Source organism: Nelumbo lutea, chromosome 3 (assembly GCF_056320005.1).
Source record: "Nelumbo lutea isolate HS-2025 chromosome 3, American lotus-T2T, whole genome shotgun sequence".
NCBI lineage: Eukaryota > Viridiplantae > Streptophyta > Magnoliopsida > Proteales > Nelumbonaceae > Nelumbo > Nelumbo lutea.
The window spans coordinates 109454677-109578566 of record NC_142686.1 but is presented as its reverse complement, the minus strand read 5'-3'; the positions used below and the strand labels follow the sequence as shown (position 1 = coordinate 109578566).

General features: G+C 38.9%; 6 protein-coding genes and 2 pseudogenes across 7 annotated transcripts; 4 read left to right on the top strand and 4 right to left on the bottom strand.

The window, feature by feature from the left end:
• Positions 1–16401: 16401 nt before the first annotated feature.
• Positions 16402–17801, bottom strand: LOC148867552 (dormancy-associated protein homolog 3-like). The gene is made up of 3 exons (XM_088977344.1): positions 17661–17801; positions 17242–17409; positions 16402–16835 (listed from the first exon to the last, which is right to left on the bottom strand). The coding sequence occupies exons 1-3, from the start codon at positions 17773–17775 to the stop codon at positions 16732–16734; spliced, it is 387 nt and encodes a 128-aa protein (XP_088833470.1). The 5' UTR covers positions 17776–17801; the 3' UTR covers positions 16402–16731.
• A 10829-nt stretch (positions 17802–28630) lies between these two features.
• On the bottom strand, positions 28631–31489 carry LOC148867551 (uncharacterized; annotated as a pseudogene). The gene is made up of 2 exons (XR_016110625.1): positions 31352–31489; positions 28631–29111 (listed from the first exon to the last, which is right to left on the bottom strand). The product of XR_016110625.1 is annotated as an uncharacterized LOC148867551 (transcript).
• A 2220-nt stretch (positions 31490–33709) lies between these two features.
• On the bottom strand, positions 33710–35446 carry LOC148867550 (granule-bound starch synthase 2, chloroplastic/amyloplastic pseudogene; annotated as a pseudogene).
• Positions 35447–40232: 4786 nt separating this feature from the next.
• Positions 40233–41653, top strand: LOC148867549 (putative F-box protein At4g22030). Its single transcript, XM_088976488.1, has one exon. The coding sequence runs from the start codon at positions 40691–40693 to the stop codon at positions 41318–41320; it is 630 nt and encodes a 209-aa protein (XP_088832614.1). The 5' UTR covers positions 40233–40690; the 3' UTR covers positions 41321–41653.
• A 24663-nt stretch (positions 41654–66316) lies between these two features.
• LOC148867548 (U3 ribonucleoprotein (Utp) family protein) lies at positions 66317–83328 on the top strand. Its single transcript, XM_088977842.1, has 11 exons — positions 66317–66902; positions 76494–76659; positions 76751–77184; positions 77649–77870; positions 79744–80076; positions 80294–80647; positions 80735–80815; positions 80889–80972; positions 81088–81459; positions 82364–82495; positions 82894–83328. Exons 1-11 carry the CDS (start codon positions 66525–66527, stop codon positions 83053–83055), a joined length of 2718 nt encoding a protein of 905 aa, XP_088833968.1. The 5' UTR covers positions 66317–66524; the 3' UTR covers positions 83056–83328.
• Positions 83329–90467: 7139 nt separating this feature from the next.
• On the top strand, positions 90468–96953 carry LOC148867547 (S-adenosyl-L-methionine-dependent methyltransferases superfamily protein). Its single transcript, XM_088977841.1, has 7 exons — positions 90468–90737; positions 91070–91239; positions 91315–91435; positions 94782–94906; positions 95033–95161; positions 95258–95422; positions 96349–96953. Exons 1-7 carry the CDS (start codon positions 90566–90568, stop codon positions 96418–96420), a joined length of 954 nt encoding a protein of 317 aa, XP_088833967.1. The 5' UTR covers positions 90468–90565; the 3' UTR covers positions 96421–96953.
• Positions 96954–100423: 3470 nt separating this feature from the next.
• Positions 100424–103075, top strand: LOC148867546 (Pentatricopeptide repeat (PPR) superfamily protein). Its single transcript, XM_088977840.1, has 2 exons — positions 100424–102077; positions 102898–103075. Exons 1-2 carry the CDS (start codon positions 100520–100522, stop codon positions 102924–102926), a joined length of 1587 nt encoding a protein of 528 aa, XP_088833966.1. The 5' UTR covers positions 100424–100519; the 3' UTR covers positions 102927–103075.
• A 2678-nt stretch (positions 103076–105753) lies between these two features.
• PHR2 (photolyase/blue-light receptor 2) lies at positions 105754–109470 on the bottom strand. Its single transcript, XM_088976756.1, has 4 exons — positions 108289–109470; positions 107326–107552; positions 107130–107231; positions 105754–106205 (listed from the first exon to the last, which is right to left on the bottom strand). Exons 1-4 carry the CDS (start codon positions 109270–109272, stop codon positions 106124–106126), a joined length of 1395 nt encoding a protein of 464 aa, XP_088832882.1. The 5' UTR covers positions 109273–109470; the 3' UTR covers positions 105754–106123.
• Positions 109471–123890: the final 14420 nt, after the last annotated feature.

Here is a 123890-nt window from a genome sequence, read left to right as displayed (position 1 = left end):
CGGACGTAGCACAGAGATGAACGCCCCCGGGGAAAACTTCAAGCCCCCGTGGTGTGCATCGGATAATTCACCATCCCCCTTTCGGTGGATGGGATCCCCAGCCTTAATGCGCCACGAACAGCGACGCTGGTGAACCTACCCATCGTGAATGTCCCCCTTCCTCTCCCTATCGAGACAACCTTTACTGAACCAACTGTTGTCCCCCTGGCAACTAGCTAGAGCCAGTTTGACGACCTGATGCAGTGCATGCGGGCAATGCAAACCCAAATGCAGCAGTTCTAGCAACATCAACTCCAATAGCATCAACTCCAACAGCACCAAATACTGCACCACCTCTCTCAATATCACTATCAGCGGCAGTTCCCCCAACTACCTACGAACCAACCGCAGCTTCCACCCCAGCACCCTGCTCCAAAGCCGGTTAAGGCTTCCCCTCAGGGTGGGCGCCATCACCGAGGAGAAGTCTCCCAACTTTGGAACCCCCTAACATCCAAGCCTCATCCTCGGGCCGAAGGGAAAGACAAACCACCCCCATCTCTCAGTTTGTAGGCGGGTCGGAAACCTCGCCTGCAAAATCAGCACCTCGGCGCTCCAAGCCTGAGCTCCCGCTCACAGAGAATCGATTCAGCGTCCTGGCAGCGAACTACCGACACTCCGGGCCCATCGAGCTCGGCAACACAGAAGCCAGTAGCGCCAGCACCAGGACCACTTAGCAACGAAGGCGCCGGCGAAGTCGCCGAACTGCCACCCGTGTCCTGCCCGAGCTCAGAGGCAAAGAAGAGACAAGCTCGGACGAGGTAAAAGCTGCCCCTATTCTCTTGGTTCCTTCCCCCTCTCATCCGAACTCCTTGCAGCCCCCCTGCCCAGAGACTTCAATCTCCCCTCTCTAGACAAGTATGATGGGTCCTTCAACCCCAACGTCCACATCGATGCCTTCCAATCCCAAATGCACCTGGCAAGGGCTAGTGAGTCGTGCATGTGCGTGGCCTTCACCACCACCTTCAGGGGAGTGGCCCGCACCTGGTATAGGAACCTGGCCCCCGGGTCAATAAGAAGCTAGACCCAATTCGTGCAGATCTTCACCGCACACTTTGTTACTAGCAAGCGGTGCCCCAAAACCGAGGAAAGCATCTTCCGAGTAGTCTAGTAGGAAGGAGAGTCCATCCGGGGCTACATCAAGTGGTTCAATGATGCGTGCTTACAGATACCGTGATAGACCCCGCGGTACAGCTCACGGCGGCCAAGAGAGGAGTAACACACAAGGAGTTCAAATGGCACATGGTGGCCAACCAGCCCGCGACCGTGGCCGAGTTCCTTAAGCTCGCGAATAAGTTCATGAGAACAAAGGAAAAGATCAGCCAAAGGACCGAAGGCGGGGTCGAGAAAAGGAAAAGAGAAGGCGAGCCCTCCAACCCAGATGACAGAAGAATAAACCCGGCCAGGGAGGCAAAGCCAAGCCAGCCGTCCCGAGCTCCCTTAGCAGCTCGGACGAACTACACACCCATAAACATGAGGCGGACTGAGATCTTGATGACGATCAAAGACGCCCCATACGTAAAATGGCCACCTCGCCTAAAAGGTAACCCAAACGAGAGAAAAAAAAATTGTACTATAGTTTCCATAGAGATCACGGTCATAGTACCGAACAGTGTAATAATCTCCGAGGTGAGATAGAGGGACTCATCCGTCGCGGGTACTTGAGAAATTTTGTACAGCATAATAATAATAATAATAATAAGACAAGTCAGCAAGGGGAGCACAAAAGAGATGCCCCTGAATCCAATAGCAAGCCAGCCGAACCATCGCAAAGACAACCTCCGGAAGAGAGGCCAGTTCGGGGAACCATCCACGTAATAGTGGGAGGTTCAGTGGTAGCAGGTTGTATTTCGAAAGAGGCACGGACGTCAGTTCGCGAAGCGGCCCGAGAAGAGCAGAACCCTCCAAAGAGGCCGAAGGCGGAAGAACCGATCTTCTTCACGGAAGATGATGCGCGAGGTGTCGACTACCCCCACGATGACGTGCTTGTCATAAAACTAAGGATCAGCAAATTTGAAGTCAGGCTCGAGCTTGTGGATTCAGGTAGTTCGGCAGACATCCTCTTCAAATCAGCATTTGACCAGCTTCAGTTGCAGAGGAGCGAGTTGAAGCCCGCGAACACTCCTCTGGTGGGCTTCAGCAGAGAGGAAGTCAGGCCCCATGGGAAAATAACAGTACCTGTGGAAGTCGGCACATGGCCTTGTGCGGTCAGACTCAACCACGATTTCCTGGTGGTCGCGACCCCCTCCCCGTACAATGCCATAATAGGGTGGTCAATCACGCATGTTCTACGGGCAGTGGTCTCCACCTACTATTTGGCAATGGAGCTCCCTACAGACTTCGGTGTGGGGGTAGCGCGGAATGACCAACTTGAGTCCCGCAAGTGTTATGTTGCCACCTTGAAGGGAAAAACAAGGGCGGCCAACGACCTCAAACTGGAGCGGCCTACGGAGCAGGACAAGGAACGAGCTTCTTCCATGGAGGAAACGGTTGCAATCCCAACTTCAGCTATGGACCCGGCCCAGACACTACAGATCGGTGCTTCCGTCAAGGAGCCTCTACGAACCGAACTGGTGAGTTTCTTACTTCAAAATTTAGATATTTTTGCATGGTCCGCGGCCGATATGCCCGATATTGACCATAGCCTTATAACTCACAAACTTAATACTGACCCTGTAGTCATACCCATTAGACAGAAGAAATGCAACTTAGCCCTGGAGCGCTGGAGGACGGTCGACAAGGAGGTCGAAGCTCCTCACATCAGACTTCATAAGGGAAGTTCATTACCTGAGCTGGGTAGTCAACCCAGTGCTGGTGAAAAAGGCAAACGACAAGTGGCACATGTGTGTCGACTACACCGACCTAAACTGAGCCAGCCCGAAAGATTGCTTCCCCCTCCCCATAATTGACCGCCTAGTGGACGCGACCACGGGACATGAGTTGCTAAGCTTCTTGGACGCCTACTCAGGCTACAACCAAATCAGGATGGACCAGTCCGATGAGGAAAAAACCAGCTTCATAACCGAGTTCGGCCTGTACTACTACAAGGTCATGCCCTTCGGGCTGAAGAACGCTGGAACGACCTTCCAAAGGCTTGTGAATAAGTTGTTTCGGCCCTTAATCGGCACGAAAGTAGAATGTTATGTAGACGACATGGTTGTCAAGACACAATTTTCACAGGAATTAATACAAGACTTAGATTCTGTCTTCCAAATTCCGCGTCGATTTAGCATGAAACTGAAACAAAACAAATGTGTCTTCGGTGTCACATCGAGTAAGTTCCTAGGGTACATCGTCAACCAGTGTGACATTGAGGCCAACCCGGACAAGATAAAAGCCATCCTAGATATGAGACCACTCCGAAAAGTAAAAGAGATTCAGAGACTAGACGGCCACATAGCCGCTCTAATCCGATTCATGTCCAAATCGGAAGACCGCTGTCTGCCTTTCTTTAAAGCGATCAAAGGCAAAGGGTTTGAATGGAACCGAGACTACCAGCTCGCGTTCAACGAGCTAAAAAGCTACCTCGCTAGTGTGTCGATCTTAGCCAAGCCTGAGGAGGGCGAGGTCTTAGAACTATACCTCTCGGCGAGCGACGAGGTGATCAGTTCGATACTAATAAAAGAAGTAGATTGGGTCCAGCGGCCCATCTATTATGTTAGTAAGATTCTGCAGGGAGTAGAGACGAGATACCCGCAGATGGAAAAGCTAGCGTACACACTGGTAATCGCAGCTCGAAAACTCCGCCCATATTTCCAGGCTCACACTGTCATCGTTTTAACTGACGAACCTCTGAGGCAAGTTCTACTCAAGCACGAGGTTTTCAGTCGGCTAACGAAGTGGGCCATCGAGCTCAGTGAGTACGACCTCCAGTATAAGCCATGAACTGCTATTAAGGCCCAAGCCTTGGTAGATTTTATCGTCGAGTGCACATTCAACCTCGAAGTCCCTAGGCCAGTTGAGCCCGAGATCCCCAGTTCAGGTGAGCCCGGAGCTCCCAAGCCAATAGAGTTGGAACCCCGTGAAGTAGTAGCCAGTGTGGCATCTCTCCTGGTTAGGACAAACGCGAACTAGGATGAAGAGCCCTGGATCCTTCACGTAGATGGCTCCTCGAACCTGCAGGCAGCGGGGCTGGAATAGTGTTGCGCGGCCCGGGTGGCACGAAATTGGAATACACACTACACTTTGAGTTCGCAGCATCCAACAACGAGGCAGAGTATGAGGCATTGGTAGCCGGGCTGAACCTAGCGCAAAAGGTAAGAGCAAAATACATAGTTATTTACAGTGATTCTCAGCTTGTGGTCAACCAGGTCACGGGCGAATATGAAGCACGCGAGTTGACTATGATCGCCTACTTGGCAAAAGTAAAGGAGGCTCTGCTCAACTTCCAGTCACACTTCATCAGGCAAATCCCGAGGTCAGAGAACACTAAGGCCGACGCTCTGTCCTGGTTAGGTAGCACGAGTCACAACACCATGAGAACCGTGTACATAGAGGACTTGCCTTGGCATAGCATTCTCGGTGGGGCAGAGGAGGTCGCTCCCATCCTTGAAGCAAAGCCGAGCTGAATCGACCCACTCGCGGGCTTCTTGCTAGATGGAACCCTCCCCCTGGACCGCAATGCAGCCAGGAGAGTGTAGCGCCAGGCCGCCAAATACGTCATAATAGACGAACGACTGTACTTTCGGTCCTACATGCTCCCCTACCTGTGCTGCTTGCGACTTGCCGAAGCCGAGCTCGTACTCCGTGACACTCACGAAGGTCTGTGCAGCGGACACTTGGGGGGCAGGGGCCTCGCCCAAAAGGCACTTCGACAAGGGTACTACTAGCCAACAATGAAGGCAGAAGCCATCGAGCTCGTCAGAAAATGCGATAAGTGTCAGAAGCATGCCAATATCTAGCATCAGCCTGCCACCGACCTCAAGTACCTCACCAGTCCATGGCCCTTTGCGCAACGGGGCATCGACCTCCTGGGGCCATTCCCGCCAGCAACAGGTGGGAGGAAGTTCCTATTGGTGGCGGTAGATTACTTCACAAAATGGATAGAAGTCGAACCTTTGGCAACAGTTACAGGCCGAAACGTATAAAACTTCTTTTGGAAGAACATAGTATGTCGCTTCGGGTTACCTTGGATACTGATCTCCGACAATGGCAAGCAGTTCGAGGATATCAAGTTTCAGGAATGGTGCCAAGGTATGGGAATTCGACAGAACTTTACATCGGTCGCACACCCACAGGCAAACGGTTAGACAGAAGTGATGAACAGAGCTATCCTCCGCGGACTGAAAGCGCGACTAGACCGAGCTAAAGGGTTGTGGGCGGACGAGCTACCAAGTGTTCTATGGGCTCACCGAACTACTGAAAAAACCGCCACGGAAGAAACCCCCTTTAACCTCACCTACGGCACCGAAATGGTAATCCCAACGGAAATCGAAATACCTACACTGTGACTAGAAGCATACAACGATGAGTCAAATGGAGATGAGTTGTATACCAACCTTGATCTACTGGACGAGGTAAGAGACCTCGCATACATCAAGACCGCAGTTTACCAGCAAAGAGTAGCTCGGTACTACAACGCCAGAGTAAAAAAGCGAAACTTCCACGTCGGCGACCTGGTCCTCCGTAAGGTCATGGCACCCGAGCCCGGCGTGGGCAAACTTGGACCAAATTGGGAAGGGTCCTACCAAGTAAAGAGTGCGCTCGGGGGGGGGGGGGGGGGGGGCATACGGGCCCGAAACCTTAGAGAGCAAACAAGTACCTCGAGCTTGGAATGTCGTTAACTTGAGACGATACTTCCTATAGATCACCAAGCAAAGTGGACTAAGTCGACACCCGAGCCTAAGGGCTAAGATAACGGGCTAACAAGGACCTCGGCATAAGCCCCAAGCGAAGTGCCAACGACGAACTTATAAGTGCATCGGCCAATGGTCAGTTCGACAATATGGTCAGTTCGGAAGAAAGAGTGACAACGACACTTAACCAAAAGAAGTATTTCCATTGCAAGATACATTGTTTACATTTAAAAAAAATAACAACAGAAGCGAGCTCACAGGCCCGGAGGCACTTCTTCACCATCAGAAGGCACTTCGACGACACCCGAAGGTCCCGCCTCGTCCTCAGAATCCGACTCATCGTCAGCAGCATTGGCCATCTCCTGAGTAATGCATGAAGTGGTTATGGCGCTAATATCAAGCTCGGGGTACGTATTCCAGATCATCCACCAACTCATTTTAAGGCCCTGTCTGTACGAGCCCACCATCAGGTCGTCAAAGCGCGGTGAGGCGATGTATTCTTCGACGGCCTTCTTCTTGGCATCCTCGATGCATTGAAAAAAGATCTCCGTCCTCTCCCTAATATCCTCTTGAAGGTATTCAACCCGATGCTGCAAATCCAGTCTCAAGTCCGCCATGTACTTCACCACAACTCCCATGGCCTCGGTATCTCTCCGAGACCTCGCCAGCCTGGCCTGTGCAGCGCGAGAAGGCGTGGATAGAAAAAATCACCTACCAAAAGGAAAAATAACAAATGATCAAAAGAACGATAGCAAGAAAGAAAAGCAAAGAGATCAACAGGAAATAGTTGACTTACCACCATGGCGTGAGTGGCAGCACAACAAGCCACCTGGTTCAAAGGAAGCTCGACCCATGCCGTGACCTCCTCAGGATAAATGACCTCCCTACTCTTCTGAAGAGCGTGGTTCGGTGACTACACGCTCCTGAACTCACATTGGGTTCCCGAGCCTGAGGGCCCAACTTGCGTATAAGCAGACCCAACGTAAGCGGGAGCCCCCGTGTAAGTAGCCTCGGCATAAGGGGCCCCTGCCGCATCTTGCATTGGAGGGGCCATCTCAGGCTCCATGGGTGGATCCATTGATGGGTAGTCTGGTGCCTCGGGCTCCGCTTCTCGGGGCAGCTTGGCATGAGTCTGTTTGGCGACTCGCTTCCTCCTCTTCATGGCGTGAAATAGGTTCCCACCACGAGTCTTCTCTGAGTCCATCACACCTGCAAAAGAGTTCGGCATCAGGGGAAATGAAAGAACAAAGCAAAAACAAAAGACAGCCTCTAAGGAACCTACCCGAATTCAGACCGGCCGCAATGAGCTTGGCCTCCATCAGATACTGATGGCATTTTAGCCCAAGCCATGCCCATTGCCGGAGGCCCTTCTCCGTCTCCTTGTCAAGCGTAACACCGGTATCAGGGGCTGCCACCCCCCATCCGGTTTGGAATGGCCACCCCAATGCACTTCGCACCCCGAAGTAGTCCCATTTCCACGTCGGGACCTTGTTGGGAAGATCGTGTAAAAGCTTAAAACCCGGGTGAGGAGACAGGTAATATGCTCGCCTACGCCCGGGAAGGGGACCCACTTGCTTCTTAAGCATCGGAATGGAAGAAAAAATCTCTAAGTCTAAGGGCAAGATCTATTCGCAAAATAGGAAGATTGTCCCTACCAAGTTACGAATCGAATTTGGGTGAAGCTGGCCGACAGTAACGCCGAAGTGGTTCATGACCTCGACTATAAGGGGGTGGAAAGGCAGGCACAAACCGGCAGTGAGTTGCTCTCGGAATATCACGATCTCATCAGGACCGTGTTCCCAAGGGAAGCTGCCCAAAGGTATAAAATAGGTATACTCCCTAGGCAAGTTAAATTGAGTAATAAGGGAGTAAAGCCCCTCAGGCATCAAGGTCGAAGGCCCAAACTTGCCCAACGTCCGACCTCGATGGGAGGAGGATGCCAAACCACCCGAGGCGACTCGGTCTATTGGTTCAAACTCTTCCTCGAGTTCTACCTCTAGTTCATTGGAACTGTCAGGGGATGCAACTCAGTTTGTAGAACCTGCATCTGACCCCCTTGAAGAACCGTCTGAGCTATCTGAGCTAAACATCAGAAGGAGAAGGATCCTAGGAAAGTACTCACCTGAACAAAAGGCAAACGGACTACGGGGACGTGAACACGAGCTAATGGCTTGAACGCGAGCTGAAGGCTTGGACGCGAACTGAAACTTGGACGCGAGCTCAAGAAGCAAAACGCGGGATAATGACGGTGGCTGGGGTCCCCCACTATTTATACCCACAGTAGCCGAAAATCAACGGCTCTGATCAAGGTCAATCCAGCGGCCTGCAGTCCCGCTGACCGCACGTCTCCTCAGACCGAGACGTGACTGGCCGCACGTCATTCGAAACTGAAAAGGGCGCCAACGCACGTCTCCTCACATTAAAGGTGGCAGCGGTGCATTTTTTGAATTTGAAAAGATGCTCGCCATCAAGTCCAGCAGCGCGCTTTTTGAATTTTTGAAATGAACACGCGTTGTCACGCCAGTCAGCATTTATGGACAGATTGGCACGTCGTCCCGTCTTTTCGGTGCTCGAGAAACCTAGAAAAATCCTGACGACCACACACTTCCCGCTAGCAATCAACCAGTCCGGAGTATGGGACAAATCCACCCCCACCTCGCAAACTCCCCGCGCCAAGACAAGTCCCTTAGCGCAAGGAGTGGGGGGCACTTGATGAAGGAAGATTTGGTCTGACCTCGTAATCACTCAACACATGGAAAGGCAACAGCTCGCCACAACAGTACGCCCAAGGCGTGAACTCCGAAAAGAGGAACCCGCGGTCCGAACTCCCCACAAGGAGCACGAGCTCCCCCTTGGACCCCGAGCCTTACAAAAGGCAACAACTCAAACTGGCCCGCCCCAGGGCAGTTCGGGCCACGTCTCTATCCGAACTCAAGACTTCACCTCGCACACCATTCCAACACTTCTCCTCCGGGGCGCCGAACTGAACAAATGCACCGTACCTGACACCGAAGGAGTCCGTATCTAGAGGCAGCGCACGTGACTAACTTGGGACCCGACGCTCGACGGCCGCACTTCAACGGATGCCTACCACCGCCACCTGCCATCGCCATCTCTAGTTACAGAGATGGCTCCGACAAAGAGAGCAGTGGCGGTTCTGCCCCAGCAGAGGTGAGGACACCCGAACTGGCAGAAACGCAGGTAATCATACCCGAACTGGCAGAAGCGCAGGTAATCATGCCCGACCTGACAGAAGCTTAGGAGTGAGTGTGCGAAGTGGTTATAAAAGACACTCCACCCCCCAAGAACGAGGTTTGTGAACTTAGCGCCATCTGGTTTATCATCTTGCCTTTGGGGATACTAACTTGAGCTTTGGAACATTCTCACCGGGTCCCTCCCCGGAGATACTCGCTTTCTTCCCCATTTCAGGCACCTTCTGCTCTAGCCAGAGGCAAGATCGTTGACAGATAAGACCGACCAGATTGCGCTCCATCAAGTACAGTTAATGGATTCCCGTCAATCGGTCTCGCGCGGCCTCTTTTATCTTTTGTTGTGCAGCTCATCTCTTCTGAAATGCCATTATGGAATTGAAGCAGTGGGTTCGATCATGTCTTCATCGCTTCACACGATTACGGAGCTTGTTTTCACACCATAGTGAGTCAAAGGTTCTTTATTTTTTTGCAAATGTTTTATGATTTAATCTTCCGTCTTCATCGCTTCGCACGTTTCAAACACGCGCACGTTTTAAGAACAAATGGTGCATTATTATGCTGCACGAACAGTGCCTTGACTGAAGCTACTGGATTGAAGTCTGACTCCTAACTTCAATGGAGAAGACAATGAACAGTATAAAAATGGTAGTTTGGACATTTAAAAAAACTTTAAACAGTCGGATAAAATTGTTTTGAAGTTAACTGACAGAATATTAATAGAAGGGGGTCTTTGTCTAATGGCTAAAGTTCAGGGGGGTCTTTATTAAAAAAAAAAAGTACAGGGGGATATTGTCACTGACCCCATAGTGCAAGGGGTCTTTATAATTTACACACACATATATATGCTGACATGGCACAACCTGAATCGTTCAACCCAGCCGGTTGAATCGGTGATCCACAACATTCAGCACCCAGGTTGTTTTTTAAACATTGGTTCCCACATTCCTATCCATACAACACCACTGTCATGTATTCCGAACGTCTCACCATTAATGAGAATGGAAGATATACCAAATGTGCAACTGTGATGTTATGTGGGTAGGGATGTGGGAACAGCTTCTGAGTAACAGATCTGATCACATTTTATGCCACCCAATATTTAGGGTGGTGAGACTAAACCCCTCTAGGCCTTTACAAAAAAGCACACATTATCGCATTATGTATCTTAATTTCTCAAGACTTAGGATCTCCTATCCACGAGAACTCTGCCCGTGTCAACTCACAATACATTATCCTTGGTTGAATTGGGAACATCTCCCCTGTATAATGCAGAGATTGAAATGTTCTCCCCTGTATAATGCTGTATGGATGCTAAACATATACATAATCAACTACTCAACCCGCCACCGAACCACCGTGCGGTGTAAAGTGAAAACATTGCCACTCGGCCTACATGACACAGCAGAGTACAGGGCAGGGCAGAGGGTAGAGGGTAGAGTAGACTAGTGTCAAAAACAGGAAACAGAACCCGCCACCCATCGTCCACTCGATCGATTCATCCACATCGCACTTTTCCTGTCTCGTTGGCCCACAAAAAATGATTCATAATCTCTAGCTCCTCTCTTCTTACTTTTCTATCCGGGCTTATTGCAGGGTCCATTTGGTTGCGGGAATAGGGGTCCAGAATCGGAATGGATCCAATGAGCGGAATTTCTGATTTCTCCCTCCTCTGTGAATAAAAATTCATTCCAGACTACTGTGAACCAAACAGACCTTCATTTTGTTTCAGCTTTAGCAGACACTCTCCATAAACTTCCTCCCACAGTTGCACAGTTGCACTGCTGCAGGCTGCAGCTACCCTTACCATCTAATTACCTTATAACCCATCCAAAAACGAGATGAAACCCAGAAACCCATTTTACTAAGGCAACCACTGATCACAATAAAAGAGTACTAAAACCAGGAAGCTGCCATCTTGTTCCATCTTGGTTCCATCTTGTTCCTTGAATTTTTAATAAAAAATTCAAAACCTACGTACAAGCAAGTGGGGTGAGCGTGAACTATAGTTTATTTTTGCTTTCCATTTGATTCGAAAGAGTACAAATACAATACAAATATGTAGGGTACAAATGTAACTGTACAAGAAACTGTACATGAAATAATAGAAAATACAAGGTTTTAAGAAAAATGATGTTGTCCCTAACTTCTTTGTTTTTTTTTGGTGGGACCACACAATGGGTATGCTAGATATATACCCTGCAATGGGATTTGGTCCCACGTCTCTACTAAAAACAGCTAGAGACCCTACCAACTGGACCACAATCAATTGGTGATGTGGTCCTTGCTTTATATGAGAGAAGAAAATGGTGCAAATTTTGTATTGATTTTTTGTAATGTAAATTTACATGCTACATGGAAGCAAATAAGATTAAAAAAATAAAAATATTATATCAGACAATAATGCAAATCAAGTGCATGCAAAACCAAACTGCATATAAATTTTAAACGTGGTTCAAATTTGCACTAACAACAAGGAAAGCTCTAATGATAGGGTAGATATCTATACTACTTTAAAAAGCACAAATAGTCTCAAGAATATTTTTGAAATTTTCTAAGGATAAAGTTTACTCCTCTATATTTTAATTTATTAATAAAAAAATGAGGACAAATAGGATAATTGGTTATTCATATTAAATGAGTAGTTTTAAGATATTTAATTCATTTAATTATCTCTTATTAAATCTAATACTTAAGGTATTAACTTGAATTTACCTTCATTGAATCATATATTTAAGATATTTTTGTTTCTTTTTATCATTAAAGTTTATTAATTAAATTCATATATAATAAATAAATAATTCCAATAGCATAAAAACTTATACTTTTGAAATCTAAATGAAAAAATAGTGTTTTCATCTAGGTCATGATAAGAAATTAAACCATTTTGGGTCAAATGGGCAAATCCATGTTGCTACAATTAAATAATAAAATTCAAACATATATAAAATGCAAAAAAATATATAAAAAATTTAAAAAAAATGAGAACATTTTTAACATCATATATTTGACATATTAAACAATAATAAGTATGATAAATAAGAAATGTTTTATTAATTATGGAAATAGAATATAAAATTTAAAACCAATTGGAAATAAAAATATTTTCCCATTCTCTCTTGTTAAATTTCATACATAAGTTATATTATCTCATTAAATCGTACATTTAAGATATATTTTTTTCTCATCATTAAATTATAACAATTAAATCTATAATATTAATTTTATTAGTATAAAAATAAATATTTTGAAAAGTAATTTAAAAAAAAACCATTTTCTTCTCTCCTGGTGGCAGGTAAGCTATAAACCATTTAGGGTCAAATAGATTAACAAATAATACCATAATTCAATAATAAAAATTAAAATATATAATGCAAAATAATAAAAAGAATTGGGCATATTTCTGATATTCTATATTCATTACACTAAACAAAAATAAGTATGAAATATAAGTAGTTTTATATATTAATGATGAAAATGGAATATCAAATTTAAAATCAACTTAGAAATGAAATGAATCCATAATCAAATAATAAAAAATTTAAAAATAAAAAATACAAAGAATCACAAAAAAAAATTGGGCACATATTTAATGTTATATATTTATAAAAAATAAAGTATTAGGTACATATCAAATATTATAAAATCATTTTATTGAACAAAAAGAAGAATTATATATAAGAAATAATGTTACCAATGATGGAGATATAATACAAAATTTAATGTGAACTTAAAAATCAAGTTATTTTCCTTTTTAGTTTATGGGTTAGTGGTTTGGGTCAAATGGATTAATCGGTGATATGATAGTTAAACAATAAATCTTTAAAAAATAAAAGGGTACAAGTAATTAAAAGAATATATAAAAAATATATTAATTATGTCAAACAAAAATCAAGTGTAATAAGTAAAAATTTATTTATAAAATATAGATAAACTATATAGTTTAAAAATAATCTGAAAGCAAAGCTATTTTCTTATCTAGATGTTGCGTCAATGATCCAACTTTTCAAAGAAACTCATGATGTCACAATTGAATAAGAAAAAATTAGAAAAAGATAGTACATAATAAAATAAAAAAGTACAGAAATTTGTCGAAAACATTTGGAAACATTTTTAATGTTATATATTCATCATGTTAAATAAAAAATATTTTTATTTATGACAGAAATGAAATACAAAATTTAATAATAATAACAACAACAACAGCAACAACAACAACAACAATAATAATAATAATAATAATAATAATAATAATAATAATAATAATAATAATAATAATAATTGTTCATGTAATTTAAAATTTGCATGTGCAATGTGTATGCACATTTGCTATAAGCATTTAAGTTTATTTTTAATAAGATTGTTACTTTTGTTAATTTTCAATTTCTATCTTAACTATGATATATCTAAAATTCAAGTAATTAATATGAAAAAAATTTTACATGCAACACAGATACTTAATACTAATATAGCAAAGTATCAAAAACACATTATAAATATTTGGATAAAACTTATCATATAAATGTGTAATGGCTTATCAACCGATGAATGAAAGGAGCTTTTATTCCACTATAAAAGGAACCAAACGCTAGTGTTGTTCCCCACCAACGATACACAATCCATCCAAAGCAATCAACTGGGTCCAACGTGACTCTAAGATCTCCGCTTGTAAAGTAAATAAATTAATTAATAAACTAACCCTTAATCCCCCCAAATTTTGCTTCTTCTCTTCCTTTTTTTTTTTTTTTTTTGCAAATTTGGATTCAGTTCTCAAAAATCGTTCTCACATTGCCCTCACAGCTCCTAGCTTGCAGCTGTTCATGAATAAACAAATATGAGTAGGGAGATATTTTCAATACACGGATGCAAAAAGGCTGTAAAAACGGTGTGAGGACTGTTTTGCGAGGATTCAATCCAAATTCATTTTTTCCTTCCTCTTTAATCCACTACCATATAAGAACTCGTTTAAATAAACACAACTTTTTCTTTTCTTTTAAGCAAAATCTACAATGCATCCACCACACCGTATAGCAAAACTCATGAATCAATGATTTTGATTCACATCTTGTAAAATGTTAAAAATATATTTAATTAAATAGAAAAATACACTTTAACGTGCAATCAATTTTAATGAATACATAGTATTGAGCTCTTTCCTTTATTCAAAATCTCCTCTTAAAAATAATAAACAAGCTGTGTCTTTCCGAAAAAACAACAATAGCCAAACAACCAAAACATTTTACAATCACTCTTCCCCGGAGACCGGATCTGCTTCTCACACGCACATCCTATCATCGATTGGGAACATCTCCCTTATTTATTAATTGTTATTCATGGGAGATGTTCCCAATGCACGGTGGATATGTCTGTGAGGCACCCATTTGTGAGGAGCAGATCCCATTTTCAAATGGGCTGTCTATCATCAGGTTCGAGGTACTCCATTTGCATGGTACCAGTTCCTCCTGTGTCCCGCTCTAACCCTTACTATCAAATTCGCCTGTGGGTCAATAAATTGAGATCAAGCAATCGTTTAAGGGGGATGCTTTACAATGTGAATTGTTTTTCTTGTTGCTACTTCCAAATAAATAAATAAATAAATCAAAATGATATCTTGTTTAAAAATAGTTTGTTTCTTAAAACAAAATATAAGAGACATATTCTTTGTTGTGTACATGCATTTTTGTTTTCAAAACTGAAACCAAAAATATGTTTTCATATGATTTTTCAACATCATGTTCTACAAATCATATAATTTCCATATTAGAAAACATGTTTTTGTTTTAAAAACCAATATTTTGTTGGTTCTAAAAACACATATTACTTCCCAAAACAAAATTAACTTCTTTTTAACTTCAATAAAATATTTTTATCTTTTGTTGATGTGGCGATTCTAAAAACAAATAAAAACAAAAAACATCCATATTGTATGACACCCCTTAAGTTTCATGAGGTGCTTTAGGTTGGTGACACATGGTGCATGTTGCAGTCTAAAGCTCCCACAACCTGGAAGGACCATGATGAACCACCAAGGATGCAAACGGATCGATCAGATTCAAATCATTCGATCCAAATATCCAATTTATAAATATTGGTTCGAATTTGAATTCAATCAAAATGCTAGATGTCTGAATCTGATCTGACCCAATTTTATTTAAAAACAATAATAAAATATTAAAAAAGAAAATATAACAATTTAAATAAAGAAAAGCAAGAAACATAAGCATTTTTAGCTAATTTTGTCATATATATACGTTTTTTTATAAAAATAAATAATATAAAAATTTATAAAAATGTAATATAAACAACATATTTATAAATAATACATATGAGATCGGATCCTTTTGGATTGGATGGGGGGATCTAAAGACCTGAAATAAGGATATCTGAATCCTATACAAAGTACTATAGAACACCCCTATAGACCACTGGTCCAATCCGACCAAACATATTAAAACAAAGGGTTCGACTATAATATAGAAAAGATATAATATCCAAAGAAACAATTGATTAATGAGCTGGAATTGTTAACGTGGTAGTGAATCAGGTGTTGTTTATCAAAATTCATGAGTGGATTTTGATTGATCAAAACTCTTTCCATATCAGATCTTTCTCATAAATTTTCTCTAAAACAAATCCATTTTTTTCCAAAATCAACGGTATGCATTTATATAAATTCTTTTTGAAAAAATTATAAATTAATACCCTATACTTTAAACTTAATCTACTGAATTTCCAAAATATACGAGTTTAGTACCTCCTGCTCCATTAACCACCCCATAAGTTAATGTATCATCAACACCATGTACCACTTAATTATTTATAAAATGGAAAAACTGTCCTTTTTCTTGCATCAAGGCGCTACCATGTTTCGCTAACAATTAGCCAAGCCAACATTCAGCCCACCCGCCCCACCCCCCAACCCCCGGCCGCGTGCCGTGTATTGGGAACGTCTCCCGATGACATCATTATCAGAAGATATTCACAATACACGGCAGGGATGTTGTGGGGGGCTGATTTAAACTCCCAGAAACAGTATAACAGTACCCGCCAGCCATCGCCCACTCAATCGATTTGTTATCGTCGCACTTTTACCGTATCTTTGGCCCACAAAAAATAGGTATGACTCATAATTCATTCATGAAATCATGATCTACCACATTCTCACTCCTCGTCTATAGTTTTTTCTCTCAGCTTATCTCATTTTGTTCGACCTTTAGCAGACAATTCTCCATAAGCCTCCTCCCACAGTTGCACCGCTGCAGGCTGCGGCTATCCTTACCATCTATACAACCCAGCCAAAATGAAATGAAACCCAGAAACCCATTTTAATAAGGCAACCACTGAGCACAATAAAAGAGTACTAAAACCAGAAAACTGCCATCTTGTTCATTGAACCTTAATAAAAACCAACAAACAAACAACCTCTAGCTATCTCCCGGTACTTCCCCTTCTTCTTCTTCTTCTAAATTTCTAGTTCCTGTGTACAGCACCAGAGAAACAAACAAAAAGCATACACTGACCGACATGACAAGACACGATGCAATTACTACTATATACAGGACCGACGGGATTGCCCAGACATACACAAGCACGATTACAAAACAATTAACAGCTATTCCGTCATGGCTCTTTGATTGTTCAGTCGTCGTCCCATACTACGTACTTTGTCGTCTACATTAGCACATCGCGTCTCACGTATCATAAGGACCAGCAAGGATCCTGGTTCCGCTTTCTTTCCTTCTTTCGTACGCATCCGACATAGACCTTCGTCGAAACCGATTTGAGCCTCTGCTACCTGTTCATCACATCACACATCTATCAGCTCATCATCCTTGTTTCATTCTCACTCGCGCTAAAATGCGCTGGTAGCCAACATAAGAGTTCACCGGTAAAATACATATTCACAGTCAGTCGGAGCGTCAGACACAACTCGACAAAGGAGGACGTGGAATTCCACTACAATTGGCTACCGGCACCTAAGCCGGTTAGCCCTATCCATGCACACCATGAATGACGTTGACTGTTGACAGGGATTTTTCTGTCTTTTCCATGAATCCGTTCTTAAAAACCATAAAATCATATGATGAAAATGCCCACGACATTATATCTTAGATATTTCTAGATTCTTGATGCTCCAACTTTCCTATCAGGGGTGTTATCGGTGTTTGGGGGGGGGGGGGGGGGGGACGCTGTGAGCTTACCGGAAAATGGAGACACCGGAGGAGTAGATCCAGCTGGTGAAACCGGCGGCGATCCGTTGTCGACTGTTAGGTTTCCAGGAGGTTTTATAATCATGATGCTGCGCGTAACCCTAATTGCCTCATCAGTTGAATCATCACCATAAGATCTCCCTCTTCCCACATCCGAGTCTGCCGCCAAAACACCAGAGTTAAAGATCGAAGGAGATATACATGAAATCTTGGTTAACGTGCCCAAATCCATGAGATCTGAACAGTAGACATTACAACAAAAAAAGCCTGTGTAATTTAAATGAAATTTAAATTTCTTTTGAGAAATTAACCCGAGTGGCCTCGATTTCTAGTGACTTTTACAGAGTTGACGGATTAAGTAAAAAAAAAAATCTTTTTTATCGAGTTGCAGGGGCACAACACAGGCATACCCTTGCCGGAGTTAGACCGGAAGCTGAAGGCAGAAGGTTTCCGAAGCTTCCCAAGGCCGTTATCCGGCAGCGGACCAGCGAGGGTGTCATCCCAAAGCTTGTCCAAAAGCCCCATGGTGACACTCCAGCGAAACTCCGAGACTTTGGACAACACAGAAGCCACCGATATTTAAAGATGAGCTGGGCGTTAAACGTCGAGCAGATCTTGGGGGATGAGAGGAGTTTGGACCGTCGATGAGAATATGAGTAGTTGATGATGAGGCTAGAAATGTGAAAATTACGTTTTAGGAATTAAAAGATAAGATCGACGTGACAAGGCACTTTGAGGTAAGAATACCACGTGGCGTATTATAGTAGGAACATAAAACCTGTCGTCACGTGAAGCATCCCTTCCTCCTGAAAGGTGGAGTACGAAAGTGCCCTTCTTTCCTATCCAAATGAGATATAAATGCTCCTAAAATCTTTCGTAAATTACAAATCCAACCCCGGCAACGGCAAGATTCTCAAGATCTAGGCCCATAATGGTCATTTTAACATCCGAGTCCGAGATATTGGCGTACTGAATGAGCAGCCCAGCAGGAATCGTAATTCCTAAGCTTTTGGGCCATGTGTTGAAGTGGACACTTGTCAATGAAAGCAAAATAAGCTTTCCACGTGGCAAGAAAAAATGTATAGAATCTGCAGATGGAAGAAGAACAAAGGGAGCTTTGGAGGGTGTGCCTCGTAAATGCAGATGCAATATGGTATCGAAAGAGGCAAGCAAAGTGACTGATTTGGGGGAGTCTGCCGTCTGCACTGCACAAACGACAGAGCTTGCTGTACACAGTGTTTTGTTAATTTTTGTATGCAATCAAACCTCGACATCTGGCCTTCATGTGTGCATTCATCAATGCAAATCTATGACTAGTGTCGGAATAGAATTGCATATAAGATGCCGTATACACTATACAACAAGCAAACCTTGCACCAAGAAAGAGGGAGTATCTCAAGTCCACAGGAGTTTTTATGATCCACCATTGGGATGAGATGGAGCCCAAGCCCAAGCCCAAGCTCGGATCCGGGGAGTTAGGTTGCCACTTTTGTCTCTTTCACCGAAAAACAACTTGGGAAGAGGACAAGAGGGTGGTAGCATTGGTTGTTTGTTTGAGTCATTTTCTTTTTCCGGATTTTGAGGTCTTCTATACCTAACATCCATGTCCTATACTTTGCAATAATAAAGGTAGAGTCTGGGAGTGCTTATGGAATAAGTGTTTATTCTAAAAGCATTTATTCCAAACAAGGGAATTTTCAAAATGACGTGATGGGCTAAATCAGGTCAAAAAGAAAGTAAGCACTTAAAAATAAACTCAAAATATGAGTTTTTCATATAAGTGCTTTTTTTCAAGAATAAGCATTTATTTGGGCTTATTGCTGTGGTCTCAACTCAAAATAAATGACTATTCAAACAAACACTTATTTTTAAGCACTCTCAAACTTACCTTTAAGGTCTCCTTTATCTATTAGTATCAAAGTAACACGTTTACCCCGACAAAATTTGTCCAAATAACTATCGATGCCAGGGTTTGGTTGCACTTCCACTTATATTCAGATAAAGATAGAGGTGGAAGAGTACTAATGTTTTCGACAGCTTATTCACCCTCTAGGAGAGTATTAAATAACCGATATTTCCATGAAATCTGATGAGGGCAGATTTGGCCCTCCAGTGAAATTGTGACACATGGTACCTCGTGACAACTAGAAAAACACCCAGCAAACAAACTTACGAATTTGGTGACCCACCCGAGCACCAGTCTGGCCGGCTTGGCGCGCGCCTACGCGACCTGTGCGCGGCACACGTGATCTATGCGGCGCACGCGTGGCCTGCTCGAACTGCGCGTGGCATGCGCGACCTGCGTGGCGCGCGCGGCCTGCGCGACCTACGTGCGGCGTGCGGCCTACGCGACCTGGACCAGCCTAGCGCATGATCCGGCCAAACCGCCCATAAGGTGCCCACCAACAAACCTGGCCTAGACGCTGACCCGCCGACTGATACAGGCGCCAGCTTGACGACCTGGCCTAGACACTGACCCATCGACTGACGTAGGCGCCGACCTGGCCGCCTGACACAAGTGCCAACCTGACGACCTCGAGGAGTTCACCACCGTACCACGGTTCTGACAGGATGCGACGAGTCTTACGGTTTGGAGGCTTTTCACCCACCTAACCCGCGAGGACTCCGGTATATAAAGACCTCACCCCCCAAAGGGGAGGGGGATGAAAAAAAGGGAAGTAACCCCTGCTCTCTAACTCTCTCATATTATCTTCAAAGCTCTCTACAAATACGAGTGCTAACTTTAGCGTCGGAGAGCCTCCACCGGGAAAATACCATCGGGACCTCTGATTCAGTTCTCGCAGGTCCTTCAGCTCCCGCCGCCTACAAAGAGGAGGAAAAGATGGAGTTCACGCAGGTCTCTCAACTCCCGCCACCTACAAAGAGGAGGAAAAGATGAAGTTCTCGCAGGTCCCTCAGTTTCTGCAGCCTACAAAGGAAAGAAGATCACCTCATGCTGAGGGCAGTCGGATTGCGCCGCACCAGGGAGCTCCAGCATTCTCTAAGTCATCGGCTGCCTAGTAGGCAGTCTGCCACCAGGCAGTTCGCCACCAGGCAGTTCGCCACCGAGCAGCTCATTTGCCACCGAGCAGCTCACCACCGGGCAGTTTGCCACCGAGCAGCTCACCATCGGGCAGTTCGCCACCAGGCAGTTCGCCACCAAGCAGTTCGCCACCAGGCAGCTCGCCACCAGGCAGTTCGCCACCAAACAGTTCGCCACCAAACAGTTCGCCACCGGGCAATTCACCACCAGGCAGTTCACCCCCAGGCAGTTCTCCATCGAGCAGTTCACCAGTAGGTAGTTCACTACCAAGTAGCTCATCACTAAGGCACGCCACCACCGGGTCAAATAACGAGGTACTTAGCCAAAAAATTTTACATCATAAAACATTGGTACGTGGCCAAAAACGGTTACATCAATTGACGCCGTCTGTGGGAACACGCTACAAAAAGCTAAGTTCTCATCTTGCCAAAACTAAGTCCTCACTTTTTAAAAATTGAAGCTATCGCTTTATAGTTTACATTTTTTATGAACTCAGAGACTATGCAGGGAGCTAACAGACTAAATAGCTCTACCAGCCTTACTTTCAATTCAGATAATGCCACATCAATCCTCTCTGCAAGGTCCCCCCTACAAAGATGAGCTCTTCGTGGCTTCCGCGGGAGTTAGCGGCCAACTGACTACATAGGCGCCCTTACTGGTCGAGCCTTCCAAGGCTCCCGTGTGAACTAGCAACCTAAAGTTAGTAGTGTTGCCCCCGAAGGTCGAGCCCCTAGTATCTTCTTGTAGGAGTAGGTGACCGGCATTACGAAGCTGATGCAGGCAAAGCCTACGGGCCACATTACTACTTAAGACCTGGTCGCCTCTCCGGCACGGGCAAAGTTAGAAAAGAGTAGACCACTGGTCACTCCCAAAGCCTACGGGCCACAATACCACTAAAGACCCGGTCGCCTCTCCAGCACGAGCAAAAGTCAAAGAAGAGTAGACTACGAGTCGCTCCCAAAGCCTACGGGCTACACTAGTAATTGGTTCAACACTTATTAGCTCATTGACTTATGGGCAAAAAAAAAAAAAATCTACTCCCTTCGCTGAGTTACTATCAGCTCGGGAGTGGGGGGCTATTGATGAGAGCAGATTTGGCCCTCCAGTGAAATTGTGACACGTGGCACCTCGTGACAACTAGGAAAACACCCAGCCAACAAACTTATGAAGTTGGTGACCCACCTGCGCGACCTGTGCGCGGCACACGCGACCTGCGCGCCACGCGCGCGGCCTGCACGAACTACGCACAGCCTGCGCGAGCTGCGTGCGACGTGCGGCCTGCACGACCTGGCCGACCTGGACCAGCCTAGCGCATGATCCGACCAAGCCGCCCATAAGGCGCCCACCGACAAACCTGGCCTAGACACTGACCCGCCGACTGACACAGGCGCCAGCTTGACGACTTGGTCTAGACACTGACCCGTCGACTAACACAGGCGCCGACCTGACGACCTGGCCTAGACACTGACCCGCCGACTGATGCAGGCGCCCCCCTGACAACCCGGCCTAGGCGCCAACCTGGCCGCCTGACACAAGCGCCAACCTGACGACCTCGAGGAGTTCACCACCGTACTCCGGTTCTAACAGGATGCGACAAGTCTTATCGTTTGGAGGCTTTTCACCCACCTAATCCGTGAGGACTCCGGTATATAAAGACCTCACCTCCCAAAGGGGAGGGGGATGAAAAAAGGGAAGTAACATCTGCTCTCTAACTCTCTCATATTATCTTCAAAGCTCTCTACAATAAGAGTGCTAACTTAAGCATCGGAGAGCCCCCACCAGGAAAATACCCCCGGAACCTCTGAATCAGTTCTCGCAGGTCCTTCAGCTCCTACCACCTACAAAGAGGAGGAAAAGATGGAGTTCTCGCAGGTCTCTCAGCTCCTGCCACCTACAAAGAGGAGGAAAATATGAAGTTCTCGCAGGTCCCTCAGCTCCAGCAGCCTACAAAGGAAAGAAGACCACCTCATTCTGAGGGCAGTCGGATTGCGCTGCACCAGGGAGCTCCAACATTCTCTAAGTCATCGGCCGCCTAGTAGGCAGTCCGCCACCAGGCAGTTCGCCACTGAGCAGCTCACCACCGAGTAGTTTGCCACCAGGCAGTTCGCCACCGAGCAGCTCGCCATCGAGCAGTTCACCACCGGGCAGTTCGCCACCGAGCGGCTCGCCACCGGGCAGTTCGCCACCAGGCAGCTTGCCACCAGGCAGCTCGCCACCAGGCAGTTCACCACCAGGCAGTTCGCCACCAGGCAGTTCGCCCCCAAGCAGTTCTCCACCGAGCAGTTTGTCAATAGGCACTTCACTACCAAGTAGCTCATCAATAAGGCACGCCACCACCGGGTCAAATAACGAGGTACTTAGCCAAAAAATTTTACATCACAAAACATTGGTACGTAGTCGAAAACGGTTACATCAAAACCCATTATAACAACATGATAATATGAAAAAGTTTGTCAAGTACTCGATTAACCAATTTACCTTTACAAAATATCAACAAATAAACAAAGCCGAGAGTTACGAATGTAATGCTTCTTTTTTGTTTGATAGAAGCAGCAAGTTGAGGTAGATTCTTAACAGATTTCACAAAACTTCTTAAGAGCTCTGTCTCTCTCTTATTTTTCTATCAAGAAATTAAGGCAATGTCACAAGTCAATTTCAATTTTCCACTTTCAACCTTGACAATATGCACCACCACAACTGAGGTGGAGGGGCTAGTCAGCCACTGCCACGAGAGATTGTGACTTGAGGGTGGTGGCTCGTCTCTTGATAACTGCAACTAAACAAGTGAAAGACCAACTTTGCCCTTTATATCAGGTGATCTGTCCACTTAGCTAAATGTAAATGCATATCTATTTTTTCTTCTAAATCTGTTTATTTGTTAACCAATTAATTTAATTATAAATGGTCCAGTTGTCGCCATGATTCGAAGGTGTAACTTTTGTCAACTCATTCCACGTCACCCTCGCATCAGATAAGGGATTCTCTGGTCCACTGGCTACTTGGCTAGAATAACATCTCTTGTGCATTGAAATCTGCTGTGAACACAGACGTGTATAATGACTAATGCGCTACATAACCAATCAAGAGCAAACGCGCTAATACATGAGACTTACATGGGCCAATACAACCCACGTCAGAACACTACTTTCAGAGCTTGTTTACTTGTAAATAGTTACATAGCCCCCGTTTGGACTGCTTATTTTTAAGCACTTCGTGAAAAAATAACTTATTATAAGACGGTACTACACCAATAAACAATTATATGTGTTTGGGAAATAAGCCCTAATGAATGATTATACAGAAATTAAGCCTTATTGCTTTTCTAGCCCATTTTGTCCAAATTCGGCTTCGATCAGTGCAACGCTCGTTTTAACAGCCTTTTATTGGGAATATCTTTTTATGGAGGGATATAAAGTTACAAAAAGCTGTTCCAACGATATGAGCACAGGCTTGCACCGACTGAAACTGAATTCATCTTGCCCTGTCATATAATTTTCAAAATATCTATATTATCCCATTTGAAAGAAGCCCACTTTCACCAAACACTTATAAGCGCTTATTAGTATAAGCACTTATTTATCTAATAAGTACTCTCAAATGGGGGTTACTGTACTGATGGTGGAGATGTACTTGTTAAAAGACTTAAAAAGTGAAGGTGCAATCTGAGTTGGCTTGGGCTACGGTTAGATTGGCTCGGATGAGATCAACTGTACGTATGTACCCCAATCCAATATCTCAAAACCTCAATCCTGACCGTAATTCAACCCACTCGGTCCTAACAAGAGATCAAGTCGGATTCCTGTTTCAACTCTACTTAATAAATTTATTAAATACATGAATAAATGCAAACTAGGGTTCTATTACGATGTGACCACTTTAAATGAAAAACCTCAGCCTTTCTACTACGATGTGACCACTAAAACCTCAGCCTCTCAATTCATGGGAGCTAATGTCACAGGTGGGTAGCTTACAAATCACGGGGTGTAGTAGGATTGATCATGGGTCGGGCTGCGAGAGACATTGGGTTGGCTCGTATGAATTAAAAATTAAAGTTGATTTTAATTTAACTTTGTAATTATAATTAAAAAATAAAAAATTTATTGTGTACATATGAATTTATTATATATATCAAAGTTTTTAAAATTGAATGAGACAACAAATTATTTACGAGTCCAGTTTTTGGGTTGAATGGTCTGACCGTTCAAACTAAGGAATAGCCCGTTCTGACAAAAATAAAAAAAAACGTCAAAACTGTTGTTTGTATCAACGGTTTAAATGGTTTAACTGTCCAAACCAGCAGTTTGTTGATTAAATCAATGGTTTTCGCCCAAACCGGTCAATAACTGATTTTCGGTTTTTCCGATCTAATCCGGTTTGAAAAACATTGATATATATATATATATATAATAAAATATTATATTATACCATATATGTAAATACTATACATATACATAAGATATTATATCAAATATATAAGATATAATACTATATATATTATACATACATACAATTTTCGGGTTGTGGTTGGGCCGACCAAGCCTGACCAACATGTGATACAATCTGAGATGAGCTGGACTTGATAGAATTATGGCTGCCTGAGCACAAAAATTTACAAGCCGGACATGCTGGGCCGGGTCATAAATGACCATTCCTAGGTGTGGGGCTCATAGTTGTTCCCTTGGGCTGTGTTTGTTTGTGATAAATAACCATTCTCCACTCTCACGTAAACATACATCCTATATACATAACCAATACATGTTGAATATAGTGTCCAAGAATAAATACAATTATAAGTGTAACACATCAGCCAAAAACCTAACTTTATATCAAGTTGATCTCGAAAACTTATCTAAAATGAAAAAAAAAAAAAACGAAAGAATCATCTCAATCAGATGACTATCTCACTGGGAAAAAAAATATTCTAGATAATGATTTAGAGGATTCGAATTCTTCAAAATCAGATATGACTGGACAGTCAGACTGGAAAAAACAGAAACTGGTCAGGTTATTGGTTCTGTTTTACCCTAGAACCGTTATTTTGTCAAAAACCATTGATTTGATCAGCAAATTATTGATTCAGGTGGTCGAACTGTTCGAGCCATTTAATGGGTTTTGGCCTTTTTTTTTTTTTTTTTCTTTTTAGAACAAACTGTCCGATCAGTCTAAACAGTTAAACCATTCAACTGGGGAACCGGATCCCTGACGGATTCGATTTTAAAGACCTTGAGTTCAATACTCCCCTACATCTAATATCCGTTTTCCACATTAAAGAATGCATATGAACATTTTCTAGACAATTCTACAATAATACAGAAAATAGACGTCTTGAAAAGGATCAAGGATTAGGATTTCATGAGATGAAAAGCAGCCAAATCTGCATCCCAATGACAATTTCCTCACTAGTTGCCATCAAAGGAAAATTGCATTTTATGGACGTCAATTTCCATCTCCTTCCATTCATAACATACAAATCACCAAAATAAAGTAATTAAATCAAAGCGCTCTTGTCGATTTTCTACCTATCATATTCATACGCCATTGAGAAAAAATTATATTCATTTCTGCAGATAAGATTTTGAGTTTGGGAGCTGGAATAAATTAGTTTCCACTGACAAAGTGCCCGAATAAAATTTAATTATTCAGTATCAGCTAGAAATTGACCAACCCTACAAGTGCATTCTCCTTTTTTTTTTTCTTTTGGTTGTTGCAATTATAAAGAATAATTAAACAATAATCCTGACTGACTATGATGTAAGATTCCCATCGGAGAGAATCAGCTAGAATCATACAGCCAACTATAAATTTTGAGATTTGATTTCCACTACTGTGAATCTCGTCACAATTGACTTGCCTGACAATTAATTTGGCAAGTGGAGCAGTGGTTATAAAGTAGTGATCTCTAATAACAAAACAATCTATTAGAATAATCAACTTGGTTATATGATACATAACTAATAATAACTTTTATTATTTTTATATGGGAGTTGGTTTGTGTGTCACACTTTCTATTGAAAAAAGAATAAACTCTTGTTCAAGACAGGGCAGTTGAAGAGTTTAGGTGATAATGGACAAGAAATTAATTCTTAATGCTTTCATGTCTTGGATTGGCTTACGAGCTTAGTTATGATTAATTTATTGTTTAGGCTGGAATTCACTTGGGTATGCAATGGGCCGGGCCGGTTGGATGGGCACCAAATAAAATTCTAGTAAATTTGGGGTGCACTGAGGCGAGTTCGGATTGGGTTGCTGTCAAAATTTAAATGGGCCCAGGTTGAAAGACGAAGTTTAAACAACGTAAAAGGCTAACTCGGGTTGCACCCGCTATAATAAATAACAATTTTAATAGGGAACATTTTTACGAAATAAATCACATAAGTACAGAGATATTCTTAATGTAAGGCTGCATAAGGCTGTTGGAACGTGCTTTACTTTGATCGAAGCTGGACTCCCCCAATAAGTAAGTACCCAGTCTCCCCAACCTGGTGGGAATGGGATGGAAACTGCCTTGGTAGAGACAGGGAATAGGGATAGCCCATCAACAGAGGCAAGGATGGGAAGTGAAGACTGAAGACCCTCACCTCAATCCTTGGGGGGTGTTCTATTTTTTTTTTTGGATTTTGAGAGGGAAAAAAATTGGTCAATAACAAAAAAAACCCATGCTCTTTTTTCAGATTTATGGGGATCAGGGACTAGGTGGGTAAGGAGAAAATCACTAACACTTGAATGGAACAAAAATTACCCTTTCAATGCTGAACTATTATGGATGAAATGATCATTACCTTATTTATCTGAGGAATAAAAGAACATGGGTAAATACACTTATCAGGGGGTAAGTCTTTCCTGAAAAAACAATTGCCCAAATAACTTACCGAAAAGCAAACAGGACTTAAGAACTTATGCCAGATCAATTGACATGGAATGACCCATTAAGTTGAAAATGGCATCCAATTGTCCAAATTCAAATTTGATCACATTAAAGTAGTCTAAATTTGATAGAATTGTAATTGGATTGATTATGAATCCGCCCCTAATCCGATTTGATTCAATTTAAATAAACGTGCTCTTATAAACTTAAAATTTATAATGTATCATTGTATCTGTTAGTATTGGTTTCAGCACATTATTTTCACTGAATTGTCATATATTCAAGGGTCATAAAACTCAATGGGTCAGGTTTGGAACGGGTTTACCTCAACCCTAACCTGGCCTTCCATTGCCCCAACCCGAGCCCAAACCAACTCGACTTCAAAAATACATGTTTCTCAAACTTGACCCGACCATATAAGGTCTAACCCAATTCCAACCCGACTAGATACATAATATTTCAACTGCATGTTTTAAGCATGTTTTGAAGACATAAAAAACATTAATTTAAATTAGAAAATTGTTTTATAGATTTTAAGGTGTTACTTTTCTTTCTCATTTAAAAAAAGAAGAAAACCAAAATCAATATGTAAATAAATCTTAAAGTTTGAATAAGTTGTATATATGTAGAGTATCATGACTGTCAGGACAAGTCAACCAAAACCCAAACCCAACTCGGGTTAAAGAATCAAAATCCTAACCCAACCCTAAACCAAATATACTTGACCCTAACCCAACCCTATCAAGCCGGGTTTACCATTTAACTTGACCCATTGACATCCCTACATGCAAATAATTTTTCACCCATTTTGTCCATAAAATACAATATCAAAGTTATATCTAAATCATTTAACACTACAACATACAATTTTGATAAATTTAATTTAATTTATATATCTATTTGCAACCCAAATTTGATTTGAATCCATATGCCCGATACGCCAATAAGAGCATATTGGTCCTGTTTTTTTTTATTTTTTTCAAAGCTAGTTCAGGGGGGTGGTTTAAGGCTCCTCCACCCTCTGAACTGCTCAGAACCCCGATACACCCTCTGTAGGAGTATATCGAGGTGTTCCCGATACGATAAGTATCAGACAATATGGGCTGATACGTAACGATTTTTTATACCTTGCCGATAGATAAGATTCAATTCGAATATAAATATAAATAAATCAATTTTTTATCTAACTATAACCAATTAGATTCCATCCGTTTGCAGCCGTAAGGCACATGAAAAAACGCTAGGAAACAAAATTAAGGATGTCCTCACTTTTATCTCTAGGACGACATATGCAGGAAATGTTAGCATTCCCATTTCCCCTTAATGAGTATTGCAGGGGTGATCATTTCTAATCTGCCAAAGAAGCCTGACCACCAGGCCCGGTGCAGCCCAGCCTGGGAATGGGCCCATATCAAGACCAAAAATTAGCGGGCCGGCCTGTGTCTAATGCCTTAATCTCTCATGGCCCAAAATAAAAGAATTTTTTTTTTTTTTTTTTTTTTTATCTGAAGTCCAAAGAACAACCAGAACATAAACCTCCATGCAGGAAGAAGGCCCTCTATTGCAACATCATATTATGTAAGCAATCATAGGAGATTTGTTCTGTATTAAATAAATTTCACACCTGTTTCCCTCAAAGAGTCGATAACAGCCTTCACCTTGCCGTGATACTTCTGCTCTCTCTTCAAAATAACAGATACAGCTGCAATGTCCTTGAGCAACAAGCGCTCCCTAGAATCTTCCCAATCTTTAATGCAGCAGCAACATCTCGAGTATTCTCCATGCTTGATCTTAATGCCTTCTCTTGTGAGCTTGCAGAGGTGGCTACTGTTGCTGTTGGCGAGTGGATGACTTGCGCGCTGACGTACTTGTTTGTGAAGTGCATCTTCAGCACATATGGCTTAAGAAATTTTGTTATTCTAGGCGGTCTAATTGGTGGAGGGATAACCATCTCTGCTTTCAAAATCAAGCATACCCAAGAAAAAGAAACCAAGAACATTAAAAAAAAGCAGAAAAATCTGCAATAGGAATGCTAAGATAAACTGTCTTGGAATAACAATGCATATCTAAATGACCTCATTAAGCTTGAAATGACACCAATGTGACTCAAAAAACTAGTTACCTAAGGATTGTATTTCTTTTCTTTTTTTTTTTTACAACTTACAAAGAGCATCATTTACAATAGTGAGCGATTTCCTTCATGTTTTCTTCTCTCTCCTTTCTTTCTTTCTTTCTTTTTTCTGATAGATTTTTCTCTCCCCTTTCTTCATAGTTAATATAACCTCAAAATATTTATTGTCTTTCCTGGATTAAATGTCTACTGAATTAAACATCTTCAAAGAATTGCAGGCCCACTGGCCGAAATCTATAGAGTTGTTCTCAGGTTATTCTGTGGCGGACTTGGTAAGACATTGGAAAGAGATAGCTACCTCTGCCCTATGTAAGAGGACTCTTAACCCCTCTTGGTCCCCTCCTCCCTCTGGATTCATAAAACTAAATTTTGATGGTAGTAGCCTAAGGAATCCAAGGCCTTTTGGGATCGGGGGAGTGTTCAAGAATGAGGATGGGTTATTACTGCCATGTTTTCGGGCCCAATTGGAGAAGGAGAGTCTCTTAAGGCTGAAATTCTTGCAGCCCTGAAAAGAATCCAAAGCGCAAGAGATCTGAACATCAGATGTTTGGTCCTTAAAGGTGACTCGAAGGTGGTGATTAAATGGCTAAAGGAAGAAGACAGTGGTTTGTGGAGTTGTAACAATGAAAAGAAAAAATTCAAATGGTTGAGTAGGAATATTGTAATGCAATACAGCTGGGTGAAGAGGACTGCTAATTCATTTGCAAATGGGTTAGCCAAGCAAGGGGTGAATAGGGTATCTATATTTTGGGTTAATTTTTAACTTTCTTCCGATGTATTCTGTAGGTGGGGAGTTAAGACATTTTACCTCCCCCCTTTATAATTAAAGTTTCACAAAGCTACATCATTAATAAAGTTTTTTTTTGTTGATTGTGAGCATCGAAAAACGGCTCACTTGGGCTGGATGGAATCGCTATTAAGAAACGGAGGTGATGGGACCTCCAAGAATGATTTTCAAAATGTTTTGTTTTAATAGTGACTCCAACAACCCGAGGCACTGGATAAACCAGTCCAAATAAGGCTCGGATGGGAGAGGGAAGGGGTTAGGCACCCCTCCCCCGAGTCCAATAGGTGGGGCTCACATGATATCCCAAACAAGCCAACTTAAAGCAAGCAATTCATTAACTAACTAAGAGCAATTAATAATCAATAAAGCTAGGAAAAAAAAAAGGAATAAGCCACCACAAGAAAAGAAAACCCCTAACTAAATTATTTTATATTTTTTAAATTAATTTTTATCATTTGTATATGTTATTTTCTTATGGAAACACATTTTTACTTTCATTATTTTTTTATTCTTCTATTTTTTGGAATATTTTAATTTTTAAATTTTTATGTTATTTTATTTATTTCCTCTTTGTTACCTAAATGAGTAATCTAAACATCCTACTTCACCCCTTTACCCAATTTATATATTTTATTTTATTTTTCAATTTTCTTCATTTTATTGATTGAGTTAATTTGTCCTTCCCAACCAATCAACCCCTTTATTCAGAATTTCCAGAAATAGAGGAATCTTTGGTTCCTTTACATCCTTATGATAATCTTCCCCAGGAACCGGGTATCTAAACTGCCCAATTACTCGCTACCTCAGCTTACAGTCATATAATTTAAGAGCTTATCATCTTGATCTCACGGGAATGAACCCAATAGCCTTTCTCCCAGAATTAAAAGATACTAAATGTCTAAACTAAGACAATTAGCCATCAAAGAAAATAGGGTAAATCTCGTGTTAAATCCGATTTTAAACATGCAAAACACGACAAACAATAGATCAGGGTTCAAAACCTCTCAGTCCTCTTACTCAAACCGGTGCTAATGTTTAAAGAAGAATAGAGAAAATGCAGTGAACTATAACAATGAGATGTAACAGAGAACAACAATGTCTAAAATGCAAAGAAATTTAGTTCAACTGCGGTAGAAATAGACTAGATTCAAAGGCACGCAGGGATCGGCTCGGCCGAAGCTTCACCGCCGTCTTCAACAATCATTCATATCCCAATTATTCTATAGTAAGTGGGAGAAGAAAAAATGAGAAACATACAGTGAGGGAAGGACGTACTTGGTTTGGGTGTTGGCCAGGATTTACACAATGCAACAGGGGAACCGCAGTCTTGTTTCAGGATCTGACCTCTTTAATTCGGAGTCGGTCTGAAGGGATCTATTGTGGGAAAATGGAGTTCTGAGCTTAAGATTTTCAGAGTTGATGAGCAGAATATACGTTTGAGCTAACACGACACACCAGCGTTTCTTCTACTCTGCCGGCGTGAATGACGAACGAAAGACTCACAGCGGTGTATGGGATGTGAAAATGAAAAAAGAACGGACAAGAGAGGGAGAAAGAGAGAGAAAGGAAAAGAAATAAAAATAAGTGAAGGGAGGGGTGTCTGTTCGCCGTTTCTCTTGCTCTGTTCGGGAGGTTGGGATGATGGACAGTGACCTTCCTTCGAGTCCGGCTCTGGTTTCAGCGAGAAGGGACGTTACGCTAAAGTTAGAATCAATGATGGAGTGAGGCGTCGTTGCTAAGGAGAAGTGAATGGAGAGGAGGAAGAGAAGAAAACGCCACCGGGATCGAGAGGCTTTTGCTGCCGAGTCGCCGCCGCTCCTCTGTTTTCACTCGAAGGGGGGAAGACGATGAGCGGTCAATTATAAAAAGCATTTGATCCCTTATCTAACATCATAAATTCATAGTAAACAAAAATAAGTGTGACAAATAAGAATAATTTTTATATACATAAAAATATAAAAAACTTTGCAAAAACATTATTTACCACTATCATCATCAAATACTGTCACATGCAAAGTATGTACATACTTACTACTATATGTATTATATGTATGTATATATGTTGATGTGGGGTAATTCGGTCCTCCAATGGTATGATGACATATGGCATTGCAGAAAAACAAAATGACACATTGACACCACGTAACCAGACCCCATGAGCACTTCGTACACTTTACAACTGCATCAGTGACCTCGACACCACCCTAGTAGGCCAAACTGCAAACAACTAGGCAAGACCTTATGTCGATGTAAGAGGCAGCTCGCTTCCATCAATCTGATCTATTTCTGATTAGCGACTTGACTAACATGTCAAGCAACCACCCCCTTAAGAGGGCTATAGCCTCCAAATTCCCCAGAATCACGTTACCATGTAGGAAGAGCTAGTTATCACCTTACCTTCTTCGGGCGGGATTGGATAGACATTACCTACTTACACAAAGTCTACTTCCAGGCATGAAACCGCCTCCGAACTAGATGGGCCAGAGATCACAGACGCGTTTCGTGAGGCTCACAGCAACTCACCTATATAAGGGCCTTGCCTCTAACCTCATAAGGTACATGCACGACTTAGCACTCAAGCTCTTTAGCTCTTTCTTGCTTTTAGCTCTCAAAAAACTCCAGTTCACTGACTTAAGCATTGGAGTGCCCACACCAGGTAAAGTAGCCTAGGTACTCTGATCCTCTCTCTTTCTTTACAGCTTGACCAAGCGACCTACATAGTCCGACGTCCAAGCTTTCCTAGCAGGGAGCTTCCAGATCGCGCATCATCATATATATATCAGGTCAAACTTGACTGTCCCAATAACCAATCCATTTGGTTTGGGGTCTAAAATTACAGGCCTTGTAGGGTCTAATTCGCTTCCGACCTTATGGAACCTTGATATTTCTTGTATTCGGTTATATCATGTCCTAACCTAGAATCAACCCATTAACAACCCTAAAAGCATAGCCATTCACAAAGGTTTAGGGCCATTTAGGCAATTTGGATCTGACACTAACAAATTGTTCCCACATCCTCATCCACGCAACACCACCACTACTGTGTTTTAGGAACATTTTTCCATGAACGACAAGGGAGATATTCCCAATGCGCAGTTGTAATGTCCCAAGGGTAGGGATGTGGAAACTGTTATGGGCCTGGGCGTAGGATCTCGTCACGGGGCGGTCCACGGGGAAAACTCCTAGCCTTCCCTTGCCCTCCCCTTTGCGTGATGACCCTATTGTGGCGAACTAGGGGATGATTTGTCCAAGAGATCACCTTAACTCTCCTAATCTCTTTCCTTGATCGAAAATTCAATGCCTTTACTTCAATTCGTAGCTCCTTAAATAGGAGATTACAGAAGGAAATCCCTTGTTGGATTCGACTAGGCTAGGGTAATCCAACTCAAACCCAAACTCCTAATTACCTACACGCAACTCTTACTTAAGAAGATAAGATAAGATAAGGATAAGGGATGAGGAATGATGTAGCTGGCGACGAGTTGGCGAGCAGAGCTATTGTGGTAAGATAAGTGTGGGTCCACCCTGATGAGCTGTCATGTGGGCCCCGCTCTACTGCTGCTGCACGGCAGTGCGCACGTCTCATAGTGCTGCTGTCGTGTGGTGCGTGCTGCTGCCGTGCGGCGTGTGCTGCTACCGTGCGGCGCGTGCTGCGCGCTGTCGTGTGGTGCATGCTGCTTGCTGTGTGCTGCCGGGTGGTGCAGGCTGCTGTGCGTGCTGCTGCCTATGACTGCGCCGCAGCGTGTTGCCGGGCGGTGTGTCCATAACATCACACCCCTCCTGGACAACGAGCTTGTCCTCAAGCTCGAATTCCGGATACGTGGCTTGGAACTCTGCCAATGGATCAAACGACTGCACACTATCTCTCAGTCCACCAACAACATGAACAACAGGGACTGTCCCGTGGCTCAGTGCATAAAGCTGGTTCAGTCCACATGGCTCAAATCTAGAAGGCATGAGTAGGATGTCTGCACCAGCAGTTATTCGGTGAGCCATTTTCACAGAGAAACCAACCCAGCCCTTAACTTTGTCATGGTGTTGACTCTCAAAATGTCTAAGAAGCTGTTCCCGGTCAGGTCTCCTAGTGCCCAACATGACTAGTTGCACATCCTGGTCCACCATCCAAGGAATGGACTCAGCAATGAGATCAACACCTTTCAAATGGTCAAGCCTACCAATGAACCCAATCAGAGGAACATTCTCCCAAAGAGGAAGACCAAGCTCCCTTTGTAGAGCTGCTTTGCATTGAGGCTTGCTAGTCTGAAGAGTCTCCACAGAGTAATTGGTGTAGCCATCAGATGCCAGGTAAACATCCAATTGTGGGTTCCATTCTTTTGCATCAATCCCATTCATGATGCCCTTCAGCTTCCTATCACACTCATTTATTATTTGATGCAGACCCCAACCACCTTCTTTAGTTTTCAGCTCCCAGGCGTAACCATGGCTTACAGTGACTACACAATTTGCTGCTTTTAGGCCAACTGCAAGGATATCGAAGTGTTCCCCACCTCCTGAGTCATGTAGTTTGAAATGATCTATGTAGTTTTGTGGAAGATCCACATAACGAAAATTGCTTATTGGACCACGACCACGGTGTGCTATGTTGTGGATCACAAGAATGCACCGGGTATACTTACAGAAGAGAACCTCAAGAGCAGCCTTACAGAAGAGAACCATGCGTTTTAAAATATCCTCTCGGCCTCCCCCATATATATTTTTCTCAATATTGCGAAACATAGTGTTGTCCATGAACACAAAATCCACATCATCAATATAAGCTTGAAGGAAAGTTACCTCCATATTCTGCCCATCCACCTTATATCTCTTGCGCACTCCTGTTTCTTGGGCTTCTGCATAGTTACCATACCGTGGTGCCACAACCATAACTCTATGTCCACGCCGAGCCAAAGCCTTCGATAAAGCCCCAACAACATCGCCAAGTCCACATGTCTTCGACCAAGGAGCGCATTCTGCAGGTACCAATATAATGTTCATGACATTGTCCCCAGCCAAAGGAGGAGACTTTACAGTTTCATCCTCCGTGCGCTGATTACGAAAGAATTGCTCGCAGCAGTACAGCCATCCCAGTGGGTCGCCGCTACTGCTGTATGAGGAAAACTCCAAATGGCTATACTTGGGAATAATTGCGGCTGTCGGGGCAGCAATCTGTTGTTCGCTGGATGCCTTTACCCAGTCTGAACAGTGACTGTTTGTGTTGGCGATTCCCTCATAACTTCTTTCTTTGTTGGAGAGGAATGCTTCCAGCAGGTGTTGTAGCTCCCAGACATCTTCCTTGACTTCACGAACCTCCATACTGGTTTCTACTAGCCTATGTTCTAGTTCATGGACCTTGGATGATAGCTGCTCCATATCGCCCATGATGTTTGGCTCTGATACCAAATGTTATGGGCCCGGGCGTAGGATCTCGTCATGGGACGGTCCACGGGGAAAACTCTTAGCCTTCCCTTGCCCTTCCCTTTGCGTGCTGACCCTATTGTGGCGAACTAGGGGGTGATTTGTCCAAGAGATCACCCTAACTCTCTTAAGCTCTTTCCTTGATCGAAAATTCAATGCCTTTACTTCAATTCAGTGCTCCTTAAATAGGAGATTACGGAAGGAAATCCCTTGTTGGATTCGGCTAGGCTAGGGTAATCCAACTCAAATTCAAACTCAAACTCCTAATTACCTACATGCAACTCTTACTTAAGAAGATAAGATAAGGATAAGGATAAGGGATGAGGAATGATGTAGCTGGCGGCGAGTTGGCGAGCAGAGCTGTTGTGGTAAGATAAGTGTGGGCCCACCCTGATGACCTGTCATGTGGGCCCCGCTCTGTTGCTGCTATCGGGCGATGTGCGTGTCTCACAGTGTTGTTGTCGTGCAGTGCGTGCTGTTGTCTAGTGTTGCTGCCATGCGGTGCATGCTGCTACCTCGTGCTGTTGTCGTGCAGCGCGTGTTGCGCGCTGTCGGGCGGTGCGTGCTGCTGCCTATGACTGTGCCACAGTGCACTGTTGGGCGGTGTGTCCATAACAGAAACATCCTATGGGCAACAAATCCATTTTTGTATTTAGGACCAACATAGAGAATTCAGATCAGTGCCCCCACAACGTGTACCTACCCTACATGCACATCTCGCCATGCATTGGGAAGTAGGAACATCTTCCAAACTTGCCATGGGCATATGTTCCAAATACACAGTTGGGATGTATTGTGGGGGTCATGATGTGAACATCTCTGTTGTCCTTCATGACGAGAAGTTCCAGATGTACAACTGCAATGTTCGTTGGGAGTTGCGACTAGATCAGAACTTGGCAAATCCGAGCCCCCGTTTTGGAGGGTTGAAGCTTTGATAGTTTGATTAGGCTTTCTGGATTTTTTTCGCTAAACAAAATTTTAGCCCCTGGGCTTTCACATGGTGGCTTTTGGTTTTTGGTCTTTGTGAGTTGGGCTTCACCCAAACAACTTATAAATCATGTATAGTAGGGGTGAGTATTTGATTTATTCGGTTAAAAACCCAATCAAATAAATCAAATTTTTAAAAACTAAACTTATAAAATATAAAATCGAATTGAAACTGAATTATTAAAAACTGAAACCATTTTTTTCGGTTATTTTGCTTAAAACCATTTTTTTAAAATTATACTAATACATATCATATATTATATATTAATATATTTATGTATATTATAAATATATGTATATGTTAGTGTATATTATATATATATATATATATATATATATATATATATATATATATTATGTTTTACATATTAATATATATGATATTATGTATATAATAAATTTTGGTTAATTCGGTTTTTTTTAATTAACTGAATTTTTTAATCCTAAAAGCCGAATCCGAAATCGAAATTTTTTAAAACCGATTTAACCAAACCAAAAAAATAACCAAACTAAACAAACCAAAACCGAAAACTTCGGTTCAGTTTTTCGGTTTTAAACGAACAATGCTCACTAATGTATAGTGAAGAACCCAGAAATCAGCTGAATTTAAACGAAAAAAAAAAAAAACTTTTTCCAAGAGTTTCAGCCAACAAAATATCTTAACAAAAGCGACTCAACCTAAGTTTCAGCCCTCCCAAATAGACATTCCAAATGCCCCTTATTGTCCATTTGGGAGGCCTTTTATTTTGCCTTACCTGCTTCAAACTGAATATTTTTTAGCCACTTAGATGACTCTGTGTTGAAGTTTCTCGAGTGATTTACTCAAAGCAGTTGAACTGGGGCTGTTGATCAATCAAAACTCGAGCCCTTCCAAACGAGGCCTTTGTTTGTCAAGTTGATTTTTGGCTAAATTTAGCTTTGTTTTTCCTCTTTTTATCAAAAATTAGTCTTAAGACAAAATAGGTATCCTTTTTTAAATCTCTCTCTTTGGAATTTCACAAATTTTATAAACTCACAAGTTGTTGATATTGGACCAAACATATTTTATTTCGACTGTAATGTCATAAAACTCCAAAAAGCTCTCTTATATTTCCAATTCATAACTCTTTCTTTTCTATTTATTCTAGTGAGCTAATTTATATATAACTCTTAAAGACATTCCCTTAGGCTTAGTTTGGAAAAAGTATAAATGCAAATATGTACAATATAAATACATACAAAATATAAGTTTTTGTGCTTTATATATTTGCATTTGTACTCCTTCCAAACTCAGCTTTACGCCCTTAATCCACATAACTCTCATACTTTTTTATAGACAAGTAAAAGGCGTAATTCTCTATTTATTTATTCTAATGAGCAAATTCATATATGGCTCAAACCTCTTCGAATAATTCCCTTGGGCTGCATTTGGTTGCAGTGGAAATTTATTTACACATAAAAACTACGGTAGTGCAAATGAAAATGAGTTGGGTGTAAAGTCTGATTCACTTTTGTTTCAGATATTGCAGTATAATTAAAGTAAAATAAGACCTGAAGCAGAACAAAGCAAAACCCATTACAAAATTAAACCAGAATTTGCATTTTTTTAGTTTGCACTCCCATGCATTTATACCGGTGCAAATAAAATTGCATTGCAACCAAATATATTCTTAGGACCTAAATCCACATAACTCTTATGGCTCAGTTTGAAAAGAGTACAAATGCAAATATGTAGAGTGCAAAATTATGTATTTTGTATTAGTTTGTATGCATTTGTAAGGAGACCGGGTCTACTCCTCCCAAAGGATGCTTCACACCCACCTCGCACGCACATCCTACCATGCATTGAGAACATCTCCCGTATTTATTAGTTGTCATTCATGGGAGATGTTCCCAATGCACGGTGGATGTGCCTATGAGGCACCCATTTGTGAGGAGCAGATCTTGTTCCTTATATTTGTACTCCTTCCAAATTGAGCCTATACTTTTTTGTATAGACAAATAAGAGTATATTAACTAGAGGTAACAAAATTTAGGCTATGTTTGGTTTGTTGGAGTAAGGGTCTGGAATCGGAATCCGAATGAACTATTCCGATTCCTACTGTTTGGTTGGGTGGAATTGGAATTCCATTCCCATTCCCATTCCTGTTGGAATGGCATTACTCCATTTGAGGGAATCACCATTACCTACCCCTCCCTTGAGAATGAAATCTCATTCTTGCTTATTCCAATTATCATTCCTATTTTTGTCTGAACCAAACTGATTATGAGAATAGAGCATTCTGATTCCAATTCTGAAGGATTTCCATTCCAATTCCAGCTATGAACAAAATGGACCCTTGAATGTTGTTGAATCCACTAGAGAGGTCTATGCCACCATGGAATTGAGATCTGCTCCTCACAGAGCATGCCTCACAGCCACACCCCACCCAGTATCGAGAGCATCTCCCCATGAATAATAAATATAAGAACAGGAGATGCTCCCGATGTGCAACCAGGACATGCTATGAGGTCAGTGCAAGACGTGCTTTGTGAGGAGGAGATCAGGACTCACCACCATGAAGCCAAAGAAGTTTTAGATCATTAGCTACAACATGGGCAACCAGTCAACCACATTAAAAGGACAATAAATTTAAAAGAAACATTAACAAAACATTGAAGACATGCGAGGATATAGATGATTCATCCCTTCAACGAGCATAAATAGCATTAGCAAAATGAGAATGACTCACAAAAATGTCCCATCGATTGTTTAGGGCATGTTTTATGAATTGTCATCGACCCAGATGCCCAAAGCTCATAAACCGTCTAGGCAACCAAATCTATTTCACCTCTGAACTGTTTTTTGTCAAAAATCGTTAATTTGGCCAATAACCTGCTAGCTCGATGATCTAACCATCTATTTATACAACCTATACAATGGTTTTGACTGTTTTTTATTTTATTTTTTATTTTATTTTTAAATTACAACAGATTTTCTGTTATAATTGAACTGCTGACCCAGAAACCGAAGGCCAAAATGATTCTAATTTTAAATCAGTTTTTAAAACATTGGTCAAGGGCATAAAACAGGGCTTTGTATGTGGCCCACAACTCAGCCACCACACTGTCTAGAGCAGAATTTAAAACACCACCTGCACAGCCCATAGAAATTTATCATTTTTAAAATAAACAAGAGCAAATGATCCATTTTCTAATCCTCTATTAAACCCAATATCACAATAAAGATTACAAGAGTCTATTGATTTCAGATGGCCATCTTAAACTGAGGAGCATCCGACCAACCATAACACCACCATATCGTTTATACATATTTGGTAAAGCTGCAAAAATCATTGTATGTATATAATATCTTGATCTTTTTTTACAATTGACAAAAATTTTCAAAGATTATTAGTTGCTAGTTTTTTTATAGGATAATTTTTTTAACTATTGTTATGATTTAGCTAATTGATTAAGTGTATTCTTTCTGTTTTTTCTACAACTAATTAATACTTCCATTACCATTAGCACCGTTAATAGAAACACGAAAAAGATTATTTTACCCTTTATGCTTCTTCAAATTTTCAAAATAAAACAACTTAAACATGCAAAGAAATCCCATACTGTGTTTCGATGGAGTCCAATTAAAAATAAAATTACAAAATAATTTACTGAAAGACCTGAGAGTGGAGAGGGAGGTCTAAGAACGGAGGTTGGGAGAAAGAGAGAGAGACAGAGGCGGAGGAGGAGGTCTGAGAACGAACCAGAGGCAGAGGGAGAGGTCTGAGATGAAGGCTTGAAAGCGTGACTTTTAATGACGCTCTAGGAGAGGACGATTGAAGTGGGTGACCGTGGGAAGGTACGCCTGTTCGCTGTGCGGATTCAACGAAAAACTGTATGGACCAGTTCATCGATTTCGCTTTGTAACCTCTATTAGTTCCCATTCTTCATTTTTTATTTCATGCACATGCGACCAATGATTTTCTAGCCATTTGATCTGTTTTCGATCGGAATCTCGCCGGACTCTGGATGCTTGTATTCCAAATTCAAACGGGTCTTCGTCGATCACATTATTGTGACGGTAGTTTCCAAGAAACAGTGGTCTGTTTTGATCAACCAAAAATCTTCTCCATCATCTCGTCTCGCTGCTGACAACCAAAAATCCTCTCAAACCCAATTGCAGAAGAACAACCATAACATCGGAAGCCAAAAAAAATTGGCAAACTGTGAGCATCAAGCCATCAGCATAGCATGGCGACTCTTCGAACTACCAGTCTCCTGTGCTCTTCCTCCTCGTCATCATCTTCACGACGAAGAAGAGTATCGGCTACTCTTAATACCCCAAAACTCCAACCAAGTTCTCTTTCTTTCCCAAAGATCCGGACTACGGACTTGGATGAGGAATTGAAGTTGAGAAGTGGATACACAACAGCCACAACCATTACCCAGACAGAAACGAAGCCTTTTGACACTAAAGTTGCTACCAAAACCACGAGAGATGATCTTGATGTTAACTCCAAGTATACGGTCATTGCGGAGCTTTATGCAATCATGGAAGCTGCTGCAGACAGGGCGGAGATGCATGCCAACATCCAGGAGCAGCGGAATAACTGGAACCACCTCCTTCTCACCTCCATTAATACAATCACCATCACCGCTGCAACGATGGTCGGGCTAGCAGAAACAGCTGGAACTGGAGCGCCGCTTGCCGCACTAAAGCTCTCATGTACTCTATTATATACGGCAGCTACAGGGATGTTGCTGGTGATGAACAAGATTCAGCCATCGCAGCTCGTAGAAGAACAACGCAATGCGGCAAGGCTATTCAAGCAACTTAATGGGGAATTGTTTGAGCTGAAGGTGTTGTTTGAACTCGTATAAGAACAACGCAATGAACAAGATTCTGCTTCATTTCCTATTCAAGCCTTGAATAGCCTTCCACTTTGGAGGAAAAGGATGTAGAGAAGAGATAAAATGGAGAACTGTTTGAACTGAAGGTGACTTTGCAATTGGGAAAGAGTCTATCAGAACTTAGAGATCTAGTTGCTTCAGCATCTTCAATAGATGGGGAGGCCAAACAGGAGTTTGCAAGCAAGCTCTTTTGATTTCTCAATGGATCGATCGGATCCTCTGATGATCACATTTTGCAGCTTTAACAACACGAAGAGCACGGTGAAAACCCTCGTATTGGTGAAATCTATGCCTGAACCCAACAGGAAAAAGGAGAGAGAGGTGAGGGTAAAATTGGGTTTTAAATATATATATATATATATCAAGTGCGATTGAGTTTTGACGGAATAGGGTAGAGTTAGTCAATTGTTAGAGAGAGTAGGTATAGGGTTAGTCAATTTTCAAATAGTAAGGGCACAATTAGTCAATTAGCTAAATCATAAGGGTAGTTTAAGAAATTTATCATTTTTTATGTGTAAAGAAAAAAGCGGCTATACAAGATCTAGGTAACAGGTTCCCACAAATTAATCAGTAAAACATATATAATTAAAATTCCATTAGGAATGGCAATGGGTAGGGTATCTATGCAAATTGTCCTACCCATTCCGGACCCATCTATGTATCCCTGATTTCAAATCCATTTAGCTTTTCCTCTCAATTTCTCAAATCCGTCCTGTCCCAAATCCATTAAACTTGTTCCGACCATCCCACCCACTAAACCCCTTGACCAAATTTAGCTGAACTTTTTTTTGTACACCCTAATAATGCTCATTTTGGAAAGAGTACAAATACAAATATGTACAATATAAATACATACAAAATATAAAGTTTTATGCTCTACATATTTGTATTTATACTCTTTCCAAACTAAGCTTATTGGAAAGCATATAAATACAAATACATACAAAATACAAGGTTTTGTGCTCTACATATTTATATTTGTACTTCTTCCAATAGAGCCTAAATGACAAATGTCTTCAAAATTAATTCTACAAATTTCTTGGTCGTGAGAGATCTTCTCAAGGGTACCAACGGCCTTTTGGTTATAGTCAATACCCTTGTTTGCAAGGGAATCAGCCTCTTGGTTAGCTTCTTTGTAGACATAACTCATAAGAATGCTTCTGTTGGAAATGATTTGCTTATACTCAACCAGGTCTTTACATTCTCCACAGTGGCTCCAAATTACCCTTTAGATTGCTGATGATGAGGTGAGAATGAGAGTATGCTTTCAATGTTGATGTTATGAGTTCCTAAAGAGACAGCAAAGGTGAGTTTCCATGGCTGCCCAAGTTTCAGCTGCATTGAGTTATCTGTTAACTTTTTATCAGGTATACATAAATATTCAGAACTATTTTACTATTTGGGGAGTTTTGGGTACGGGGAAGGGTACAATCCCAGGAAGAAGAAGGATGGGAATGCATCTGTTTGGCATCATTGCTGCTGCTCTAGAAAACGGTGTCACATCAGTGTTACATCTAAAAAAAATGGTGCTCTAGAAAACAAACATTTGTTTGGAACTGTTATAAAAAACGGTGCTCCAAGCCATGCCTCGGAAATCGGGAAGTTATGCCTTGGAGCAATGCCAAATTTGGCATTTCTGGAGCTGCAGCTTATTGCTGCCAACAGGACAGTGATGTAGCACTAGATAATGGGTACCGGTGCTGAAAATATTTCTTGAAGCATTGGTACCAAAGAGAAAAAGCTGTTGCTCCAGGAAACATCCTATTTGGCAGCAATAATTCCAAACAAAAAATAATAAAATAAAAGACGTTATTTTTTCAAAAAACGATGCTTCCAACCCACACATCAGACCGTTTTCTCTGCATCTACAGCATTGATGCCGAACATATACAATGACTCATCTGAGATTGTGTTTGGTTTTTTAAAAGAAAATTCCTTCAAGAAACTTCCCACAATTCTTCCTTCTTGATTTATTTATCAAGGAACCAAGTACACCATTAATGGTTTTTATTGGTGTTGCCAAGGGTGGATATACACATAAGTCAATGTGGTCAATTTGGCCTCACTGAGATTTGAAAATGTTTCATATGTATATAAAGAAATTTATTTATTTTTTTTAGAATTGCCCCCACTAAAATAAAATATAGCAAGAATCAAATAAAATTCGACTTCTTAAATGCGATCAGGTGCCACTATGATATAAAAAAGATATGATATCTGAAAAACAACTTATGAATGTGGAATCATAAACATGATAGCAAATAAAAGGTTTTTATCAAAATTCAAGTGTGGGTTTTGATTGGGTCAAAACTCTTTCCCTACCATCTTTCCCCTATTGGTTTTAAAAGGTGTAAGAGTTGAAGCCACGGGTGTGCCCCCACTTGTCAAAGGTCCTAAATCCGCCACTGAATATTGCAATGTCCCGAAAAACAACTTATGACTTGGCTGTGCTATCCCTTGATCAAATTTGACTCAATCTAGAGTCTGTCCTAGATCCGCCACTCTTATCTGTAAACAATGAATTAGCCTTACTTTGTCTGGGCATAATTTTTCTTTTCTAGGTTTTGTCCTATATTAGAGCTCCAAATGGAGACCATAACTTCCAGATAAGAGGTTGAAGAGACTTGTCAGTTATCCCTTGGGTTCTGACTTTTCTTAAAACCAACAAAGTAAATAGCCCAAACCACCATGCCAATTTAATCAGTTGTTTTTGTATCATAAAACCAAAACAGTTCATAGAAAAGAAGGTTTCCTAATCCCTAATTAGGTCAATTAAAAAATTCTCATGACGTGGCATGAATATCAAGCTAAAGCCACATCTATGCTATATTCTAAAATGTAGTTGTCCAAGTCACATTCCTCATATTGCTTTCGAATCCCTTTAGGATTTTATGATTTTTTGAATTTTAAAAATCAGAAATTGAATATGAAGTTATTTAAGATCACCCACAACTAATCTATATGTATACTAATATTAAATGTGTGAATGAGGTTTAGATTCTAGAAATTTTTTTATTCTTGTTTTTTGAACTTGTCTTGTTATATCATGTAATTTAAAGTACTATTGTTTTCCACTTCATTAGTTTCCCTCTTTTTAAGGTATTAACTCTCATTATCTCTTTGGATACTTTATTTGAAGTATTTTTGTTTATCACCAATAAATTCTACAAATTAAACCTATACCCAATATTTTTAATTATGTAAAATTATGTTTAAAACAAACAAAAAAAAAAATTAAACAATCCACCCTTTTGTCTGAGTGGCAAGTAAATAGTTCAATCGTCTGCATTAAAAGAGTTTAAACCCAACATTATCACAATTAAATAATAAAAATTTAAAAATACATATAAATATTACAAACAACAATAAGTATACTAAATTAAAGTATTTCTATTTGATGGAAATGAAATACAAGATTTAAAACTAACAAAAAATGAAATTATTTTCCTATTCGAGTGGTAGGTCAACAATTCAACCTTTTTAAGTCAAATGGATCAATTCATGATATCATAAATAAATAATAAAATTTTTAAAAATGATAGAGACACAAAAGTTATTAAAAAACATAAATTTTATAAAAAGAAACATTTGGGTGCATCTTTAATATTATGTTTTCACCATACTAAACAAAAATAAGTGTCATAGACAAGAGTTATTTTTATTAATGATAGAAATAGAATTAAAAAATAAACTAACATAAAAAAGGAAAGTTGGTTTTTGTATCCAATTAATATTCAATGGTCCATATGGAGGCAAATTAAATGGGCTTAACTCGAGCTCAAATTGACTTGGTTGTAAATTTAAACAAGCTAATTTCGATTTTTGGCCCTTGACTTGGGCCTAAGCCTAGGAACCACGAAACACTTCGTTTCCATTTCGGTTGTAGGTGTAACCAACCCGCTATTAAGGATAAAGAAAGAAATAATAGAAAAAGAGATAAAGTATAAAGATCTTCATTAGTGTGTAAGCCAAATGTATACCACCAGTGATAAACACCAGAATAAGCGATATTCACTGGGCCGAGAGCACCCCCTCGAGTAAAGGCTTCCACAACCGACTAACCAAAATGAGGATCCCAAATTGCATGAGAAATAGGTCTTAAATGTAAAGGGTTCTATACCCATGACTCAAATTTTCCTTGAGAAGCTACATGAAACAGATTGCCAAGGCTCAAAAGTTTGGAGTTTTTTATTTTTTGGTTGGGCTCAAGCCTAGTTGTTAGGTAGGTAAAGTAAGGCATGATTATATACATGCAATCATAAATACATATATAAGCACATATTTATATGCATGATTGTACATGCAATTATACACATACAATTTATGTCAAATTTTGCCATAAGGCTAATTGACAAAACCAATTCCAATACTAACCGAAGCACATCAAATTTCAATGCAAGTTGGGCCAAGTTGGACAAGTCAGGCTTAACTTTGGTCTGAAGCCTTACGTCTAACACATAGGGTTAGGCCTAGGTTAAGCTTAAGTTCAGCCCATTCCACTTGACTTGCACCATAATGGTCCAATTGTTTGGGTAAATGGGTTAACCAATGATATCATAATTAAATAATAAAAATAGATAGAAACACAAAATTAAAAAACTAAAATTTATAAATAATTTTGATATATCTAAGATATATAATTAATTATGTCAATGAAATAAAAAAAAGTAAAATTGCCCAAAAGTGAGATTGCTTTTTTTCAAGTCAAAATAGGCTAACACATAATGTCATAATTATATAATAAAAACTTAGAAAAATAGATAGAAATAAAGAACATACAAATTCTTTATAATTTTCATGGCTTGATTAGGTTTGGAAATGTTGTTTCTAGTTCTCTTGTGATCTTCTATTGTTATTCTACAAATTCTTATTTGGACCAAGATGTAATGGGCCACTTGGCAATGGGTTTTAAGATAAAGGAAAGCTGGAGGAACATGTGGAATTCTTTTTATCTCAACCATTCAGCCTCTAAGGCTGCATTTGGCATCTTATAGTTAAAATGCCCCAATAAACACCGAATATTGTCAAATGCCAAATGCAGCCTAAGTAATATTTACCGCATCATATTGTCTTTTTGGGAGCTAATTCTGACTAAATTTCAGTTTTGAAAACCAGGGCACATCCCCATTTCCCACTGTAATCCGTAACAAAAATATAAAAGAAGACGATAACCCTGGTTGAAGTAGAAGGATAAAGGGGTTGCATCAATGGGACCACTACACCACGTAAGGTGTCATTTTGAGACATTTGACGCCCTTCTTTTGGCTCTAGCTTCTAGGCCTTACACAGACCAAGCTAGTCATGCCATTAAAGTCGAACACGGAAAGAACCGGAGCTCACCATAGGGGAATCTGGTTCCTGTGTTGCTTGCCTTGGGCAAACACGAATCATGCCATTATAGCTAGGGACCAAACCTTCCCAAAAGAAGTAGAACTGGACCAAGCTGGTCTCGTGATACCAAGCCATTCCACCCCCCAATTGGTGAGGCTAGAATTCCATCTCTAGTCTTCACAAAACCCATCTTTGTTCCTCTAATCATGCTAATATGTTAGTTATATGGCTGTATTTGGCAAGTCTTTTCGGGTGTTCTTCTGGGTTTTAATAAGCTTAGAAGATGGAAAATCATTCTGTTTTTTGTTTGATAATCAAAAGCTGGTAAGATTAGAAGATGCATACATACATATAAAGATCCGAAAAGACTTCAAATGCTAAATTTTGGGGAGTTTCAAATGAAAATTTCTGATCTTTTCATGTGATAAATTGCCTCCAAATGCATTTTTAAAAGTCCAATAGACTAAGCCACTAAACCTTCTTCATTTTTAAAGACAAGACTAAAAATTTAGCATGTATTTTGGCCATTTGGGCTGTTGGAAGAGATGGTTTTCAAAATCAGATCGGACTAGAAAAACTCCTTTTACCCCAGAACTGTTATTTTGGCCAAAAATTATTGATTTGGTCAGCAAACCATTGACTATTTGAACTGTTCAGCAGTTTTTATTTTTATTTTTTTATCAGAACGAATCGTCCATTTAGTTTGTACGACCAGACCGTTTGACCTGTGAATCAGATCCTAAACGGTTCATTGGGTTCAATTTTAAAAACCTTGCTGGAATATATTTCTAAAGAGTTCTGTTTTGTCTTTAAAGATCAAGATTGTTTAGTAAGTGGCTTGATTCATCGAGGTTTTATAAACGCATTTAAAGACTTTATTGTATGGAAAGATCCAAAATTTTCATTTGAAAATTCGCGAGATTCATCCATTTCCATCATTTTGGACATTGTGTCTTCTATTCTTCCCATACCAATTTTCCATCATTCATAGCTTACTGAAGCCCAGAAAATCATCTAATCCTTCTTGTGACTTGTGAAACGGTTAGTCCAAATTAACACTAGGCCAAAAGAGAAAGAAATACTAGGGAAAGTCCAGTGTACTAAATAAACCCACTAGTGGGCCATAAACACAAGTTAGGGTTGTCTGATATTTGTTGGACTAGAAGCAAATCGTGAAGGCCCACACCAGACAGTGCAAATTGTGCAATCACTCTGTAAGCGACGTTCTCTGCAAGCAATATCATACGAAATATGAATCGAGCTCAGTCTCGTCTTTCGTCAACTCTCTCTCTCTCTCTCTCGAACGCAGCGATACCAACAAATCGAGACTTGGGGTTGGACGCTGGCAATTGGCAATTGCCCCCCAGCCTGCCCTACTGGTCGTCGTCGGCTTGTTTTCTTTCACTCGAATATGCCTCGCCAAGCTAGGGGGGCTGTTCGATTGACGCCGACGACGACGCGCAGTAGGGTTTGGCCATAGCCCGTAGGCCCATAACAAATAAGCAGCACTCGTCAGTCATTCATCAAATATAGCAATAATCAAACTTAACACAGTGCCTCTCCCATCGCCATTGCCACCATGGCCAAAGCCCTCCATTCTCAGACAAACACGAAGGAAAAACCAAAAAGTCAAGCGCATGCATCGAGTGGTGTAGAATTTTTGCTAAGAAGAATGATTGTATTTGAGGTTTGAGAGCCTCTGAATTGCAGGTATGACCTCATGTATACAGTACACGATGAGCCTTGTTCATAGCCTTCAAGGCTTCCACCTCTCTGTCTCTCTCTCTCTCTCTACTTCTCTCTGCAACAGGACAACAGGACAACCAGTCCAGTCCAACCCCAACTCTTGAAAGTCCTTACACCCACCATGACCACGACACAGATCCAGACCCAGACACCCAGATCAGTGTTTTTGCATTCTATGCATTTATTTAGTAATAAAATAATCTCTACATTGGATTGGATTTGATTACTACCAGAATCTATGCTCTGTTTCAACAAGACAAGAGTGACGTCGAACGCTCGATCAAAAACTATCCATCATTCTTTCACCCCAACACGTAAGTAGGTACGTTGCCTCCCTCCCTCCCCCCCCCCCCCCCCACCCTACATCGGCCCCACCATCTCATCACTCTTTACCGTTCAATCAACCATTAAAGGAGAAAGCCTAGCTGTGCCTGTGACATAATATTATTACAGCTTACAGGATTTGCCCAGAAAAACAAAAGAAAGAAAATTGAAGGGTTTACGCATTTGGGTTTCAGTGTATATTATTTACTCTTTTCTTCTTTGGCGCAAATATTTATTATGCATTATTTCACTACTCCAGACGTCGGATGGGTGGATTGGTCGCTCTGCTATAAAAAGCGCCATTAATTCTTGGGGGGGGAAAAGAAAAAGAAAAGCAAAAGCCAAAGATGTCTAGTAAAAGATAGGAATCATATCTACCTAGGTAGACTCGCTTAGCTCCCAAACAACAACAGCACACTCCACTCCTCCTCCTTCATCAAAAACTTGCGTCCAACACGCAACCCTCAACGTGCATCCCCTTACATAATTCTGCTCCCCCTTATTCAATCCTAACCACCATAATTGATTGATTTAAGTAAAGTACCCTTCTCTCTCTCTCTCTATCCAAAACCCAATTCTAGTGAGAATTTGAAATTCTCGATTGAAGGAAAATGAAAACTTAGACCCACCAAGACAGAGGATGTTTAGTCTAAAAACAAGTGATTTTAGGTGAATCTGAACTCTGATGGAATGGGTGTTTTTGGTGTTTTGTGATACTTGTGCTGTAGTTTTAACAACAAAATCATTCCCCATTTAGCTTTTATTGGGAAGAGTCAATGTTCAGGCTGAGATATTGAGAAGGATATCGCGATATATATCGGCAGAGGAGAGAACGTTTCGGGGGCTGATATGTATATATAAATTATGGTTGTGAAAGGAAGAAAGGTTTTTGGTGATAGTAATAAGGCAGAAAGGTTTTTCAAATACTTTCTTGAGTGAATCTGGAGTCTGGAGGGGATGGATGGCCTGCCACAGCTTTTCTCCACACCAACACTTCCAATTTGAATACTTGATTGCTCCATGTCTTTAAAGAAAGCCCACTCCAGGACTCCATCACTTCATGGCTTTTAATTCCTCATTTCCTCTCTCTCTCTCCACCTCTTTCTCCTTGTATAAATATATGGGCTTCTCCCCATCTCCTCGACCTGACCTGAATTATGCTTACCAGGGGCCAGGGCACGGCTATTAGCTGGTGGGTAGCTCCCTGTTGGAGAAGCAGGGCACGTGCAAAAGACTTGCTCCCTCGTGCCAAGTGAACTTGCACGTGCTCCCCTTCTCCAACATGGGTTCCTCACCTCTCCACCATTCTTTCTCTCCCAGCTCTAGGCATGTCTGAGCAAAGTAAGTATGGTTACCATCTATCACCACTCTGTTTTCTCTTCTCTTCTAACATATTTTATCTACTTCCCAAATCTCTTTCTTGGTTGCTGTTTTTTCTTACATTCCACATTTTATTGTTGAATTCATACAACCCACTCAGGATTTTGATGGGTTGTTGGCTTAAACACCACCCAACGGATGAAATGCTAAGCAAATTTTGTTATAATGCATTTGGTCCACAGTGTGGCATGACTGATGAGAGACTGAGAACCCCCCCCCCCCCCTCCTCTCTGGAGGTCTTGACGCTTCTTTTCAGTTTTCATTAGATTTCTCTTGCTACAAAGGGAAACCATACCATATAGAGGGTATTATTAACTCAAAGAGATGAGAATATGAGAGTCGACCCATCCAATTGGGAATTGGGGTGCCAGTGGTTTGAACTTTGAAGGGTTCAGTTTACATTGGTGAATGGAGAAGGCTAAAAATAGTAAAATAGAAAGCAATATAACTCGGGTTTACACGTACGGTTACATCAGTATTCCACGCGTGTAAGCCTGCAGTTTGTTGTGTGGAAGAAGGGATGGCGTAAAAGAAGGGAAGACCTACCTTATTTTGGCAGTGGAAGAGTGTCCTAGTACTTGTGTTTTGCCCTTTGCAGGTGAGCTCTGTCTGCTGTCTATCTGTTTGTTTTATTTCATGTATGGTTTAGGGTTTGTAGAGAGAGAATATCGGGAATTGGAATTGAGGGAGGGGGGGCTGAGTGGGCCTGTGGTGTGGTCCTTGTGAGTGGGGTTGGGGAGGATCAGGATTCAGGACTGGGGGGAGTAAACGAGGAAGGTGGGGGGTCGACAAAGAAGGAATGAAAGGAACCTTAATAACGATGAGACGGCATTGCAAAGCAGACGGGCGTTGGCGTGGCAGAGTTGTGCGCTGTGCTCTGTGCAGCTCTGCTCTGTGCCTCTCTGTGTGTTTGGGGGGGTTGAGGGGGGATGTTCATTGTTCAAACACGCAATGCAACGCATCTCGAGGTGAGAGCTGCTTTTCAATGAAATGGGGTCATGTACAGGGGAGAGGGGGTTGGTTGGTATTCGATATTTTTTATGGAGATAGAGACTTGCAGCAAAGAAGAGGAGAGAGAGAGAGAGAGAGAGGGAGGGGGCACGTTGTGAATACTTTGGTTTGGTTCGAAATTTTGAATTAAATTATCCCTTTTGTTACGTTGCTTTTACTTTTATGTTGCATGGCAGTCTCATCAAATGCATGCCAGTCTCATCAACCACATTCATTACTTTCCTCTGTCTCACAACCTCAATCGCAAGCTATCTCAGAATTCTAATGTTTACTCTTGTCGTATTACAGTGACACCCCCCTCCCCACCAGTACAAATTTCTTGCTTTTGTATAAGCTCTGGACTGTGGGAGTTAAAGATATCTGGGCCATTCGAGAGATGAATTTATGCCAATTTTAGAGGATCGAGAGATTTGGCAACTCTCATGTCTCATTCTCAATGCTTGCTTGCTTTACTTGTCCAGTTATCCTTTCTTTTTATCTTACCCTTCCTTAATTGTGCTTGTGCTGTGCAGATGCCACACGCCCATCGTCGCTGAGGTCCGTTTCTATCATTCCTTGTTTCCTTTTGTCACCCCCACTCCAATTCCCAATGACCCCACAAGCATAACACAATCACAACTATCTCTTCTACTAATTCTAGACTCTATTACCTCCAGAGGCTAAACACAAGGACATACCTCATTACCTCCCGTCTCATACTCTCATTCCCATTCAAACTTAGGTCTCGTTTTTGTACTGGTGCAAAGATAAATCCATTTTTTTATTTAATTTTGTTGTGGGGTTTATTTTGTTTTTATGTTGTTTGTTTGCTGTGGAGAGGAAGTAAAATAAAAGGTGAAGAAAAGTAAATTTTAAAGCAGAAATAAACCAAAATTTGTAATTCTCATTTGCACCCCACGCATTTATATTGGTTTAAATGAAATTGCACCGCAAACAAGCAAAGTCTTAGTTCCAGGAGGTTTTTTAAATGAGCAACAAACCAGTCCCTGCCTGCCTGGGATTAACTGGTAATTCTATTATTCAAAGCACTGTTAAAATTGTACTTCAAACAACCATATCACAAGAAATCAGGGGCGAAGATTCTGACGATCAAGTTAACGGAGTGGTTAAGAGGGATCAGCCAGATCATTCACGAGAAACCCCGTCATCCACCGATTGTCATTTACCAGTAATCTTCCTCCAACCTAACGAACCATATCATAACTCCAGGGTAAAAGGCTCAAGTAAGAAAGTTTTTTTTTTTTTTCTCTTTCCTTTGTTTAGTTTAAAATAGGGAAAGGTTCATATCAATGATCAGAAAACTGGGCTAGACCAGCTGAATCACAACATGGGCCCTTAGCTCGTTAGGATAACCATAACTCATAAAAATTGGCCAATTTAACCAGAAAATCAAGGAACCGGTTCTGGTTTCATATAACCAACAAGTTGCTAAATGAATTGGAATTTCAAAATGCTAATGACAAGATTTAAACCTATATTTTTAGTTCATTCTTTTAAAATATATATGAGGTGAGAGGTTTGAATCCTTTTAAAAATTAGGAACTAGCCATCTATTCCACACATTCAAGGTCTAGTTTTACCTTGATTGAACATCGAGATCATTTTTTTCTGGTTCTGTGGCCAGGCTTGGGTTTGATTTTTGCCAAAATTAGAATAGGCCCAACCCAAAGCCCGAGCCTGACTTTTGCCAAAACCGAGCTCGTTAAGATTTACATTCATTTAATTTGATTTTTGATTGAGAATTAAGAATAAAATTGGAAGGCCAAAAAGGTTTAAGAGTATGGTCACTTGATGATTTTGCTTTTGCTTCTTATAAAGTAGTGGATTTCGGCGAGGAAAACCAAATACGAAGGGTACGTGTTAAAAAGCAATCACGTTTGACGGGCTGCATGTGATCCTTTAGTGGGCGTCTTTGGTCCCCCAACGGGAATTTGGCTGTTCAAGAGTAAGAGTGCAACATCGTACTTGGTCAAGCCTGGTTGGGCTTTGTCAAAATTTAAATGGGCCCGTTCAGTTTGTTATTGCAAAATATGACATTTTCTAGAGTAATAACAATACTTTATGTTTAATACTAATGCCCCATATTTGTTTTCAGCACTGGTACTCATTATAGGAAGTCCAGAGTAATAACATTACATCATGTTCTCGTTGGCAGTAACAAGCTATAATCTAAAAAAACATCAAATTCTGCGTTGCTCCAAACCACACCTTTTCAGTTTCTAAAGCATAGCTTGGAGTACCGTTTTTTATAGAAAAAACGGTTCTAAACATATTAGTGTTTTCTGGAGCACCGTTTTTTTTTTTTGACGTGGCACTGATGTGTCACCATTTTCTAGAGCAACAGCATTGATACCAAACAGACACCTAGACAGGAGAAGGAGATGGAGCATGTGGAAGCCTGGAAGAGTTGAAGAATTGCCTACTCTTAAAACTGAGGGGATGTTCTCTTATGTAAATTATTTTTCTTGTTGTCAATTCCAAAAATAAATCAAAAAACTAAGGTTCAACTTGGATTGAGTTTAAATTTGTCAAATTTCCAATGGGTCTGAACCCTAATCCGAGCACGATGTAGTTGAAATTCTTAAGGTTGGGTAATCCAACTTGCAGCCATAAAATCAGCTGGTTTGAAAAACAAGTTGGTTCTCCAGAAAGAATACACAGAAAACATGTTCTTGATTATTTTTGTGCTCTTCATTTTTAAAACTTAGTCCAAATTTGTAACCTTGAACTTCTAGTTAAAGTATGGTTTTCAAAATCAGACCGGACCTGACCGGTTCCATTTTACCTTAGAACCATCTTTTGGCAAAAAACTGTTGATTTGGTTAGCAAATCGCTGACTCGAGTGGTTGAACCATTCAAACCGCATAACGTTTTTGGCCGTTTTTATTTTTTATTTTTTTATCAGAACGGGCCATCTATTTGGTTTGAATGATTGGACCGTTCAACCCAGGAACCGTACCCTTGAATGGTTTGTTGTCCGGTTCGGTCTTAAAAACTTTGCGTTAAAGAACAGGTTTTCCTGTTATTTAGGGGGCATTAGGTTTAATGGTTTTGTTTTCAAAAATAAAAAACAACTGCCGCATCAGCAACATTAAAACAAAAAATGACCCATGTTGTCGAATACCCCTTAATATCACGTTCCATAAACCATATCATTTTTACACCATAAAATTCGTTTTATTTTAAATTCCATTATTTTGACTGTTCCAAATATATATATATATATATATATATATATATTATTTTCTGAGTTGGTTTTTCCTTTCAAAACCAAGGTTTAAAAGATTGATACACACCGATACGACAGATGGGGTGTATAAGTGTATCGGTTCTTCGAACTTAGCGCTCATTATATTTTTAGGTTTTTTTTTTTTTTGAAAATTTGGAAAAAGGGTGGGAATAACATTGTTTAACGTTGAAAACAGGAGTTGCTTAGAATGAAAAAACTTAAAACGAACATACCGGTAACTGGCTGACATGATATACATCTGCTGATACAGTCCGATACATTTTCAAATTTTGATCCTTATTAAAAAACAGAGTTCAAGAACTTTTGCTAAACTTAGAAAATAAATGAAAAGAAAAAAGTAAAGGAGGCAATAAAGATAATCGAAACCTAAAAACAAATTTCCTTTTAAAGACATGTTGTCCACGAGGTCACATCCTCTGTGGTTGTAAAAAAAAACTCTAAAACCACCAATGCAAATTTAACATGTCATTGGCTCATAACGGAGGTGTGGAAGGCTGAAACTAACAGTCACTTTTTTTTATTATTTTATCATTTTTACTATGTTTTGAAAAACACACCAGTAGTCCAGTATTCCTTTCTTTCTCTCGCCCTCCCTCTTGCTCAAGAGTTCACATTGTCTGCTCAGCACTCCTTCCTCTCGCCCTCCCTTGTTCCACACTGACCACCGGCGACGGTTGTGCCACCAGACATCGACTTCCAACGACAGTTACACCTTCTCTCTCTCCCCCAATTTTCTTGTTTCCTCTTCTTCTAAATCAACACCCAACACTCCGTCCGGGCCGTCATTGCAATCACCAACGCTACTGTAACCATCAGGCATCAAACAAAGCACGAACAACAGGTTAAAATGTAGTGTACTTATTTGTTTTCTGGCTACAATTGGATAACGACTTTGGTGAAGCCCATACATACTAGGTGGGACTCTATTTGACTATTAAATATTCAGTTCCACCAATTAATTTAATTGGTCCCATTAGATGATGAAATGTTGCAATCAAATAATCATGATGGGCAGCAATTTAATAGTGAAGGGTGAAGGAAGGGGAAATCCATCATATGGATGGCCGAACCATGCTAGATAGTAGGGCAAATTTTCAAAATTTCTTTTAATCCGGGAATTGTATTCCCAGTTTTAGAAAAATTGCATTTTTCAAGAGTTGTTCTTGAACCAAACCGGACCAAATCTAAAACCAAAAGAAAGGAAGAGGAATACCTGATACGGAATCCACACATGTAGTTCCCAAAGTAGGTATTCACACCTAAAGAGGGTACCAAAACCCACTTCCACTAAAGATGATGCAGCTTAGAATGAAGCAGGTTCAACAATGCAGTCCTTCAGCAAGAATTGCAATCCAACAACTTGGATCGAGCAATGGAGATGAGTACAAAAATTGATATGGTTTTCTTGCAAAATCAGAAATATTAACTGATCTCTATCAGTCCAAAAGGTAGAGAATGAATTGGGTATGTATGGTAGCAAGAGCAGAAGGAGAGAGGGAGAACTGAAAACAATGATGTGTGTAAACTGTAGCAGTTTGCCCTCTCCTATTTATAAACCTTAAAGAGCAGCTCTCCTAATCCAATTAGAGTTTCCTAATCCAAATCTTTATTTGGATTTGGACTCTTTAAGTGGATAAGACTTGTCCTCTTATCCTATCTGCTAATCCAAGCCCATATCCATACCCAAATTCACCCATGTCACATGACTGCTTAAGTTGTATGTGACACCCTGATTAATCCAAATAATCTTTGGGCTTTAAGCCTATTAAGGAGGTGGCTTACGTCTCTTATTAATTGTTGGTTAACTTGGCTCTCTTTGTATGGCGTGGGACCCTAACAATGACCTCACAAAAGTCCATATGAGTTCAGCCTAGCTTTTGTAAAAAAAAAGTATGGCCGAACTCACTGTTGACATAGTGAACCCCTGAGTTGATCACTATGGACTCTTAATGGGCCCAACATTTACACTAAATGGCCATTGGGTCCAGCCATCCTATGAAAGCCTAAGGACAATGGACTTAAGTGAGATATAGTCAATCATGTATAAAAGCCCTAAATGGTCTTACACTTAACCTCTCATCCCTTAATGATCAAACACTACCCGACAAGGGAGGACATCTCCCTCTGCTGCAAGGTGTAGTGTTGCACTGTCTGCTCAGATGGATCTTGTGAATTAAAACCTTTTGAAAGTATTTTCTTTTAATGCATAATATATATATATATATATATATATATATATATATATATATATATATATATATATATATATATATATATTATCATATAAATATATTTTATAAAAATAAATCTCAAACAAGTTTGAAATCAATTGTCGACAATTATGGTTTCCATCAGAGAGTGTAATCCCGATCATTCACTTTGTTCGACATAAGGGTTGATTCTGTCACTATGATCACCCACTCAAGTGAATTCTCGGACTGCCCCAACACACCTAAGTTTTGACCCCCAAAGGATCTCATTGATTGGCATATCAAAGACAACCCAATCCGACACCCAACGCAGTACCATAATCGAGTCTAGGGGTTAGGTGTAACTTTCCAATTTTGCCCACCAATCTCCAATGTCCGGGGCATAATTGGAAAGTAGCCTGGGCTCAGTGTTTCAAACAAACACACACTACATGTGCTTCGGGTCTAACCCTGGCAGTTGAGACAACCTACCCCAACCGACTTGGTAGCACATTAGTGTTGGCCTTGACAGGATAAACTTTCTCAAGTTTATCCAACGGTTAAGAACATTTTAAACTAGCACGAGTCTCATAAGTGTCCAGTTTAAGATTAATTACATAGAAAACACCAAATATAACATGAATCAATTATGTGCTTTCACTCATTTACAGTAAATGGGACTGTACATCAATTTGATTGGAGCTAAGGGCATACACTGTCTAACAAAGGGGGCATATAGATTAGATGCCAATCTCAATGATGAAATGTGCTTTCACTCATTTACAGTAAATAGGTTTGTACATCAATTTGAATGGAGCTAAGGGCATACACTGTCTAACAAAGGGGGCATATAAATTAGATGCCAATCCTCAATGATGAAATGTGCTTTCACTCATTTACAGTAAATGGGTCTGTACATCAATTTGATTGGAGCTAAGGGCATACACTGTCTAACAAAGGGGGCATATAGATTAGATGCCAATCTTAATGATGAAAACCTGAAGGGGGTGTTCTTTTTTTGGATTTTGAGAGGGGAAAGTTGGTCAATGGGATTTTGGTTCCCATTGAGCAAGAATCCCATGTTTTTTTTTTTTTCAAATTAATGTGGGGACCAAGGAAAGTTTATTTTCCTAGGTATCACTTACCTGGGTGGGTAAGTGATACCCATCTCCTAGGTGGGTAAATAACTTTCCCACCAGGGGGGAAGTTTCCAACACTTGAATGGGACAAAAAATGCCCCTTTTAATAATGGATTTTTATAGTTAAATGGCCATTTCCTTTTTTTTTTTTTTTACTTTGGAAATAAAAGTACATGGGTAAGTGTTTCCAAGGAAAAACTTACCCAACTTACCCAAGTAATTGCATTTACCCAAGTAAATAACTTACCAAAAAGCAAACAAGGCCAAAAAGTGACAACCTATGGATATGAGAAAAAGGAGTTATTCCCTTCTTTTACCTTCCTTTGTTAAGTTCCATCCATTAACAAATGTTTAACCCTAGCCCACCCAATTTGTAGCTTTACTTTGTTCCTATTCATGAAATTTGCTTTTCTTTTTTTTTGGATCTCTGAATGTAAAGTTATTGTTCAGGTACCTAAATGTTGTGACCTTTGAGAGGTGGCTATTTTTAAATTAATAAGTAATTACAAATTATTACTTAAGAAAAACAATTGTGCGGATTAATAAAATAAGTAATTAATTATGAAACTGACAGCATTCAATGATAGTAGTTAGCAAATTGTTTATAAGCATTACCAAAAATACTCTTATCTCCGAATGCTTTTCATCTTTCACTTATAATGATTAATGATCCATATAGTCACAGGCTCACATACACAAGCATGATTCAACAGCAACAAAGCTAACTAATCTGGTCAGCATCGTTAAAGAAAAGTGGGTTTTAGAACTTCAATTTGGAATTTAGATGCTAGCTCCAAATATAAACACATTTTGAAGTTCCTATTTGTACTGTTGGAATCATGTTTTCAAATTTATAAGTCAAAGTACCAAAAAAATATAAAAAAAAATCAAAATCTACTCTTCTTTCATAATTGGTTTGTATATTACGGGTTCTTCAACGTCTTGACACAATCATCAAGGTTGTGTATTGACCAAACACAACCCAAATGAGATATTTAATAATCATTCATTCACATGTGTATTGACCAAAATCCCATGGCTGCATGGATGCACTGACCAATCATGATAATTCAATATATATTGAGATCCCTCTCCATAGATATTAATACTTTGCTTTGTGCTATGTATACCAAAATCAGGTACAAATTAAAAGATAAGGAAAAAAACAAATTAAAGATTATCGTTTTCGTTGAATTCAACTACCTCTATAAAGAATTCAACAAAAAATGAATTTACAGTTGAGGTTAGAGGAGTATCTAACCCTAGGCTGAACTATCATTCTCCCAATAAATGGACAATTGAAATCTAAATTTTCTGGCCATTGCCAGCATTGTCGATGGAAGTTGTCAGGTAGTAAGAGAAATTGCAAAAGATAGCATAACCACTACTTAACACACCATATATCATAGATTTTGTGTGATTATAATGTAAAGAAATAAAGTAGACGAACAAGAAAACGAGATTTATGTGGGAGAATCCCATTTGTTGGTAATGAGAGACACCCTAATAATTCAAACATCAACTCGTCGAGTACATGTTTTAAAACAGAGACATCCTTATAAGGGTCCGTTTGATTCATAGTTGGAATTGGAATTGGAATTGAAATCGAAATCCTCCAGAATCGAAATCAAAATAGTCCATTCCTATAGTCTGTTTGGTTCAGACATAAATTAGATAAAAATTGGAATCAGCAAGAATAGGATTTCATTCCCAAGAGAGGGGCAGGGAATGGCCATTCCCTCAAATGGTAGAATGTCATTCCAGTAGGAATGGGAATGAAATTCAGATTCCGCCCAACCAAATAGTTGGAATCAAAATAGCCCATTCTAATTCGGATTCCAGACTCCTATTTTCGCAACCCATACGAGACCTAAGTTTCCACTTTTATCATAATAAAGAATAGGGTAAAGGACTTAAGCATGCCCTCAGACCCCAGTTTTTGAAAACAAACTTAAATAAAACTTTCCACCGTTGTCTTATACAGTTTGAACACTGGTTTTTATTGGTCCATCAAGGTAAAGAATAAAAAGCAGATTCATCTATTCATTTTTTTAGGGATATAGTAAACTGAAAAGAGGAATATAGAGGAAAGTAGATATGTAGACATGATTATGATGTTCAACATATGGGTTTGGAGCACAACCTCCACAACCTCCATCACAATAAGAAGAGCTTCTTTATTGTGTTGTTTTAAGTCTTCTCTCTATACTTTTAAAAGCTTACTTCGTGCTTTGGGGTTTTCATACATTTAAAAGTATGAAAGCAAAAAGTATAAAGTATATAAATATAAAATACTGTCATGTTTTTCATGATTTTATACTTTCAAAAGTACAAAAGTACTTTAAATATAACTACTTTAAGAGCAATGGCTAAACACACATGCAACTAAGTATTAACCATATACAATATATGGTATTTGGATTTAACTTTTACGACGATTTAAGTTGTATCATATCATTAAAATTCAAAGCCATAAGAAGAACATTGTGAAATCCATTACTTTCGTTCTTTTTTCTTCATGGGGATACACAACATGGGATAACCCATCCCAACCTTGCACCGGTATATATATATATATGAACAAAATGTATGAAAAATAACTTGCATTATATGGAAAGATATACACATATATATCAGACCCAACTTCGATTACACCCGATCAAATAATGTGGATATACGTTTGACCCAATTACAAATAAATTTAGTTTCAATCACCCTTGATTAGATTGCCTAAAATCACCATTTGAAAATGATAATGATCAAAATGTGATGCATTAATGGATTTAGATTTCATATTTCATTTTCATTATTAATAAAAATACTTCTTATTTATCAATTTTATTTTTGTTTAATATGATAAATATATAATATTAGATATGTACACACATTTTATAAACAAATATTTTTGTTTCCTATAGTTTATTTTTATTTATTTTTTGAATTTTTATTATATAATTATGACATCATGTGCCTAGCCTATCTGACTTGAAAAACAAAAACAATCTCAATTTTGGGAATTTAAATTTTTTATTCCATTTATATGATTAATTATAAAAATAATTATTGTTTATCACACTTATTTTTTATTGATATAATAAGTTTATAATATCTAAGATGTGTCAAAATTTTCTATAACATTTATTTAATTTGTACTTTTTGTGTTTCTATCTATTTTTAAAATTTTTATTGTTTAATTATGACAATATTGGTCAACATATTTACTCAAACAATTAGACCATTATGGTACAAGTCAAGTAGGTTGGGCTGAATTTAATCTTAACCCAAACCCAACCCTATGCATTGGACCTAAAACTTTAAACCAAAGTCAAGTAGTGTGTGCTCCAAGAAGCTCATGATTGGTTTAAAGAAATGGAGTCGCCACCAATTTTTAGAGGAAATGGGCCCTCATTTTCAGATTTAAAAAACTCATTCTAAGTCTTTGATCTTGACTTTGTCCTCCATGGAAAAGACACACAATTAAGAGATCTCAGGTCCCAAGGATTAGGAGAGGGAAGGTATTAGGCACCCCTTTCTCCAAACTGTTGTAGTAGCCCAATACGAGAGTGGTTCATGCTCAATTTCTTTAAAGAAAAAATAGAAATGGTTGGAAGAAATTCTTAAATCTGGAGGAACGTATTTTCAACTTCTCCTAAGACTAATTTTGAGATGATATTATTGGGTCTTAGGTATTGATTTCCTTAAGACCATCACCTCTCTACCTCTATTCTCAGTCAATAAGAAATTGCAAATGATGGTTCTCCAACATTTTAGAACCTCAAGTAACTCAAAAAAAAATTAAGAAAATACTTACCTTTTGTATGTACCTTATCAAAAGTTTTCCAGCAACTATGAGGAATTCAAACAAAAATTGAGCAAGGCAGGAGCTGGGCTAAGTATTTCTGGTGTTAAGTTTGGAAGATAGGGGATGAGGCTTGAACTTGGCTTTAGGGATTTCGGGATTAAAAACATAATAGATGTACCACAGACGTTAGGGAACTATTCCTCTCTTTCTTTCTCTAGGGACCTCTCTTAGGTTTCCTCCCTTCAGCCCCCCCCCTTCCTTGAGCTTGAATTAGACCAATATTTATAGAGAATGGGAGGGGGGTCAAGCCTGAATTTGCTCAGTTACAGTGCCTGAGATTTCACAAAGATCTCTCCCACAAATAGGCAAAGATTCTGCAAAGAAATAGGTGCCCAATCAAGCTTTCCTATTTGGTGAAACATTTTCTTCATTTTGGGGGTGGTTTTCATGGGTTTTGTGCGTCCAATGGGAGCTTGGGGTGTGCCTGACATTGCAGCCCCATATTTCTTAATTTTAAATACCAAGAAATACATAAATTTGATGAACTTTTAAATGTTATTTTGTCTTTTCTTACTTTTAAGTAGGGTTTGTTTTGTATTTTGAGCTTTTAAAGCCTATTAGGCTCAAATTCATTAGTCCAGGTTTTCTAAATGGGTTAAGAAGGGTTCTAGCATCAGCCATCATCAACCTTTTGAGGCTTCAGGTTGGGACAGGTGATGTGACAACTTGATATGGTGCGTCAAGATGGTATATTTCTAGTTTAACGGTCAAATGGGTGAATTAGGATGCGGAATTTGACATGCTGGGGTTTTTTAGGTCTTTGAACACAATGGTGATGTCTGGTCGGACAAAAAAGGTCAAAATGATAGAGATTCATGGCTAACAAGTTCAGATCAACGAGATTTGCTAAAATATAATATTTGTTTGATGAATGGGCCAAATGAAGGAATTTTGGGATGAAATTTGGTGGGTTGGTACTATTGAATGTTTTGAATATGATGGAAATGATGGATCATTTATCAAAGGTGTAGATTGACTAATTTAGCTCAGATTATGGTATTTCAATCAACGAGAAAGTTTGAAATGGAATCTTACTTTTTTAACGATTAAATGGTGGTATTTGGTTGTGGAATTTGACATGGTGGGTTTTTATGGGTGTACGAACATTGTGGTAAGGTCTAATTGGTCATATGAAGTTGGGATGATAGATGGTAAGCTCTAATTAATGAGATTTGCTAAAATTGGATTTAGGCTTGATGGGGGAGTCAAACGAGGGAATTTTGAGCTACAATTTGGTAAGTAAGCATGGATTAGGATGAGGGATCAAATGGATGATTATGATATGAGAAAGATAAGGTCAAATTTGGTAATCATTCAAGCCCATCGGAATGGAATCTTAATGTTTTTGCGGTTAATTGTCATAAATTTGTGGTGGGATTCGTTAGTTGATTGTTTCCTAATGATCTGGAGGTGATGAATATATTGGATTTGATTTTGGGGAGTTGGAGTTTGAATATCGCATGGATCAGGGACGTTAGAAAGAAAGTTGGCATAATGAATGGTGGTTTGCAATTTAGTCATGAAAATTGATATTTAACTAAGTTATAGTTTTCCAAGTATAGGGATGATGTCTAATCAATATTCTTATTTGTCCTAAGGATTGTGTCAAATGAGGGGATTTTCGGGTTTTGGAAAGTCTCAAGTTAATATGGTTGTGTTTCTAAGTTTTTGGGGTCTAAGAGGGGGATACAAAGAGGTAGGGTGAAGGACCGAGCAAAAATTGGGTGCTAACAAGTAGTTGTGCAACATAGGTCCAAATTGCATTGAAATTTGATGCACTTAGGTTAGTCTTGGACTTGTTTGTGTCAATTAGCCCCATAGCAAAAGTGCCTAACTTTTGCTATATATGTATTTACGATTGTATGTGTATAATCATTGCCTAAGTGCCTAACTTTAGCTACCTAAAGGCTAGGCTTGGGCCCAACCTAAAAATTTTAAAAACCAAAATTTTTTAGCCTAGGCCCAGGCTTAAGTCAATGACTAAAAGTTGAAGCTAACCTATCAAATTACGATATAGGCCAATTCCAACTCGAGTTTAAGTCCACCTAATTTGCCTTCCTATTGATCATTGATCATCAAGTAGATGCAAAAATAGTTTTAACTTTTGTGTTAATTTACTTTTTAATTTTATTTATAGCATTTGTAACAATAACTTTTATCTATCACACTTATTTTTGTTTAATATGATGAATTATTAGAGATGCACCCAAATGTTTTTTCTCACAAAATTACTATGTTTTTAATAACTTTGTCTCTATTTTTTTAAATATTATTTATTTATTAAATCATGGGTTGATCCATTTACCTAAAAGGTTAAACCATCGACCCACTACTTAAATAGGAAAATGGTTTCACTTTTGGGTCAATTTTAAATATTGTATTTCATTTCCATCGAATAAAAATACTTTTATTTAGCATGCTTATTGTTATTTGATATGATAAATATATAACATTAGATTTGTGCCTAAAAATTTCACAAGTTTTTATAATTTTTGTAATATTTATATTTATTTTTAAATTTATATTGTTTAGATACATGAACATTGATTAACTCGTTTTAAGGAGATGGTTGAACTATTTACTTGCCACTTCAAACAAAATGGTGGTTTGTTTAATTGTTTTCCATGTTGGGTTTGAACATATGTTTTACATTATTAAAAATATTGAATGTATATTTAATTTATAGAATTTATTGGCGATAAACAAAAATACTTCAAACAAAGTATCCAAGGAGATAGAACAAGAGTTAATACCTTAATGAGAGAGAATTTAATGAAGTAAAAAATAATAGTATTTTAAATTTCATTTTTTATCCACGTAATTACAGATGGACTAAATTCATAAATAGGGGTATTTTAGTCAAGAAAAGTCTACAAAATTTATATTTTTAATGTGCCTTAAATACAATAAATTTCGTAAAAGTAGTAGTTCAAGTTATGTTTTTTGCCCTTATAATAAAGGGATAACAAGTTTAAAAAATAAAGGGTATTTTAATAAAAAAACCAAAATATAAACCTCATTCATATGATATTGTAAAATACTTGAAACCAATGAACTAGTATCATAAAAGTGCTAACAAATCATATGAAAATTTAAAGGGGCAGATTTGGTTAAAGCCTTTTTAGATGTTATGTCTTTCCAACATCAAATCCCATACATCAACGTAAAGATCATATAAGGCTACATTTGGCTTTATATGTATAAAATAAGAGCGAATCAGAAAGCGAAAGAAAAGTTCTCAAATGATTTCATAAGGATTAGTATGATGTTGGAAAGATATGATACCAGAGAAACTTATAGCCAATCAACTAACATCTTAAAAGTGACAACCAATCAGGTCAGTTTTTATAAAAATTCATGAGTAATTTTGATTTGTCAAAGCCTTTCAAGTATCATGTCTTTCCATAATCATACATTCCATTTTACAAATCTTGCTAATTAATAAAACTTTCACCTTCTCTCGTATTTACTATCAAAATCAAATTAAACACAACTTAAAGGAAAAAAAAATGAGATTCTTAACTATAATAATAATAATAATAATAATAATAATAATTCATATTGGGTTTTAAGTTAGTCACGTGCAACCTGCATGTCATTTAGATTGATATTTCTCTTGAATAGGGGTGTAAATAGAGTAATGCTGCTTGCGATATGGCACAATGGTCCACAGGCCGTGTGGCAACACGGCATGATTATATGGGCAGTGCTAGGCTTGGGGTTTTAGGTTGGCGGGCCAGGTATGACACGACCTATATATATAATAATATAATATATTATATAAATTATAATTATATAAGAGTATATAATATATTATGATGAGGGGTGATTTGACCCGACCTAATGAATAGGAGACACGTGGATGCGACCTTCCAGCCAAGCAGTGACTCAACATTTCTCGCCACCTCAGCAGACCGGGCCATCTCGGGCACTTCAGTCACTTTGAACAGGACCAAAGTTAGGGGACCTCGGCAGCCGCATGGTGGGTTCTAAAAGATTACCAGCTATCCCCAAGCCTTTCGGGATCATATCGTGTAATTGTAGGACCTATCCTCATCCAGCCCGAATTGGATGGAAGCGATAAGCCTTATCAGCTAGCATGTTGGCCACCTTCCGAAACGGAACAAACTCATACCACTCGCTCCAAAGATCCCGGGGCGACTCCTTCAAGCTTACGGTGGTTCAACTATATAAGGGCATTGAATCCCCTAGCACAAGGTACGCGCGATTACTTGCTTACTAGCTCTCTTATATTAAAGCTTTCAGCTCGTAACCAAGACCATATTACTAACTTAAGAATCGGAGCGATCTCGCCAGGTTAGCCACTCCGGGTTCTTTAGTCATTCTTCTTGTAGTTCGAACCAGTTCGCTACGCGACCAACCTCCAAGTAACCTTTCAGCTAGGAGCTCTCAGATCACATACCATCATATAATATAAATTATAATAATATATAATATATAATATTTTAATAAAATAAATAATTATTTTCAATTTTATTATACTATTTTATTTAATTATGTATATATAAATAATTGTATACATTAAAATTTATATAAAATTAAAATTTTAAGTTTTTTCTCATTTTTTTAAATAAATAGTTTTGACTCGATCTATAGCCTTGCCTGGCCCAAAGCTCGGCCCTCGGCCCCCGGCCCCCGGCCCGAATGGGCTGGTCCGTGGGCCGTGCCGGGCCAACCCCCAAAATAACCCAAGAGGCCAAGAGTGGGAGGCACGGCCCGTTGTACACCTGAGTCGAATAGCCAAATTAGGGCGCCGATGCATTCCTCCATTGGGGAATAAACTTATTGCCGCAACCAAACATGGGTGGCGGTAGCCTGGGCACTGGTGGGATAGGCCGATAGGGTATTGCAAACTTTCACAGGCAAAAACTCGCTCACCATCCTGCCGTCTTCGAGCCACACTCACGCTCTCGATTTGCAAATGGCGGAGAAGAAGAGAAAGGTGAGAGAAGAGAGCCAGAAGAAGACAGGGAGAGGCGAGAAGAAGAGAAAACAGCTACTCTCCAGAACACTAACCACTGGAAACCATAAGAAGAAGAAGAATATTATAAAGAAGAAAAGCAACCACAAGGGCGATCGTCGGAAGACCGGTCCTCGTCTCCCTAATGCGCTTCGTAAAGCTATCGATCTCTTAAACCCTAAACCCAGAGAAAGTGACGAAGAGATTGATTCAGACGCTGAGGTTCAGGTTAAAGATGTGTACGAGTACGAAGAGCGGATGCCGGAAGAGGAGTCAAAGAAGAACCGACGATTTGACCATGTCGATAACCTCGAGTACGAGCTTCCTGAAGAATTTGAGGTCTGTTGGGCTTTCGTGCTTTCTTCCTCTCTAATCCTTATTATTTTCATAATTTCATCTCGATTTTGTTGTTCGTCTGATAAGTTTTTTTTCCTGGATTGCAATTCCGAGATCTGAGTTTTGTTAGTTACTCTGATTTTCTTCCTTATTAGTGTAAAATGCGATTTCTTCTGTGGCATTTTCTTCGATTTTTTAATTTCCTCCACTCACATGACATGCAAGTTTATAGGAGATAAAAAGACAGAATACCATCCTGTCTTCTTAAATCAAACAAAGTCAGTTAAAGCTTAGGAGATGAAACTAAATAGGCAAAGAGCTGGCTATAATGCTTTTCAACCTAAAAGCGTAACGCATTTTTTTTTTGAAGAGGTAAAGTATGAATAACGACGAAGAAAATAAATTATGAACAAAAAGTCATTCACTTCCAAAATGTCCAGTCTCATTCAGTATCTATCAAGAAAAAAATTATAGTCTCGTGTAAGCAAGATCCAATTGATTTTAGGTTCCTTTATAATTAATAAAAGATCCATCAAGCTTAGCCTTAGAATGATAATAGATGTAAAGAAGGGAGAGGTAAGAGAGATGTTTCTGCTGGAGTCTTTCTAATTTCATTGAGAAAGTGAGATAGTCTCTTTTCGTTTACCCTCAGTGCTTTAGCTCATCCATTTTTCTTGCTATTTCATCGTCGGTAGCCAAGGAAAGGATGCAGTATTTCTTATCAATTCGATTACCCACGGGAAGGCAAAGTATATTTGCTATGGTGAGGTCTGCATTTTCATATGTTTCCTGAAAGCCCAAAACACACTGCCATCCTACTTGAGAAAACCCCACCTATCTTGGCCAGCTTGGGTTAGTGAGAAAGTTCACCAAACTGTTACTTGCTCTCAAGGATTTACATACCAACACGATACACCCAATACGGGGGGGTGTATCGTATCGGTATCGGCCTATGGCAGTATGGGATACGCTACAAACAAAAGCGTATCCCGTGAGTCGTATGTATTGTAGCGATACAGATGCATATCGGCCAATACACACCGATACAGGCCTCTACACATCAATACGTAGTGTTTCTCTATAAAAAAGTGTAGGTGTGGTGATTTGAACTCAGATCACCAAAGCGCGCCCAAAGCCTTGCACCTTAAATGCAATTCTAAGCCACTAAACTACGTTTATCCTTGTGATAATAAATTATAAAGTTTATTAACTTTTGTCTCTACATGCGATTTTAACAAAAAAGTACATGTTTATATTTAACAAGTCTAACTAAAATTTCAAAACGAATACAAAAAAAACTAAGATTTCAAAAGAATATTATTCAAAATTAGTATCTTATAAACTGATACAATAAATAATCTATCAAATCCATGATTATATAAAAAGTTGATTTTTAATATCAAGAAAATTATACAAATAAAATATTAAGAATAGAATAATAATTTTAATACATAAAATTTATAAATTTGCAAATGATATGCATATTAAATTTTTTTATATATTTTTATAAATTATTAATTAATACTTTAATTTATATTAGTAAGTAATAACAACATATTTATTATTTATAAAAAAGATAAATATTTTTTAAAAAATATTTAAGAATATAATATTAAATTGAATTTATCAAATCCATTCATCTACATCTATTTCAAAAAAATATTTTTCATATTAGAAAAATTATATAAATAAATTACTAATAAAGGAATAATTATTTTAGTAACTAAAAATTATATAAATAAATTTTGGTAATGTTAAAAATTTTAAAAAGTAAAATAAAAATAATTTATATAATAATTAAAATATAATAGGTGCATATGTTTAGTGCCTTGGACATTATAAATAAAACTAGTAAATGTGCACGTGCCTTGCACGTGACAATTTTAAATGATAACAACAACAGTAATTGTATATAATGTATATATATATATATATATTGGTGATTTATTGCCTTTCAACTTAAAGACTTGTATCAAATCTTCTTACTCTATAGCTTATATCTATATTTTCAATTTATTGTGTTAATTGAACCATTACTTGCCTAAAGACTGATTAGACAAATTGAATGGTTAATTGACCAGGATTTTAGGTTCATTTTCTACCAAATTGCTTATTTGTAAAAAAAGCATTAACTTGACCAACAACATGGTGACTTAGCTAATCATTCGATTTGTTTATTAGGGTGATGGAATAGACATTAATTTTCTGTTTTTTTTCGTAATTTTTTTATTCCATTTCCATCATTTAACAAACATGATAGTGGTTTCATTGCTAAGGAAGTTTTGAATTTTGTATTTCATTTTCTATTATTCATATATATTTTTTATTTATCATACTTAAAAATCGGTTTTGTTTCCAAGTTGATTTTGAATACATAAGTTTTTATACTATTAAAATTGTTATTCGCAAATTTAATTAGTGAAATTTTATGACGAGAAACAAAAAATATAATTAAACATATGATTTTATGAGAGATAATAAAAATTAACCTTAAATATGAGACTTAATGAGAGAGAATAGAATGAAATGAAAAATAGTATTCAATTTACAATTTATATCTTCATAATAGAGAGAGAGGGGTATTTTAAGTCAAGAAAAAAGTACGAAAGCCTTTAAAGATCTATTGCCACTTCTTATAGATTCTAAGTAATTTGTAATTCATCTACAAATCAACATGTAGATCCAAGTGTCTAGAGTAATTAAATGTGTCCAGCTAAATACTCCATGCAATTTCAATTACAACTCATTAAGTTTTGTAATTTATAGATGTCAATTTAGACACATTGTGCATTATAAAAAAACAGACATGTTGTGTAGTTATTTAAGAAGCATAATAGAATTCCATTTTTATACTCTTATATAATTCAACAAGAAATTAACAATGGAGGACTCAATTTGTTCTATTTTGATCTCATTTTTAATAATCAACCAAACACTTGATTTGTCCTCAAATTCAAATACAAAAGCATTGACACAAAGGAAAAAAATTACTTCTTATAGATTTTCTAGAAACTCTAGGGCTTTTTAGTGATTTCCCCAAAAATAAAAGTCATTAATTTGTAAAGCCTTTTCTAACTCGTCTTACAATTGCTCCCTTGCTTTCTCTTGGGCCATAAAAGAATTGACTTTGAATTTTATCAAAATTTTTGGGGATATATTCATTTGAACATCATTTGAAATAGATGAACTACATTTTTTTTTATTTTTCTTTTTTGTTCCATGGGGCTACATATCAGGGGTGTCCAATTCCCCAAACCTATAACCCCCAACCTAGGTGCTGGTGGGATTTGATCCAAGAGACCTTATTGACTGGCTAGTCGGCGCCTTGTAAATAGAAGAACTACATTCAAAAAATATTTGATAAGGATCACTCTTTCATCTTTAAAAACAATTTTCAATTTCCAACCCTAAATTTTCTTCTTAATTTTAATTTTGATGTTCAAAGCCTTCTTATCAATTATGCCTTGAATAATTGGGGCACCCATTTATTTTTCATTGTTTGTTGATAAGATGCTCATAATCCTAGAAATCAATTTTTAAACCCTTTGATTTTTTTTTGGGAAAAAAATTTGTCTTTTTGAAATGGATATTTTGGATGAGATATTCTCAAGCATCTTGAGATTGAGAAGAAACTACTTATAAACCAATGGAAAAGCTAACCCAAAAACCATAATCAAAATCGTGGAACCACACTCCAAATCCACATTTTAAAATCATTTAATAGTGACAATTGAACCTACTTTTAAAGATGATCAAATAACAATGATTTTGTTCAATATTAATTAAGAGAGAGAGTGAGAGATACATCTAGCTAAACACTTCATGAAATTCCAGTTATAATTCATTTTTAATTAAAAGATAGATAAATACATCCAGCTAAACACTTCATGAAATTTTAGTTACAATTCATTTAATTAAAACAATCAACAAAATATCAAATTTGTCCTCAACAAAGGGGCAATATTTGTCCAAGTAAAATTCCAGAAATTTTTAGGGACTATTCATACTTTTTAAAGTAGTATAGATTATATGATATCTATGCATCCTGATATATTAATTATAACATATTTCTTCATATATATCACTAAAGTATACATTTCCTATGTATTTATATTACTATTTGTGATTATTTTGATCTTAAATTTAATGATATTATTGTATTTATGGAATTTGTATGTATTTTCTTAGTGTATCCGTGCATTTTCATGTTTTTTGTCCGTATCCATGCGTTTCCAAAGAGTATCTGTATCCATGTCCGAGTTGTCTGATACGTTACCCGATACTGATACTAATCCTTGCTTGCCCTTTGCAGTGAACTTTATTGGATTACCAGGGATGGGATCTCTAACAGATGTGTTCTAAGGTCATGAGCAAAATCTCCATGGAATTCCTTTGAAGATATAGCACATGAGCTGAGGTGGGAGAGCCCCCAAATCCCAATTCCTGAACACATCAACAGAAGACCTCTTGTTCTTCAATATGCACCTAGTTCTTTCTTACAGTGTGACCTATTCATAACTATCCTTTCCCCAAGTCCAGAAGTCAGTACCTGTTGTTGTTGGGAACAAGGTTTAACATTTTGATACAGTCCTATACGCCGGTTAGGGCATATCAGACTGTATTGTGGCTCGCGTCCTTTTTTTAGACCCTGAAACACGCCCTGTAGGGGCATATCAGGAAGCCACCGATACGATACGTGTCAGCCGATATGTATTGAAATTTTGAACCTTGGTTGGGAATACTCTCTTAACTAGACCTGACCTTGGTTGTATAATTTTGGCTTTATTTCCTAATCAAGTACCAAAAGAGTTTCTATAACTTCAGCTAAACAAGTAGCAAAACCAAAAACAAATAGCTTAACTTGCAATACATAAATGTTATCATTTAAGTTGGCTCTCATGTTAAAATCAAACTTAACTGAATGTATACCTACCTAGGTTTTAAGATAACATTTGAGAAATGATATCCTGAAGCACAAAGGATTTAACTAGCTAACTAATCGGAGAAAGGTGGTAGCATTGTATTCAATGACTCTCTAGGAAAGATGGTAACATTGTATTCAGTCCCAGTTGGCTACGAGGATTCCTGAAATCTGAACTTCTGGCACTATTACAAGGGCTATACTAGCAAAGCAAATGTGGCTGCAACTGGTGGAGGTCGAAGGGGATTCAAAACTAGTCATTTCTTGGATGAATGACAACTCTCCAGGTGTATGGGGGTACATGCATATCTTAAGGGGAATCAACTGCCTAGCTAAGGAAATGGGTATTGTATTTAAATGAGTGAGGATGACTGCATATGGGATGGAAAATTCCTTAGCAAAGCAAGGGGTTTATAAGCAGCAACTTTTCTGGGCAGAGTAGTAATTGGTTTGTTTGAATTCTTCTGTATGTAATATTCATGACTTAAGTAACGTTAATAAAACTTTCCTTTACAGATCAAAGAAAAAGGAGAAAACAAATTAAGAAACTTACAATTTGAAGATTGCAGCTGTTGTGAAGGAAGCCTGATTTTTACTATTCCTATATTGTAAATAGTAAACTTAATAACTCGGATAGGTTGAATTTCTTCAGTTATTTTGCACTCTTTTAGGTCATTGAATTTCCATGGTGGGGTGACTTTGTTTTTCTTTGATAGGTAAAGGGTAGTTATTATTAAAAAGGAAAAATAAAACACAAAAAGAAGGCCGAAGAGATCCACTCCTCAAACATGGATAATGGATTAATCTCAAGCTCAACCAAATTGATGCATCATATGATACAAAAGTTACATTGTAGCCCAACCCACACTCTCTAGAACCACTATCCTCAAAAAAAATGTAACAGAAGTATAAATTTAATGCCCTCACCATGTCATTCCATTAATTTCAAGTATCAATTCTGTCCATTTTTTTGAACTCGTAAAACACCAGAACCCAATCCAATATAAAAGAACATATGTCACCATGATTTCTGCGGTTTGGTCTTCTTTAATTCTGGGATGCCACCAGAACTCCTATGTTTCAGATTCATAGTCATTTAAGTTCCAGCCACACAGGAATCATTTGTCTAGCCTGTCCTCTAGACAGAATGTTTCATAGGGCTGCAGCTAATCTGTTAATATGATATTTGTAGGCTATTGGACTAGGTCTAGGCCATTACCTTAGGGCCTCTGTAAGTGTATGGGCTGGGATAGGACTTGATACTTATGTAATTAATCTTGGGAGCAGCTGAATTGCAATGCCTAACCCCTGCCAGTAACATGTGTGGTTTTTTTATGTTAAAATAAGATTTTTTTATCAGCAACTGAAAGAATTTTATTAAAGCTTAAAAAGGAAGAGAAACAACACGAAGTTGTCAGGCATAAACCCTCTACAACAAAAAATCCCACCCTCCCTTAACATTGAGCCCAAAACAAATGATGTCTATTTACTCCTCACTTAGCTAGTTCATCCACCAACCCATTAGCCAACCTCCTAACCCATCTTACTTGAATTTGCATTTTGTCTTGACAGTATCTTGAATTGCCTGAATTCATATGTTAAAATAGGAATCCATATCCAACCATTTGTCTATGAAACCCCTTGCACCCAAATGTGCACACATTAATCCCATTAGTCTGGAATTGTGAGGCACTCAGATCCATAGGCCTTCAATAGAAAAATTGAAACCAAATGGGATGTTGTTGGTACTTTTATTTAGAACTTGATTTTTCTCATCTTTATAGTTGCATTAATAGTTGCTTTTGTAAGAAGATTTCCAAGTAGAGGTGGAATGGTATCTAAGCTCCTGTTTGGGAATGCTTGTTTTTAGGAACTTATTTTTGACCGGGACCACACCAATATGCACTTATGTTCATTTGGGAAAAAGGCCAAATAAATGCTTATTCCAGGAAATAAGCCTGTGTTGTTGGACATGGTTTTATTCAATAAGCACCCCCAAATAAATGCTTATCTCCCCTGTTATTGGACATGGCTTTATCCTTTTTTCTTTTTCTTTTTATAAAACTAATACAGAATATACACTTTATTTTTGAGTTTTCATGATTAATGAATGTAGAGTTATGCAACTTGATATTCTAATTTAATTATCAACCACACACTCACTCACTGTCATTTCACTGAATACTAAGGAGATAGGATTAACACACTCTGTCCTTCACTGCAATTGCTTATGTGGCAGTTGAGGTGTTTGTAGACCCTGAAGGGCTCCATGTATTTCTGGTTACATGTTCTGTTTGTTTAACAAGTTCAGGAAAATGAGGGCATTTGAGTGCTTTTATCAATTTAAAGAGCATTAAAAGATGGTCTGAATGCTAAAGCTAACTTTCAGAGTTTGTCAAACCAACGGGAAAAGTGGTCATGTGTGAAACTTTTGGGGTGGACATAACCGCTAAGCTGCCAATAGATCGGGTAGAATTGGAAATACCTAAATTTAAATTTGTTAATATTCAAATGAAATCTAAGGCTACACTTATAGTTTTGCTCTCGAGCTTCAGGCTGTAGAAAACAAGGTTCATCCCAAAAGTGTTTTGATTGTTTGATAAGAATCACTTTGAAGACACAAGGGTCTTTGATCTTAAAACCTCTACTGAAGCTGAAGTTATCAATTTGGCTTTAGGTTGTGTTAGAAGTTGGTTGTCTATATATACTGAATTTAAAGAGGTTATTTCTGATTGTAATTTTTTGAGGATGACCCTTTTTTTTGAGGTCCTTCTGTTTTGGTGTGTACAGCTTCTCATTGTACAAAGGACCTTTTACATCAATACAATTATACTTTACCTTTGCTCAAGAAAGACACAAAAGTACAACACTTTTAAGCCCCAAAGCACAGAGCCTAAATTGGGTTTTGTGCTTTTAGGCTTTAAAAGCACAAATCTTGATGCTTTTCCAAACACAAATATATTCATTAGATTTAAGTCAGACCTAGATTATATTCAAATATTAAATACCATTGATAAATTATATAATTATATATTATTAACAAAAATAAATTAAAAATGAGTTTGATATAGTATATCATGAGCAGTGATTTAAAAGGCGTGCCTAGGTGCACAGGTGAGGCGCATTTTAGGGTAAGCGCCTTGCCCATGTCCTAGGCACAGCCCTTTGCACATGCCTGGTGCACCTAGGTGTGTGCCTGATGCGCATTGTGCCTCAGCCCAGGCATGTGCCTTTTGAAAATTTGACGCTTTTTTGCCTTTTTTTAGGCTAGCGGCTGGGACTCCACTTCCGAACTCCCATGCCGCGCCCCTCAAAGTTAGCCCAAAAAGTCCATGTTAGGGTCTTAAATTCTTAGTTCACTCGCTCACTGAAGCTCCAAGAACCCCTTATTTGGTAATGTTGTTCATTCATTCATCCTAATAAAAGATCTTCTTAAAAAGCAATTAAATTAAAAAAAATCAATATTTTTTATGTGCGAACTAAGAATTTGAAACCCTAACATGGGCTTGTTTGGGCTTGCCTCGAGGGGCGTGGCACAAAGGCAGCTCGTAGAATCAAGAATGTAATATGTTTTGCATCACATTAGCTACTTGAAGTAATGTAATTGAGAAAAAAAGAGATTGTGGGTTTTACATGCTTGATTTTATTTTTAAATTCTCATTTGAATATGGTTTACATGTTATGTTTCCGTATTTTAATTTTAGATAATAGGTTTTTTAAAACATCTATTTTAAAACTTAAGTTTATATTTTTTTATTAATATTATGTTTTTTTGGCATTTTTTTATTTGTCTGACTTTTTTTAGCATTTTTTTTTAATTTTTGTGCCTTGCTTAAAAAAGGCACACACCTCACCTTGTGCCTTGGGGGCAAATTGACCCCTACGCCTTTTTTGCGCCTTGCGCTTTTAAAACACTAATCATGTGTTAAATGACTAGAAAGTAACTTTCATGAGATGAACCTACAATTCTTTAGCAAGTGTAGAACATTCAAACCAACTTTACTAAAAGATACCACTATTTTCAAACCACCACTGACCCAGCCAGTTGGACCAGTGAAAGGCAACAATCTTGTTTCAGGTCAACCTCTAAGCAACTATTTACAAAAGAAAATTGACTCAGTCAACAAACTGTCAACCTGGATGGTTGAACCCTTGATCCATCTAACCCATCCAATGGGTTATTGTTTTTCCTATTTTTAAAATTTTTATGGAATTTTTGTGACAGTGACATCATTGACCCATATGGTTGAATAACCGGCTTACCTGGAGGGAAGCAGGTCAATCTATGGGCCAGGTTTTACTACACTGATAGATAAATAATAATTTTATGTAGATATAAGACTATAAGTATAAATTAAATGTTCAAATATGAACGGATTTTGGATCGCTTTAATAACATTTGACGTGAATTAGGCTTTAGAGAAACAGATACCATTTTGCAGCCCTATAAAAACATTCCTCTGGTATGATATTAACTTAAAGTGAAACTAGTTTTATTAAAACTCTTTCGCAATGAATTAAATATACATTATTTTCCTTTTAATCTGAATGGAATTAAAAGATAAAATTGATATTTATTTATCTATATATCTCCCCATATATATATAGCAACTGTCTTTGTCAAGTAATATTGTGTTGCGCTCACTTGTTCACATATATTTTGACTCATGTAGGATGAGGATTTACCTTCAGAGGATGATGATGATGATGACAATGTTAAGAGGAATGACAGAGGGGATGGTTCAAACCAAGTAGAAGATGAGGAAGAAAATGAAAATGATGATAGACACTCAAGGATGGTGCAAGCTATCATTGGTATGCAAGGCAAGGCTGTTGAAGGTAAAAAGGAATTCCACAAAAACTGCACCAACATGACAAATTTTCTTTTGACGAAAATGTAGATGTGTTTCTTACAAATCATTTTTTTCAGAACCGGAGGCAGACCCTAGCAGGGTTGTCTTTGATGGTGATGGTCACATTAGTATTCAGGATCTTTTGGAACCTCTCCATGGGAAGCCTGGCTATAGCAAGCTCCGGAAGAGAGTGCAGCAATTAGAGAAAAAGTCCATGCCTCTTCAGGCTCCCCTTCCAAAGGTAGATCGGGAGAAGTTAGACAGGAAAGCAGCTTATGAACAATCAAAGAAGGAGATTACTAAGTGGGAGCCATTAGTCAAAAGGAACAGGGAGGCACCTACTATATATTTTGATGAGGATGTAAATTTGGGATTCTCCACTGTAGGGGCAATTGCTTCTGAGTTTGAACCGAGGACCGATTTTGAGAAGAAAATTGCTTCAGTAATGCGTGATGCACAGGTGGTGGAAGCACATAACCAGGATGGTTCAAGGCTTCTTGAACTCAACAAGGTATGTAGATCCTAAAATTTTATTGTTTTGTGAGCCTCGGAACTAGAGCATTTGGTGTGTTTTTGCCTTGCAGTTTTCAGATGGATATTCTGCAGTACCTTCTCTATTTTGAGAAAAGTTGGAAAGAAATGCTCAAGTAACTGATGATCTAATAAGCTACATTTGGTTGCATGTAAAGGAAAACAAATGATTTTGCAGGAAGATTATATTCAATACAACAAATCATCATCCGGACTTGAGGGAAATCAGAAGGAATTTCATTTTCCAATAACTGCTATGGGCTACTCATTTTTTAGCTAGGAAATCATTTGTTTTCAACTAGCCATTTACATGCAATCAAACCATTCCACTAAATTTTTAGTTTTCTTTTATTTTGGACCTCTATTGAATGAAGGGGTTTATTTATTTTTTCATTATTTAGTACCTTATGATGTTTACTGTTTTTGGTTGCCAATATTTGGCAGATTTCCATTGAAGATGTGAAAGATAGGCAAAATCGTCTGGCAAAAATGCGTAGCCTTCTTTTTCGTCATGAAATGAAGGCAAAACACATAAAAAAGATCAAGTCCAAGACATACCATCGCTTGTTGAAGAAAGACAAAATGAAAGCAGCATCTACTGAAAGACAAAAGGATCCTGAAGCTGCTAAAGAATATGCAATGAAGCAAGAATTCAAGAGGGCTGAGGTGATTGCTAACCTCATTTTATGCTTACCATTTTAAACTTTCTGTTGGTGCTTCATACTCCATACTAGAAGTGCAAATTGTCCATTGATAAATTTATTTATTTATTTTTTATCTTATCATCCAAGCCTTATCCGAACTATATGGGGTTGGAAACATGAGTCTTGGTTTGCCATTCTGGTCTGTTTAATGTCATATCCATTGTTAAATTATGGCCACTTAAATCATTTCTAACTACTTCGATACATTTCCTTTTTGGTCTACCCCTAGCCTTTCTAGCTCCTTCAACTTGCAATAGATCAATTCTTCTTACAAGTGCTGTTGGTGATCTTCTATTTACATGGCCAACCATTTTAGTCTTCGTTCTCTCATTTTATCACCTATTGGAGCTATTCCTAGGTTCTTTCAAATGACTTCAATTTTGACCCTATTCCTTCCTAGTTTTTCCACTCATCCATCTCAACATATTCATTTCTACAATGCTTTTTTTAGGACATGTAGTTTGTTGACTATCCAACATTCTGCTCCATGCAACATAGCCGGCTTTACTACTGTTTTATAAAATTTTCCCTTCATTCTAAGACTCCAAATGCACCCCTCCATTTTGCTCATCGCGCTCTAATTCCATGGGCAACATCATCCTCAATCTCTCCCTTGTTATAAATTATTGAACCAATGTACCAAAAAATGTTATATTTCATTATCTCTTGATCTCCAATCGTTAGTGTATCCTCATTTGTGCTATTATTATTATTAAAATTACATATCATATTTGCAGTTTTAGTCGTCCTTATTTTAAAATCATTTGTTTCTAGGGTAGTTTGTCCATAGGCTTAATTTGCATTTAATTTTTCATTAGTTTCATCAATTAAAACAATGCCATCAACAAAAAATATGCACCATGGACCTCCTGAATATTTTTAGTCAATTCATTTATGATCAATGCAAATAAATAAGGGATAACTGTTGAACCTTAGTCAATTATTTTATGTCTCTCATAGTTGTTCTATCATTGGTTACTGCACCCTCATGTGTATCCTTAATTAGATCTATATACATATTAGGGACTCCTTTCTTTTCTAGGACCTGCCATATTATCTTTGGGCACTCTATCGTATACTTTCTCTAGATCAATGAACACCATATTGGAGATCTCTCTTCTTCTCTCTAAACTTTTCTATCAATCATTTCATGGTTGATCTCCTTGGCATAAACCCAAATTGGTTCTCCAATATACTTGTTTCATTATGTCACATTCACTCAATTATTCTCTCCAAAAGTTTCATACTTTGTTCTTAAATATGGGCACCATACGTCTCTTCATTCATTTGGCATCTTCTTTTTTTCATTATTTAATTAAATAGCTTAATTAGCCATAACAAGTCTACCTCTCCCATACCTTTCCACACCTCTATTGGAATTCGATTTGGTCCTAACACATTCCCTTCATCTTATTTAGCGTCTCTTTCACTTCAACAATTTTAATTTTACACAGGTACACGTTAGTAATCTCTCTGCTGCTAGTGCCCTCTATGTGTTGTTCATTTAATAGTTCTTCAAACTAGTTTTTCATCTTTCCTTGATTTTCTCTGCTTTTACCAAAACTTTTTGATCTTCCACTTTAATACACCTAACATGATTTAAAACTTTGCCTTTCCTCATCTTTGCTAGTTTATAAATTCCTTTTTCTCCCTCTTTAGTTGGTGCTTAGTTTATGATAGAACTCGCTGTATGCTTTTAATTAACTTGCTTTCTTTTTAACTTCCTTTCTTTTGGTTTTATATTTTTCCAAGTTTTCTCCATTTTTGGATTTTTTCCAATATTTATAACAACTTATTAGTGCATTTGTGTTTCCCATATCTTTACATTGATTCAGGAACGTATGAGATTGAAGCATAAAAACAGCTCCAAGTGGGCAAAACGTATCTTAAAACGTGGTCTTAATGCCCAAGATGAAGGAACTCGAGCTGCCATTTCCGAACAGCTTCATCAACATACACTTCTGACGAGGAAGATGAACTCAATGAAAGATAGTAGTAGCAGTGATGACAGTAGTGATGAGGATGAAGATGACGATGAAGACGATATGCCTGGCACAGAGCAGGATGAGGCATCCAAGTTGCTAACAAAGGCAAAAGAGAAGACACTCAAAGTTATAGAAAAGGAGGATGAAATGCCTCAATCAGGTGTTCTTTCCTTGCCATTCATGGTGAGTATGCATCCTAATTTCAGCTGTTTATCTGAATTTTGCATCATGTTAATTCATATTTCTGTCTTCCTCTCATATTCTGGTTTCCTTCGGCTAGGGTTGGATCTGTCCTGGATATAACTATTTGTAGACTTGGATTTTTAGCTGTCGGATTGTCAATCTGTTTCTGTTGGTATGTTTATGTCTTGTTCACTTTGCTCGATTTGATCATGCCTAGGTCCGTGGACTAAAAAAGAGAAAGGAGGCAGCTTGTGAGGAGGCTAAGCTTGTTCTTCAAGAGTATGATTCATCATTGAAGCAGCTTGAGGACACAGATGAGCTGTCAAGTCCTAAAGTAGATACTTCATGTGGTAGACGAGTATTTGGGATGGCTAAGAAGAATTCTCAAGAATCAACTAATAAAAAGAAATCGGATAATATTGTCAATAACAGTGATAGTGAAGATAACTTGGAGCCGAAAGAAAATGTTGATGTGGAGCATGACAGAGTTAGAGCTTTGCATAATGATGCTCATATCGATTGTGATGTACTTTGTCAAGAGTCTGGTCTTGATCCTGATAATGTGTTTAAGGTAAAAAGGTTTCTGAGTGATTTCTGTCTTTGGTTTATCTTTCTCTGACGGATGTGTAATTTTTGTATTATACTTTTTGTATTGTAGAGTTTTGATGATATTGTAAGAGATCCTGGACCAAAGACAACATATGAAGTTTCTATTTTTGCTCCAGATTCCTCTAAAAAGGTTGGTTTTGTCCTCGTCATCTCTTGTAGGCAAGTCACATATTGTTATTCTTACGTTGTTAAATAATGAGCAGATGAAAAGGGAAAAAGAGGTGAATGGCAATGGCAGGAAGCCCCCAAGTGCAGTAGCCCCTTCTTTGCGTTCTCAGAACGTAGAGGTCTGATACTCTTCTGCCTATTAGTTCGCTTCTCTTTTGTGATTTGCAACTGCCTTTCTAACCTATTCTTCTTTTAGGCCTATCTGATCTCTGTATCTTTTTTTTATATTTTTAGGAAGTTGACAGGGATACTGACACAGAGAGTGGAGAAGAGATGGTAGATGGGATTCTGTCTTCTGGCACAAAGGCAAGCTACGAACTTCCATCTCAGGCAGACCTTATACACCGTGCCTTTGCTGGCGATGATGTTGAGGAGGAGTTTGAGAAAGATAAATTGGAAATTCTGAATGAGGAGGTTCCTGAACCTGAAAAACCAGTTTTACTTCCAGGATGGGGTCAGTGGACTCATATCCAGCAGAAGAAAGGTTTGCCTTCTTGGATGCTGGAGGAGCATGAAAATGCAAAAAAGAAGAGAGGGGATGCTCTTAAGAGGAGGAAAGATGCTCACCTTAAACATGTAATCATCTCTGAGAAGATTGACAAGAAGGTAAGTGCTATTATTTTGAGGGTTTAGAAAGCATTCTTGAAACTCCTTTCTTCCTCTAAGTTGAAGACTTGTTCTGATCATACTGCTCCCCTTCAGCTGCTGCTTTTTTTAATCTGAGCGGTCTTTTTTTAATATTTTTTAAATAAGGCTTGAATATTTTTTTTTTATCTTCTATAAATTGGTAAGATCGGGCTGTCAAGCATGAGGATGTGGGCTTGAGTCTGAGCAGTTGTCACTTTGTGCGACCATATCCAGTCCACCCCTGATAGGTGGGGCCAACATCGGGTAATGGCCTTTTATATCTTATATAATTGGTGGTACTGTCGGGTATGAAGAGTTTGTGGCGTTATGCTTGTTGAGCCCGGATCTCCTACAAGCAAAATTCTGTGCATGCGGCATCTAGCCACATATTGGGAATATCTTCCATGTATTTTAAATTCATAGGGAGATGTTATCAATGTGCAGTTGGATGCGCTCATGCTTGCAGTGTGTACAGAGTTTTTGCATACAGGAGAGCCCATTGCATGCTTGCTTCCCAGAAAGGAGACTCTGTATATGGAAAATGAACTAAAGCTCTGGAACCAGACTGGTTCAGCAGAAAATTAGTGAAATGTCTAGAATTAATTCTACCTTTTTTTATGAAGCCAGAATTAATTCTACCTTTTTTTATGAAGCCAGAATTAATTCTACTGACAAAGTAGAATTAGTGCTTGTCCGACAGGCATATTATTTGTTTTGTGAACCCTACATGACCAGGAGAACAAAGCATCCTGACCCTAAGATTTCCCTAGTGAAAACCAACTTGTTTAACCCAAAATGACTTGTTTTCCTGCTATTAATTATTTTCCTCCTTGTATTATAGTTTACTAGTGTAAAGGATTATTAAACTCTTGTGCTATGGCAGGCGGCGAAGTTGCATACCAAGACATTGCCGTACCCATATACGTCCAAAGAAGTTTTCGAACAGAGTATCAGGATGCCTATTGGACCTGAGTTCAATCCGGCAACATCAGTTGGTGCACTTAACCGGCCAGAGGTAAGTGAAATGACAATTGGAAAGCAGGAGCAACTAGTTTTTCATGGAGAGCTTATTTTTTCCTTTTCATTTCGTGACCATACTTTGAGACATTGAAAGATAGAGCCACCAGACTTAACCCTTTTTTGGTACTCATAATCTTAGGGCTACACAACGGGGTAGCCCATCCCCATACCCTTAATCCCCCAACCTTGGTGGCAGTGGGATTTGATCCCGATTTTCTGTTACAAACATCCAGAAATCCCACCAATTGAGCCACCATCAGATCAGTTGGTAACAGAGAAACCAATTGGAACCAGCGAAGAGGAATGCTAATCTGATATAATGACCTTTTAATCACGAGATTTTTAGGGTGGATGTTTTTTAATCGTTTCTCACGGTGATTGACTTTGATTCAGGTGGTGAAGAAATCTGGTATCATCATAAAACCAATCAAGTTTGAGGAGGTAAACCCTTACGATAAAGTGGAGGAGCAAAAGCACAGTGGGCTCAAACAGAGGACAAAGAATAAAGGTTCCAGGGGCAAAACCATTAACAAGAAAAATAGAGAAGAAAGTTAACTAATATTGATTCTAGTGTGAGATTTTGTTGCCCTTGGGTTTTTGTTTGTGATATCACATCTTTTTATAAAGAGGAAGAGAGAAGAGAGAGATGACCTTAAGAAAAAAAAGCCAACCATATGAATCTCATCTGTATAATCTATGAAATACGTTTAAGAAGTTATTACGAGAAAGAAATGAAGGTGATGGTTGGGGAAATGGAGGGAGGAGAAAAAAATCATCATTAGTCAAAATTATAAAATTCATCTGCTAATAAATCATTATTTATTTCCATTGTCTTGATAATGAGTACATGAGGATTCTTGATACTCTTCTGTGTGCTTGAATGTTAGGATGAAAGTATGAAAAGTAGAACTTTGTGAGTTTGTGTTTGTTTTGAGCTGTTTTATACACGAAGTACAAAGAAGCCAACGAGGTTCAAAGTATCAACACTTATTGTCCGATATGTATTGTTTCGGGACCCCTCCGATATACCCTTACAATGGGTGTATCGGGGTCTGACCGGTTCAGGGGTGGAGTTCTAAACCGCCCCCCTTAACCAGTTCTAAAAAAAAAGTAACAAAAAAGCAGTATCGATTCACCTGATACGCCCCTATTGGTCGCCCCTATTGGTGTATCAAGCGTATTGATATTTTGAACCTTTGATGACAATATCACATGAAATTTGACACGTCAAATATATGATATCACTTGTGCATACAATCTTATATCCCAAATGTCACGTTTTTTTTGGGAAATACATTTTACCAAAAAAAAAGCAGAACACGGGTAAAAATTTTTGAAAGTATGATTTCCATAACAAAAGTACCATTTAGCAAATCATTTGAACTTGGTGATAGTTTCCAGCGGCAAGCAGATGTAGGGTCGAGAGGTTTATTGAAGGGTGGTCACATGTATGAAAGCACAATTTTGTCAAAAGCAAAATGTCCTAAAGTACTTTATGAAAATCTATCCAAAGAGGGCTTTTTTATACTTTCATAATTTCAAAAGTATGAAAAAAACACTTGAGCATACAAAATAATTTTGTTTTTTGTTAAAATTTTTGTTGCTTTCATGCGTTTCATGCTAAGTGTGGGTCCCGTCATTAAATGCTCCAAGCCTCCAACTATTTTATGATCCAATAACTTAACTTTGGTTAAAAAGTTGATTATCAAAAGAATACAAAATTGTATCCAAAAAATATGTACAGTAATAATTTCTTTTTAGAGTACAAAAATGTTGAAAAATACATTTTTAATCTGATAATCATTATTTCTTTTACATGTCGAACAAATGCTCATAAGTGCAAACTGCAGTACATAAATACCCCAGTTTGATGTTTGTATTACAAACAAATGGAGTCTTAGTGTTTAATCTTTGCCTTTTGGTTCAATTTTTTTGTTTGTATTACAAACAAATGGAGCCTTGGTGTTTAGTCTTTGCATTATGGTTGAATGTTGGAGATCCACTTTCAGTTGCAAGCATGGTGCCAATAATCTCTTTGTAATTTGTTCATCCATATTTATTATATATCAAAAAAGTTTCTGTTGACATGATGAGCAAAAGCAATTGGTACTGAGACTGAGACAGGATCTCTTGAAAGCAAAAACTTATTGCAAAAATATAAGCATCCTGATGTAAAATGGGAGCATCTCCCCATGGATTTAAGATACATGTACGAATGAGTGTTATTATTCCCAAATGCATGGCTAGATGTTATGCTATTAGGGGTTGGTACTCATTTTCTATCATTATGTATTTTAGGTTTGGGATTCGAGAAAATACATAAGACTCTGCTCTTTACCAAAGTTTCTTTCATGATAGCAAGGCTGTTATTTCTTTGACCGCTAAGTTAGTTTCTAATTAATAATTGCATCACCCAATCGATTTGTGATTTTCTGTTGAATTCTTCCTTCCAAATTCCAATGTTGAGTTTCCTGCTAAATCTGTTAATTTTTTGCCAAAGTCTAGGCATAAAGTTATTGCCCGTTTTTATATCTATTAAAAAAATAATGACCCTTTGGGAGGCACACATGGATATAGATAGTTTATAAGTTATCTTTGATAAAAAAAAAATCGGTGAATTTAAATAAGATTTTTAAAACTGGACCGGACAGGGAACCGTTCTGGGGTCGGATTCTCAGGTTAAACGGTTTGACTATCTAATCCAAATGGACAGCTCGTTCTAACAAAAAAATTAAAAAACCCCAAAACGACCAAAAACTATTCCCGGGTCAAACAATTTGACAATTTGATTGCCTGGGTTAGCAGTTTATTGACCAAATCAATAGTTTTTAGTAAAAGTGGTTTTGGAGTAAAACAGAACTGCTTCCCAGTGACCATCCAATCCAGTCTGGTTTTGAAAACATTGAGTCTAAATGTATTGTCGGGTTGTTGTATGTCTGCTTTAGTCTCTTTGAATAGCTTAACTAGAAGAGTCCGGATCTACTGACGACAACACATTGTTGGCCATACACATCCAGCTATACATTGTGAATATCAGTGTTTTAAAGTATAACTAGTATTCCTGTTGTGCGATAGGATGCACGTGTGTCAAAAGCGACTCCTTCACCGCGCCATCAAGCACCTTCCACCGTGCCATCAAAGTGCCTACAACGTTCCTTCATGGTGTCATCATGTGTGCCATGGGTGGGCTATGTATGTATCTTGTAAGGAGGGATTGTCAATGGCATTATTGTAATTACTCAGTATGATTTTCACCATTTTGATGTTTCCTTTTGTCACTCCCCCAAAAGCTTAACATACTCTTTGAAGAGAGGTAGGTAGCCAAGTGAATCAGTAGCATGTAAAGGTTAAGCACGAGATCCCCTCGACACTAAACTGTATGCTTGTGCTGGCCACCAATTTATTCAATATAAAGTGCCTTTTTGACTAATTTGTGTGCCTTTTTGTGTGTTGTTGCTTGCATTCATAGGTCTACTCGACCCCATCGAGAGCCACACGGGGCCACGTCGATTAGCCCCGTGATAGTTGGTATCAGAGAAGGTTGCTCCTCAATGCACGTGACCCTTGCATAGCGACACTAGTGTTAGCGCAATGAAGCACAACCGTGAAGTCACCGACGAGATACAACAGGGCCTTGCCCATGCTTGGGAGACCGATGAGGCACTAGGCGATGAAGCCATCGCAGACAAAGCCAAAAAGGGCCGTACATCCAAACCAAGCAAGCGCGAAAAGTCTATTGGCAAGCTTGCTGCCTTTGACACAAGCATTCTTCGTTGCGAGGTGACCGTTGGGGAGATGTGTGATCGAGTGGAAGAGATCCACCTCAATGTTGAGACCATCAAGAGCTCCATGGTGGAGCTATAAGCCTGCTTGAACGGCATCTTGAGCAAGGTCCAAAACATCTTGAATGGCACCCTCAAGGTAGTCCTTGGCACAACATCCCGACAAGAAAGGAGCTCATCCCGATCCAACATCCAAGACCAAGTTGACAAGATGAGAGCTGAATGATCGACATGGAAGAGAGTCATGCCCCCCCTTGTACCCATTCAAGCACAATTAGAAGATATCAAAAGAGAGTGGATGGCCATGAAAGCAGCCATGGCCGCTCCTACTGACCTCCAGGCACAATTGGATGACATGATAGGAGACATGGCGCTCCTAAAGAGATTGATGGCCAACACTCCTAGCCCCTACTCTCATAAAGATCCGAGAGCCCACACCTTATGCCAGCTCCCGCGATGCTCGAGAACTTGACAACTTCTTGTGTCAAATGGAATAATATTTCCTTGTTGCTGGCATTGATGATGACCTTACTCAAGTTCGTACTATTGCTATGTTATGGTGGCACAAATAATGCCTAGACATTGAATGGGGCACGTGCACCATTGATACACGGGCCGATTTCAAGCGGAACTAAAGCGACAATTCTACCTAGAGAATGTGGAGTACCTAGCCCAAAAAAAAGTTGAAAGCACTCAAGCATGGGGACTCACTCCACGAATATGTCAAAGAGTTTTCAGCCCTCACCTTGGAGATCACAGATATGTCCGATAAGGATCTACTGTTCAATTCCATGGATGGACCGAAGCCATGGGCCGAATTGGAGCTCCAACACCACAACGTGCAAGACCTTGCCACGACAATGGTAGTGGCAAAGGAACTAATTGAGATGAGCTTTTTAGATGAGGAAGCCCCCAAGCCAGTAAGCCCGCGTGTCCCAAATTTGAGTGGGGGAGCAAGTCAATCACGCCCTTCATACGACAACTCCAGCTTCAATAAGCCAGCAAGATAAGACCACGAGAAGAAGCCACAAGGAGAGCAAGGCCCTCAGCACCACTACAAGCCCAAGACCACCGGACCCCCACATTCCTGCTTTATTTGTAGGGAGAAGCATTTGGTTCATGACTGCCCAACCAGGAAGAAGATCAATGCCCTTGTCGCCAAACTCAGTGATGATGAGCAAAGTGATGAGGAAAAGTCAGTGCAGGCGCCAAGAGTGGGCGCCCTTTAACTCTTCAACCTGAACATGGTAAAAGAGACAGGGTGGCTCAAGGCCATGAACTCTGTGGCCAAGGTGATTGAAGGCATAGCCCATGGGGTTGATTTCCAAGTTGGGCCTTGGACATGCAAGACTAATCTATCAGTGGAAGCAGCACTCATGCCTCACATCAACTCTTTATGCATCTTGGATGAGCGTTCCCCTTGCATGGTACTAGTTATGACTTCCACTAGGGTCCACGGGAAACAAGTTTCAGCATTACAATTTTTTCATGAAGAAGCCTTGTTCGAAGCCAACATGGAGGAAGCAGAGAAGTTCCCCACTCCACTAGCTGAAGAAGCCACCTCTGAAGCCAACCTCGATGCCAATAGGAAGCAATAGGCAATCAAGCTGTCCTCACCACTCCAGCAACAGAGTTCGTGCTCACCAACAACCATCAAGCAAAGTAGAAGACCTAAGGCTGTGTCCAACTTCGCCCACACCTACTACCACAACCACCAGGGAGAGCAAGTGCCACCCAAGCCATTTAGGGACCACTTTCGCACCATTCCTCAGACTAAATCACATAGTAGTCCTATGAGTAGTCACCCTTGGGGAAAAATTCATGGGAGCCAATACCTCAACAATCCAAAATATCATTTTGACCCTTACCTGGCCCAAACCTTTCCTATAACCAAACTGAACCAGCCACTATCATACCTTGAGTAGAAGACCTAAGGCTGTGTCCAACTTCGCCCACACCTACTACCACAACCACCAGGGAGAGCAAGTGCCACCCAAGCCATTTAGGGACCACTTTCGCACCATTCCTCAGACTAAATCACATAGTAGTCCTATGAGTAGTCACCCTTGGGGAAAAATTCATGGGAGCCAATACCTCAACAATCCAAAATATCATTTTGACCCTTACCTAGCCCAAACCTTTCCTATAACCAAACTGAACCAGCCACTATCATACCTTGAGGCCCTCAGGAAAGGACTTAGCCATAGGAACCCTCAACAGAACAAGCCATCCCAAACATGCCACCCAAATACACACTTTGGCCTTGGACAACAACTGGTTCGTGGAACAGTAGAAGAACCCTCCTTCTGCATCAACAACTCCAAGGGACCAGCTAAAGTCGATCTCCGAGGACGTAGATCGAATTGATGAGGGAGACTGTCACAAGTGACTCCTTCACCGCACCATCAAGCACCTTCCACCGTGCCATCAGAGTGCCTACAACGTGCCTTCATGGTGTCATCATGTGTGTTATGGGTGGGCTATATATGTATCTTGTAAGGGGGATAGCCAATGACATTATTGTAATTACTCAGTATGATTTTCACCATTTTGATGTTTCCTTTTGTCACTCCCCCAAAAGCTTAACGTACTCTTTGAGGGGAGGTAGGTAGTCGAGTGAATCAGTAACGTGTGAAAGTTAAGCACGAGATCCCCTCGACACTAAACTGTGTACTTGTGCTTGCCACCAATTTATGCAAATACAAAGTGCCTTTTTTACTAACTCGTGTTCATTCTTGTTGCCTTTTGTGTTTTGTTGCTTGTATTCGTAGGCTTACTCGACCCAATTGAGTGCCACACGGGGCCCCGTTGATTAACCCCGTGACACATGGGTAACAATATGTCGTGTCAACAAATCTAAACTCTACCTAAGTGCTTCAAAATAGCTGAATCTTCACCTCAGCCCTTCCAATTGGTCGGACCCCTAATGTATTATGGGAATTACAATTTCTTTATTTCTTTTATAATTTGGATAAAATGGAGAAAGACAGAAAGTGGTGTAATGCTGGTTTAAAAATGTTAATAGGTGATTCAGTGGCGGCTCATGAGGCCCTTTTGGGCCATTATACAAGGATGGGGATTCTCATAAAAATCGAAAAACCAAAAAAAAAAACGAATCAAATTGAACAAACCGAACCAAAAAATGCGATTAACTATATATATATATATTTATATGTATACTATATATTTTTTTAATATGTCTCACATATTACCTATATATTATATAAATATATATATATATATATATATACATATTTTATATTTATAATATATAATATATTATATTTATTTATAATATATAATATATTATATTTATTTATAATATATATAAAAAATATAAAAAAAACTGAAAAACCGAAGAACTGAATCAGTCAAAAACTGAACCGTTTTGATTTGAAGATCTTAAAAAACGGTAGGACTGATTCAGTTTCTAAAAAACTCTCATGATTCGGTTAACTGAACTATGAGTACCCTTACGCAAGGGACCCTAAACCATCATCCATTCATTCGGACTTAGTTGGGCCGGGCTCATGGGTTGGGTTGACGTTTTGCTAGGTTTACGGCTCTATTTCCAATCGAGTCAACTAGGGGTGTTCACATTAAATGTCAAACCAACCAAACCAGCCTGGACAAACTTGAGTTGGTCGGTTTTTCAAAACCATCGATCAGTTTTGGTTTATATGAGAAAATAAACCGAGTCGAACCGATCCTATATGTATAAGTAATTATTAATTAGTCCCTACCCTATATGTTAAAGGTTTATTTTTTATTTGTGTTTTGTTTGAACTTTGAAAAAAAATTGGTTATTTATAATAAAAACTAAAAATGTAAAACCAACACAAATATAATATAATAGTACACTATTTAATTCAGTTTTGTATAAACTTAAATATATATTGACAAAAAAAAACAGTTTTGCATAAAAAATTAATTGATTTAAATATATATTTTAATTTTACATAAAAACTAAAAAAGAAATAAACATAAATATATAATTTAATTTAAAATATAAATAAAAGTTCACCCAAATTGATCCTTCATATTTGGTCTGTTTTGGTTTAGTCAATAAATGAACTGACTAGATCGAGTCGGTTGAAAGAAATGATTCAAACCGACCCGACCCGCGAGGAGTGGGCTAGCGCTAAGTGGTAAAGAGTGCAGACGTGCAGTGGAATGGTTGGATAATCAGGGACCCAGCCGGTAGCTGCACTTTCTGTTGCTGGGTTCCAAAAATTTACAGAGAAACAAATCGTGCCGTGCCTTCATTCATTGTTGTCAAACAAATGGGATGCTTCGCCCCTACAGCTGCAATCGTACGATTGCCTCTAAACTACGCTTTCGCAAGGAAGAGCAATGGTGGGCTAAGAGCAAAACTCAACGACAATGACAATGATGCATTTCTCCAAGCGGCCATTACTGGCGCTTCTCTTCGGTTTCAGGAAACTCACCAACCAGGTACTCTTACCCGCTCAATAATTTTGATGGAAAATCGTGTTTGTATTTGCTTATTTTGGATTTTTACCGGGAAATATCGTTGAAAGCTGGTACTCTGGGTGGATTTACATTCGATGAACTGGAGTTGGGTGGTACCCGTTAAGAATCCTTATCGATTTTCATATACTTGCTATAGTTATTTCTTTTTTGAATTAAAACTTTAAGTGTGAACAGAACTTTCATTATTGGGGTTTTGTCGGTGATGATTCATCTCCAATGGAGTAGGCGTAGCATTTCCAGATCAGATGTGAGAAGAGTTATTCTGTCATTCTGATTAATCCTTGTACTTGCAGAGCCTCTTCTTATTGACCCATATGCTGGTTGTTTCGTTGCTCATGACATTAAGAAGGATATGACACAGTATCCATTTTCAATTACAACCCCAAACCACTATTGCCTTGCAACAAAGTTCATCGATGATAAGTTACTTGGCGCAGTCAACCATGTGGATGGGCCTAGGCAGGTACTTCGATTGGTTGAAACTATAAGTCTGTGTCTGTCCATTCCCTCATACGACTTGTCGACTTATATCCTGCAGGTTGTCTTGTTGACAGATGGTATGGATACTCGGCCATATCGGCTCAACTGGCCAAGCTCGATCATGATATTTGATATTTCTCAGGAAAGAGTTTTCCAGATGGCAGCTCAAAAACTTCATGGTCTGTGCCATTTCTTATTTCAATCTTGTGGATTATTATGAAATATCTGCAGTCTTTTATTATAAAAAATGCACTCTCTGCATCATTGTTATGACTCTTCATGGAAATAATTTTTATTCTTTGCTTTTTAAATTTTGAGTTTTTAAAATTACATAAGAATGCATTTGATTGCTTATATATATTAGGTTTAATTTACGGTGAACATCCGTTACCAAGAAAACAGAGTCAATGAAAAAACAATGATAGTAAGTAGTAACAATGAGAACAATAATAAATGAAACTTCCTGGGAGTATTACCCAGAATTTCTTTTTAACTTTTTTTGAAAAGGTTATACAAAATTATATTGATATTGCCAAAAATATACAAAGTCCCTTTGTACAAAGTCTATAAACACAGGGCTGCCTATGTATCAACAAACATATTGGAAATGTTAAAACTCTCAGTGGATGAAGTCCCTAGAGCTTTTCACAGAATATACAGTGGATGATATGTTGAGGAAATGGGACGAGATTGCTAGCTGTACCCAGACTAAAGCTGGGGTGAGTGTGTCTTGGACTCCCCCACTGCATAAAACTAAACTTTGATGGAAGTAGCATAGAGAACCCTGGACAATCAAGGATTGGGGGTGTCTTTAGGGATGAGAATGGGGTTGTTTCTGCCATGTTCTCAGGCCCAATTGGAGTGAGTGACTCTCTCAGAGCTGAGATCCACGCAGTTATGGAAGGTGTCTAGAAAGCTAGGGAGATGAATATCAGAAAACTCATAATTGAAGGAGACTTGGAGGTAGTGGTTGGGTGGCTGAACAAAGAAGAGAGCAGTTTATGGAGTTATAGTAATTTGAAGAGGAAATTCAGATGACTGGTTTGGGAAATGGAAGTTAAAATCAGTTGGGTAAAAATATCAGCTAATTCTTTTGCTGATGGGTTAGCTAAACAAGGGGTGGAGAGGGACGTCATGTTTTGGGCACAGATGTAATTTAATTGTAATCTTCTTCTGTTCTCTTTTTCTCTATTGTTTCTTCTCTTGGGGCTCATAATGTAGTTGGAAGATAAGAAAGTTTGTCTTCCTCTATGTAATTATTGTGATAATTAATGAATTGTGTTATTGATTAAAAAAAAAAAGTTTAACTCTCTGCAAAACAATCTATGAATGGAGAGCCAATCCCTAAGGAAATAAAAAGAAGAATTGATCACAGCCTCTACAAGTTTTCTCTTATCTCAAACGCTGTAGTTTTCCTTTTAGCCAGATTACCCGGAGAATAGCCAAAGGGAACAGATGAGCATTATATTTTGCCTTTCCTACTCATGCTTTTGATGTGCCATTACCGAAAACGGGCAGAGACAGAAGCAGGCTGACACAAAGAAATTGTAATGCCTGCTGATAATGATGCCAAATTTTACTCGAAAATTTGCAGTAGAGAGAGAGATGGCTGGAGCTCTCAGGATTCTGTTCACACTTCACATTAGAGAGCACAGAGTATTGTCTATTCTCATGCCCCTTCTTGACAGATTTTCTTTCATCAAGCATTTGTCTGAAACCACCACCCAAGCAAAGAACTTGACCTTGGAAGGTGCAACAGCCCCCATATAGCCTTAATAGTCAGGGGAAGAGTCTCTGTCCCCACTTGTTAGACCTTGGTAGAATGATCTGACAGAGAATAAACCAGATTGCATCCATTTTCGGATCCTACAGTCCTTGGTCTGAGGGTTACATATTTGATTTTGCACCTTGGAGGGCAGTTCTGCTACCTGGTTCATCGCCCAATCATTGACCTTTCTTCTAAAGGTGAGGGACCATATTATCTTGCCCCTCACCATGTTGTAGGAATCAGTAACTAAGGCATCTTTATTGCTGGCTGCCATGCAAAGACAAGGAAACACACCTTTCAAGGGTAGCCATCGCAGCAAGGGTCCTTCTAGAAGCTCACCCTGCTACCATTCTCTATCTTATACCTGATACATTTTAAAATTAGAATAAGACTTACAAATGCTATTCACATGCCACAACCATAAGAAAGATGAGAGCCCTCCACATCCCAACCATTGCTGCTTAAACCATATTTCTCAGCAATTAATCTCCTCCAAAGGCCATCAGGCTCAGCAGAGAACTGCCATAGCTATCTACCCAAAAGAAATAAATTGAATAATTTTACTCTTCTTATGCCCAAACCACCTTGCCCAATGGGTTTGCATACCTGCTCCCAATTAAGTAAGTGAATTTTGGGATAATCTTTCCAGCCTGTCCATAGGAAATCCAGCCTTGCATCATAGGTTACCCACCTTCCATCATGTTATTCTCACTCTTTGTGGGCCCCCTTAATTCACAGTCCCTTTCATCATCTCTTTTTTCCATTTCATGGAAAATGCCCACTAATCCCAAATCTAATTTGTATCTTGCCGTTAGAGGAACCCTGTTCTGCTGCATGGAGAGATGATGTAGCAAATAGATGACCCTTAAGATTTCCCATGTCTTAACTCTCCCAGCATGTCAAGTCAAGCCTATAGACATAAGTTTTTCCTAAGCATATTAGACATCCAAAGCTTAAATTCCCAATTTGAAAGACATCCAGCAAAAAACTAGAAAAGAAAGAACAGGATGGTAGTATAGGCTCTTGGTCACTTGACTAGCAAACCTTAGGGGTGCTCATAAAAAACCAAGGAAACCAAACTAACCTGTGAGTGTGTGTGTGTGTGTGTGTGTGTGTGTTATATAAAAGCTGAGGAACCAAACCGAGCAACCAGTTATCCAATTGATCTAGTTCAGTTTTGGTTTTTTGGAACGATGCAAAAACTGGTGGGACCCATGCTCATATATGGCTCCCATCAAAGAGGAAAGTAACAGCTGCACCCCCTGCATTTGTGGTTGTTGATGCCAAAGAGAACAAGATATTCAATTTTGAAATTCATTATATTCATGACAAATTGGATGAACTTTCTGGACAAAGAAGAAGATTTTGCATGCATGTTAGCTATCCATATAGTCTCATTCTTTTCTAAATTAAATCTCGTTGAATTGTAATTGGAATTTTATTTAGATTAAGAAAACCAGTTGCATGGTCTTGGAAAATATGTATCTGGCATGCCACAATTTATTGAAGCACTCGTAAGGCTTTTATCATCTGCTTAATACTAGTTACATTGTTGCATGTACCTCTTTTGTACTTTATCCAATGATAGGAAGTTTGTCAGTACTATTAATTCTTTCTATTTGGTGGTCTTCATTTTTGTCCTAGCATTATGAAAACTCAATTGGTTTTACTTTTCAAATGTCATGAAATTGCCTATTTGGTTCATATGGAAGAGTCATGCAGGATCACCTAACAATATCCTTTTATAAAATCTTTAGGGGTTGGGGCAAGGATTCCTAAGAGTTGCTTGTTCCTCCATGTTCCACTGGAATCATCTGATATACTAGCAACCTTACGCAGAAAAGGCTTTAATGGTAACCGACCCAGCATATGGGCATTTCAGGTGTGTTATGATTGTCAAAACTATCAATTTGTAGAAACTCAAATATTCCTTAAGTATCTTTCCTTGGCTTCCAAAATGCATAAATTGTTGGATGCTTGAGTGGGTTAACTGTATATGTCTTTGCAGGGACTACCTCTTATGACTTTGGCAAAGTTTACAGAGATTTTATTCATTGTCAGCAGTTTAGCTATGAAGGGGTGCCTTTTCCTAGGAGAATTGCCTGCCTGGTTGGTGGAAGCTGAAGTTGGGATCAAGGTGACTGTGCCATAGCCCCTATGTTGATGTTTATTGCTTGGAAACATTCACCTAAATAAAATGGAAGTATAATTTGCTCCTTATATTCTTTTGCAGATTGATAAACAGAAATGGATGGACAAGCTTTTTATGTGTAATGGTTTTAAGGTGGATGTGGTCTGCTATGATGAAGTTGCAAGGAATATGTGTAGAGATATACCATCGGGAGACTATAAAAGAATACTTTTTGTTGCAGAACAACTGCGCTTCTCAGATGATCAGGTAAACAAAAAAAGCAAGGTTAGGTGTAATACTTGCTGAAGGATGGGATATTTTGTAAAGCTTAAATCAAAATAAAACATAAGGCTCCCTTTGTTTGCAATTCAAATCCGAAATGGATACAAAATTTGCACTCTGTTCAGATTTGCATGTATTTTGTTTGTAAGCATGATCGATACCCCTGCCTAATACAAAAATAGCACTCATTGGCAGTGTAAGTTTTGCATCCCAAAACTGATGCAAACTTGCAATCTTATCCTTTGCAACAAAACACACACACACAAAGTAAAACTGAAATAAAAAGTAAACCATAGCTTGCATTCCTGTATATTTGGACTGCCAACAAAAGGGTCCTAAGGACAGAAGAAACATGGGCTCCAAATTCAAAATTTTTCTGGAATATTTGTATAACCATGATTTGCACTCCAGTTCAGGTTTGCATGTCTTTGTTTGTAACCATGATTTACACCCCTACCTAATGCATAATTTGCATTCATTAGCAGTTTAAGTTTTGCATTCCAAAAGCTGATGCAAACTTGCAATACTATCCTTTCAAACAAACAAAACAAAGTAAAACTTCGAAATAAAAGTAACCAGAGTTCGCATTCCTGTACATTTGCTCTGCAAACAAAAGAGTCCCATAAGTGCATGGGCTCCAAGTTTAAAAAATTACTGGCATATGTTGTGATCTGTCTACCTGAACTTGTTTGCCATATTTCCTGCTGTTTGGTAACCCCTTCTTAGCGATCTACCCTATAGGAGCTTCATTATACGACAAATATGATTTTGCAATTTGCATATATTCTGTAGTTGAAATTTGCCTGGGATTTTGCTGATTTTTTTTTTTTTTTGCTTTTTAGCACAAGTAATGTTGTGTATAAGATGATAAGCTTGCTGAAAGATATGCTTGGCTCCCACTTGTATGACAGATGGAAAATTGGAGAAGGGAATTTCAGAGGATAGAGGAAGAAGGAGACGAAGATGGATTTGAGGAACTCTAATAGAAGACAATGATTACTACCTCCTTGGCAGCGGATGTGACTTTTTATTTTCCATTTATATCGGTTGATTGGTCTGCCACACCGTGGATTACGAGTTACCACTTATCAAATAAAAGTTCCAACTTCCAAGGTTCAGGTAATCTGGTTCCAGACTCCCAACACCCTACTAAGATAAGAAAAAGGGTATATAAACATAAGATTAATGGAAAGTTGTGAATGCCTTGATTCATTGTGGCTCACGGAGCAAAGGCCAAACAGGTTGATGCCTCAAAGTCTGAAATATGGTTACATGCTTACACCAGAATATTAAAGTTGTTTTTGGCTTTTTTCTCTTATTTTTGTTGGTGTCTCATGTATGACCTTTGAGCAATCAACACGGGATTCTGTACTTGTTAGACAGAGGGCATGTGTATCCTCTCTATCAAAAGGTTCAGACTATGATACTGTACTGGAAAGTGCATTTATGTAAATTATTAGCATGTATCATACTGTACTTTGTAAAGTGTATCGTTTTCTCTTGCTTTCAGCCAAAATCCTCCTTCTTCTCATCGTCTAAGCCTTTGTCCCAACTAGAATGAATTGGTCACATGAATCTTGTTTTCCCATTCCATTTTCTATAGAGCCATATTCATCATTAAATTGTGGGTGCTTAAATCACTTCTTATTACATCCGTTTGAGTCTTTTTTTATCTGTCCCCAACTCTCCTATCCCCCTTCAACCTGTAAATGATCACTTTTCATAATGTTATAAATGGTCTTCTATGCATATTGTCAAACCATCTCAATCTAATTTTTCTCACTTTGTATGTGTTTGGTTCTATGGGTGTTTATGGATTAGATCATTTATTTGTACTTTTTCACTTTAAACGTTTATCTATACTTTTTCACTTTAACGTTTTTTACTTTAAATGTTTCCTGTTTTTGTTGTTTGGTTGGGCTTCACTTTAAAAGTTTTTTATTCTCTACCTCAGATTAATACCCATTAAAGTGTGCCACATCAGCATTTGGTTTCAAGAAACACTGGGCGTTGGGGAAAACAAGAATTTGACGTTTCTCCAAATGCCCCATGCACAAAAATCAAATTGTTTCAGTTTTCTACCATTTATTTGATAAACGGTGAAACCAAACAGGTGTTTCATATGCAATAAATGTCAATGCCTATGTAGCACTGATGTGGCAGTGTTTTTTCAATAAATGCCCACGAAGTGACGAAACCAAACACAACCTTTGTCACCTAATAGATTTACTCCTAGGTTCCTTCGTAACTTCATTTTAACAATATCCTTTCTAGTTTTACGGTTTTACCACTCATCCATCTATCCAAGTATTCCCATTGTTGCCACTCATATTTTGGATATTTCGTATCTTGATTGCCCAGCATTGCTCCATAATATAACATTGTTGGCCTTAAAACATTTTTTTATAGAAACTTTCCTTTTAACCCAAGTGGTCTTTCATCTTTCCCTTTCACGTAAGACTCAAAGGGGTGCTTTCAACCAAAAAGGAATGATAAAATATCACTAATTTCTTAAAATCATTATTGCTTTTTTCTCCTAAATGCATGTTGATATGCAACTAATCTGTTTTGAAAGAAGTTTTGTCATCAAACTGGTGTAATGTGCTCATTTTGGATAAAGATGTGTATGGCATCAAGGTTCAAACTATCAATGCTGTCGATATGAAATTTTAAGGTATTAGAGTTTAAATCAATCGATACTAATTTTTAACTTTTTTCATTGAACATTTTACCGGTGGAAATGTCATATTATATTTTATTATTTAAAAATTTGAAATGGAGTCATCATCTATAGCATATCGATGAGGTCAAAAGGAGCATCCAGCAGGAAGAAAACAAAGTAACATCACCTACGTACTATATTCTATTTGAGCATGTGGATTATGTCTATCAGAGTCAATAACCAAAAAAGATGAAAAAAATTGGTCTAATAAATGTAATATGACAAAAATATTAGTCAAATTTAGATTTGTGTTGAATACGTTTTGTTTTAAATGTCTGAAGTATAAAAAAATCATCACATTTTATATGTAGATATTTGTCTAATATATTAAGTTTATGCATTTGTAAAAGTATAAACAAGTTTTTAATTTTTAAAGTAGATATAAAATTAAAAGTTCCCAAATTTTTTGTCCCTTATTTTTGAAAATCTGAATTTTAGAAGTATTATACATTTTTTCAAATTATTTGTCTATTTCTCTTATTCTCTATATAATTGAAAAAGTGTAATTCATGTAATTTTCTTAAGAAAAATGTCAATATGCATATAATAAGCGTATTATATGAGAATTTACTATGGATTAATGATGATGAGATTAGCAAGATCATGCCTTATAAACTTTTAATATAAGAATATATTTTATTAATTAAGGAAGGAGAAAGGGCAAATTTAAGAAATTATTTGCATATGCAAATTTTAATTTTATTAAAAAAAATCAGGATGCAACTAGGGATGTCACAGGAATCAATTGACAATATATAGTGCCCATTTGGGAGGGTTTATGCAGTGATAGAGCTACATTAGTTGAGCCACTTCTGAAAAGGTACTTACCCTAGGGCTGTCACTGCGTCAGTTCTAAATCGATTATGACGGTTCTAGTTTCATGATTTTGTCCCAGCTAATAATTGGGTAGGTTCTATTTCTTGCCTGTCCTGAATGAATCAAACTTGGAACCAATTGTTTTATTAAATACATAGTATTTTCTTAAATTTCTTATAATTTTTATCATATTCTATGTTTGAAATAGTAAATTTGATAAATAATATATAAATAATATTAATTAGAAATGTTTAATTTATTAACAAATAAATTATTTAGTATTTTACTATCATTTTTATTAAGGTTATAATATCAATTTTAAATTTTAAGTTATTATTTGAATAAATAAACATAATTTTCAGTATAACATATTAACCAGAGATGGTTCTGGCTCCGTGATTTTGTTCTAATTAATAATCGGTTCAGAATTGGGTCCACCCTATCCTGATGCAGGCCCAACCCGTTAACAGTCCTAACCTATTTTAGCTTCACAAAAAGTTAGAACTTGATCCCAAGTCTCCGCTACAACCAGCAAGAGGCCTTACCGACTAACTAGTTGACTTGTTGGTTTTTTACCAAATTCTGCTTCACAACTTTTCAAGTTTCACGGCTTGTGCAACACCAAAAGCTGCTATTTGAAATCTTCCAAAGGGCCACATAAACTTTCAAACCTACAATGCCAACAGTTGGCTCAGTTCGGATTTTTCACCTAACTCAAGTGACTCCGAATTTCCTGCCCATGCCTATCCATAATTCACTACCCCCCATGAATTGGGAACATCTCCGCCTGTATAATACTATGTAGAGGATGAGATGTTCTCCATGTGTGACTGCAATAAGTATGGGCAGAATTCTCGTGGACTGGAGATCCCGACTCAACTCAAGTGCCCAATCCATTGACAGCTTTAGATGCAAGCGTGGGTAGTAGGCACATGTAAGACATGTCAATGATATTCAAAAATTTGCAGTCCCATCTAACATTCAATCAAATTATCTTGGATTGAGGCATTGCATTTATGTAATTGATTCGGATTCGAATTTTGCAATTTGCATCTGGCTAATAATCTGATTCAATTGGGATTTGACTCCGTACAATCTGACTGTATTATAATATTATTGATTTTAATATATAAGTTTTAATATAATTATATTTAAAAATACAAATTTTTAATTTATTTTGCATATTAAAAATTAAAGCGCAGTTGGATAAAATTCAAATCCAATCCGAGTCCATTATTCATTCAGATCTGATAGAATTTCAGATTGGATTCGGAAGAAAGTTTTCAATAATCGAATCAGGTCCGGATTTTGTTGAATCCAATCCGAATCCGATCCGATTACAGTCCTACCCACGAGGAAAGAGTTCCGAAATGTCAGGAAGACCCTTTAAATTTTTGAATATACAAAGCAATCCCGTAAAATTTCAAAATACCGTTGAGTGATTGAGTCTTCCTCTTCCAACTTCATTCAGGGTTGGTTGAAATCGAGCTGGTGGCAGACTGGCAGTATATAGGGTATTAGTATTACCTTCCCGACTTTCTTCAATGCGAGCATCTACGAAACTTGTGTCTCCGACCCATCCCACATTCCATCTTTCCCACCCGACTCCAGATGCCTTTATCTGGAACACCCTCATACGAGCCCATGCGCAAGCCAGAGACGGAACCACGGTACAGACCACTTCCCCCCTTTCTATATACCTCCGAATGCGCTCCCATGGTGTGGAACCCGACTTCTACACCTTTCCTTTCCTCCTCCACTCTTTCAACTCTCCATCTCATCTCCACTTAGGAAACCAAGTGCACGCTCACATCATTCGCCTCGGCCTCGCCTCCGACACCTTCATCCAAACTTCACTCATCAACATGTATTCCTCTTGTGGGAATTTAAGTTCTGCCCACCAAGTCTTTGATGAGATTCCGCAACCCGATTTGGCTTCTTGGAATTCGGCCATTTCCATGAATGTGAAATGGGGTCTTGTTGATACCGCCAAACATCTATTTGATTTGATGCCCAAAAGAAACGTCATCTCCTGGAGTTGTATGATAAATGGGTATGTGCAGTGTGGAAAATATAAAGAAGCTCTTGCATTATTCCGAGAGATGCAGATGTTAGAAGTAGACAATGTCAGGCCAAATGAATTCACAATGTCTAGCGTTCTTTTGGCTTGTGGGAGGCTAGGTGCTCTTGAGCATGGGAAATGGGCCCATGCTTATATAGAGAAATGCGGAATGGAAATCGATGTGATCTTAGGTACCTCATTGATAGATATGTATGCAAAATGTGGCAGCATCGAGCGTGCAAGGTGGGTATTTATCAAATTGGGACCTAATAAGGATGTGATGGCCTGGAGTGCTATGATTTCAGGTCTGGCAATCCACGGTTATGGTGAAGAGTGCCTTGATTTACTCTCAAAGATGCAAGACCTTGGGGTGAGACCCAATGCAGTAACATTCTTGGGTGTTTTATGTGCCTGTGTACATGGAGGCCTGGTGAGCGAGGGGAAAAAGTATTTCCAGATGATGACTGATGAATTTGGTATTACTCCTCTGATCCAACACTACGGTTGCATGGTGGACCTTTATGGGAGAGCTGGTCTCATAGAAGAGGCATGGGGTGTTGTAAAATCTATGCCCATGAAACCTGATGTGCTTGTGTGGGGAGCTCTTCTCAGTGGATCTAGAATGCATGGGGACATCAAAACATGTGAGCTTGCTCTCAAACAACTTATTGAATTAGAACCCACAAATAGTGGAGCCTATGTGCTTCTATCAAATGTCTACGCAAAGATGGGTAGGTGGGAGGACGTGAGAGATTTAAGAAAAATAATGGAAGCAAAAGGGATCAAGAAACTGCCTGGATGTAGCTTGGTTGAAATTGGGGGTGTTCTACATGAGTTTTTTGTGAGAGATGAATCACACCCTGAGACACAAGAGATCTATTTGATGCTCGAGGAGATCATGAAAAGGTTGAAGATGGAGGGATATGTAGGAAACACTAGGGAGGTTTTGCTTGACTTGGATGACGAAGGAAAGGAGGTGGCCCTTGCCCTTCATAGTGAGAAGTTGGCCATTGCCTTTAGCTTTTTGAAAACAAGCCCAGGTACACCAATACGTATTGTTAAGAATCTTAGAATATGTACCGATTGTCATGATGCCATAAAGATGATGGCCAAGGTTTTCAATCGAGAAATCATTGTTAGGGACTGCAATCGATTTCATCATTTCATATATGGTTCATGTTCCTGTAAAGATTATTGGTGATCCCATCCTTGGGGAAGGAGGAAGGGGACACATACAGTAATATTTAGCACCATTTCACTCTCAGCTTGATAGGTTGTTCTATTTTATTTGGGTTACATGAATTTGTTGAATGACTCTTTGAGCCTGAAGTTATGAAGTGGAGGGATGGGAAAAAAATCTCTTTTCAAGCAATCACAATTAGAGGATAACTCCAGAATACACAATTTGATGTTGTCTTCAACAAATGACCATGACAAAATTGGTGGAGATGTTATAAAATCTTTCTGGTGGTATAAGTTTATAATAGAAGTACACAAGCAAGGTTAATCTGTACAGGTCAACTGATCAAGTCCCAAAAGGGGGTCAAATTTCACTATTCATTATTTATGCATTCCTGTATGGGTTAGGATGTAATAAGTATCAGAGATGGAAACCTTGCCCATGTTGATGGGAAATGATTTAAACCATCACATCTGTAAAATAGCCCCTTTCTTGTCTTACAGATAAATACCTATTCAAGGTGTACAGCTTCAGAAAAGAATCAGGAAGCCTGTTTTATCCACCCCTTTTGTTGTATGATCTTCATCTCTTTTTTTAGTTTATTTCATTCTCTTGCTAGAGTTGTAGTTCTGTACATCAATGCTTCAGATGATTTATTCTAAAATAGATGATTGATGTAGGCACATTCGGCTGGCCTGTACAAGACTGACGTGTGTCGAATAGAGGATGCCCCGCATAGGCTTACCATGAGGACGCTCAGGGTTACCTGACGCAGACCAGGCGGACCCAATCCCAAGGCGCCGCATGGCTCTGGCGGAACATCTCGCCAGGCCTTCGTACGGTTCGCATCTGGACCATCCGAGCGAGCCTTGGACGTTGTCACGTTGAAAGGCTTTAACCGTTGAAATCAAGTTGGGAATATGGGATTCTGAATCGGCAATCTGGGATTCTAGGGTAAGTCCAATTAAATTAATTTTATTTTTTTTAGAATTTGAAAAAAAAAATGGCCAGCTCTTCCCAAAACCCCAAGTTTAGTAGCCCGATTTGGAAAATATTTAAAATAGAGGATGTTGAGGAGAAGGGGAAAATAGTAGTTTGCCAAAATGTAAGAAAGACTTTAGCTATTGTAGAAAGGGTGGTACTGGCCATTTGACCAGACATTTCTCACACATGAGAAGGAAGAAGAAATAACCCACAACTTAAATGAATTTTTGAAATAATATTAATGGAAAATAAATTTTAAAATAATTGGGAGAAGTCAGAGTCTCGGAGAACATTTCTCGCCGCCAATCCTGCCATGGCACGTGATCCATGATCTACTAATCCCTCCAGTGTCTACAAGCTATAGGTCCATTGGAGTATTGTTTAGTTGTTTTAGTGCAGGACCTGTAGGTACCACACTACAACACTACCACTGTACCAGCCTACCAGGGTTGGCTAGATGCAGTTATGAATCATGATGCAAAATATAAATTACAACTTTACAATTACAAGACAAAGGAGGGCATGATACTACAAACTACTACAATACTACATACATTGGATATTTGGTTTTTCACCTGAAGCAGATGATGAAAGTGTGTGTGAATGCTTTCATCATAATGTATATGTAAATTTTGTTTAAATTGTAAACTTTAACAAATAACCCATAATTTTTTATTTTGTCAAATTATTATTAATTTTGTTTTAATTTTATTTAATTTATTTGCTATTATTGTAGTTTTGTATTTTCAATTTGTAACTATATAGTCTATATAGTCTATAATTCTATGTTGTATTTTTTATATTTATTAATTTATTCCATTTTCATATTTCATTCATCCAAGTATGAAGTTTATGAAGTATACAACCATTGTATATTTCATAATTTCAATATTTGTATAATCACATGCTTTGTAATTTGTATCACTATTCATTCAATTTGTAACTATATTTGTCCCTATGAGATTAATGTTTGTTAGTTTCTTCTTGATCTACCTTGTATAAGATCTCAGTTCCTTTGTTCATTGTTTACCTTTTTTCAATCTTAGATACACACCTTAGATTTGGAATTTGAAAGGTATAGTCGCCTTTTCTCTATTGATGTGAAGATAGGAGATGAGAGATTTAGATGATTTTTGTAATAACTTAAAAAAGAAAGTAATTTCATTATGTTGACTTTTAGAATTGAAGCTTCAAAAGTTTTAGTACAAATCGCCTTGAAGTACAATGCAGTTAGTGGTATATAGAGGGTAAGCCTTGGCACAATGGTTGGATGATTGCTCCATTGTGACTTGGATGACCATGATTCAAATCTTGAAAACAACATCTATAAGGTTCTACGCCAGTATTAAATACATGGGGCCCGTATCTTTTACAATAGGGCCCATGAATTTATTATTGGCATGGAACCTCATCATTGGTCTAGTTCAGTTAATCCAAATTCCTAGCTTGTTTGTTTGCTCTAAAGTCTAACATGGGAAAGTGTAATAATTACATTAAGAAGTATATTAGTATTGGTAAATTTTTATTTTCTCTAAACTTTGAATGTAAAGAATGTTGTTCTGAATTCCGGATTCTAAAAATTATCAAATATCCATTTTGATCAGAGATATCATTAAAAATTAGTGCTTGTCTTTTTTGAGTATCATTGGAAAACAAAAAGTTGTATGATTATACTTTAAAAGATAAGAAATAAGAAAAAACAAACAACCGTTTTTCTTCCTCTTAAAAGATGAGAGTTGAGAGGAAACGGGCAGACCCTCCCTCTATGTATGCATAGGGATGAGGGTACATACATTTATCCACATTGGTGGGAGCCTGGTGCATTACACCATGTTACATCACATCATTTAAGTGTCATTTGTTGTATGTTATTGTAATACCCTTTCTCCCTACCAAGTGTCTGAAACTTGGTAATAGATAAAGAGTATAGGAAGCATGATAAGAAAAAGGATAGTTATGTCATTTCACAGTGCACTTGGTCATTACTCTACCAATTTCAAGTTTTCGACAATCGACACAAGTCGTTTTTCTTACGTTATCCAGCTTTTCTTCTCTCTTCCCAATTCAAGTGCAGCTGCAGGGCGGAATTTGTTAATAAACACTGTTCAATTTTCAGTTTTCTGAACAACGACGGTAAAGTCGTTCAGATTAAGAAAGCGGACTCTGGTTGACATAGGGCAGGATGTAATGCAGCCTTGGGCCCTTGGCAGTTGGTCATCGACTCATCGCCGACTTGATCAGTCATTAAGCGCTTGTCTCCATAGACGGTAATTTTCAATTTAACTTCACTACTTCAGCAGTATTTATTTCCATGTAGAAGGGGCAGAAATAAAAAAAAATTGCTGCAAAGAGGATTGAAGACCATAGAACAGTTTGTAGCTTGTTTTGTGAATGGTCCATTGTCCAATGTTCAAAGTCTTCCCTGTGTTGTGTATTAAGAAACTAGCCAGTGCTTGGGTGTCTGCACTACATATTCAATTCCACTTTTCTGGTCATGCACTTTGAATCATTACACTGCTAAAAGATATTTGCAATAAGAAGGATTGCAGTAGTTACTAAAGACTATATCAAATGTTTTTTATTCCTGATGAGATAACAATCTCATTTCAGCCACAACTACAAAAGCAGAAAATAAAGAAGGGGAGGCTGGGAAAATGGAATGGGGAAAGATAAAAAGTAGACCTCGTGTATATCCCCATGTTGACTTTGTAACTAATTCGAGGATATACATACAAAATGTCCACGGCACCAAATCTCGGATCCTCAATAAGTCGTGTCCCGTAAAGCAGATTAAACTTAAACCCAAATACAGATGAGTTTTCAACCCTATACAAACATTTTTGAGCCAGATCATAGAGATGGAAGGAAATAACCAAGTTCTATCTACCTTGTAATTTAAACTATCCTTTTATCTCCATTCTATCATGCAAGGGCACCCGTGCAAGCCGTGGCCGGAGCACCATCAAGTTGCTTCTTAGTAGAGCTGTACTTCTTGGTGATGAACCTGAAATAGATATGAAAAACGAGTTTAGGGATTTATAAAGGAATACTCAAATAGATATTTCAATCAAGGTACTGATGCATAGACGGGTCAAACCCCTGCATGGGCCAAGATGTTCCAGCCTCCGTAACAGTAATTGATATCTTCAGCTGATAAAGATCTAGTTAAACTGGAAGTATATCTGTGTGCCCCATTTGACATAGTTTGGATTTCCTACACTAACCAATCACTGTGACAGGTGTTCCATTATACATGTGTAAGCAGTATTTATTGGTATAGGAAGTGTACAAGAAAAAGTGAAAGAAAACCAAATTACATTTGACCTGGCAGTTCAGCAGTTCAAACCAGTTTATCTAAGGGTTGGTCCAATGTCAGACAGTCATTACTAAGATTTAGAAGACAGGTTTTAATGGACTGCAAAGGGTCATACTTTATCTTCCTTTGAGCTGATGACCAAATAACAGTATATGAAATAGCAGACTAATGAAGCTCCATTAGTGACAAAAACTAATACTCAGTGCTGGGCTCAAGGGGCCCTAGAATCTGTTCCACTGAAACATCCACTGTATTTTTTATACAAACATCCACAGTATGTTTTATCAGAATATAGTCCACCGCATTTCTTGACAATTAACAACATACAGTAGACATGCATTTGAGACAGGTTTTCAGAAAATATGGAGTTCCATGTTGCAGGTCTCTCCACCACACTGGCCCATGTAGATTAGTACTGATGGCAGATGGTTATCACAATCTAACAGGTAACATTAACGAACACAATAAACTCCACCTATTTTTCAAAAGTGGCAGGATCATTATTGGTCATTAACCATAGGAAGTGAAAATGTTGTTCTTGTTCAAAGAATAGTAGAACACAGGTAAACATTACTTCCAATGAAAGACAAGTTCTTAAAGCCAGCACATTACCTGAAGAAATCTCTCCATAACAACTCAAACATCAACCAGTTCATTCCAGTATCAGATGAGCCACTACCACCATCTTTCCTGGGTGCAGCAGCAGATATTGTTCTAGAAGGCACAACGTCATTCCAAGTAAGAATATTTCTTGACAACTCTAATATATTAAACATTTCATAGAACAAAAATATCGATTGATCCAAACCTGATTGCGGATTTCTTTAGTTCATCAAACATGAAACGGGGAGAGAGGCAGCCCATAGCTAGCCATGGTGAGATTTTGCAAGAGAAATTGGCACCATATATGCTATCCCGGCTGCTATCGTTACCACCCTTGTTTGGTTGTGAGTGGCATTCAGCTGCAAACTTCTGAAGTCTCTGCAATGCTTCTGTTTCTCCTCCTACAAGAGCATTGGCAGCTGGTTTTCCATCCTAAATGACAAGAAAAAAAATCTTATTATCATAGTATTTATCACAAAAACAGAGCTTTTTTCAAGGAAGAGAAGATCAGTAGATTATTAGTTACAGGCTGCATTAAGAAGTGAAATGTGGTAATATCCAAAACCAACATTAGTCTTATGACTAATCTGCATGGTTAGATGTGTTACACCAACTATACTAGATGTTAAGAAATATATGTAGTGATAGCAAAAATCAGCAAAGGTACAAGACCTGTAAATAATTATGCATGGTTAGAAGTTAGAACTATTAAATCAAATACACCAGGGTTAAAATTGAAACAAAGCAATGGAAAAGGCCAGGATAGAAATACAAATACATTTATTGATTTTACCAGTTTAGATGTCAGTTTATTGCATCTTTCAGAAAATCATATCAGTAGCAGCTGTTATGCGGAGTCTCTCTTCCTCGTCCCCTCTCCAAGATACTACAGTGATCTTTCTTGCACATGAACTCTTTCCCTCTTCCATTAGGAAACATACAAACCAAAAAGCAACCCCTTGATTGCAATACTTCCATTACTTAATATCAAGGTTTTCTTTCACAATTATCAGTTTGATAGAGTGTTAACTGTACTGAATGTATCCACGAAATTTCTAGCCAAAAGGAAAATAATAAACCGAAGCAATGCAGCATGAAGTTTAACAAAATGTGATGGAGAATATAAAGAAAATTGAATAAATACAATAAGTAGAACCAAGAGACGAACCTGAGCCATTGTGGCAGATGGGTTGAGACCCAGATCCAACAAGGTGGGAATCTCACCGGGCTCCACATCTCCTCTCGCCGGAAAACCCCTCAACTGATCCAATGCAGCAATTGTCTTCCTCACTTCCAACCCCTGCACCTTCTCCCTAAACCCACCATAATTCGATGGCATTTCCTCCAATTTGAAAGGCAAATCGTCAACATGGTACAATGTACTCCCCCAGAAATACTTCACCTCCACACCTTCCTCCTTCATCGCCGCCTCAATCTTATCCTCCGCCCGAACTTCGTCGTGCGAAACCTCCCTGTGCGCATACACAGCATCGGCCCCAATCGCCCTAGCCAACTCAACTAACACCACCTCCGGATTTCCAATTCTGACAACAAGGTCAGACCCCCTGGATTGGAGGTTCCGCCGAAGATCTGACACTGATTCGATCAAGAATGTAGCACGGTAAGGACCTGTCTTGTCGAACCCGGACGAAGATTTACCGTAGTCACGGGGGTCGAAGCAGTAAACCGGAAGGACCGATATGGACTCGTTGTTTGCGGAGGTCAGGCATTCATTGTCATGGACACGGAGATCGTTGCGGAACCACACGATGGACGAGCGACGGACGCCGGTGGGGTTGGACGGATCGGAAGATCGGCGGGGGCCACGGGAGAGGGGGATTTGAAGTGGGGAGGCCGAGATGGTAGACTTGAACGATGGTTTGGGAGGAGCAACGGAGGAAGAAAGAGAGAGGTGAGATAGTGAAGATATCTGGGAAGGGATTTTGACCTTGGTGGGATGAGGGGAGAGTAGAGAGGATTTGGGGGGAAGGAGGAAATAGGTTGGGAGGACGGTTGAGAGGGAGAGAGAGATGGAAGCTGTAGATAGAGGAGTGATGGGTGTTGAGGATTTGGATGAACAAATGGTAATTTCGTCCTGGTCGTCTTCTACTTTGCACTCAGGCTGCTCTACAGTTTGGAGGTTGGGATCCATTGTAGCAGGTTGTGCAGAGAGATGGGTGGTTGGATAGCGAAGCGCCGAAGCCTTCCGTCTTCTGTCTCTCCTTTCCTTTCCTCCTTTGTGTGTCTGTGTCTGCTCTACGGTCTATAATCTATATTTTGCTTTTTCTGCGTCCATTTTGTACACCTAACAATTTCCACCAACCCTTCGACAGCTCTGTTATCCGTTCCTACGCTGTTTCGAGCCCCATAGAGGTTCATGGTGTTTTTCAACACAGACCGTACACGTGTCCCATGAGTCAAAGCCAATATACATTGTATGGATTTCTTCAGCTCTTCTCCATTTGAACATTTTTACTCGATCCAACCCGGGAAAAAAATGTAAAGTCGGGTTAGGGTTGGGGTTGGGGATAACTCAAGGTGGTTCAGGGTTGGCCTCAACCTGACCTGCACTGTATGGTTGATCATTTTTGCTTGGGTCCGTCCGCATTGCCTAGCCTGCTCGACATGTGTTGTATAAAATTATAAACAGAGAAGTACGGATATTACAAACACCTCCCTATACTATGGGCCATTTGACGAAAATAACTTCCACGAGTCGAGTGAGCATTTTCTAGACACCCACCGAACATATTTGTTTGTTTTTGAAAAATGAGTCCGACTGCCTTTTTAAAATATACTCATCAATTTGTTGCAAACTCTCAGATTCCTGAGCCTCTTTCTCCCTCTCCCATGGCACCTTTTGCTTCTTCTCTGTGACACAGTAACACTCGAACAGCAACAGCAGGAAGAAGCTCTGCAGAGGCATATAGCTCTTAATGGGGTTGATGCTCGTGAGAAGGCACCAAAAGAGTGGAGGCGGGCTCTCAACCAGATGGGTTTCTCTCTTCTGCATTTTGAGCTTCTGTTTTGGAGTTCTGGTCGTTAATAGGTCATCTCTCTCTTGCTTGCTTTCTCCCTCAAAATGTCGGGATCTCTTTTTTCTCTACTAATCACTTTCCAATTTTCATTTTTTGTTGTTTTAGTTTTTTGCTTGTGCTTACCAGGCCTTCTCAATCTTCAATGTCGTTTTTGAGCCCTTGGGATAATGAACATGCTTGTTATTGTTTTCTCGTGATTCCTATATATTCTTTTTTTCCCCTCTTTTCTTGCAGACAAACCCACATGCAGAATGCAATCCTTGGGTATTAGAAGAAGCTCGTTTGATTGCAACAATTAGTATCAGCTCTTGAGTACAGCTCTAATTTCCCTCGGTCACAGTGGCTTGTGACTGAAACTTGTGAGGAAGAAATCCCGTGCGGCTAAAACTCGTGAGGGAGATGTCCCTTGCTAGTGTAACTCGGAGCTTGGTCATGAAGGAGAAATTCCTTGACCGCAAGGGAGAAATAAGGTAAGAAAATGTATAAAACATAAAAACAGGGTTAAAATTGTCTGAATAGTTATTACAAGGGTAGTATGGGGATTAAAAAATATTGCAACAGTAGATTTTTCATATTTTTTGATGAAAGGCTAGGGAAGGGGGTCTTTGTCACAAACCCCATAGTACAGGGGGTCTTTGGAATTTACCCTTATAAATAATATATGTTAAAATACATATAAAAATATATATTGTATAATTTTGATTTAACTATTAATTAAGTGCATGCGTTGCATGTAATAATTTTTTCTTCATATTAATTACTTGAATTTTAGATATATCATAGTTAAGATAGAAAATGAAAATTTACAAAAGTAATAACATGATTAAAAATAAATTAAAATACTTGTAGTAATATACGCACATGGAAATTTTAAATTACAATAACATTTATTGTTGTTGTTGTTGTTGTTGTTGTTATTATTATTATTATTATTATTATTATTATTATTATTATTATTATTATCATCATCGTCATCATCATATTATTATTATTATTATTATTATTATTATTATTATTATTATTATTATTATTATTATTATTATTCCTCATCATATTATTATTATTATTATTATTATTATTATTATTATTATTATTATTATTATTATTATTATTATTATTATTATTCCATTTCTGTCATAATAAAAAATAATTTTTATTTTAATAATTATTTTTATTTAATATGATGATGCCATTAGAAATGTTCCAAAAAAATTTTGAAAAAATTCTATACTTTTTCATTTTTTGTCTTCTATCTTTTTTTTAAATATTTATTATTCAATTATGACATTATGGATTTCTTTGAGAAGTTGGACCATTGACCCACCATACAAATAAGAAAATAGCTTTGCTTTTAGATCAGTTTTAAATTATATATTTCATCTACATTATATAAATAATTTTGACTTATCACACTCAATTTTTGTTTCACATAATTAACATATAATTTTTGTATATATTCTTTTGATTACTTGTACTTTTTAATTTTTAAAGATTTATTATTTAACTATCATATCATTACTTAACCCATTTGACCCAAACCACTAACCCACCATTCAAAAAGGAAAATAGTTTGATTTCTAAATCGACATTAAATTTTGTATTACATTTCCATTATTAATAAAATTAATCATTATTTATAATACTTACTTTTGTTCAATATAATGAATGCATAATATTAGACATGTACCCAATACTTTTTATTTTTTATAAATATATAACATTAGATATGTGTCCACAATTTTTTTTTCTATTTTTTATTTTTGTGATTCTTTGCATTTGTTATTTTTTAAATTTTTATTATTTGACTATGATGTCATTTTATTTCTATATTGATTTTAAATTTGGCATTTCATTTTCATCATTAATAAAAACACGTCTTACATTTCATATTTATTTTTGTTTAGTATAATGAATATATATACAATATATTAGGTATACCCAATTCTTTATTGTATTAATATTTTATTCTATTTTATTTTTTATTATTGAATTATGGCATTATTTTTTAACCCATTTGACCCAAAAGAGTTGAATTGCTTACCTAGCACCAAGAGGGAAGAAAATAGTTTTGCTTTCAAATTAATTATCAAAATATTTATTTTTATACTATTAAGATTAATGTTGTGAATTTAATTAGTATAATTAAATGTTGAGAAAAACATATCTTAAATATAGGATTTAATGAGATAATATACCTTAGATGTGAGATTTAATGAGAAAGTATAGGAAATAGCTTTATTTCCAAATGGTTTTAAATTTTACATTCCATTTCATCATTAAAAAACATTTCTTATTTATCATACTTATTATTGCTTAATATGATGAATAAATGATGTTAAAAAGGTTTCCAATTTTTTAATCATACATTTTTTTTTTTTACATTTTATCTATTTCTGAGTTTTATTATTTAATTATGACAACATGAATTTTTATTTTAACAATTAATTTTATTTAACATGATGAATATAAAACATTAGAAATGCTCTCAAATGTTTTTAACAAAATTTTATACCTTTTTATTTTTTGTGCTATATCTTTTTTTAATATTTATTATTCAATTATGACATCACGAGTTTCTTTGAAAAGTTGAACCATTGACAAACCCATCATCTAAATAAGAAAATACCTTTGCTTTCATATAAGTTTTAAATTATATATTTCATCTACGTTATGTAAATATTTCTTACTTATCACACTTAATTTTTGTTTGCCATAATTAATTTATTCTTTTGATTATTTGTACTTGATGGAGGGTGATTTGGCCCGACCTCGTAGCACGGGTACGCGTGGGTGTGACCTTGCTCAAACAGTGACTCAGCGTGACAGCGCAACTGACATAACCGCAACTCGGGGGGAGGGCCTCACTGAGTTGAGATCGGCAACTGGGCGGATAAACTACTCGCCAGAAGCCGTCTTGCCTGCATCTCCTCCCCGGGGTTAAGGCACTTCGAGGGGGTGCCCCGAGATAGGGGTACCCTGACCTTTCTCGATACCCGAGCTCCTTCCGATGGACTTCGGGCCACTCCCCGACAAGAGCTCACCGACCCACCTCCAAACACCCCGGGGTGAAAACACCTCAGGCCAGATAGCTCGGCATAGCTTGCCACAGGCAACTCGCCGCCTATGGGATAGCCCGACACAGGGTAACTCGCGAAAGGGTAGTTCGGCGCACCGTCGAAAGATCTCATGCCCGACCATCGTACCCGACAAACCTGGGGACAGCGTCGCGCCTGCCACCTTTAGAAGGTGTCTTACACCTGACAGGCACGTACCCTGCGACAACGGCCCCGCGCGTGCCACCTCAGCCTTGCTTGTAACGGTTGTGACAGACTGACAGTGACAGTTATGCCTGCCCTGTTAGAAGCCAGAGGGCCTGATGCAACGGAATTTTGTTATAAGGGGCTTATTTCAAGGAACAAGGTATCTTTTGAACCACCTGCGCAATTTGCACTCTTAGCCTTCGTCTTCCCTTCGCTTCTCAGACAGAATACTAACTTAATTGTTGTAGCATTCCCGCCGGGCAAATCCCCCAGGAATTCTTCTTGTTCCTCATTGTTTCAAGTACCTCTCAGGTGCCACATGAATGCCAGGTAGGAGTGACTGGATCGCGCTACATCAGTACTTTTTAATTTTTTAAAGATTTATTTGATCAATCCATTTAACACAAATTCTAACACACTACCCAAAAAGAAAAATAATTTCCTTTCTAGGTTGACATTAAATTTTGTATTACATTTCCATAATTGATAAAATTATTTCTTATGTATAATACTTATTTTTGTTCAATAAAATAAATGTATAATATTAGAGAGGTACCCAATATTTTATTTTTTATAAATATATAACATTAGATATGTACCCAAAATTTTCTCTATTTTTATTTTTGTAATTCTTTGCACTTTCTATTTTTGAAAATTTTATTATTTGACTATGACATAATTCTGTTTCTAGGTTTATTTTAAATTTGGATTTTCATTTTCATCATTAATAAAAATACTTATTATGTTCCATGCTTATTTTTGTTTCATATAACGAATATACAACATTAGAGATATTTTTGTATTATATATTTTTATTTATTTTAATTTCTTATTATTTAATTATGTCATTATTTATTAACTCATTTGATCCCAAATGGTTGAATTGCTTACCCATCAAGGAGGGAAGAAAATGGTTTTATTTTTAACTTACTTTTCAAAATATTTATTTTTAGACTATTAAAATTAATGTTGTTGCTTTAATTAGTAGAATTTAATGATGAAAAATATATCTTAAATATAGGATTTAATGAGACAATATATCCAATTGGTTTTAAGTCTTACATTCAATTTCCATCATTAATAAAAGTATTTCTTATTTATCATACTTATTATTATTTAATATGTCGAATATGTGATGCTAAAATGTTCTTTTTTTTGCATTGTATCTATTTTGAATTTTATTATTTAATTGTGGCAACATGGGTTGGCCCATTTGACCCAAAATGGTTTAGTTTCTTACCACCACCTAGATGAAAACACTATTTTTTTCCCGATAGATTTTAAAAGTATAAATTTTTATGTTATTAGAATTATTAATTTATTATGCATGGATTTAATTAATAGAACTTAATGATGAAATGAAACAAAAAAAATGTTTTAAGTGTATCATTCAATGAAGGTGAATGTAAGTTAATTCCTTAAATATTGGATTTAATGAGAGAGAATTGAATGTCTTAACATTACCACTTTTCAACTCATTTAATATCAATAACTGATTACCCTATTTACCCACATTTTTTATCAATAAATTTAAATATGGAGGGATAACTTCTGTCATTAAAAAAATCTAGAAATATTCTTGAGGGTATTCGTGCTTTTTAAAGTAGTATAGATAATGTATATTTATTAATTTTATGGGCAAACCTAGATTGCCCGTCAAGGCCAAGGCCATACATGTATTATTTAGGGTTAACTCTCTCTCTCTCTCTCTAGTAGCAAATCATTTATGCAAATGGATCGGATCATGATTTGATCCTATCCAAAATTTGGTCCTATTTTGTCTAATTCAAATATACCTATTTTCGGATTGCACGTCAAATTGGATAACTGGACCTAATTAAAAGTTAAGTCGGATTCGGAACGCCTCTATCTAATTCCATATATGCTATTTATATTGCATTTTTTAAAAAATTTTATATTATTTATTTTTATAAAACTACATGTATATATATAACAAAATAATTGAAAATACTTGTATTTTTTGTTTTTCCTTATTTAAACTATTATATTTTCTTTTCCTTTTAATAATTTACTATTTCAAATAGAATTGGACCAGAACATATTCAAATATCCAGCATCATGATTTGATTCAAATCTAATTAGTATTCAAACAAATTTGGTCGAATATTTGGACCAAATAAGGTTTGGATATACCTTTATTTGAATCTGATCCAATTCGCTTGCATCCTTATCATTTCTTCTCTCTTCTTGAACCACAACACATAAATTTCTTTCATGGATGAGGAGGAGAAGGAAGAGGAGGAGAAACATAGAAAGAGATAGATGATAGAAGAAAACCCAAAACCTTGGGCTGTGTTTGGTTTGAAGGAAAAAATGAAGGGAAATGTAGGGAAGCCTTTACAAACCTTGTATAAGTTTCCCTATGTTTTCCTTCCTTTTCCTACCATTTCCTTCGAACCAAACATGGCCTTAATAAAAAAAATTATCTTCAAAACCCAAAACACAAGTGGAGCAGAAGGACAATGTATGCATAGGGGCCCATTGCATTTTGTTCAAGGGCTTCATCCCTACAATGTGCACGAAAGCCCCTTTGTCTATCATTTGTTGACAAAAAGCCGACTCTCTTGTAATTTGAGGTTAACGGTTGATGAATATAAGAATGATTGGCAATTTTTTGTTAGGGTAAATTTCTTAAACTATCCCTACTATTTAGCTAAATGACAGACTCTACTCTTAATGTTCATATATTGCCTCAAAATACCCCTATTTTCTATGACATTTGTCACCATAGATAAAGGCTAAAAAAACAAAATGTCAAATTTACCTTTTATTTTGGTTCAAATTTTTGAAATAAAATCTAATTGATGGGTTCACCATCAGCCTAGCAGAAAAAAGAGAATTGAGATATAGATTTATGAAAAAAAAAAAAGTTACTAGGATTTCAACTGATCCCAAACCATTGCACGACCAGAGCTTGCCCTAACCATGTCCCAATGTAATGGCTTCAGCTTTGGCTTTGGAGTCTCCTCACTTCTCTCCATGTTATGGGAACTTTGCGTCAATCTAATTGGAGAAATTGCTGATGAATTCTAGAAGATAACTAGTCTATAAGGAGTTATAGGTTCAGGTGGCCTACTTAGCAGCTCATGAATGAGTGGAGGATGGGCTGGAGCTTCCCAAGAGGTGGAGGTGGCGGTGGTGGAACAGAAATTGGGTGCTAAAAAAGTAAAAATTACATCCATTCTCGTTGGAGATTATCGATTTTGGATAGAAACATTAGAAATTCCGTCCATTCAGCATTGATTACACTTGCCTAAATGACACTCGTCATAGTAATTATCATATATGTAATCGAAGAAAATTGGATGGGCGACATTTTTTTTTTTTCATATCATCTACCACTTGAAGCTTTCCTAACCGTCATACACAATGTCTCATCATCATGTCTCTTCGTGTTTGGATTGGTCGAGGACATCAAAGTAATTTTGCCCTTAGACTCTGAATACTTCAAAGGTTTGGAGAGCTTGTGTTGAGGCCGAGGTCTACAAGCCGAGGTAGAATGGGCTCCGAGTATTGTAGAAGTCGAAGGTAGACGGCCAAGGCACTGCAAGACGGAACGTGTCGGAGGCCCCGGGTGAGAATCCAAGGCAGAGTCTCCGACAGTCAAGTGAGTATGAGGTACGAAGAGGGGGACCAGAATATAGTTTTTGAGACCAGTTCCAGGTCCATATGCAGATTGTATCATATTAGTTTTGATTCCATCCCCTTACCTGGAGGGGGGCACCCCTATTGATACTTGAGCTGCTTGGAGATAGGTGGAGATGAACGCCTGAGATGGGAGCCGTACATAAGCGTACAACGGGCTTGGAAGGATCATGTGAGTGCTCCGCAAATTGGCTCCATAAGAGGGGAGCAGGGTAATCCCTACTGTAACGGATCTCGTTCCCAGATCTGACACTCGTGGGCTGGGCCTCCCAGCCTCAAATGGGCTGGGTTGGGTCACCCCACATCACTTGCCCCCCACTCCCGAAGCCGAGGAGGAGAGTTCAGCTTCAACTGATGGGAGTAGTAATGGTGAGTGCCAGTGGGCCCAACAGCCGAGGTGTACCTTGTAGTGGCATCCTCTTTCACGTCTTTGCCTGGTTTGTCTTCGTAAGTGGGGCCGAGGCTACGAGTGGTCTATGGCACTACTGCTTCGGACAGGTGGCTCGAGAGGCGCGCTCAGTACGGGTGCTTAGGTGTCATCGTTTGGGCCGAGGACCTAAGGGATCAAAGGCTGTTTAGGCTGAGGACCTATGAAGCCGAAGGGCCCATGACGCCCAAGGATCCATGCGCGGGATGGCTTTCTAGTTGAATCGGTGTGCGTGCTTACTGGAACAGGCCGCTCGGACTGGTGAGTCGCTTTGGGTGGACGTGCTGGCTCGTCTTGAGCATCGTTTCATCTTCCGAGGGTGAGCGCTAAGGGGTGTGGCATGATTGGATTGCAAGTGCGGAGGTGCTTCTCATCCGTTATATTTGAAATGATCTGAGTTGTTATCACTGCATCGTTTTGCCTTCCGAGGCTGAGCGTCATGCGACGCGCCATGATTGGGTTGTGAAGGCGGTGGCTTTTCAGTCATTGGATCTTGAGAAATTTGGGCCATTCACTCTTCTTTAAATAGGGGCTTCGACAACAGAATTCTTGTCATTTTGCCCCCAAGTGCTTTCGCCTTTGATTGAATTCAGCTCCCAGATTCTCCAGTCTTCAACACTTCACCTTCACTTCTATTTCTTCCACTCCCTTTTTAGGTAATTTCCAACAATGTCCTTCTCAGATTCTGTACCTAAGCACTATGAGCTTCCGAATGTATCGGAGGGGAGCTCCATTTGAACCCCTTCTCCCCTTTCCCCTCTAAGCCCTTCTATTTTTGTTCCCCTTCGATGAGGTGGAGGTGCTCTGGGAGAGGGTAGCCTCTGAGAGGGCGAAGGCATCCGCCGAGGCAATGACCCTCCCCGTGAGAGCGCCGCATCTGTGACGTCGAGGTAGGCCAAGGGGTCCCCCCAAACCAAGGGGGAGCAGGACCTAGACCTCGTCCCCAGGACGAGGGTTGAGAGTGTTGCCAAGGTGGCGGCCGAGACTAATTCTTATCGCCCAGAGTTCGAAGGTTATCTGGACTGGGATCTGGTCAAGGACCTGACGAAGCAGTACTTCATCCCTTCGCCCTATGGAGTAAGGGCGCCCGAGGCGGGTATCGTAGACTCCCAAGGAGGGGAGATCTACGTTTATCAGCACTTCCTCCAATTCGGTCTTCGATTCCCCCTTCATCTGTTGGTCTCTGACCTGTTGAGGGTGTATGGCATTACCCTTAGTCAGCTAGCGCCCAATGCGATAAGGACCATTGTGGCGATGTTGGTGGCGGCTCGGCTCCAAGGGTGGTCTTCATGCTGGGAAAGCACACTTCCAAAGCCGATGTCTTCTACTTCCAACCCCGCAAGTCCAAGCCCGTAGATAACCCTCTTTTGTGCACAACTGGAAGAGTAAATACTTCTTTTTTGTCTTGTCCCAAGGGTTAGTCCTTCAAGCCAGGGTGGGGAGAAGCCAACTTGTCTGCGGACAAAAGTGTCCCCTTGCTTACGAGTGAGGAGAGCGACAATCTCGCATGACTGCTCAACTTGGGGAGAGTCCGAGCCCAGCCCTTGTTGGAGGAGGAGGTCCCACTGGTTTTCACGGGGTCAGCCCTGCCCCCCTCGGTAAGATAGGCCACGCAATCCCTTTCCACATTTTCCTCGTCTAGGAGAAGTTGAAGACAGTGCAAGATCTCCTTTCCAAGGAGCATATGGAGAGGGCTCGTATAGAGAGCCTCATTTCTAAGGTCGAATGGCGTCTCCAACAGGCCGAGGAAGACACTGCCGAGGAAAATAAGCAGGTGGCCGAGGCAAAGAAGAGGGCCGAGGAGGCAGCTAAGAAGGATGCATAGGCCGAACAGAAGGCAACCGAGGCTGAGAAGAGGGCCCAGGAGGGAGAGAAATGAGCCAATGAGTTGGCCGATCTCGCTTCTAGGGGTTACTTTGATGGGATTGAGGACACCAAGAAGGTACTTGCGGTGGTGCTTCCAGACTTTGAGGTCGAATCTTTGAAGGTGATCCCTGACTCTCCCGAAGAGGCTACTGATTCTGCACTTCCTCCTCCGGCTGGTGGCAAGGCTTAGGCTAAGCTTTCTCTCTTTTTTCTTTCTCTCTCTCTTTCTCTTTTTTTTTAACATTGTACATATGTTCGGCCTGAGGAGCCGTGAAACAATTTTGTAAAGCCAAAATTATTTGTGCATAATGAAAATCATTGGCATTTTTTATCTTTGCATTAAATGTTGCATTTGTTTTGTTGTTTTTCCTTGTGTTTTTTGCACTTATGCTTTTACTGCCGAAGGGTCCATGCCCCTCCAAAAGAAAAATCACCGCGTAAGACAAGTGTAGTTTCTTTAGTTCACTTGCGTGTCAAAAGCATGGCAAAGGGGTGGCCGAGGCGAAGCCTCCGCGACTAGGCCAACGCTTGCCTAGCCTAACGCCCTTCTAAGTGTTCACTTAGGCAAGGTCGAAGAGGCCTGTGATGGGGGGAGGCCAAAGCGGAGCATGGGGCTCGCCTGGTTCTCTTCCCCTTACTTATACTTGGGTAAATAGCAAGATGACATATTGACATGAAAGTGGGGCCAAGGCTAAGCTGAGGCTTTTCTGTCTCCCCTTCTCTTAAGTGTTTTCTTCGGCGAGGCCGAAGTGGCCTACCGTATTATGGGGTGGCCAAGGCAGTGCTAAGGCCCGTCTGGTTCCATGGGGCCTATGCAGAGCCGAGGCTCGCCTGGGTCTCGTATCCTCGCGCATTAACTTCGGTGAAGCCGAGGTGGCCTGCCCTATTGGGGGGTGGCCAAGACAGAGCTGAGGCTTGTCTGGCTCCGTGGGGCCTATGTGGTGTATCCGAAGTGCGTCGTTAAACACTTCAAAATACCAGTTTAAACATTTATAATTTTTCTGACTCTCAAACAACTACTAACGTAGTAAAGGGATGAGAACAGGTCGTATCCACAGGGAAACGAGGGAATAATTAATATAAACTCAAATCCAGACAAGAGAACACAAGAGGGAAGTGTAGAAATATAAAAATTAATTAATTGAACTGAGAAAAATATAGAATTGGAACAGTACTGAAAGTTAAAAATAAACATAATTAAATTAACAAAAGAAACAAAGTAAAAATTTGTAATCTCATCAGAGGTAGCCGTCTCTGAATCTCTCCTTTGACCCTCGAACTTTTCGAGCTAGGCATTCCGTCTTACCTGGATGAATTGCAGATCTGCAGAAAATAAAATGAAGACCAAACAGAATGAAAATAAATTACAGAAAGTAAATAACAAAACTAGCATTGAAAGAACATAAATTAAATCTAAAACTAAACAGACTGGTTGGGATCCGATTCCAAATGTGGCAGTAGTGGTGTTGGCAAACTGCAAGTTGGAACCCCTCCTCTTGCTTGGGCATCCTCCTCTTCCTCTACCCTTGAACTTCTCAAGATCACCATTCTGTCTTACCGAGGGGCAGAATCCAACCCTTTCTCAGGAGCCTAGGGTCCTTTTTATAGAGAAGGGATGATAGAAATGGGATTAGAGAGAAAGAGGGGGCATCAGTTGGGTTTTCACAAAAATATGGGTGCCCTAGGGTTTAGAATGAAGGGTTAGGATGGTTCTAGGGTGATCCTAATGCTGAGAGGAAAAGGAAAAGGCACCCAATATTATGTAAGGCTTAGATTTAATGGCTAAAGTCTGAATGGTGAATATTAGAAGTTAGGTGGCTCCTAGGGTTAGAATGCTAAAAAGAGAGTGCCCTAGAATGGATGGTGGAGATTATAAGGGATGGAAGGTGAGGATTTAGCAGTTAGGGGTGGCTAAGGTTTGTTAAGAGTGAAAAGAATGGGTTAAAAGGTGCCCTAGGGTTTGCTAAGGCATGATGAGCATACTAATATAGTAAGAGGGGCGCCAAACTGGGTTTAGCAGCTAGGAGGCGCCCTCTTGCTTTCAAATTTTCACAAAACACCCCCTCTCTCAGCCGAACTTCACACCAACTTCCCAAAATCTACATTTCAGCCATGAAAACCTCCCAGTTTTCCCAAAATTTGCACAGAGACCCTTAGAGGCCACAACATTGCATTTAACTGGGAAAATGACACATCTTGACTATTCTAAGGCCGAAAATACCCCTGAATTGTTTCCCTTAAGGCATCAAAATGCAGAGTTACCACTAGGCAGAGTCGAAGCTCGCCCGGCTCCCATATCCCCGCGTGTATGTTTCATCGAGGTCGAGCGCAACGCTCCGAGGAGGCTGGCTTCCTTTGCTGGTAGCGCTAAGTGTGAAAGTTCAAAAGGCTAGCCGCCACCACCAAGGTGGGGCGCTGAGGCGCATGGGGCCCTCGGCCATCCTAGTGTATTCTAACGCATTAAGTCATAGCTAGGGAGTTTGCTACTTATTCGTTAAGTCATGGCGTCAGTCTAGCAAGGGGGTATAGTCCTCAGAGGAGGCCGTGCACCCTTGCCAGTCGCGAGGCCGAAGAGTTGTAAGAACTTAGTAGGTACACGCGCTAAGTGCTGAGCCAAAGAGGAACTTTGCATCATTCATTCCATAATTTCAAAAAGATGTTACAATCACTTGTAGTACATCCAAGGTTCTTCGAATTCCATCTTCGAGGTATAGGTCTTCCATCTAGGTGTTCCAGGTGAAAAGTGTCGGGGCCGACAACTCCCTTAATTCTATAGGGACCTTCCCAGTTGGGGCCCAGTTTCCCTACTCCAGGTTCGGGGACCATGACTTTTCTAAGGACAAGATCTCCCTCTTGATAGTGTCTTTCTTTTACCCTGGAGTTGTAGTAGCAGGCCACTCGCTGCTGGTAAGCGGCTATCCTTATCTGTGCTTTTTCTCGGGCTTCTTCCAATAGGTTTAAGTTTGCTTTGAGGGCTTCATTGTACGCCTCAACTCGGAGTGTCGGTTGGTCGATCTCTGTTGGGATTACTACTTCTGTGTCGTAGGTTAAGCCAAAGGGAGTTTCTCTGGTGGCTGTCCGAGGCATAGTTCGGTAAGCCCAAAGTACACTGTTCAGTTCACCAATCCATAGGCCTTTTTCTCGGTCCAATCTGGTCTTTAGTCCATCTAGTATTGTCCTGTTGGTGACTTCGGATAGGCCGTTGGTTTGAGGATAGCCTACCGAGGTGTACTGTTGCCTGATGCCGAGGGAGGCGCACCACCCCCGAAACTTGGCATAATCAAATTGCTTCCCATTGTCGGTGACCAGCATGTAGGGTAGGCCAAAGCGGCAGATGATGTTTTTCCAAAAGAAATTTTGGATGGCTCGCGCCGTGATGGCGGCCAAGGATTCAGCTTCACCCATTTGGTGAAATAGTCTATTGTAACAACGAGGTACTTTCTGCCCCTCGTGGCTTGAGGAAAGGGGCCAAGGAGGTCCATGCCCCATTTGGTGAAAGGCCATGAGATGCTAAGGGCTGAGAGAGTGGTGGCCGGTCAGTGGCATAAGTTGGCATGCCTCCGACATGGGTTATACTTTTGCACCAATCTAGCTACGTCCTTGTGGAGGGTAGGCCAGAAGTAGCCCTGCCTTAGGGCTTTTTGGGCTAGGGCTCTTCCGTCGAGATGATTACCGCATATGCCTTCTTAAATTTCTCGTAGCACATAGCTGCCCTCCTCCAGACAAAGGCATCGGAGGTAAGGCAAGGTGAAGGATCTTCGGTACAGTTTCCCTTCTAGTAGGGTGCAGTGGGTTGCCTGTTGTCTGAGTCGTTTTGCCTCATTTATTTCTTCGGGCAGCCGTCTAGTTGATAAGAAGTTGAAGATGGGATCCATTCATGAAGATTTAGCCTCTATTAGGAGTATTTGGGCTCCTTTAATGGAGGGCTGAAATAGCTTCTCGACGTGTACGGTCCGATTGGGGATCCACTCGAGGTACATGCCAACTTGGAGAGGGTGTCGACTCGTGCGTTATCGGCTCATGGGACCCATTACAGGGAGAATCGTTGGAAGTGTCGGGCTAGATCTTGGACTTTGTCGAGGTACTTGGACATACTTTGTTCCCTGGCCTCATACTCGTCGTTCACCTGATTCACCACTAGCTGAGAGTCGCTGAATGCTTCGACATACGAGGAGTCGAGGTCCCTAGCAAGCTGCATACCAGTGAGGAGGGCTTGGTTGAAGGGGTTGGCTCATCAGGACCACTACAGTGTGGGCTTGGAAGTACGGTCGAAGTTTCCTTGCCGAAACCACGAGGGCAAAAGCCAACTTCTCTATCTCAGGGTACCTGGTCTTGGTGTCGTAGAGGACCTTGCTAGCATAGTACACTGGCTTCTGCGCGCCATCTTCCTTGATGAGGACGGAACTGATTGTTTCATCCTCGGCTTGGAGGTACAGGTACAGGGTTTTCCCCTCGGCCAGCCGGGCGAGGAGGGGAGGTAAAGTAAGGTACGCCTTAAGCTTGTCAAAGGCGT

Coding starts and splice junctions, on each gene's coding strand:
- LOC148867548 (XM_088977842.1), top strand. CDS start 66,525: ATGGCGGAGAAGAAGAGAAAGGTGAGAGAAGAGAGCCAGAAGAAGACA. Junction 80,077..80,293: donor TTCTTTCCTTGCCATTCATG/GTGAGTATGCAT, acceptor GATCATGCCTAG/GTCCGTGGACTAAAAAAGAG. Junction 82,496..82,893: donor GTGCACTTAACCGGCCAGAG/GTAAGTGAAATG, acceptor ACTTTGATTCAG/GTGGTGAAGAAATCTGGTAT.
- LOC148867552 (XM_088977344.1), bottom strand. CDS start 17,775: ATGGGGCTTTTGGACAAGCTTTGGGATGACACCCTCGCTGGTCCGCTG. Junction 17,410..17,660: donor CCGGTCTAACTCCGGCAAGG/GTATGCCTGTGT, acceptor TTTTGGCGGCAG/ACTCGGATGTGGGAAGAGGG. Junction 16,836..17,241: donor TCCGGTGTCTCCATTTTCCG/GTAAGCTCACAG, acceptor TGTGATGAACAG/GTAGCAGAGGCTCAAATCGG.
- LOC148867546 (XM_088977840.1), top strand. CDS start 100,520: ATGCGAGCATCTACGAAACTTGTGTCTCCGACCCATCCCACATTCCAT. Junction 102,078..102,897: donor CTTTTTGAAAACAAGCCCAG/GTACACCAATAC, acceptor TGATTGATGTAG/GCACATTCGGCTGGCCTGTA.
- LOC148867549 (XM_088976488.1), top strand. CDS start 40,691: ATGGCGACTCTTCGAACTACCAGTCTCCTGTGCTCTTCCTCCTCGTCA.
- PHR2 (XM_088976756.1), bottom strand. CDS start 109,272: ATGGATCCCAACCTCCAAACTGTAGAGCAGCCTGAGTGCAAAGTAGAA. Junction 107,553..108,288: donor CATCTGCCACAATGGCTCAG/GTTCGTCTCTTG, acceptor CTTGTCATTTAG/GATGGAAAACCAGCTGCCAA. Junction 106,206..107,129: donor TTATGGAGAGATTTCTTCAG/GTAATGTGCTGG, acceptor TATCTATTTCAG/GTTCATCACCAAGAAGTACA.
- LOC148867547 (XM_088977841.1), top strand. CDS start 90,566: ATGGGATGCTTCGCCCCTACAGCTGCAATCGTACGATTGCCTCTAAAC. Junction 90,738..91,069: donor TCAGGAAACTCACCAACCAG/GTACTCTTACCC, acceptor TTGTACTTGCAG/AGCCTCTTCTTATTGACCCA. Junction 95,423..96,348: donor TGCGCTTCTCAGATGATCAG/GTAAACAAAAAA, acceptor CTTGTATGACAG/ATGGAAAATTGGAGAAGGGA.